Source organism: Podarcis vaucheri, assembly GCF_965113315.1.
Source record: "Podarcis vaucheri genome assembly, chromosome: 14".
NCBI classification, from domain to species: domain Eukaryota; kingdom Metazoa; phylum Chordata; class Lepidosauria; order Squamata; family Lacertidae; genus Podarcis; species Podarcis vaucheri.
Genome location: NC_138752.1, coordinates 1,089,358 through 1,232,276, shown reverse-complemented (window position 1 = coordinate 1,232,276; position 142,919 = coordinate 1,089,358). Strand labels below are relative to the sequence as shown.

General features: G+C 45.0%; 2 protein-coding genes across 5 annotated transcripts; one reads left to right on the top strand and one right to left on the bottom strand.

Moving 5' to 3' along the window:
- Positions 1 to 42,773: 42,773 nt before the first annotated feature.
- Positions 42,774 to 54,577, top strand: CRABP1 (cellular retinoic acid binding protein 1). The gene is made up of 4 exons (XM_082198162.1): positions 42,774 to 43,053; positions 44,877 to 45,055; positions 48,067 to 48,180; positions 54,213 to 54,577. The coding sequence occupies exons 1-4, from the start codon at positions 42,984 to 42,986 to the stop codon at positions 54,261 to 54,263; spliced, it is 414 nt and encodes a 137-aa protein (XP_082054288.1). The 5' UTR covers positions 42,774 to 42,983; the 3' UTR covers positions 54,264 to 54,577.
- Positions 54,578 to 61,320: 6,743 nt separating this feature from the next.
- On the bottom strand, positions 61,321 to 123,354 carry SIN3A (SIN3 transcription regulator family member A). Of its 4 annotated transcripts, none has more exons than XM_082198015.1 (21): positions 123,331 to 123,354; positions 98,432 to 98,653; positions 97,695 to 97,871; positions 95,131 to 95,237; positions 93,257 to 93,551; positions 92,431 to 92,679; positions 91,629 to 91,781; positions 90,932 to 91,090; positions 89,828 to 89,911; positions 86,794 to 86,912; positions 86,146 to 86,356; positions 76,437 to 76,553; positions 75,898 to 76,136; positions 73,178 to 73,361; positions 72,024 to 72,588; positions 70,575 to 70,744; positions 69,971 to 70,144; positions 68,302 to 68,394; positions 65,979 to 66,073; positions 64,820 to 65,132; positions 61,321 to 64,369 (listed from the first exon to the last, which is right to left on the bottom strand). In XM_082198015.1, exons 2-21 carry the CDS (start codon positions 98,618 to 98,620, stop codon positions 64,139 to 64,141), a joined length of 3,924 nt encoding a protein of 1,307 aa, XP_082054141.1. In that variant the 5' UTR covers positions 98,621 to 98,653; positions 123,331 to 123,354; the 3' UTR covers positions 61,321 to 64,138. The 4 variants fall into 4 exon arrangements, with proteins under 4 accessions (XP_082054141.1, XP_082054140.1, XP_082054142.1 ...); XM_082198014.1 differs by lacking the exon at positions 123,331 to 123,354 and adding an exon at positions 114,242 to 114,916; XM_082198016.1 differs by lacking the exon at positions 123,331 to 123,354 and adding an exon at positions 114,242 to 114,915 and having other exon boundaries at positions 64,820 to 65,045.
- Between the last annotated feature and the right edge of the window lie 19,565 nt (positions 123,355 to 142,919).

Sequence of the window (142,919 nt, the reverse complement as noted above, 5' to 3'; positions counted from 1 at the left end):
ACGTGCTTTTGAACTGCTAAGTTGGAAGGAGCAGGGACTGAGCAACGGGAGCTCACTCCATCACAGGGATTCGAACCGCCAACCTTCTGATCGGCAAGTCCTAGGCTCTGTGGTTTAATCCACAGCGCCACCTGCATCCCTTCTTAGGAAGCCCCTATTCCCTCTCATAGCTGTTTAACCATCAATCTCTCTTCCTAGGGAATGGCAGCTCTGTGAGAGGGAATAGGGACTTCCTAAGAATGCTCCGCCCCTTCATGGATCACTGCCTTGCTGTGGCGAAGGGGCTTGAATAACTCAGAGAAGCTATGAGCTATGCCATGCAGGGCCACCCAAGATGGACAGGTCATAGTGGAGAGTTTTGACCAAACGTGATCCACCTGGAGCAGGAACCGGCAAGCCACTCCAGTATCCCTGCCAAGAAAACTCCATGGACAAAGACAACAGGCATATGAAAGTTATGACGCTGGAAGACGAGATGGTTGGACAGTGTTCTCGAAGCCACAAACATGAGTCTGACCAAACTGCGGGAGGCAGTGGAAGATAGGAGTGCCTGGCGTGCTCTGGTCCAGGGGGTCACGAAGAGTCGGACACGACTAAACGACTAAACAACAACAACAAGAATGCTCTGCACCCTTAACAGCCTAACAGCTGATGTACAGCATAGCACAGCAGCCACAGCAGCCCTTTTCCTGCACATCCTCCAGCCGACTCCAGAGCTTCAACTCCAGTTGTGTGGAGAGAGAGAGCAGGGGAGAGAGCTGGAGAGCAGGGTTAAAATGGGTGTTTGGAGGCTTTTTAGAGGGTGCTCCCCACTTACATGATTTTTGCTTCTGCTTGGGGGCCCAGAATGTGACACCTGTGTCAGTGGGGTGGGTGCTTGTATCCCAAACAAATAGCATGGTGTGGTGTCTGCAGTTTACAGCTCCTCTATTCCAAGTTATGAGGGCGCTCATGATCCTGGGTGGGTGGCTGTTCCTTGTGGTGTTCCTCAGACAAGCAGCAAAATCCTACACATGTTTGCTCAGAAATTGGTCTCCCTGAGCAGAATGGAGCTTGCTTCCTAGTCAACATGCTTAGGATCACAGCTAAAATGGTTTGCTGTGGCTGAATAGGGGGAAAGGCACTGCTGAGTTTTGAAGCTGAATGTTTGGAGATTCAGGACACATAAAAGGAAGCCCTTCTTCATGCAGCACATAACTAAACGAGGGAACTTACTCCCCAGGAGGCAGGGGTGGCCACCAACCTAGGTGGCTTTAAAGGAGAATTAGACCAATTCATGGCTGACAAGAGGGCTATTGATGGCCACTAGCCAGGATGGCTCTGCTCTGCTTCCAATGTTGGAAGCATCAATGCTTCTGAATTTCAGTTGCTGGAAACCATGGCATGGGTGAGAGTGCTCTTGTGCCCAGGGGGTCCCATGGGGGTATCTGGCTGGCCACTGCGAGAACAGGAGGCTGGACTAGATGGGCCACTGGCTGGATCCAGCAGGCTCTTTTTGTGCTGTTATGTTCTTATGAGTTTGTCAACATGACCCAGTTTCCCTCAGCCGCAGACTTTGCAGAGGCTGCATGAAGCCATGCAGAGTGACCTCGCTGGGATGACACCTGGGGATTTTCAGAAGCCAAAGGATCCAAAATAAGCCATGCATCAAGCCTCCTTTGGCATGAAAGCAAAACAAAAATAGACAACCTCTAAGCAGAAAAATCAACAGTGAACTTTATGCAACCTCTCAGAAATGCACGCAATGTTATCCTCAAGAGTAAGAGAACCATTTTTAGAAGACTTACTCCTTCTCCCCACACCCCAAATGTCATTTATTACTTTTTCCCCATGCTTTCTCCAAGGACCTCCAGGCAGCAGACGTTCCTCTTCCCTGCCCTGCTAAAATACTCACAACAGCCCTGCAAGGTAGATTAGGCTGAGAAATGCTAGGCTGTATCTGGAGTTCTTGGTCCATGACATAGGAATCCAATGCAACAGTTACTCTAGTGGAAGTCTGCTGCCCAACAGCTAACCCTTGGTGTGGTATCAGTTGCCCAGCCATCTTCTGGAATGTGCTTGTCTTTACTTTTGTACCACAATGGTCCACTAGTGCAACAACTATACTGCTAAATGAATTGAAAGTAGTGCTACACTGAATGCAATCCAGTGATCAGTCCAGAGTCACCCGCTGAGCTTTATGACTGACTGGGGATTTGAACTCAGTCTTTCGCAACCTGTTGCCATTCAGAAGTTGTTGGATGCCAGGTTACAGCAGCCTCAGCAGCCAGTGTGGCCAATGGTCAGAAATGGAGCTGTGAAAGCTGCTCTAACCACTGGGCAGTCTCAACTATGTTTTAACACAAAATTATGCTTTGGTGTTGTCTGAGTGACCATATCCTCCCAGGCTCACCTTCTCCTCCTAGAATCATAGAATCATAGAATCATAGAGTTGGAAGAGACCACAAGGGCCATCGAGTCCAACCCCCTGCCAAGCAGGAAACACCATCAGAGCACTCCTGACATATGGTTGTCAAGCCTCTGCTTAAAGACCTCCAAAGTAGGAGACTCCACCACACTCCTTGGCAGCAAATTCCACTGTCGAACAGCTCTTACTGTCAGGAAGTTCTTCCTAATGTTTAGGTGGAATCTTCTTTCTTGTAGTTTGGATCCATTGCTCCGTGTCCGCTTCTCCGGAGCAGTAGAAAACAACCTTTCTCCCTCCTCCATGTGACATCCTTTTATATATTTGAACATGGCTATCATATCACCCCTTAACCTCCTCTTCTCCAGGCTAAACATGCCCAGCTCCCTTAGCCGTTCCTCATAAGGCATCGTTTCCAGGCCTTTGACCATTTTGGTTGCCCTCCTCTGGACACGTTCCAGTTTGTCAGTGTCCTTCTTGAATTGTGGTGCCCAGAACTGGACACAGTACTCCAGGTGTGGTCTGACCAGAGCAGAATACAGTGGCACTATTACTTCCCTTGATCTAGATGCTATACTCCTATTGATGCAGCCCAGAATTGCATTGGCTTTTTTAGCTGCCGCGTCACACTGTTGGCTCATGTCAAGTTTGTGGTCAACCAAGACTCCTAGATCCTTTTCACATGTACTGCTCTCAAGCCAGGTGTCACCCATCTTGTATTTGTGCCTCTCATTTTTTTTGCCCAAGTGCATTACTTTACATTTCTCCCTGTTAAAATTCATCTTGTTTATTTTTGCCCAGTTCTCTAATCTGTCAAGGTCGTTTTGAAGTGTGATCCTGTCCTCTGGGGTGTTAGCCACCCCTCCCAGTTTGGTGTCATCTGCAAATTTGATCAGGATGCCCTTGAGTCCATCATCCAAGTCGTTGATAAAGATGTTGAATAAGACCGGGCCCAAGACAGAACCCTGTGGCACCCCACTAGTCACTCTTCTCCAGGATGAAGAGGAACCATTGATGAGCACCCTTTGGGTTCGGTCAGCCAGCCAGTTACAAATCCACTGAGTGGTAGCATAGTCAAGACCGCATTTTACCAGCTTCTTTACAAGAATATCATGGGGCACCTTGTCAAATGCCTTGCTGAAATCAAGGTAGGCTACATCCACTGCGTTCCCTTCATCTACCAGGCTTGTAATTCTGTCAAAAAACGAGATCAGGTTAGTCTGACATGACTTATTTTTCAGAAATCCATGCTGACTATTGGTGATCACAGCATTCCTTTCTAGGTGCTCACAGACTGTTTGCTTAATGATCTGCTCCAGAATCTTCCCTGCTATTGATGTCAGACTGACTGGGCGGTAATTATTTGGGTCCTCTCTTTTCCCCTTTTTGAAAATAGGGACAACATTTGCCCTCCTCCAGTCTGCCGGGACTTCCTCTTCTCTCCATTTCCTGTACAGCAAGGAGGAGGAGTTTGGAAGCTTAATTCACAATTTTTTGTTTCATCTAAACCACAGTTCATTGAGTTTGACATAACAAGGAACTGTGGTTAGTTCAAACTCAGGAGTGTGAGCTGTTGATTCCTTCCTTGCACAAAGAAGAAGAAAGGAAGCTTGAAATCTAAGAATCAAGGTTGGTTTGCATACAATGGGTTCCATAGTTTAGCAATAACTATAGCTAGTTTCACCAAGTCAGCTCCATGATGCCTGATTTGAAACTGGCTTGTTTTGAAACTCCCCAAAGCTCCTGTTAAATGATGATCCCCAGTTTGGATGAAAATGACAAGATGCATTTAAGGGAAAGCAAACCCCAAACCTTCCAAACTCCCCTTCCAAGTCAGGTGGGAGAGAGAGCAGAGAGGGGAGCCCAGCAAAGGGTCATTCATTCACATACTACTAAACTCAGGTGACGTTCCTTGTAAATAAGTTGGGAATTGGGAGGAGGCCCTTCAGATGTTGGTGGACCATCACTTTCATCAGCCCCAGTCAGCCTGGGACCAGGGAGAATGAGGGGGCACCACACGGCCCACCTCTGGCGAGAGGTGAATAAAATGTGATGTCTCTGGAAGAGCACTTGCTTTGCCTGCACAAGCTCCCACGTTCAATCTTTGGCATCTTCAGGTAGGTCTGGAACTGTCCCTTTCCTGAGACCCTGGAGAGATGCTGCCAGTCAGTGTAGACGATACAGAGTTGGGTGGGGCAATGGTGTGGCTCAGTTTAAGCCAGCCCCCTTTGTTGCTACCTGAAAATAATCCATCCATTCACTTCCCATGCCTCAGCAAGGTAGGCAGCTTTGCACAGCAAACTTACATTTCTATTTCTGCTTAATGTGTTGGAGCAGACCTTGCTTTAGGAGGCAGCAGACGGCATTTTCCTTTCTGAGTCATGTCACATTATGATGTTGCCATCCAACCTGATGCGACAAGTCCCAGAGTTGCTGCATGCTCTGCCAGAGCCATCTCTTCCCTTGAAGGAATGAAATCATATGGAAAATTATTTCTTCCACCATTTGAATATGCTTCAACACCTGAATTTCCAGCAGTGTCAGAAAGATAATCTGGATGCATTTGCTTTCATTTCATCCCATTCCCCAGCTAATGGCCCAGTTTACACTGGTTTTCCATTGTAAAAACAAGCTAATGTGAGCTTAGACACTTCAAGTGTGCAAGAAAAAGATTGGAACATTCTGCTTTTGAACTAACCACCATACCCTGTTACATCATATTTCAAGGAACTGTGATTATTTAAAACAAGCTAGGATCAAACCATGGTGTGATATTCTAGTTTGTTAACTAATTATGGTTGGAACAAACCACAGTTCCTCAAGCTTGGATGTAACAGGGAACTGGGCCAATGACCTGTCTGGCTATAAGTCCAAGACCCAAGACTCAGGGCAAGTTCATTACTGTGATGTAGATGATGTAGCTACCTCTTGCATCGGAAATGGCCAGATGTGTTGAGCTGCTGTGGTAGCCAGTATCTGCATTTCTATCATTCTGCCATTGAATGGTTTTGAAATGCCCCCCTCTTCTTTGTTGTAAGCAGCTTTGAGCATGTTTGTTTTGTGGGAAAGTGGCATACAAATAAAATGGTTAGGTTGGTGGGTGAATTAGAGGATGAGTCCCCTGGAGTACCTCAGTCTCTCCAGCCTTGCAAAGCCAAAGACTGCAAAATGATGTGAAGACCCTTTAGCCTGGTGTAATATGCGGTTACTGACTCCTACTTGCCTGCATAAACAGACTTAACCTGAAACCTGAGTTGATGCTGCTAGTGAGGGTGGCCTAACTGGTTTCCAGTAGCTTTTACCTCTTTGCCCTTTTCCCTTGTTTGTGCTTCCTAGAACAAGCAAGGAGTCAGGTGGCCAATGACTCCCAGGTGCAAGAAAAGCCAAGTGAACAGAACTCTCCAAATGGAGATTTTAAAGCCTTCTTTGCCAACCCGAAGATGGCACGATCCTTTTTGTAAGTAAACCAAACTTTTCTTTTTAAGTCATTTAGAACCTGTTTCCATCCTTGTTATACTGCCAGCAGATGGAGACTTGTTTGCTGTAACTTCTGGAAACTATCTGATTAAAGCATTCACTTATTTGCAAAACTAAGTGTCTGTGATGTGTATTCTAGCCCAAGTATTTTCATGGGGAACATTAGTTTCAAGGTGGGTGAGGGCAGATGTAAATCTAAGTTTTCATATGGTTGGAGCAATCACCATTGTGCTTAACTCTGCAATTGGAGAGTAGGGATCTGTCTTCCAAGCCTCTCTCTCCAACATTGCCACCTAGGCAGCTCTTCCAGGACGGTGGAGTCCAGCCCTTCTAGGTCTGGACAGTGCGCTCAAGGCTTTTGTTGCCTCTAGATCACTGCAGAGGAAACAGCTCTGGCAGATGCCTCTGGCAGGGTCCCTTTGAGCTGTCCAAGGTCCTGCGCCTGCATGCTCTCCTCTTGACTTTGACTTCCTTGAGAGCTCACAGAACACTCACAGAGCTCTACTTTAAATGGTTTGGCTTTTGAACGAAGGAAAGGCTTATAGGACACACCAGTAAGTAGAGACAAGAACTTTTCTCTCTTAAGCAAGGACAGAACAGCCACAGAAAACTGGCTTCATCCAAGCTCTGTGCCTTCAGGAAGGACTGAAGCTCAATGGTTGAGGGCTTGCTGTCCACACAGAAGGTCCCAGGTTCAAGTTCCAGCATCTCCATGTAGGACTGGAAAAGGCTTCTGCCTGAACCCTGGAGTGCCACTGCCAGTCATTGTAGACAATGCTGGACTAGATAGGCTGATTAATAGTCTTAGACAGCTTCCCGTGTTCCCATTAGTGACTAAGCCATATAAGGACTCTGTCCACACACCTATGGGAGGCATCTTACCATTTCTGAGGTCAAAATAAAGCTATGCAAAATAATTCAGAAGTGTAGAGTTTGTGCATCTAAATGTCAAGCGTGTCCCCCCCCCCCAGATTGCAGGGAAAGAGACAAGTACCTGCTCCAGACTAAATTCTACATTCTGAGCACCTTAATCAAGTCATCCAGGATAATGGTGCCTCTTTTCCTCCACCTCCAGGCTGGAGGATGCATCCGGATCCTGTTTTTGTATAGCCAGGGGCAAAAGCTCTGTAGGAGGCCTGCTAACCAGATAAGCTACTTTGCATCTCTTTGTTGCTCCTCTCCCTTTCTCCCACCCACCCAGCACAGCTGCTCCATTTCCAGTGGCTAATTGTAGTCATTCATGATAATAGCAGGGCCGTCTCCAAAAACGAACATTAACGAGCTGTTCATTAATTGTCATTGACAAGAGTCACAGCAGCCGCTGCAGCCCTCATGAAGCAGCTGAACACAAGAGGTTATTACAAGAAGCCATTCTTGCTGGATGAAGACGGTCCCATGGCGACCGTGGTCGGTCTTGGCTTCAATGAAGTTGCAGCTGAAGTCCTCTGGCTGGGGAGGGGGGCGGGGGGAGACATATGTGACCATTTCATTGTTCTTTGCTCTCCTGCAATTTCATGCACCTCAACGGTCCTGTGGACCACAGGCTGCCCCATGTTCTGCTCCCTGGGCCAAAAGGAAGGGCCATGAATCGGAGAATAAGAGAATTGTACAGTTGGAAGGTGACTAAAGGGTCTTCCCTGCAATGCCAAGTTCAAAGGGTTGCTACTTGCATACCAAGCCTTTAACAACTCGGGACCAGTTCACCTGTGAGACCCCCTTGCCCCATGCAGGCCCTCTCAGCTGAAGTGACACAGGGGCATTTGTAAGAAATCCATATTTTAGTATGGTGCTCCCTGTGCTTTGGAACTCCTTGCCTAATGACATCGCTGTGTTCTTCTCAGTGCCTGTTGAGATGAGCTGACCCAGAACAGTTTATTGCTGGTTTTACTATTCTGAATGTTTTAGTTGTTTTCATTAATAGTTTTATTGTTTTCTTCATTTTGCAAACTGCTTTGAGGGGGGGGGGTTAAATAAAAAATAAATACTCAAGCGGTATATAAATTTTATGAAATAAATAAAATAAAAATAAACAGGCATAGCCAAGCCCTGGGTCTTTTATGGAATATAATGTCTAAGAAAAAAATGTGATCCATTTCCACATGCTAAATTGGCTTTCTGGGGAAACTCAACTTTAAAAATTAGGAAAAGATGGGAATATTTAAAAATTGGATGCAAGTGGGCAAAATGAGGAAGATTAATTTTATACGCAGAGTGGTTTAAGAGACAACTATCTATCAGATGCATCCCAATGGCAATATCTGCAGTTACAACATGTTGTAACAACAATGTTTGGACTGGCAGCTTTTTCAGCCTCTGAGACACCAGAGATATTAGAACAATTGATCAAATCATTTTGAACCAAAAAACCAACTATCGTATTTATAGATATTTGTTATTAATAAATTAGTTCGATATGCAGACTTTGCAAAATGATTGGAATGAAGAATTGGTTGTTCCTATTCATAGAATCATAGAATCATAGAATCATAGAATCATAGAGTTGGAAGAGACCACAAGGGCCATCGAGTCCAACCCCCTGCCAAGCAGGAAACACCATCAGAGCACTCCTGACATATGGTTGTCAAGCCTCTGCTTAAAGACCTCCAAAGGAAGGAGACTCCACCACACTCCTTGGCAGCAAATTCCACTGTCGAACAGCTCTTACTGTCAGGAAGTTCTTCCTAATGTTTAGGTGGAATCTTCTTTCTTGTAGTTTGGATCCATTGCTCCGTGTCCGCTTCTCCGGAGCAGCAGAAAACAACCTTTCTCCCTCCTCTATGTGACATCCTTTTATATATTTGAACATGGCTATCATATCACCCCTTAACCTCCTCTTCTCCAGGCTAAACATGCCCAGCTCCCTTAGCCGTTCCTCATAAGGCATCGTTTCCAGGCCCTTGACCATTTTGGTTGCCCTCCTCTGGACACGTTCCAGTTTGTCAGTGTCCTTCTTGAACTGTGGTGCCCAGAACTGGACACAGTACTCCAGGTGTGGTCTGACCAGAGCAGAATACAGTGGCACTATTACTTCCCTTGATCTAGATGCTATACTCCTATTGATGCAGCCCAGAATTGCATTGGCTTTTTTAGCTGCCGCGTCACACTGTTGGCTCATGTCAAGTTTGTGGTCAACCAAGACTCCTAGATCCTTTTCACATGTACTGCTCTCAAGCCAGGTGTCACCCATCTTGTATTTGTGCCTCTCATTTTTTTTGCCCAACTGCAGTACTTTACATTTCTCCCTGTTAAAATTCATCTTGTTTATTTTTGCCCAGTTCTCTAATCTGTCAAGGTCGTTTTGAAGTGTGATCCTGTCCTCTGGGGTGTTAGCCACCCCTCCCAGTTTGGTGTCATCTGCAAATTTGATCAGGATGCCCTTGAGTCCATCATCCAAGTCGTTGATAAAGATGTTGAATAAGACCGGGCCCAAGACAGAACCCTGTGGTACCCCACTAGTCACTCTTCTCCAGGATGAAGAGGAACCATTGATGAGCACCCTTTGGGTTCGGTCAGCCAGCCAGTTACAAATCCACTGAGTGGTAGCATAGTCAAGACCGCATTTTACCAGCTTCTTTACAAGAATATCATGGGGCACCTTGTCAAATGCCTTGCTGAAATCAAGGTAGGCTACATCCACTGCGTTCCCTTCATCTACCAGGCTTGTAATTCTGTCAAAAAACGAGATCAGGTTAGTCTGACATGACTTATTTTTCAGAAATCCATGCTGACTATTGGTGATCACAGCATTCCTTTCTAGGTGCTCACAGACTGTTTGCTTAATGATCTGCTCCAGAATCTTCCCTGCTATTGATGTCAGACTGACTGGGCGGTAATTATTTGGGTCCTCTCTTTTCCCCTTTTTGAAAATAGGGACAACAGTTGCCCTCCTCCAGTCTGCCGGGACTTCGCCTGTTCTCCAGGAATTCTCAAAGATGACTGCCAGTGGTTCTGAGATCACATCTGCCAGTTCTTTTAATACTCTTGGATGCAGTTCATCTGGCCCTGGAGACTTGAATACATCTAAACTAGCCAAATATTCTTGTACTATCTCCTTAGTTATTCTGGGCTGTGTTTCCTTTGCTGAATCATTTGCTCCAAATTCTTCAGGTTGGGCATTGTTTTCTTTATCGGAGAAGACTGAGGCAAAGAAGGCATTGAGTAGTTCAGCCCTTTCTGTGTCCCCTGTTTGCATTTCACCATCTTCTCCTCTGAGTGACCCCATTGTTTCTTTGTTCTTCCTTTTGCTACGAACATACCCATAAAAGCCTTTTTTGTTGCTTTTAACCTCTCTAGCAAGCCTGAGTTCATTCTGTGCTTTAGCTTTTCTGACTTTGTGTCTACACGTGCTGGCTATTTGTTTGAATTCCTCTTTGGTGGTTTCCCCCCTTTTCCATTTTTTGTACACATCCTTTTTTAATCTTAATTCAGTTAAAAGTTCTTTAGATAGCCACCCTGGCTTCTTTAGGCACCTTCCATGTTTCCGTCTCATTGGTATTGCCTGACGTTGTGCTTTTAGTATCTCCCTCTTAACAAACTCCCAGCCATCATGAACTCCCTTTCCTTTTAGTATTGTTGTCCATGGGATCTCACCCAGCACTTCCCTAAGTTTTATGAAGTCGGCTTTCTTAAAGTCAAGAAATTGAGTCCTAGTATGCTTGGCTGCTCCTTTCCGCTGTATAGTAAACTTCAGAAGAGCATGATCACTCGCGCCTAATGATCCTTCCACTTCTACCCCACTAACCAGGTCATCAACATTGGTTAGGACCAGATCTAAAATGGCTGTTCCTCTTGTTGCTTCTCCCACTTTCTGGACAATGAAGTTGTCTGCAAGGCCAGTGAGGAATCTGTTTGACCTTATGCTCTTGGCTGAGTTTGACGTCCAACAAATATCCGGGTAATTGAAGTCCCCCATTACTACTATCTCCCTTCCTTTTGCATGCTTGGCCATCTGTTCCAGGAAGGCATCATCTATGTCCTCCGTTTGGCTTGGGGATCTATAGTAAACTCCCACAATGAGGTCTCTGTTATTCTTCTCTCCCTTAATTTTGACCCAAATGCTCTCACTTTGGCTTTGAGGATCTAAATCTTGGATCTCTTCACAGGTATACACATCCCTGACATATAACGCCACTCCTCCTCCTTTCTTGTCTGGTCTGTTTCTCTGAAATAGATTGTATCCCCCCATCATTACTTTATTATTATCCTAGAGTACCCGAGACAGTGTCCCACTGCCAATGTAGTATTGTTGTTGTTTGTTGTTGTTTAGTCGTTATTCCTGTCCGCCTCTGTGTGACCTCTGGTCCATGGGGTCACAAAGAGTAGGAAACGACTAAACGACTAAACAACAACAATACTACCTTGGCAGTGGGACACTGTCTCAGCTTCGATAGCAGAGATATTAATGGATCTAAAACTAAGACTTATGCAACAGAAAATAATATTTAGAATCTATTGGATTCAATTATGTTTGTATAAAAAAGGAGTGTCTGGTGTATGTAGCTCTTTGTTGGAGATGGAATAAGGATAATGTCTCTTTGAAACATATGTTCTTACAGTGTCCTATTCTCACCAGGTTTTGGGAGAAAGTGTTGGACTGTATAAATTTGAGTGTATGGGAAAACTTAAATGTTTCAGAGGAAAATATTATTTTGAATTATATACCTATTATATGGAAATTGGAAACAGAACAACAAAAATGGATTCTATGCACCCTAACTGTAGCCAAAAGCCTGGTACTGATTTTTTTTTTTAATAAATTTTTTTTATTAGAGTTTCCATAATTTTTATAACAACGAAAACAAAACAAGACAATACAGTAAACGCAACAAACAAAAAACAGGTACAATTTCAAAATCTTATTCTCTTATAATTTACTTCCCCGACTTCCTCATACTTCCCCTTTCTGTATTCCAATTTCCAATCAATTCTTCAGCAAATCCTTCCCTTATTTTAAATAAATTTAATCTTACTTATTCTCCTTGGCTTATCCATTACTGCTAGTAACTGCTTATTTTCTAATCCAACATCATTTTAACACTCATTCATTTTGCAATACTTCTTTAAATAGTCCTTAAATTTTTTCCAATCTTCTTCCACTGTTTCTCTTCTCTGGTTTCGGATTCTGCACGTCATTTCTGCCAAACCCATGTAGTCAATCACCTTCATCTGCCATTCTTCCATGGTGGGTAGATCTTGTGTCTTCCAGTACTTTGCGATGAGTATTCTTGCTGCTGTTGTAGCATACATAAAAAAAGTTTTATCCTTATTTAACACCCCCTGGTCGACAATACCCAAGAGAAAGGCCTCTGGTTTCTTCAGGAAGGTATATTTAAATACCTTTTTCAGTTCATTATATATCTATTCCCAGAACGCCTTAATCTTTGGGCATGTCCACCAAAGGTGAAAAAAAGTGCCTTCATTTTCTTTACATTTCCAACACTTATTATCCGGCAAATGATAGATTTTTGCAAGCTTGACTGGGGTCATGTACCACCTGTAAATCATTTTCATAACATTTTCTCTTAAGGCATTACATGCCGTAAATTTCATCCCAGTGGTCCACAACTTTTCCCAGTCAGCAAACATGATATTATGACCAATGTCCTGAGCCCACTTAATCATTGCTGATTTAACCGTTTCGTCCTGTGTATTCCATTTCAACAGCAAGTTATACATTTTTGACAAATTTTTAGTACTGGATTCTAACAACTCACTCTCCAATTTCGATTTTTCCACCTGGAAGCCAATTTTCGTGTCCATCTTAAAAAGCTCCATTATTTGATAATAGTGAAGCCAGTCTCTCACTCTCCCTTTTAATTTCTCAAAACTCTGCAATTTCAATCTGTCCCCTTCATGTTCCAGAATTTCCCAGTATCTCGGCCATTTGGACTCCATATTAAGCTTCTTAACAGCTTTAGCTTCCATTGGCGACAACCACCTTGGAGTTTTATTTTCCAACAAATCTTTATATCTAATCCAGACATTAAACAGTGCTTTCCTGACAATATGATTTTTAAAACTTTTATGAGCTTTAACCTTGTCATACCACAAATATGCGTGCCACCCAAAAGCATTGTTAAAACCTTCTAAATCCAAAATGTCTGTGTTCTCAAGAAGTAGCCAGTCCTTCAGCCAGCAGAATGCTGCCGCTTCATAGTAAAGTTTATTTTTTTTTTTTAATAATAATTTTTATTACATTTTTCCAAATTACAGAGAAAAGAAAAAGCAGAACAGAAGAAAAAAAAGAAAAAAGAACAGAAAATCACAACCATTTCAACAACTTATTTCAAGTTTCCATTGGACTTCCTCACATCTCCCACATAAATGCATTCTTGATAATAAAATTGTCAGCAAATTATACCCTTATTTCATGTGTTTCTTTATATTTTCAATTGCAATTTAGGTTTAAATCTCTTATCCTCCAATTACTCTAAAAATATAACATAATATCCTTTTTACACGTTTAAACTTTGATTCTTTCATGAATATTATCAATTTCATAAATAATAAATTTCATTGCTGGGGCTAACGTTCCAAATCATACGACATCTTATGTTTCATACAACTTATAGTATTTTTGCAAATAGTCTTTAAATTTTTTCCAGTCCTCCTCCATTGCCTCTTCTCCCAAGTCTCGGATCCTTGCAGTCATCTCGGCCAGTTCCATATAGCTCATCAGTTGCGTCTGCCAGTCCTCCAGTGTGGGCAAATCTTGGGTCTTCCAATGCTTAGCGATAAGAATTCTTGCTGCTGTTGTAGCATACATGAAAAAAGTTCTATCCTTTTTTAACACCTTCTGGCCGACAATGCCCAGAAGGAAGGCCTCTGGTTTCTTGGGGAAGGTGTACTTGAACACCTTTTTTAACTCGTTATAAATCATTTCCCAAAAGGCCTTCAATCTTGGACAAGTCCACCAGAGGTGAAAGAATGTCCCTTCAGCCTCCTTGCATTTCCAACATTTATTGTCAGACAAATGGTATATCTTAGCAAGCTTGACTGGGGTCATGTACCACCGGTATACCATTTTCATAATGTTTTCTTTCAGGGCATTACATGCCGTAAATTTCACACCGGTGGTCCATAACCTTTCCCAGTCCTCAGACATAATATTGTAACCAATGTCTTGAGCCCATTTTATCATGGCTGACTTAACTGTCTCATCCTGAGTGTTCCATTTAAGCAGCAAGTTGTACATTCTCGATAATACCTTGGTCTTTGGTTCCAGCAACTCTGTCTCAAGTTTCGATTTTTCCACCTGGAATCCTATTTTTTTATCTAGCTTAAAAACCTCATTAATTTGGGCATAGTGTAGCCAATTTTGCACCTTATCCTTTAGTTTTTCAAAGCTCTGCAACCTCCAATTACCTCCAATGTTTTCTATTATTTCCCAATATTTCGGCCAATGTGCCTCCATATTGGCTGTTTTCCGAGCTTTGGCCTCTATTGGTGAGATCCACCTCGGAGTTTTGCTTTCCAATAAGTCTTTGTATTTTTTCCAGACCATGTATATTGCTTTCCTGACAATATGGTTTTTGAACATTCCATATGTTTTCCCCTTGTCATACCACAAATACGCATGCCAACCTAACGAATTGTTGAAGCCTTCCAGATCTAGGACATCAGTGTTTTCCAATAAGATCCAATCTTTCATCCAGCAGAAGGCCGCAGCTTCATAATATAACCTTAAGTCCGGCAGGGCAAACCCCCCTCTCTCTTTTGCATCAGTTAGTATTTTAAACTTTATTCGGGGCTTTTTGTCCTGCCAGACAAACCTAGAAATATCCCTCTGCCATTTTCCAAAACATTCCACTCTGTCCACGACCTGCAAGGCTTGAAACAAAAACAACATTTTTGGCAAGACGTTCATTTTTATAGCTGCAATTCGGCCTAACAAGGATAATTTCAATCTTGACCAAATTTCAAGATCTTTTTTAACTTCTAACCAGCATTTTTCATAATTATCTTTAAATAGATTCAAGTTCTTAGAAGACAGATTGACCCCCAGGTATTTCACTTTTTTAACAATGTTTAGTTCTGTTTCCTTCTGAAACCCCTCTGTTTCAATAACCGTCAAATTTTTCCCTAACACCTTAGTTTTTTGTTTGTTCAGCTTAAAACCCGCCACCCGACCAAATTTCTGAATCAATTCCAATACTCTTTTTGTACTAGGTTCTGGCTCCTGTAATGTTAAAACCAAATCATCTGCAAATGCTTTCAGTTTATATTGTTTCGCTCCGACCCGTATTCCTTGTACCTGCCGATCCTCCCTTATCATATTCAGCAAAACCTCCAGGACTGAAATAAACAACAGAGGGGATAGGGGGCACCCCTGGCGTGTTCCTTTTTCAATATGAAGTTCTTCTGTCACCACATTGTTCACTATCAACTTAGCTTTTTGTTCATAGTAAAGTTTAAAGTCTGGCAGGGCAAATCCCCCCCCCCTTTCCTTTGCATCAGTTAAAATCTTAAATTTTATTCTGGGCTTTTTGCCCTGCCAGACAAATTTAGATATATCTTTCTGCCACTTCTTGAAACAATCCATCTTGTCTATAATTTGCAATGTTTGAAACAAGAACAGCACTCTTGGCAGTACATTCATCTTTATGACCGCAATTCGACCCAACAAGGAAAGCTTCAAATTTGACCAAATTTCTAAATCTTTTTTCACTTCTGTCCAGATTTTCTCATAATTATCTTTAAATAAATTCACATTTTTATTTTTATTTTTTTATTTTTTAAATTTTAAAAACCTTTATTTTATTACAATCTAAAAAACACATGTACATCATCAGTAAAAATAAGACAAAACAAGAAAAGAAAAATAAGAAAATTATACAAACCAAAATCAAATTCCAAACTGGTTAAGTACAAAATTATTGTACAAATCTTTTACGTTATTTGACTTCCCACCACCACGACGTAAGCTGTATCTCAACAGTATATACGGCAGGGTCTTTTGCTAATCATCCTTTCTACCTCGCGGTTTTTATATTATACCTACTGTGATTTTAGTATTCCCTAATATCGCCTCCATGTATGAAAAAAATTTATTCCAATCATTAATAAATTTGGTGTTTTTCTGTTGCCTGATCTTCTGTGTCATCATTGCTAAGTCGATATATTCCATTAACTTGGTTTGCCAATCCCTGATTGTTGGGATGTTGGGTATTTTCCAGTTCTGAGCCAACAGTATCCTAGCGGCTACTGTTGCATACTGAAATAGAGTTTGATCGTCTTTCTTAATCTCATTCCCCACCATTCCCAAAAGAAATGCCTCAGGCTTTTTTGGGAAGGTGTATTTTAAAATCTTTTTTAGTTCATTGTAAACGGAGCCCCAGAACTTCCTTACTTCCTCGCAGGTCCACCACATATGTATAACATCTCCCTCCTTCTTTTTGCATTTCCAACAGGTCTTATCCCCGGTGTCAGAGCTGCCACCAGGTCCCAGCTCACACAGGACCACGCTAGCCAACGTTCACTTTATAAGAGTCTTTATTGAGTTACAAGTTTCATGTCCGAACTGCAGCGTGCAGCTCTACACCTTCCATTCTAGGTCGCCGAAGTCTCGTCTGACTCTCCGCCCCCTGTGCACCAGCTTAATACCCTAGCCTTGCTCCACCTCCTACGCCTCTCCCTGCGTCTCTGGGTCCCACTGCTCCTCCTAGTCTCCTCCCTCCTAGACTCCTCCGACGCTGAAGACCCCCCACTTCCTTCCTCCTCCTTTCGGCGGGCTTTGGGACCCGGCTCCCTCTCCGGGCTGCTTGCTGCGCCAGCTTCCTCTGCATTTGAACTTGGCGCGCGCGCCCAACTCCCTGCCTTCCTCTTAACCGTTGCCTCGCTCTCTGAGGAGGGCGTGACCACCCCTGACTCGTGCCCTCCCTCCTGCTGACAGCCTCCGGAACCCAATGCCTGGCTACCTTCCTCCCTGCTGCTCTCAGTCTTGAGCGTGGGTCCCGACTTCCAGCTGCTGCCGCTCTCAGTTATGAGCGTGGGTCCCGACTTCCAGCTGCTGCTCTCTGAATCTCCTCTGTTCCCTTCCTCCTGGGGTGTCCCCCCGGATCCCCCCCTTGCTCTGCTCACTGGGGCTCCCTTTTGGGAGTCCTCTGACTCACTGCTTAGGCTTGGAGATCTCGGGTCGTCATCATCACTCATTCTCCCTTCGGATTCCTCCCCCTCGCTCTCTGTTTCCTTCCTTCTCTGCGTCTCTGCTCCTGAACCCCTGACATCCATCCCCCCCTCGAAGCCCCCCCTTCCCCCCTCCCCGCTTTCAGGTGTGGGTGCTGGGTGCTCCATCATCATGGGAGGGAATGCCGGATACAGTTCGCTCCCCGTGGTTGGCCGCCAACTGAAGACCTCCGATTCTTCCTCCTCGCGGTCGTCGACGTTGACCTGTTCCGCTTCCATCTCTGTACCGCCGTGCTCGAACCCAAGGTCCTCCCCGAACACGTCCGTGTCAGTCTCTGCGTCGGTCGCTCGACCTGGCATCTCCAGCCACTTCCGGCGCCATTGCTCCTCTGGTCGATCGTCCCACCAATACGAGGTGTCTGACGCCGAACCCGCCGGTGATCCTTCTGGGGAACGGGTGCTCAGTGCGGGTTCCCCGTCCGAGTCGAATCCATGGAACGTGCTGGAAGAAAGTGTGGGCGTGAACAGCCAGTCGTCGAAGAAGCTCGCTGGCATGGGTCTGTGTGGGAAAAGGGCATGAAACTCGTCCTTGAGCAGGGGTTCCTCCAAAGCGTAGTCTGGCACCCAGCTATTGGCGCTGGCCCGGGTGCCCTCTCTGGCTAGGAGGTATTCGACTCCCTCTTCCCCCCATCTGGAGTCCAAAATCTCCGTGACCTCGTTGATGGGGTCCTGCTGCGCCACCCCCCGCGTCTCCGTCCGCTCCCGGAACGGACTCGGTGCCGTCCCGGGCTCCTGGAATCTGTGAGGTGCCTTGTAGGGAGTGAGCACCGACCTGTGGAACACCGGATGCATTCTGGAACCCTCCGGCAGCGCCAGCCGGAAAGCTACCGGGTTGATCTGTGCTTCGACTTGGTACGGACCAATTTGCTTGTGCCCCAACTTCTTCTTGGCTAGTGACCTGGTCGGCACTGCGTGGGCTGCCAACCAGACCCAGTCTCCTACGTGGATCTCTTCGCCAACCCGCCTGTGCTTGTCAGCTTGCACCTTGTAGGCGTGCTTAGCTAGCTCCAGCTGCCGTCTGAGTTGATCGTGGACCGCCTGCAACTCTGACGCGAACGCGTCCGCCGTCTGTGGTTCTCCTTCCCCCACTCTCTCCAGTCCCGGGAAGGTTCTGGGATTCCTCCCATTGTTGGCGAAGAACGGCGTCACCCCTGTGGACACGTGCTTCGTGTTGTTGTAAGCGAACTCGGCGAGCGGCAGGTAATCCACCCACGTCGCAGGCTGTTGATTGGCATAGCATCTCAGGTACTGCTGCATGATGGCATTGACCCTCTCTGCTTGCCCGTTGGTCTGCGGGTGTCTTGCCGATGCCAGATTGACCTTGACATGTAGAAAACCCATCAGCTTCTGCCAGAAATTCGAGATGAACTGGCGTCCGCGGTCGGACAGTATAGACCGCGGCAGACCATGCACTTTGAACACGTGATCTATGAACAGTTTGGCGGTTTGTTCCGCCGTGGCCACCTTCGCACACGGAATGAAATGTGCCATCTTGGTGAACAAGTCCACCACCACTAGTACAGCTGTCTTGCCCTGCCGATTTTGTGAGCTTGAGTCCAGGCACCCCTCTTCACCCCTCGCTGCGCCTTCTCCCGCTGCGGTGTTTCAGGCGCCTGGAACTTCTTTGTAGGGGGGACGAGACTTACTGTCAGAGCTGCCACCAGGTCCCAGCTCACACAGGACCACGCTAGCCAACGTTCACTTTATAAGAGTCTTTATTGAGTTACAAGTTTCATGTCCGAACTGCAGCGTGCAGCTCTACACCTTCCATTCTAGGTCGCCGAAGTCTCGTCTGACTCTCCGCCCCCTGTGCACCAGCTTAATACCCTAGCCTTGCTCCACCTCCTACGCCTCTCCCTGCGTCTCTGGGTCCCACTGCTCCTCCTAGTCTCCTCCCTCCTAGACTCCTCCGACGCTGAAGACCCCCCACTTCCTTCCTCCTCCTTTCGGCGGGCTTTGGGACCCGGCTCCCTCTCCGGGCTGCTTGCTGCGCCAGCTTCCTCTGCATTTGAACTTGGCGCGCGCGCCCAACTCCCTGCCTTCCTCTTAACCGTTGCCTCGCTCTCTGAGGAGGGCGTGACCACCCCTGACTCGTGCCCTCCCTCCTGCTGACAGCCTCCGGAACCCAATGCCTGGCTACCTTCCTCCCTGCTGCTCTCAGTCTTGAGCGTGGGTCCCGACTTCCAGCTGCTGCCGCTCTCAGTTATGAGCGTGGGTCCCGACTTCCAGCTGCTGCTCTCTGAATCTCCTCTGTTCCCTTCCTCCTGGGGTGTCCCCCCGGATCCCCCCCTTGCTCTGCTCACTGGGGCTCCCTTTTGGGAGTCCTCTGACTCACTGCTTAGGCTTGGAGATCTCGGGTCGTCATCATCACTCATTCTCCCTTCGGATTCCTCCCCCTCGCTCTCTGTTTCCTTCCTTCTCTGCGTCTCTGCTCCTGAACCCCTGACACCCGGTTTTATACATTTTGGCTAATTTTGTTGGGGTGATGTACCAACGGTACATCATCTTTTCCATATTTTCTCGGAGTCCGACACACGCTGAAAATTTCATATCCTTATTCCATAGTTTTTTCCATCTTTCGTAGTCTAAGGGGTATCCTAAGTCTATGGCCCACTTGATCATAACCTCTTTGACCTCCTCATCCATGGTGTCCCAGTCTAGTAGTTGGTTGTACATTTTGGTTAGGAGTTTAGATTTCCCTTCTATTATTTCTAACTGGAACCTAGACTTGTTCTTACTCATTCCAACTTTTTTATGTTCCTTCCACAAGGAATTAATTTGGTGGAACTGTATCCACCCAGATAGTTTATCTTTCAGCTCTTCATAGGGTCTAATTTCCCATCCTTTATCAGATTTTCTCAACAGATCGGCATATGTCCACCTTTTACCTTCCATGTTTAATTTCTTAATTACTAAAATATCGATGGGTGACAGCCACCATGGGGTGTCTTTTTCTACCAGTCTCTTGCATCTATTCCATACCTCCAGCAACGCCCCTCTTATGATGTGGTTGGAGAATCCTTTATGTACTCTCTCCTTATCGTGCCATAGGTATGCATGCCACCCAAACCTAGCATCAAAACCCTCCAAGTCCAGTAGATCGGTGTTGTCCAAAACTATCCACTCCTTAACCCAGCAGAGGCACGAGGCCTCATAGTATAGTTGCAGATTCGGAACCGCGAACCCACCTCTATCCCTTCTGTCAGTGAGCAGCTTGTATTTAATTCTGGCCCTTTTGCCCTGCCAGATAAATCTGGATAGGGTCCTCTGCCAGTCCTTAAACATTGTTGTACCCCTGATTACTGGGATATTTTGGAATAAGAATATCATTTTAGGGAGGATACTCATTTTAATGGCAGCCATTCTCCCCTCCCATGAGAGGTGTAATCTGCTCCAGCTGTCTAGGTCTTTTTTGCACTCTCTCCATATTCTGTTATAATTATCCTCCACCAAGTTTATATTTTTTGTGGATACCCAAATACCCAAATATTTGACCTTTTTCGATATCTTTATCCCAGATTCCGACTCGATTTTATTTTTTGATTGTTCATCTACATTCTTTATCAGCATCTTTGTTTTAGTTTTGTTTAGTTTAAAGCCGGATAACCTTCCAAATTCCTCCATTAAGTCCATAACTGTGTTTATCCCTTTTAAGGGATCTTCTATTGATATTACTAAGTCGTCGGCGTAAGCCTTTACTTTATATTCTTTTTTACCTATCTTAATCCCTCTTATTTCCGATGTTTCTCTAATCTTATTCATTATTACTTCCAGGACCATGATAAATAGCAGGGGTGATAATGGACACCCCTGCCTAGTACCTTTTGTAATCGTGAATGAGTTTGTCAGGTTGCTGTTAATAATTAATTTCGCTCTTTGGTTTGAGTAAATCGCCTTAATGCCTTCTAAGAATGGCCCTCTTATTCCTACCCTCTCCATACATTTTATGAGGAAGTGCCAGGATACATTATCGAAGGCCTTTTCAGCATCTATAAAGATTAAGGCAGCAGGAGTATCGATTTTGAGATCCAGATATTCAATTATATTGACTACATGTCTTACATTATCCTTTATCTGCCTACCAGGCAGGAATCCGGCTTGGTCTTTGTGGATCGCTCTATTCAAGTATTTCTTTAATCTATTCGCCATTATTCCTGCAAAGATCTTATAGTCATTGTTAAGTAGCGATTATTTTTATTGTTAAGTAGCTGTCATGTTTATTCCCAAGTACTTCACTTTCTTGACCACAGTTAACCCTGTCTCATTCTGAAACCTTTCTTTTTCAAAAGATGTTGTCAGAGCTGCTTCCAGATCCCAGCTCACAGAGGACCACGCTAGCTGGCAACACTGTACAAAAGTCTTTATTGAGTTACAGTTTCCATTTTCAAGCCGCAGCGCGCAGCTCTACGTCTTAGAAGCTAGACCGGCGAAGCTCCGTCTGAGTCTCCGCCTCCTGTACACCAACTTAATACTCTAGCCTTACTCCACCTCTTCCGTCTTTCCTTCCTTCTCTGGGTCCCTCTGCCCCCGGTGGTCTCTTCCTTCCTGGACTCTTCTGACGCTGACCCCCCGGACTCTTCTCCCTCCTTGCGGCGGGCTTCAGGACCTGGCTTCCTATCCGGGCTGCTTACTGTGCCGCCTTCCTGTGCATTTGAACTTGGCGCGCGCGCCCAACCTTCAACCTTCCTCTTGACCGTTTCCTCGCTCCCCGATGGAGGTGTGGCCAATCCTGACTCATGCCCTCCCACTTGCGGCGAGCCGCCTGATCCCGATACCTGGGACCCCTCCTCCCTACTGCGCTCAGGTGGGGAAGCTGGCCCCGATTTCCAACTGCTGCTCTCTGAGTCCCCTCTGGTCCCTTCTTCCTGGGGTGTCCCCCTAGGCGCCCCCCTTGCTCTGACCACTGGCGCTCCTTTCTGTGAATCTTCCGATTCACTGGAAAGACTCAGAGATCTCAGGCCGCTGTCATCGCTCATATTTCCTTCGGATTCCCCCCCCTCGCTCTCTGTTTCCTCCCTTTCCTGTGCCTCTGCTCCTGAACCCCTGACAGATGTTAAATTTTTCTCCAATACCTTTGTTTTTAGTTTATTCAGTTTAAATCCTGCCACCTGACCAAACTCTTGTATTAATTCCAAAACCCTTTTCGTACTAGCTTCAGGTTCCTGTAGTGTGAGTACCAAGTCATCTGCAAACGCTCTCAGTTTGTATTGTTTAGCTCCAACCTGGATCCCTTTAACCAGCTGGTCCCTTCTAATCATATTTAGCAAAACCTCCAGGACTGATATAAGAAGTAATGGAGAGATTGGGCACCCCTGACGTGTTTCTTTTTCTATCTTGAACTCTTCTGTAACCACATTATTTACAATTAGTTTTGCTTTCTGCTCAGAGTATATTGCACCTATACCATTTTCGAACCCCTGGCCTACCCCCATCCCCCGGAGATTGTTCATCATAAAGCTCCAAGAAATATTGTCAAAGGCTTTCTCAGCATCCACAAATATCAAAACTGCCTTAGTGTTTATGTTCACTTCCAACTTTTCCAAAATGTCAACTATATTCCTTACATTGTCCGACAGATGTCTACTCGGGAGAAAGCCCGCTTGGTCCCCATGAATCTCCTCCATCAAAACTCTTTTCAGTCTTTTTGCTAAAATATCAGCAAAAATTTTATAATCCACATTCAATAACGAGATGGGTCGGTAGTTCTTAAGTTGAGTCTTTTCAGTCTCTGTCTTTGGTATAAGTGTGATATAGGCCTCTCTCCACGTATCTGGTGCCCTTTTCCCTTCCATAATTTCATTACAGACTTCCTTCAAAGGTTGTAATATCCACTCCTTCAAAACTTTGTAATATCTGGAAGTCAGTCCATCTGGTCCTGGAGATTTGCCCAACGCCATGCTTTGAATGGCCCCTTCTATTTCTTGTTCTGTTATTTCCTGGTTCAAAATTCTTTTACTTTCCTGTGAAATCTTTTTCAGTCCATTTTTCTCTAGAAATTGTTCTATATCCATATCTTTCTGAGGCCCTTGTGTATAAAGTTGTCTGAAGTATCTCTGAAAGCAATTCCTAATCTCAATTGGGTTTGAAATACTCTTTCCATCCACTTCTAAGTTTGTTACTGTGTTCAGTTTTTGTCTCTTCTTTATTTGCCAAGCCAACAATTTGCCACATTTATCTGCAGATTCAAAAGTCTTCTGTCTCATTTGTTTAATTTTCCATTCTATTTCTTGATTCATCAGTTCCATATATTGTGTTTGATATAGTTTAATTTCTCTTAGAATTTCATGCGATTTTGGTTTCGTTCTTAGTTTCCTTTCTCCTTCTTTTATCTTTTCCAAGATTTTTTCTTTCTTTTCGTTTTGGCTTCTCTTTTTTATTGCATTTTGTTGTATCAAAAGTCCTCTCATCACGGCTTTGCTTGCGTCCCATATTATTCTTTTCTCTACTTTTCTCTACTTTTCTCTACTTTTCTCTACAGTCTTTAAATTAATTTCAAAATAGTCTTTCAAAGTTTTTTGGGCCTTTTTACGAACCTCCTCATCTCCAAATAGGGTGTCATTCATTCTCCATCTGAAGGAGCCAGTTGAAGTTTGCCTCATCACCATCTTTACTGCATTATGATCAGAGAAGGTTTTTGGGCAGATTTCCACTTTTTTGTATTTGGTGCCATTCCGCTAGTAACCCAAATTTGGTCAATCCTAGTCCATGTCATTTTGGCTTCAGAGAAGAAAGTTCCCTCTTTTTCTAAAGGGTGTTTTATCCTCCAAATATCGACCAAGTCCATACTGTCAGTCATTTTGAAAAAAGTTTTTGGCAGTCTTCCATCTTTAGTTACGACCTGTCTTTGTGCTTTGTCCATATTTGTTGAAACTACCCCATTCATGTCTCCCATCATGATTAAATTGTAATCCATGTAATCGCACAATGTCTCATGCAACTTCTTGAAAAATTCAGCTTTCCCCTCATTAGGTGCGTAAATTCCTACTATCAAAAATTTCTCTCCTTGAACTTGAATTTCGATTGCCGAATATCTTCCTTGATCATCTTTAAAAATTAATTCCGGCTGCAGTCTTTCCTTTGCATATATCACTACTCCTCTCTTTTTTACTCTATCAGAGGATATAAATTCTTGTCCCAATCTTTTATTGATGAGTATTTTTCTATGTAGCCTTGTCACATGTGTCTCTTGTAAGCAAATTAAGTCCAATTGTTCTTTCTTTAACGCATGAAATACACTTTTCCTCTTTCTGGGGATGTTAAGACCATTGCAGTTCCAGCTTAGAAGTTGCAGAGCCATGATGGGATTATTTGTTTTCTCCTCCTACTGCTCCCAATTGTTGTTCTTCTTCAGTCGGTGGTTTCGATCCGTGCGGTAAATTTACTATATCCAATGTTCCTTTTCTAAAAGGAAATAGCTCTTGTCCCGGGACCACCTCTTTCTGCAGGTCTTCTTCGTGTTCTCCCAAGAACTTGTCCTTGTCACTCACTGTCTTTATTCTTCTTTTCTTTCCCTTGTATTTAAAAGACAAGCCTTGAGGAAATTCCCACCTGAATGGTATGTAGTTCCTTTTCAGTAGTGCCGTCAAATCCTTGTACAGGCCTCTTGCGTCCAGAATATGTTTCGGGATATCTTTAAAGATCTCAATGTAAAAATCTTCAATTTGCAGGGTTCTTTGGTAATGCAGATTCAGTATTTTGTCTCCCTCTTCCTTTGATCTCAAAGTTATTAAACAGTCTCTTGCCTTATTCTTCCTTTGTCTTGTTCCCAGTCTGAATGCACTCTCTATCTTAAATTCTTCCTTGTCCAGCTCCTGCTGCCAAAAATTAGAAAATTCTTTTGTCAAATACTCCACCAAGTTGTCTCCTTCACTTTCAGGTACTTGTCTAATTCTCAAATTCCTCTCCTTCCTTTGCATCTCAAGCATAGACAATGCTAAATCATGCTCATCCAGCTTCTTGAGCACCGGTGGAAACTTCCCCTCAGCAGCAGTTGCAATTTCTTTCGCATCCTCAGCTATCTTTCGAGTGGTAGATGATTCTTCTAATAATTTTCCAATTGATTCTGCATTGGAATTTACTTTATTTCCAAGATCAGTTATGCTCTTTGTATTTAAATCAATTTTCCCTGAGATTTCCACTATTTTCTTATTGGTTTCAGCAACTTGTATGTTGGTCTCAGCCCCTTGCTTTTTTAGTTCATCCAAAGAGTCATTAATTTTCCCAAGTGCTTTCACAAGTGCTTCTTCAGAAAACATAGTCTTTGCTTTTGTCTGTGGGACAGCTGCAGTTCCAGAGGTTCCGGATGTAGAAGCCCTTCTTTTTGCAATGTCAATTTTGTACTGTCTGCCGGATCTCAAAGTCTTTTCCTGTAAATCTCCTTTCTCCTTATCATCTGCCATAACAAAGTCTTGTAGCCAAGGTCATTCCCAGACTCATACACTTGTCAAACAATAGCTCTGCAAATTCAGGTCCAGTTGTTGCTGAAACCATTCACAAATCCTCTAGGGGGCAAAATATCTCAGGTTTTCTTTCAGTCTTCAACATAAACACATTCCTGCATACAGACCAGTCCCACAATCTTTAAAAGACACACTCAAAGTCTCTTTGATAAAAGTTCTTATAAATCCAGAGCAATACTGTCCTGCATAGTCTTTACAGTGCAACAAAGTCAAAATGTTTCGAAGTTGAGAGTATCCAAAGTCAGTATTTCAGTTACTTTTTAACCTTCGTGTAGCAACAGTCCCTAGCCGGCTTTCCCTTTCTCCGGCAGTCCGATCCCAGGGTTCAGAACAGCGGTATGCAATTTAAATTCTTCTAAAAACAGGAATATACTGTAAATTTTCTTTCCCCCCCTCTCCTGTCTTTGGAGGGGGAGTTCCTTCTCTTTGACGGTGGATTATTTTTCTCCCACCACCTCTCCGGTATTAGTTACAGCTCAAACGTCCTTTACTTTGATCTTGCTACAGAACGGAAAGCAGACTTCCTTTTTAATGCTTATCCGTCTCGGCGCCAAATTTTTCAAATTTAAGGTCCAAATAAGCCTTAGGCTTTAATCCTACTCACAGAAAGTTGTCTTTTGTAATCCAATTTTCTCGGAAGAAATCAGAGCTCTCCGCTAATGGCGACGTGGCTTCACTTCGCAGGCTGGGTAGAAGCGACTCTCAGCACCGCGCCACACTCCCGCCGCTGTTCCGTAGCCTTTAAAAAGGCTCCTTCGCAGCGTTGGGGGGGCGCAATGGTGCCAACCGAGTCTCCGGTTCACAGACTTCGCGTCTGTGATTTTTAAGGGTCCCCGCTCCGCCGTAGCCGCGGGACCCGAACCTACGAAGCAGATCCCCCTCGGGAGCTCCGAGGGAAATCCGCCATTAAGCGCTGGCGCTGACCGGAAGTCCCAAAAGCCTGGTACTGATAAACTGGAAGTACAAAACTATGATTCCCTTTAACCAGTGGTTTAGACCACAGCTCTTCCCACAGTTCTTTTACAGAATACAGTTGGTTATTATATAGGCATTAGCATATATAAGAATCATATATATATTAGCATATATTGTACCTTCTTCTCTCTTCTTTTATTATATTTTGCACAAACTTTTAAAAATTTAAAATAACAATAATAAAAAGTCCTGCAAGTACAAACAGGCGACTCTTGATTTCCTGTGTCCCACTCCAAAAGGCATTAGACATCAGAATGTAGGAGGAACCCTGTCAAAATTGCTCTTTTCAGAATATCACAGCCTCTTTGAGATTGGAAACCACTCATTGGTTGGTTGGTTGGTTGGTTGGTTGGTTGGTTGGTTTATACTCTGCATTTTTCCTGATGGGACACAAGGTAGCTTATAGATAAGAACAAGACCTATTAGAAAAGCATAGAAAAATCAATCATTAAAATACAATTAAACATTGATAGAATGAAAACTATATACGTCTATAAAGGTAAAGGTACCCCTGATCATTAAGTCCAGTCGCGGACGACTCTGGGGTTGCAGTGCTCATCTCGCTCTATAGGCCGAGGGAGCTGCCATTTGTCCTCAGACAGCTTCCAGGTCATGTGGCCAGCATGAGTAAGCCGCTTCTGGTGAACCAGAGCAGCACATGGAAACGCCGTTTACCTTCCTGCCGGAGCGGTACCCATTTATCTACTTGCACTTTGACATGCTTTTGAACTGCTAGGTGGGCAGGAGCAGGGACTGAGCAACAGGAGCTCACCCCATCACGGGGATTCGAACTGCCGACCTTCTGATCGGCAAGCCCTAGGCTCTGTGGTTTAACCCACAGCGCCACCCGCATCGCTATATAAAATGTGTTTAAAACATACCAATAATTACAGTAAAAAATATAAAACGGGGATTAGAGATGGACAAATGTGTCAATTTTGGTTTCTTTCAGGTTTTCATTCTTCCAATCTGAAATTCAGTTCTACCCATTTCTTTTTTAAAAAATGAATTTTATTAGAATGTATAAAGTAAAATCAAGAAGCAAAAAAGATAGAGAAAGTCGGGGGAGCAAAGAAAGAAGGAAAGAGGAAGAGATAAAGGAAAGGGAATAGAAAGAAAAAGTGGAAGGAGGGAGGGAGAGAGAGAGAGAGAGAGAGAGAAGATAAAAAGGGTGGGGGGGAGAGAAAAAAGTTAAGAAGCTAAAGAACTTCCAATTCTTCATCTGTCTGCTATATATAAACATTATTCACTTCACCCTCTCCAGTATAACACCTAATAAAGCTACTTTCTAGAAACCATTACCTTCAATTCTCAAATCCAAATGTCATCTTTTCCCCACATCCATTTCCTGATTGTCATGATCAATAGAATTTTTTAAAATTGCAAATCATGCTGAGTTTACAGAGGAATGCCCCATCACGCTTGTCTTATTACGCACTGAACATGGATGCTTTAATCTGTGTAATTCAAATTGCTTCTAACAACTGAATTGGTTGGGTTATTATTATTAATTTTTAAGACATTCCTCCCTCCCTGTGGGGATGCAGCAGATCTTTCCAAATGCACGATAATTGAGATAATTGGCTGATGTGGTTTCTAATTAGGATGGGACAATCAGCTAACCTTTCACTGACAAACCTCATTTATGGAGCTCAAACATGAAGGGGCGCTTGGCATTAGATCTGCTTTTTATAGTAGATTATCCTGTTTCACATCTGCATTCTGTTTCTGCCTGGGCTCCAGAAGACAAAATTGTTATTTATTAATATTTATTAAATTTCCATACCACCCTTCATCCGAGGATCACAGCACAGTTTACAATATAATAACAGAAAAATGCACAACATAGTAACAAACAAAAACAATGCCCCCTCCCCAGTTTAAAATGCCATAGATTGCTTAATTAGCCAAAAGTCTGGGAGAAAAGCCTGGCACCTAAAGGCACCCACCCCTAGTTTGGAGTGTCACTCCAGAAGGATACCATGGTCGATGGTATTGAAAGCCACTGAGAGCTCAAGGAGAATTAACAAGGGCACATTTCCCCTCTTTCTCTCCTGACAAAGGTCACCAAATAGGATGACCAAAGCAGTTTCTGCACTAAAACTGGACCTAAATCCTGATTGAAATGCATCTAGAAAATAGGTTTCCTCCAAGAGGGCCTGCAAAGATTTCCAGCATTTGATCTGATCTCCATCTCCGCTCCCCACCACCTGCTGGACCTGCAGCCTCAAGTGGACTTCCAGACCAGGACCTGCCTGCAGCTGTGCAAGAGGGGCAGGAACCAACACCCTGGGCGGGGGGCCAGCATTGGAAACGCCTGCCTGCCTGCCTGCCTGCCTGCCCAAGGTTGGGGCTGCCCCGAAGGAGTTGTCCCTTTGGGGGCTGCCCTTTAGGGGTGGGGTGGGGGGGTGTTGTTTTATTGGGATGGGGTTGTTTTAAATTGTTGTTAAATGTTATATGTTAATTTGGATTTTGTACCTGGATTTCACATTAAACATTTTTAAAAAACTTCCCTATACAGGATTGCCTTCAGACAGCTTGGAGGTCAGATAACTCCATACCCTCCAACATTTCTCCAATAAAAATAAGGACATCCTATGGAAAAGTGGGACATTCCAGGATCAAATCAGAAACCGGGACTGCTTCTCTAAATCAGGGCCGTCCCTGGAAAACAGGGAGACTTGGAGAGCCTGGTATTTGTGGGCTGGGGTATTGTTATTTAGGGGCTTTGCTGGGGAATGGTTTTGGAGTTTTTTGTATATATTAGTATTGTTAACTGTTTTAATTATTTTTATTATGTACCTTGTCCTTTTTACATGGAACTTTACGTTGTGAACCACCCTGCGACCTATGCGTATAGGGTGGTATATAAATTCAGTAAATAATACTATGGTATAAAGGTGGTTTTCGTTGTTTGACATTCAGTTGTTCTCAAATATTTTGGGGCCACTCCTCCTTTGGTTCCATAAACTCAATCCCTGTGCCCACTCCCCTATCCTATAAAAAAAATGAACCAGAATAGCATGTTGCATGACCCACTAAGGAACATAATAACATCATGAAATTCCAAACACTAACAATTGCATATTGATTCAGAATCCAAATAAATCTATTCAGTTGAATTAATTAAAAAAAACCTGATGAACTTGCCCCAGTGACACCAGCTTTTCAAAGCCTTGTGGGAAAATGATTGCTTGTACATGAGAGCATGAGCAAAGTTCTTATTGTTGCAGGGTGATTTCATAGCTAGAAGCATCCTTGGAGCATGAACAGCGCGTGAACAGCTCGTGCTGTCCTATATGATTGGTTAACGTAGCATGGCCTGATGCTCGCATGAAGGTCCTTATCTGCTGGCTAGAAACAAATTGCTTGGCTTGTATTTTGTATCTTTCTGATTTCACACAATAAAAGCTGTGCTGCATTAGCCCTATGAGCAGCCATATTTCGGAACCTATCATGGTGTGAGACTGATTTTTCTTTGGATGCCGAGTTGCAACTCGACAATTGGTGCCCCGTGTGACTGCCTTCGGACTTCACGTTGTTTTTCATTATTCAGCACTCACCAACACGTCGTTCATCCACGTAGTGGATCCCTGGTGAGTGCTCCCGTGTGATTTCTTTCAGACTTCATGCTGTTAAACAACGTTCAGCCTCACCTCGCCTGGCAAGGGCTGCAGACGCGTCGTTCATCCACGTAGTGGATCCCTGGTGAGAGCTCCCGTGTGAATGTGATTCTGGACTACGTTACGGACTTATCAGCACTTACTTCCGCCCGGACAGGGCAAAAAGGCGCCTCCCTCATCCTCCTAAGGATCCCTCCGGTAAGTGCTCCCTGCTCTTTTTGCAACTCTTGCAATCATGGGAAAGTCTCTCTCTGCACCACAAAAAAAAATTTATAAAGACCTTAAATTCCTTTTGGCCAGTAACAACCTTGCTGTTCGGAAAGCTGACCTTAAGTCCCTTATAAAAGCCCTGGACACTCACTGCCCCTGGTTCCCCCAGGACGGAAATTGGGAGTTAGACGATTGGAAAAAAATTGGACACTTCTTTCAAAATCATCCTCAGATTGATGTCAAGGTTTTGCATGCCTGGAGTAACGTCTACAAAGCTATGTCGTGTTTAACTCCTTCAAACATTCTTCTGGCTGCTGCAACAACTTCTTCGCCCGCCCTCCCCGCTCCTGCTTTGCCTGCCTCAAACCTACCTCCTAAACCGCCGGACATTTTCCCTTCGGCTCCTCCTGTCACTCCCCTGCATTCTTCAAATTCTGCAGCACCCCCAGCTCTCCCACCTCCTCCGCCCAAGGCATCTGGCACCGCTCCTACAATTCCTCTTCAAAGATCTCTCTGTGCCACCGCTCCGTTGCTGCCTTTTGATGCTGATACTCCAAATCTCTTCCCTGTGATTGCTCCTGCACCCCCAGCCCCCGTCATGCTGAGCCAAACCGATGTTCTCGATGGGCTGACGGGAGGAGGAAATTTTCTTCCTATTGCCCAACAGTTGGTCCTTGATCCTATGTATTGGGCAGCCACCACAGCCTCAGCTCAGGAGGCTTTGGCCTCTGTCCCTGATGACAAGAATGAGCGCAATGGCCGATTGGGGAGCGTCAGACAGGGCCCTGCAAAGCTCTATGGACAATTTGTTGATCGCTTGTATAATACCTTCAAGCGGCAAGTTCAGGACCTGGCAGCACAAGAACTGATTGTACGCCAGCTTGCATTCGCTAATGGAAATGAGGACTGTACGCAAGAGCTGCGCCTTCTAATGGCAACATCAAATATAGCCATTGCTGATATGCTTAAAGCCTGCCAGTCAGTGGGCACTGCTAGCCACAGCCTGCTAGCCACGGCCTTGTCCTCCACCGTGTCCCAAAATCCTGCAAAGGCTACAACCTGTTGGATTGACAGTGGCTAAGGAAAGAATCCAGCGGACTTTACCCATTACGTACCTGGGACACAAGCTGACAGCATCTGCAGCCATTCCAGTTACGCCTCAACTACAGTTTCCTGATCATCTTAAACTGGTGGATTTACAACAAATCCTTGGACAGCTGAATTGGATAAAGAGTTATTTGGACCTGCCCACCTCCACTTTGTCTCCACTATTTTCTGCCCTTAAAGGACACAAGAATCCAGCGGACAAGATCACAATCACCTCTGCAATGGAAGAGGCTCTTCCACAGCTGTTCCAGTGTTTCTTGGCACGCTGAAAGGCCATCTTCACCCCTACTGCATTGGCCCCCCTTTTTCTTGGGAAGCCACTTCAACCACCAAACATCATTACAGTTTTGCTGCCTCCTAATAGCAACCATCCCATCTGTGTCATCACGCTTCACTGGGCTTGGACTTTTGACTCAGCAGTACAAGGAGCAATACATCAGACTTATTTACAGCAAATGGGCTCCTGTATCTGCAGAAATGGCTGTGTGGTTTCTTCTGGATTGTGGTTTTTACATGCCAATAATCGAGCCACGAAATATCACACAGGTTGCTTGGAAACAGCCATTGGACTAATTTATCATTCTCATCCTTATTGACATCACTTGGATTTTACCCCCCAGATATTTTTTTTTTCTCCTCCTTCAGGAGTCCTGCCCTATGATGTGTTCCCCTGAACATGTACAGAGGGCTGTCTTGGCACTATTGTAGACTCTTGGCAAGGGAGGGGGTGAGGGAATTTCAGTGTGTTCCAGTTTGTTTCATTTTTGTGCTTTGGCATGGTTCCCGGACAGAAAGTTGCAATATGGTTCTTTAGCAAGGCCTGCGACAATGGGCTCTGTTCTCGACCTTGTTGCAATCTTTTTCGTTACAGCAAGTGGAATATGCTTGAAGCGAAAAAAATATGCTTGGCTAGTGCCTTTTAGCTGCTGAGAAAAATGATTTTAAAAAAGCTATTAACAAAGAAATATCAGAAATAAGAAATGTAGTTCTTCAACATCATTATGCTTTAGATGTGATCCTTGCTTCTAAAGGTGGAATTTGTGCCTTAATTCATTCTCATTGCTGTATGTATATAACTGATCAATCGACCAATATCTCTGCTACTATTGATTATATGGAACAAATGATAGCCCATAATCCTTTGAATCCACCTGAAGGTTTTGATCCATGGGATTGCTTATTTTCTTGGTTGCTGTCAGGGGTTCAGGAGCAGAGACGCAGAGAAGGGAGGAAACAGAGAGCGAGGGGGAGGAATACGAAGGAGGGATGAGTGGGGATGACGACCCGAGATCCCCGAGCCTGTCCAGTGAGTCCGGGGATTCCCAGAAGGGAGCGCCAGCGGTCAGAGCAAGGGGGGAGAGCAGGGGGAAAGCCCAGGCAGAAGGACCCAGAGACGTTAAGGAGAGGCGCAGGAGATGGAGCAAGGCTAGGGTATTAAGCTGGTGTGCTAGAGGCGGAAACTCAGAGACGTAGGGCTGCACATTGCAGTTTGAAAATGGAACCTGTATAACGTGAACGCTGGTAGCGTGGTCCTATGTGAGCTGGGACTGGGTAGCAGCCCTGACAGTTGCCTAATGGATTATGGTTAAGAAAAATATTATTGATTGTAATTGCATGTATTGCTGGCTTCATTATGGTGTGTTGTTGCATTCAATGCATACCCTCTTTGATTTCCCAATGCACTGCATGGTGGTACCGACCACGGCCCACCACAGGGGTTACAAGAGGAATTTACGTTGCAAAGTGTAGACGCTTAGGCAATGAAGTGTACGATTTGGACTAATGGTCCCTCTTTTCCTCTAATAATATAAACAAGAAAAGGGGACATGTGGGAAAATGATTGCTTGTACATGAGAGCATGAGCAAAGTTCTTATTGTTGCAGGGTGATTTCATAGCTAGAAGCATCCTTGGAGCATGAACAGCGCGTGAACAGCTCGTGCTGTCCTATATGATTGGTTAACGTAGCATGGCCTGATGCTCGCATGAAGGTCCTTATCTGCTGGCTAGAAACAAATTGCTTGGCTTGTATTTTGTATCTTTCTGATTTCACACAATAAAAGCTGTGCTGCATTAGCCCTATGAGCAGCCATATTTCGGAACCTATCATGGTGTGAGACTGATTTTTCTTTGGATGCCGAGCTGCAACTCGACAAAGCCTGGTAGTCATTTATACCTCCAGCCCTCCTGCTACCCCTTTGCCTCTTAGCAGCCCCCTAGGGACACCACTCACCCATGCAGTACTGCTCCTACCTACTTAACTAAATGTCTTCAGGGATATTGAAGGAAGAAGTGAAGCATCGGAATCATGGCTTCACTTGTGTCTCTCCCACCGTTTGTGCCAGCCTCTGAATCATGGGACTCCTACCTCGCTCGGTTCGACTGCTACCTCCAAGCCAACGAGCTGACGCAAGTATCACAGAAGCGTAAGCGGGGCCTATTCATTGCTCCATTGCTCCGTGTCCGCTTCTCTGGAGCAGCAGAAAACAACCTTTCTCCCTCCTCTATGTGACATCCTTTTATATATTTGAACATGGCTATCATATCACCCCTTATCCTCCTCGGCGGCCTTCAACGCGGTCAAGGCTCTCCTTTCATCAGACAGTGTGCTGGTACAGTACAGTGAATCCAGGCCGCTGGTCCTTGCCTGCGACGCCTCACCTTTTGGCATTGGCGCTGTCCTTAGTCACCGTTTTCCAGACGGAAGAGAAGCACCGCTCGCTTACTTTTCCAGGACGCTATCTCTGACGGAACGGAATTACAGCCAGCTCAACAAGGAAGCACTGGCACTTGTGGCTGGAGTGAAGAGGTTCCATGAATACCTCTATGGCAGGACTTTTGACCTCATCACTGACCACAAGCCGCTCCTGGGCCTCCTCGCCGGTGATCGTCCAACTCCACCGGTCCTCTCGCCGCGCATGCTGCGATGGACGGTTTTCCTGGCTGCCTACCACTACCGGCTCATCCATTGCCCGGGGAAATCGATGGGCCATGCCGACGCCCTCAGCCGTTGCCCTCTTCCAGCATTTGTGGAAGACCCCGCTCCTGCTTCATCGTTCCTCCTGATTGAGGATCTTCTGGTGGCCTAACATGGACGATGCCATCACTGCCTGGGTGTCTGCCTGTCAAGCGTGCCAAGAATCGAGGCCTGCACCACCGGCAGCTAAGGGACACACCTGGGAGACGCCAAAGACACCCTGGTCGAGGGTGCACATCGATCTGGCTGGCCCCTTTCACGGCCGGACCTTTATGGTAGTGGTGGACGCCTATTCCAAATGGCTGGAGGTGGCCCTGATGCCCTCCACCACTACCGAGGCCGTCATCCGGGTGCTGTGAGGCCTGTTTGCGACACATGGGTGTCCTGATGTCCTTGTCTCCGACAACGGACCGCAGTTCACGTCAGGCACTTTTGAGCGGTATCTTTTGGGACTGGGCATCCGCCATGCCCTAACGGCAGCATTTCATCCATCCAGCAACGGGCAAGCGGAGAGAATGGTGTGCTCGGCAAAAGAGGCACTGGTGCGCCTGGACCGGGGAGACTGGCACGAGCAGGTTGCCGAATACTTGTTTGTGCAACACATCACCCCTCATGTGGCCACAGGGCGGAGTCCTGCTGAACTGCTTATGGGCCGCCGCCTCAAGTCACCGCTCGACCGGCTGCACCCGGACTTTGCCGTGGCTGAACCCCCAGGCTGTGCCAACGCGCCACGGTCATTTGTTCCAGGAAACCAGGTCTTTGCCCGGAACTATGTGGGGGACATTCCTTGGGTGCCAGCCACAGTAGTGAGAGTCACTGGACCTCGCACGTACCAAGTGGCACTTGAAGACGGACGCTTGTGGCACCGGCACATAGACCAGCTTAGGCGCAGGGTTGGGGACTTGGACACTACCGTGGTGCCCCCAACTGCGCTTGTGGCTCCAGAAGAGACACTTACAGATGGCGAGGCTCCACCTACACCTCCCTCGCGAACTGCAAGCGTGGAGCCGAACCAAGCCACTTCAGAGGGTCTGCCAGACTTACCACAGGCTCAGACCACTCCACTTGCGGAGGCTCCACCCACAGCAGCGGATCCAGGGGACTTGGTTTCAACGCCACCTAGGGTCGCATCACAGCCTCAGCAAGAATTGTGTGGCCCCCCGGACTTGGCTACCAGTCCCCAGCGGTCTGGCAGAGTTTCCAAGCGCCCAACTTATTTATTGGACATGTATCACTGTTGGTCTAAGTATGGGAAATGTAACCGATATGCTTTTGTGCCTAATTGAATCATTACGTGTAGTGCTGTATATAAGGAAACCATTACGATTGTAACTAACGCCTTATCTCGGTGGGGAGGGGTATTATGTACTGAAGTTCTCACCCTGGGCCAGCAGCGGGATACTGTAGATAGTTATACAAATGAAGGATCGAAAAGTGACGTTCAGTGATTGGATAGTTTTGTATGCAAATGAAGGATCAAAAAGTGATGTTCAGTGATTGGATAGTTTTAGAACATTGCAACAGTTACAGTTGTTCTGTAGCTCTATATAAGCAGGCTGACTGAGCTCCTCAGTTAGTTCTGTTCCAGCTTACAAAATAAAGAGCTGCTTTGGAGAAATCGCTGTGTCGTCTGCTATGTCAACCCACAACTTAACACTGGGAGACCAGGGTTCGAATCCCTACTCAGCAAGGAAGCTCACTTGAGGTGAACTTGGGCCAGTCGCTGCTTCTTTGCCTTGCCTGTACACCACCTGGAGCTCCTTGAAGAAACCTGTCCTAGCATAGTCTGCAAATTTTTCTTCCCCTAGAAAAGTGGATTCCATGTTTCCACCTCATTCTCAGGGCACTTAAGTTTTTTGTTAGCACTTATTCATATTTCCAGAGAGTGCAAGATCACGCTTCCTTTCACACAGTCCAGAGTCCAGGGATGGTCTGCATGGATGGATGAATCAGCCCCTTCCAGTTTCTCACCATTTCTCATTTTCCTAATCTTAAGCCTTCCTTCCCCACATTTCCAAATCAGTTTGGGTTCATTATTATCATTATCACCCTCATCCTCATTAAAAGCACTCATGAAAATTCATCAGCATTTTAGTGCTAACTTCCTGTAATCTACATGCTTTTATATGCAGATTTGTCTAATATAGCGAAGCTATATTTGTCCAAATAGCAAAGCTATTTCCCCAACTGTAATCTTTATCTTCTCAAATGTTATCTTCTCAAATATATGCATTTTCATGCACACCTAGTCTGAGCATTTTTGTACACACAAAATTCAGAGGAGTGTGAGGTTTGATGTATGTATGTGCTGTAGTCTGCATGTCTTTTTCTGAATGTATGGATTAGGTAGGTTGGCCTTTGGATGCAAACTTATTCAAATTTTTCCACCACCTGCTAGTAGTCTAGGTTCATTTTTTGTTCCTATGGGAGGGTCAGCTGGCAGCTCAGCCAGGCAATGCTGCAGCCTAAATGGCCCGCTCCAAGCCCAGAGCTTTGGCCTGGTGAACTGCTGGAAAGAGGCAAATGGAATCCCACTCCAAGGCTGCCGTCCTCTGTACATGTTCCTGGATGAAAGCCTCAATGAACACGGTGGGACTTAGCCCCTGAGTAAACATGCATAGGATTGTGTTGCGAATCTGGAAACGAGAGGATGCAATTTGTTCTTTTTTGTTTTCTCCCTCTTTCTCTCTGTGTGGTTATTTATGACATCAAATGGGAGGGTTAATAATGAAAATAAAACAAACAACCAAACAGAAAATAAGAATGGGGGAAATGTGCTTTGCAAACAAAAGGGGGAAACTGGGGCATTTGGGTGATGTTCTTTTCCACAGATGTCCCCTGAATGTGTTTTGTGACCAGTGAACCATATGCAAGAGCAGAGTAGGATGTTGCACACTGGAAAAGAGAGAGAGAGACGAGTCACCTTCCTTCCTCCCCTCCCCTCCTCTTTGCCTGCAACCTTCCAGTCAATTTTGGGAAGTCTCAAGACACAGCATTAAGGGTAGTCAGTTCCGTTTAAACATAGATAGTGTCCTTTATGTTCCCCCAGCCCTGAAGGAGGCAGCAGAATGGTCCCATTTCCTCATGGATTTGTTTTAGGAATACTGGGGTCACTTCTTTCCTTACGGGAAGAGGAGATGGGAAGGTGGGGGCAGGGGCATTACCATATTTGGCATCATCTGAGTCAAATGAAAAAGTAGGGTCTGCCTCCCTCGCTCTGAGATTTCTTCTCCCCCAATTTAGTTTCTGTTGCGCCATTTTTAACAGATGAACAAAGCATTCCTGATGAATAAAATATATGCAGAAGCATTGCAATTTATTTATTTATTATTATCACCTTTACAAGATCACACATAAGAAGATTCGCAGATTCTGGGCGGGGTCGGCTAACGCTTTCTCTGGTGCTTTGAGCGCAGGGCCCCCTGCTCTGCCTGATGCCCCAAATGCAAAACCTAATGATGCGGTGACATTTTAATGAGTGTCTAATAGACCATATGAAGCATGAGTGTGGCTATGCTCTTCCTTCCTCTCCCATCGGGTTACATTTCACCCATTGTCATGTAGGGAGACCCACCGTCAATTTAATTTGGCAGCTAAATTTACAACAGCCATTTGCTTTCCAGATGTATAATTTATTTGTGTCACAGGCTATTTATTAAAATTCTCCTCCAGAAACCCCACCTAAGCCTTTGCACCTTAATAACTTACACATGCTGTTTTCTTCTGATCCTGCCTCCCCTTCCTGCATGCACACACACGCGTACACAGCCATCTTAGCAGTTCCGGGATGGTCAGTCAATAGACACAGGGGGATACTTGGGGTCCCATTATTGGCCGCTGATTTGGATGGATGATGGAGTGTCCCTGGCTCCATCTGTACATAGGCTCCTTTCCTTTGTCTTTGAGACACTTTTGGGAAGATGGATGAGATCCATCTGTGGAGGGAAAGGATGGCCTGAGGGGATTCAGGTGAATAAAGAATGGCAGGGAAGGGATAATTTGTGGAAAGCAGAGTGTTCCTAGGGAAAGTGGAAGGGAGGCCGTTTGGTGGCCCTCAGAGAGACCAGTATCCAACAGTGGGCATCTTGATAAAGATATAGCTAAAAATTAGATAAATGTCCTCACGCTCCTGAAGAATGGCTCAATGCATTGGTTAGAGGTGGGGAGAGTAGTGAGAAAGGAACTTGATCCAGTTCACATATAAACGCAAATCAACCTAATTTGCACCTTCCCAAACAAAATCCTGCAAAATCTGCACTTTTGCAATGCCTTTCTCCAGCCAAGTAATGAGTATAAAAATGCATATACTAGGGGTAAAAATGAGCCCTTTTAGTGAAAATAATAGAGAGACAATCATTATATATATACATATAACTGTTAGGTACTGTTATAACTGTTATAATTGTTAGAGACGCGGGTGGCGCTATGGATAAAACCTCAGTGTCTAGGACTTGCCAATCATATGGTTGGCGGTTCGAATCCCCGCAACGGGGTGAGCTCCCGTCGTTTGGTCCCAGCTCCTGCCCAACTAGCAGTTCAAAGGCACCCCTAAGTGCAAGTAGATAAATAGGTACCGCTTTATAGCGGGAAGGTAAACGGCGTTTCTGTGTGCTGCGCTGGTGCTGGCTCGCCACAGCAGTTTCGTCACACTGGCCACGTGACCCGGAAGTGTCTTCGGACAGCGCTGGCCCCCGGCCTCTTAAGCGAGATGAGCGCGCAACCCTAGAGCCGGACACGACTGGCCCGTACGGGCAGGGGTACCTTTACCTTTACTAACTGTTAGGTAAATATGCTTTGCAAAAATACATATAGTAGGCAGAACTGCATACAAAAACCTGCAATCAGGAGAAATTTGCACTAAAATGATGATGAATTTTCAAGTGAACTTAAAAAAGCTCATGTGGAAATGTGAACCAAACTTAAGATTTCAAACATGAGAAACAGAGAGAATGCAAAATTGACAGCTCTACTCATTTCTAGTGTTGGTGCAGGGAGAAAGCAGCTCTCTGTGCCAAAACTTCCAAGGGGGAGGAGCGGTTCCATCCTTGATTGACAGCACAATGGTATCAACCGCTATGGCTAAAGTTTCTTTCTTTCTTTCTTTCTTTCTTTTCATACTTACTACCCACAGATCTTGAAGAGGTTTACAATAAGGAAAATCTAAGTATGTTATAAAAAATGCTCTTCAAGGGCAGCCCCAGGAAGAGTGCATTGTAGTAATCTAGCTGGGAAGAAAACCTAAGAGAAAACAAGCTTCTGGAAGTCATTAGCACTGGGAGGTTGTTTGGACAGTTGCTGCTACATTGGTCCAAAGAAAGGAGAGGCCTGTAACACTGTGGAACAGAGCATGGAGATTTGGCTGTGGGTCAGCAACTAACGTCTCCCCTCTGTCATGGATCCAGGCCTGATTGGCACATGTTTCTTGCCTGCTGACTTCATTACTGCCTTTTCCTGTGCGTTGCTCTGCTCTATCCCAGCTGCCGCCACCATCATCTCTGCATATATTCCGACTTTCAGAGGATGTCCTATTTAATTAATGGTAATTTCACAGTCAACGGCTTTTGCGTTCTGCATGAACAGGGATAAGCATTGCCAGGCCATTGGGGGGGGCTCTTTCATTATGGTCAAGAAGGACATTCATTAGTCATGGAATCATGATTCTATCATCAGATGCTAGGCCTTTGATGCTTGCTTCATATTATGCTCAAGCAAACCCTCTCTTTGTGAAATTCATTTCCCTCTCCACCCAAATCTGTTAGCAATGTTTAGAAAACCAATTAGAGCCATCTTTGTTCTTCTCTCATGCTGCATTACAACTATTTGGCTCAAAGAGGCAGTAAATCTTGACTTGTTGATGAAATGTCCATGCAAAATGCTCTGGTATTTTCTGGGACCTCATATAAGGAACAGACAGATCTCAATCTTGATGTGTGCAGATGATTTAGTGTTCTTCTCTCTTTCCCAATTGGACCTCAAAAATCTTTTGGAGGTGTCCAGCAAATACTGTAAACAGGAAAGCCTATCTATAAATTGCTCTATGACAAAGTTCTTCATTTTTGGCAGACATGGATCAGCAGCCTATAGAATAAATTCACTCATTTAAATAACTGGGTGTACTCTTTAATGAATGCCTCTCTGGGAAGTGTTATACGGAGGCAGTGAAAGTCAAAGCACAGAAAACCATAGGAGCTTTCCATAACTGCTTTCCATAACTGAACTCTGCCTTGCTCTTGAATAAATGTCAACTAAGGTATTGGCTCTTCTGGATAGAATCCAGATGGAACCTGTAACTAAACAGAAACATCAAATTTCCCCCCATGTTATCCATTATTGAGAGTATTTTGGAGCTAGTTATCTGACCAAACTCTCAGCTGCTTCCTTAAGAAATGCCTTTATTGAGTTGTGCTTCCAAGTCATGCCTATTGCAGTCTTGGGTGGTTTCTACAAGAAGGTTCCATATGCAGGCAGACATTGCATTTGGGGTCAACCAAAATCACTCAACATCTGTTAGCCTGACCCAAGAGATTGCTTTCTGAAACCTATGTTCACAAAAGCAAGCAGGTACACCCTGGCAGAAATGGTCCATTTTCTTTTGGGTGACAATAATAGCTTCATAACACAGAGAATGGCCCTCTAAGCACTGACTGCAAAAAAACAACAACCAGGAAAAAGGAGTTAGGTAAAATCACTATATATTGTGGTGGTGGTTCAGAGGTTTCATTTATTTGAGTTTGTTGGTGTCTCTGGCAACCTCTGTCTTACATCCTGGATGTTGGCTCATATTATGCATATATCATGATCTATATTTTTTGGTGTGTTAGGGGACGGGCAGTATCTCTGACATTGTGCTCATTCTTGGGGTAGTTTGTCCACCTTTGGCTCCTACCCTGCACTTAGCTCACCTGTGGCTCCTAAAGCTGTCAGCAGCCACACCCTGGGAAACAGCGTTGTCTGGCTAGCTAATCCAGGTGAGGGGAGCTGATGGGTCTCAGACCTTCAGTGATGTAAGGGCTTCCTTTGTGTGTGAAGACAGGCTCCAGGGGATTGATGGAAGGAGACCATTGGTGGACCCAATGGTCAAGCAGGCGGTTTCTGCCCATGCTGTAGAAGGAAGAGAGGGGCAGAAGGAAAACTTTGATCCTAAACCTCTGCTGCCTTGCAGCTATACTCATTCATGAGAAAAGGCTTTGGGAGTAAACCCAAGGAAAAATCTGCACCTGCTGCTTGGCAGGAGATCTTCAGGAGAAGAAAAGCCTAAGGAGTAAACCCTGTGAAATCTGGAGTGGAGTCCCTAAGAGGGTTGGATGGCGCCTTGTCTGCCTCCTTCCAGGAACTCCTGCAGCCAAGCGGGTGCCCAACATCTTGCTCTGCTTTTCTTTCGACAGGGAGGCTGGCGGGAGGGTCTGGTGGCCTGGGGAGGTCACTCTGGTGCTGCACATGCTCAGTTGGCGTAGCGTGGGTTGTCAGCACCCGGGGCAAGGCAAATAATTTGCGCCCCCTAACCCGTGGATTTTAGCAGGGGGCAGAGAGCTGCGAGTGCGAGCACGCCCCCCCCCCATGTTGCGCCCGCTGCGGCCGGCCCCCCCTGCACCCCCCACGCTACGCCACTGCACACGCTGCAAAAACAACAGCAAAAACAGTGCCGGAGGCAGCACTTACGAGGTTGTTTCATTAGTACTGGTGTTGTGTATTTGTCATGGCCTTTGGCTAGAACAATAAGCTGATAGTGTAGGTTTGGCAATCCACCCCTCTAGCCTTCTATGGGAAGAGCCCTGCTGGGTCCGAGCGGGCCAAGGAGCAGGACCCGAGCGAAGGGGCAGCAGCAGCTCCACAGTCGCCATTCATAGCACCTGATCCTCGGAAGTATACGCTGCCCTTACTTTTATTTTATTTATATACCGCCCTTCATCACAAGATCTCAGGGCGCTTCACAGAATAAAATACAAGGTTAAAACGAAGTTCGTGGCATCTCTCGGCATCCATGGTCCAGTCCTTGGGGAGGGGGAGGGCAGACGCCCACCTCTCCTGCCCCTCCTGGATAGTGGCTTCCCCTCGGCTCCCGAACCTCCCTGCCTCGGTCTCCCAGCTGCAAAGGAAGCCACGATTGGCGGGGGGGGGGGCGGGTGCTGGAGAGGAGCGAGCGACTCTCCTTTCGGGAAACCCTCAGGCGGCAGCTCCCGCGCCCAGGCTGGCTGCCCGAATGGCGAGGGGCAAGGGATGATGGATGGGGTGGGTGCTTCTGGGAACGGAGGAGGAAGGCTGCGGGTGGGTAGGTGGGTGATGGATGGGGGGGGTGAGGGGAGAGAAGAGGCAGATGGATGGGTGGACGGGAGGCTCCCTGGGGGAGAGCGGGGGGGGGTGGGCAGAGCGGAGAGGCGGGGAAAGCGCAGAGACACTTGGCCACCTCGCAAGGTGCCTGCACAGAGGAGGGAGAGAGGCAGAGAGAGAGGGAGACACTCAGACAGAGAGAGACAGAGAGAAGCGCCCGACGCTGCCTGCCTGCCTGCCTCGCTCGCCTGCCCTTCCCCTCCTTCGTCGTCGGGTCTCCGGGGCAGCTTCTTCCCCAGCGATGCCCAACTTCTCCGGCACTTGGAAGATGAAGAACAGCGAGAATTTCGACGAGCTCCTCAAAGTCTTGGGTGAGCAAGGAAGGGCAGCCTTGGCCGCTGCGCCCGGCGCTCCGGCAGCACTTGGAGGGGCCGGGGGGCCGGGAGAGGCTTGGCCCGGGGACTCCAGGGGGCGGAGGGGCTCACCCATTCCCCCCACCCCAAAACACCGCCCCCAGGTCACCGGCCAGGCGGACCCTCGTGCACACGTTTACACGGGAGTCAGCGGCGCAGTGGAGAGCGGGACGCAACTGGAGCGCGCGCCAGATTGCGGCCGAATCCTCCCGTTTCCTCGGGCGTCCCTCCTCGTGGCCGCCGGGTTCCGGGTCTCCCCGCGTCCGGGAGCGCGGCATCGGATCCGGACTATCTCGCTCCCCGGTCGGGGAGAGTAGCTGCCACGCCCCGTGGGGCTTTACTCCCAGGTAGAAGGTGAACGCGGTGGGTTGAGGCGAGTTTACTCAGAAGGATCGCCGCTGTGCTCACCGGGGCTTACTCTCAAGTAAATGAGCGCGGGGAGGGGCTCAGGGGGGAAATCAGCGCGGGGGGGGGATTCTCTCTCCCTCTCTCTCTTTGGGGATCGTTTTAGAAAGGGGGGGGGCAGGCCGAGCCTGTGTTCCTGCAACGTTTACATGAACACGTTGAGACTTACTCCTGCGAATGGGCGGATCTGACAATTTTTGTTTCTGTCGGTTTTTCCACTCTTAACTTCACATTTCCACGTTTTTTTTAAAAAAAGTCATCTTGAAAATTCATCCCTTTTTACTGTGACTTTCTCCTAGTATACTCATGACTCTATGCTATTCTTGCAAAGCAATTTCCCTTAATACAATGCCTTTTTGTATATTAGATACCTGAATACATGCCTTTTTTACACACACTGGACTCTGGGATCCACGTCTTTAGGTTCAAATCCCCAGTCCAGAGAACCACAGTGCAGATTCCCAAGGATTGCTTGTGTTGTGGTTCTTGTATTGTTTCAGAAAATGGGAATTAAGGCGGTTGGCCTTAACAGGTGGACTGAATTACATGTCTGCCCCATCCCCACTTTCCCCAACCCCCATGTCCACAGCCTCTGCTCGCAAGCCATTGGGGAAGGGCCCTAGTTAAGCCTTAAAGTACCTGCAGGCTCAGTCCCCAGCATCACCAGAGAGGGCGGCCAGAGACTTCCTGCCTGGAACCCCAGAGAGCTGCTGCCAGTCAATGCATGCAGTACTGAGCAAGATGAACCAGGGGTCTGACAGGGTCGGAAGCAGCGGTGCTCCTGGGTGCCAGCTGCTGGAAACCACAGGGGAGGAGAGAGCACTCTTGTGGGTTTCCCCCAGAGAGGCATCCGGCTGGCCTCTGTGCAGGGTTGGAAGGAACAGCCAAGGGTCATCTAGTCCAACCCCCTTCAATGCAGGAATCATAACTAAAGAATTCCTAGCAGATGCCCCACCCCCTGTTTGAAAACCTCCAAGGAAGGAGAGCCCCCCACTTTCCCAGGGAGTCCATTCCATTGTCAAACAGCTTTTATTGTCAGAAAGTTCTTTCTGATGTTCAGTTGGGATCTCCTTCCTTGTCATTTGAATCCATTGGTTTGGGTCCTCCCCTCCAGAGCAGGAGAAAACAAGCTTGCTCCTTCTTCTGTGTGACAGGACTTCAGATATTTGAGGCTGGCTATCCTGTCACTTCTCAGTCTCCTCTCCTCTCCTCTCCTCTCCAACTCCCTCGACCATTCCTCATAAGGCCTGGTGTCAAGACCCTTAGTCATCTGGGTCGCCCTCCTGACCCAGCAGCTCTTCGTGGTTGTCTTATGTCCTTTCGGCAGTTAACTTTGTGTTCAGCATCATGGTTCCTCCTCCTTGGTTTTTGCCCAGGGGTCAACGCCATGCTCAGGAAAGTAGCCGTAGCTGCTGCCTCGAAACCACATGTGGAGATCCGCCAGGAGGGGGACCAGTTCTACATTAAGACCTCCACCACCGTCCGCACCACCGAGATCAACTTCAAAGTTGGCGAGAGCTTCGAGGAAGAAACCGTGGATGGGAGGAAGTGTCGGGTAATAAATAACCGCTGTGTGTTACTGCCTTATTCATTTAAGGATTTTGTACTCTGTTTCCCCACTCTATCAATTTATTTCACTATAAAAGTATTCCTATACCACCATCTCATAAAACTTCAGGGCAGTGTGCAACAATCAAAAACACTATTAAAAACACAAATGATTATTCAATGGTTGATTTAGCAGCAGCCTAGGACTCAAAGCGGCTTGCAGGTAAGAAAAAAAACATGCAAAGCGCACCATTTAAAACAGGTTAAAACGTCAGAGAATAGACATGCTGAAACAATAGTCACAGGGCAAAACCACCTGAAATTGAGCCATTTCCACCTGACCAGAGCTGGCCCACCCCTGAGGTGGGTGTGAAGCTCCTCCGTCAGGCAGAGGAGCCCAACCCCTGGGTGTTGATGCTCATCTCCCCTCCCCTGGGGCAGAGAAGGCAAGCGGCAGTGCCTTGCAGAACAGACTGGCAAGGGTGGGTGTGTTCTGGTGACAACAAAAGTGGGGGTGGGGGGGCACGGGGGCACATTCCCCTTTCGCCTCAGGTGGCCAAACAGGATGGGCCAGCCCTCCTCTGAACATCTGGAACTCAGCAGGGACAATGCCTTCCTGATTTGTAACAGGAGGCAGTTCCACAGAGTTGGGCCCACTGCCCAGAAGGCAGGATACTCTGCTATTCATTTATTCGCTATCACATTCTTATCCCACCTTACCTCCAATGACCTCAAGGTGGTATACGTGGCTCTTGCCACTCCCCATTTTGCCCTCACAACAACCCTGTGATGGGGCTGAGCTCCCAGCAGGACACTCAAACAACAATCCCACCTTAGAATTGTAGGGTTGGGAGGTACCCCAAGGTCTATGATTTTATGACTCAAATGTCATGTATTAATGTATAAACAGAGATGCAATTCTGAGCTGGCTTTCAGAGGTGGAAAACAAGCTCTGGCTCTTTCCATCAGGGCTTACTCTGAGTTGTGGGGTGCTGACGTGATTTTCTGGGCCTAATGCATTAATCGTGTTCCCAGCAGACTAGTAGAGACTGTTCACTGCCTCTTTGCTAACCAACCTCACAGGGTTATTGTGGGGGTCAAATGAAGAGGGGGGGGGGGAACCAAGCACACCACCTGGGAGGAAAGATGACATATATGCAAAGCTGAGAGGCGTCTTGTCATGTGGGCAGTCCAGGACCTCCAGACCCCCTGCCCAGGCTTGCACCCCACCTTCAGTGCTGCTAAGGCAGTGATTTGACCTCACCCTCGGAGATGCCCTCCTTTGCCTCTTGTGACAGACCGATGCCAACAAGAGTTGGCATGCAGTCCAACACTATGCTGCCCAAATCAATCAACATCATCATGGGGGGAGGACTAGATGACCCTTGGGGTCCCTTCCAACCCTAATCCAGGGGTTCCTTGCTCTTGCCATCAGCCACATAAGATGGGTCCTTTAGAGAGTTGGGACAGATTTCTGGGAGATCATCCTGATTCCAGGGGCAATTAAGGACCATAAAGGCATTGCTGATTGGGATCTCTCCAGTCCAGAGCATTTCTTATTCCAGAAAAGTATTACATCCTCAGGCTGCTACATTTTGATGTGCCGGGATGTGTTTTATCTGTTTGTCACTCAGGGGTGCCAACTTGAATAAAATATTGTGGGGACCAGGTAAGGTCCACCCCACATAATGGATGGCATGAGACAGCACTTGAATGGCAATGAACGTCAGCTTTGAGGGGGCCCAGCCCGCTCAAATATTTTGTTGGGGGAGGCAAGTCCCCACAGCCCCACTTTCTCTTTTGTGTTGCGGGGGGGGAGGGGGGGAGAACATCCTATTATCTTTTATAGCCTTGAATTGATGAGCCTGGATCACACCGCCCTGCATTTTGTTCTAGTTTCCTCAGCAGCAAAGTGTCCCATGAATATTAGGACAAAGGCATTGCTACCCCCAGGCCCCCCCCGCCTCGCCCCTCCCATTGTTGTCTCTTGTTTGTTAATCAGAAATTCCTTTCCTTCTGGTGTTAGCCTTTCGTGGAGTCAAGTTGAGAGGTACAAAATAGTGACAATAATAGCCGTTAGGGAGAGTGGATGGCTCCTCATGGATCCTGACATACAAGAGGCCATTTGCTACCATTTCTCTGCTTCGGCAGAAATTTTGCCTGGTTTTTGGGACTGTTTATCCAGCCCTCTGCACCCACCACTTTGAATTGCTGGCTGTCTAGTGGTTTGAGTGGCGTGAGGTGACTGGTGGGCTTTAGGGCAGGGAAAGACAACCTCCAGGCTGCTGCACTTGGGGGCTTCCTAGCTGACCCCCAAGCCTCTTCTTCTGGGCTCTGCCCCTCCTCAATTTCCACCTTGGTTGGGGTGTATATGTGTGTGAATAGTTTTGGAAGGCTGATTAGAACCCTACCCTGGCAAGCAGGTGGGTAGAGGGGTCCAATCCAGTTTGGTCCCATGCACCTACCAATTGCACTACCAAAGGAAAAAATAGTTAAATGGATCAGGAGCGCCCTCTGTGACCAATCTGCTGCACTGCTTGGGAAGGGAAGTCCTGGCAAGTGAAGCCTTTTCCTTGCTCTGTTCACTCTCACCTGCATGCATAGCACAGGTGATCCTTAGCAAGGAGGAGGAACAGCTCTAGGATATGGGCAGTGGGTCCCTTGCTCTGGTGTGGGCCTGGCCAGGTGACCTTCACACCTGCAAACATATCAGACCAAACCAAAGCCCACCCCAAATCTGTTTCATTCAGCTGGTAGTGGCGCCTCTGTCACTCTCTGACTGAGCAGATGGAAGCCCGCAGAACTGTTTTGGCATCACAAATGAGCAACTACGAAATGGATGACATCCAGTTTCCGTGAGGGAAGGTAGCATTGAGACTTTGATGGGGGCAAGATGAAGATTGAGAAGACAATGCTGTTTAATCTGGATTCCTTAGGCTTGTCATGAAATAATGCAGCTAATCCCCCCCGCCGGATGTGCATATTGTGTGTGTGTGGGGGGGTACTCTTTGCTTGCAGAGTTTAGCCACTTGGGAGACTGAAAACAAGATCTATTGCAAACAAACTCTTCTGGAGGGAGAAGGCCCCAAAACATACTGGACGAGAGAACTGGCTGGAGAGGAGCTGATTTTGGTAAGAAATTTTAATTTTACAGGGTTGGGTCTCGATGGTAAGGGTGGGCTTTCCTGGTACATAGAGAAGCCCCCTTTCCCCTGTTGTATTCATGCACTGATGGGCAATGTGTGACCCTCCAGATGCTGGTGGACCCCAATTCCCATCAGCCCCAGCCAGCATGACTAATGGTCAGGGGTAATGGAAGTTGGATTCCAACAAAATTGAAAGGGCATCATAATGTCTTGGAGCAATACTGCATTTTTTGGGGGGGGGCAATTAACATGAAAGTCTTTTGCCAAGGGACCCACCAAACCCAGGGTCAGCCCAGTAGGGAATGGCGGGAGTCCCGCTCCCCTCACCTACAGAATACCCTTTGTTGTAAAAAAAACCAGACCCAGAACCCTCTGCATTAGAAGTGGCTCTATCATGTCTCTCAAGATCTTCAGTCCTAACCTCCACTTTACTTATTTACTTAAAATATTTACAAGCCTCACTTTCATAAAAAAAATATAACAAGGCAGAGTACAGCATTCAGACACAATACAACAGCCATAAAAAATCAGAAATACAGCAAGGGGGGGGAGGTTGGTTAAAAAGTTAGATTGCAAAAAAAAAAAAAATTAAAAAATTGCACAGTTGTTGATAAAAGATTCCAAAATGAAAAGCAGGACTGACTCCTGCTGGGCGACTTCTGGCAGGGAGTTTCACAGGACAGACAAAGTTTGGTCTTTGGTAAAAGCCAAAGGAACCTCAGCCTACACACACACACACACACACACACACACACCCCACCACAAGTGCTGCATCAGAAAAATGCTGTGGTTGAGGAGGAGCAAAAGGACTCAGGCGAACCTCCAAGGTCCTTAGAAGCTCTGCTCTTGCAACTTCTGTGTCAGCCATAGAAATCTAAAACCTTTGGGAGAGGGAGTTTTTGCGGATTTTTATTTATTTATTTCATAAAAGTTATATGCCACTTGACTGAAAAGAAAAACACCCTTAAAACAATCTACACTAAAAACAAGAGCAATTTACAACAATAAAACATACAAAAAGTTTTAATATGAAAACATTAAAATTCACACCAGCATTTCTAAGCACCTAAACAAGCATCAGCAGGCAAGTGCCAAAAAGAATACAGTGAAGGTGCCTGCCTAAAATCAATAGGCAGGGAGTTCCAATGTGTAGGCGCTGCCACAATAAAAGATTTGCAGGAACAGGTATTATGTGTCACCTGCAGGAATGCTAATGCCACTGACTGAAGCAGCTGAGTGGGCAAATGTGGGGGCAAGGCCACCTTGTAGGTAAATCGGTCTCAAGTAGCACAGATTTTGGAACATTCTCCCCCCCCCACACACACACACCCTCCAATCTCTACTATGACCCATTTTCACAGGAAAGAAACTACCACAGGCTGCCAGGTATTTGAATATTGAATGTTTCCTTAGATAAATTACAAATAAGTTCTCCTTCCCCACCCACTACACACACCGACTTTTCTTTCCTGATGAAAGCAGCCTGAAGCCAAATTTTGCAGAGTTTGTTCATTTAAAAAAAAATAGTTTTATTAATTTCCAATATGTAACAACCACAAAAAAGAGGTGTGGGGGGAATACAAAAACAAAATCCCAACTCTCCCCACTTCTCCCTTCAGAATGGATCGATTTAGTTAAATTTTGCCAAAGTCCAATCTGTGATTTTGGTAGTTGCTATTCTTCAGGGTTATCAGTAAGGTGTTTTATAAAAGAATGCCAATTGTCTACATAATTTGTATTATTCAGTGCATGTAATCTTTTTGTAAATTTTTCCAATACAGCAATAATGAGAGATACAGAGATGGTTCAATCCTTTCCAATCCTTTCCTCTAGTAGGCGTGCCGCTATTAAAAGAAAAATAATTAGTTCTTCATAACAAAGTTCAGATTGCGCTTTAAAAAATAGTTAACAATCCCAAACTTGAAGTACATTCCACATGTTACAGCTTATTTCTGTAAATCCCCTCTGCCAGGAGGGCTTTCTATGTTCACACATCCACCACATGTGAAGTGTGGTACCTATACTATTGCAGCCTCTCCAGCACAATGGTGGGGTAGTTTTATTAATATAACTACACCGTAATGGTGTAGTAATTTAAATGTATCCAAGTTGAAACTGATTTAGCCCACAAATAATTTTTTTTTTTAAAAAAATAATATTTATTATTTTTCCAACAATTTAAACACAACAAAAAAAGAAAGAAAAAGAAAAAAAAACAATACAATACAAAGACACTACATAACACTAACACATTAAACTAACAAAACAAAACAAAAACCGTTTAAAACACATCAAACAATTTCAATATCTTATCTTTCATTCACTTATTTCAACGACCTCCTCACACCTCCCTTTTTGTATTCCACTTCTGTTAATTGTTTCAGCAATTCCTTTCCATCTTCCTCTGTTTTCTATCCTATAATTATCTTGACACATTCTAACCTTATTTTTTCCTTTATAATATAATAATAATATTATATTATAATATTATAATATTTCTACTAAAGCCATATAACTTCATTCCAACATTTTTCTAACATTCATTAATTTTACAGTATTTCTGTAAATAGTCTTTAAACTTTTTCCAGTCTTCTTTCACCAACTCTTCTCCCTGGTCTCGGATTCTGCCAGCCATTTCTGCCAGTTCCATATAGTCCATCAACTTCATCTGCCATTCTTCCTGGGTGGGTAAATTTTGTGTCTTCCAATACTTCGCAATAAGTACAGTGGTACCTCGCAAGACGAACGCCTCACAAGACAAAAAACTCACAAGACGAAAGGGTTTTTTTTGGTTTTTGAGCTGCTTCGCAAGACGATTTTCCCTATGGGCTTGCTTCGCAAGACGGAAACGTCTTGCAAGTTTGTTTCCTTTTTCTTAACACCATTAATACAGTTGCGACTTGACTTCGAGGAGCAACTCATAGAACGCGGTGTGGTAGCCTCTTTTGAGGTTTTTAAAGACTTTGGTGATTTTTGAAGCTTTTCCAAAACTTTCCCGACACCGTGCTTCGCAGGACGACAAAAATCGCAAGACGACAAAACTCGCGGAATGAATTAATTTCGTCTTGCGAGGCACCACTGTATTCTTGCTGCTGTTGTTGCATACATAAAAAAAGTTCTATCCTTCTTTGGCACCATTTGGCTGACCATGCCCAGGAGAAAGGCCTCTAGTTTCTTCAGGAAGGTATATTTGAATACCTTTTTCATTTCGTTATAAATCATCTCCCAGAATGTCTTAATCCTTGGGCATGTCCACCAAAGGTGAAAGAATGTACCTTCATGATTTAGCCCACAAATTATACCAACCCACCTCTGCAATCTCTATCCCTGGATCAGATTCCCTTTGTTGTTTCACGGAGCTGCATCCTCCAATTGCTAACTCATTAATTATTTCATAGAGTATACATACATACATACATACATACATACATACATATATAAAATAAAAAAATTCAAAGGATGTTAAAGGTCTTGTGGCATGCGCTTTAATTTTGGTTTGATATGAAATACTTTATTCATTGACCATAAAGCTGTTCCCATTTTTCTCGTTGTTTGTTAGCTGAAGCATTTTCAAATAAATAAATTAGTAAATAAAGGTCTTTCTCTCTCCATTTCTGAATAACAGTCTTTTCCTGTTGTATCAAAATTGGGTGCAGTACAAAAGGTATCAATGGAGAGACTGAGGGAGTTAATGAAGGTGCCCACATCTTCTTGCTTTCAGAGCTGACTTTGTGCATGGATTTATTAGAGAATCAAAAATGTTTTTATTATGTATTAAACACGGTAGACTCAGTACTCTATATATTTCTATCAAACTCCATTTGCTGCCATAGTTTCTCATTTGTGTTGTGTACTATTCCAATTGCATTTTGAATATGACATTTTTATAAATGAGGTAGAGCACGCTTCCTACCCCCAGCCCAGACTGCAGATAGAGCACAGCTAATTGTAATCTGGGTCTTTTACCCTGGTGTACAAAGTTTACTATCATCTTTTGCCTTTTAAAAAAATTCTCAGTTGAAATACAGATGGGTATAGTCTGAAACAAAAAGAAAAATTTTGGTAGAACCATCATTTTCACTGAGGACCCTCTTCTCATCCTTTACTTTCCTGATGAAAGCAGCCTGAAGACAAATTTTGCATAGTTCACAGATCACACCAAGGGGGAAGAAAGGTATCTCCAAATCAATTATCATCCAAATCCAGAGGCTTTTGAGCAGTTTGAAAGAAAGATTCATAAGCCCCCTCCTGTCTCTCTCCCTGAGGGGGAAAAAACCATGCCTCAGCTGATTAAAGCCAGTGGGCTGTGGGGCACGGATGAATGAGTGAACATTTTTATAAATGGCATTGCAGAATTGTGAAATTGAACGCGGCTGGTGAGAAGGTTCAACACACAGTTTAGAAGCTTTGATCTCCAGTGGCTGTGACTTTTCAGACTTTGTCTCAGCTGAGCCCAACCCTAATCCCTTGAACATTTCCACACCCACCCACCCACAACAATCTTAAGGGTGATATAAAAAGCAGAAGTAGCCATGCTGGCAAATTGAAAAATCCATATTCAGGCAACACGTTATCCCAGATCCACATCAATGCAATACCTTTATTAGGTCACTCAAAACATTACAAAATAGGGTGTCGGCTTCGGGGTCCCTGAGAACTCTTCTTGATGTAGCAGCCATGGAGTGTGCTGGCATCTAGCCAATCTTAAGAACTTCCGATGGTCGTTTTCCAGGCACCTGACTTCAGTGGGTCCTTGTCAGGGGCTGAGTCTTTCATGTGGCAGGTCCTGCCCTGTGGAACTCCTTGCCAAGTGGGAATCTTCCCTGCTTCCTTTTAAAAACTGTGCTCTTCAGAGAGGTCTTGGGGGTTTGCACTTGTTTTTAACAAGTTTGCTAATATGCTGTTGATGCTTTCACTGATATTGTTGTAGTGCTGTGTTTTCACAGCACCATTATTTTTCTATGAAAGACAGAAAGAAATAAAGGGAGGAGGGAGGAGGTTTCAAGTTGCCCTCAAGATGACTGAGAAAAACACACAGTAGTAGCTGGTCCATGCCTGAAAATTCCCAACCTAGCCATCTTCATTAATTGCAATTGGTCTACTCTGAGTAAAATTTAAGTTGAATACTGCCCATTAAACCCAGGTGTTAGTCAGATCTCTCTAAGAGGTCCTAATTCTATGGGTTAGCTCAGTATTAACATGGGTGTAGCATTTAGTGACGCAGGTGGCGCTGTGGTCTAAACCACTGAGCCTCTCGGGCTTGCTGATCAGAAGATCGGCGGTTCGAATGAGTGCCGCAACCCCAGAGTCGTTCGCAACTAGACTTAACTGTCAGGGGTCCTTTACCTTTACCTAGCATTTGGTGAAAAGTGCTTGTGTTTTTCTAATGGGGAGCAGACAATGATGCTGCTATCATTCCTTGCCCTTTCTGAGCAGACCCCCCTTTTCCTCATCGCTCTTGCCTATCCTTGTGGCCCAGTCCCTCTGGGCCCAATCCAGGTCACTACCCAAAGCAAGAGAGCAACACCCTGCCACTTCCTAGGCCTGGAAACGATGCCTTATGAGGAACGGCTAAGGGAGCTGGGCATGTTTAGCCTGGAGAAGAGGAGGTTAGGGGGTGATATGATAGCCATGTTCAAATATATAAAAGGATGTCACATAGAGGAGGGAGAAAGGTTGTTTTCTGCTGCTCCAGAGAAGCGGACACGGAGCAATGGATCCAAACTACAAGAAAGAAGATTCCACCTAAACATTAGGAAGAACTTCCTGACAGTAAGAGCTGTTTGACAGTGGAATTTGCTGCCAAGGAGTGTGGTGGAGTCTCCTACTTTGGAGGTCTTTAAGCAGAGGCTTGACAACCATATGTCAGGAGTGCCTTGGCAGGGGGTTGGACTCGATGGCCCTTGTGGTCTCTTCCAACTCTATGATTCTATGATTCTATGATAACAGAGGAAGTCTTGCACCCTTTCTGCTGTCTGATTTGCTTGCTTTTGTGTCTCTTTTTCTGTTCCCCTCCAGACTTTTGGTGCAGATGATGTCGTATGCACAAGAATTTACGTAAGAGAGTGAAAAGTACCAGCCACCATCGAGCGGGTGGGGGATGAAGAGATGGATTAACAAGCAGATGTTGTGTGAGAGAAATCCTGTGCAGTAAACATCCCTGTGTGTGGCCTACAGAGCAGCCTCGTACGTGACCATACATGTCATCTTGAATCCCAGTCGACCAGCCCATGCCTTGGGCTTTTCACTCTGATTACAAACCCTAGTCCCATTAGAATTGTGTCTCTCTGTGTGCTCCTCATCTCTTTTCCATTCTTTTACTTTGTGTTTTGTAGTTTACAAATTTGTATGATTTGAGCAGTAATTAAATTTATTGAACATAATGCCCAATGCTTTGAAAGGCTTCCCCTCCTCTTCTTTTCCCTCAGCACAAGGAGCACAGCCTTCCAGCTAGCCAACGGGATGCCGTGGCTGTTGTGGGTGAGGGTGGCCAAAGGCTCAGGCCTCTCTCTCCTTGAGCTGGAGACCCCTCAGACCTGCAGGGCTTCTGAGCAAGAAAATGATCAGTCCTGGGAAGCTCTTAGACTCAGTCAGGCCAATCCTCTCCCTCGGATCAGCATTGCCTACTCCGACTGGCAGCTGCTCGCCAGAGTTTCAGGCTGGCTTTCCCCCAGCCCTGCCTGGAGATGCTGGGGATGAACGTGGGGCCTTCTGCATGCCAAGCAGATGCTCTGCCACTGAGCCAAGGTCTGTCTCTTGTCCGAAGGCTTTCAGTTCCCCCCAGCAATGAAAACTTCCAGAGTGAACTCTGCAGGGCTTTATCAGTAGAGAGGCTGGTGGCCCCTTAGAGCAAAGGGTGCCAATGTGGAAACCTCCAGATGCTGCTGGACTCCTCTTCTTAGGCGATTACTCGTAGCTGAGTAAGATTGCCTTCCATAAACACGGTTTTAACAATGAGTCTGTGACTGTGGAGGCCAATTCTGGACCCACACGTCCTTCCAGTGGGGACTACAACTCCCATCAACCCCAGCCAGCAGGGCCAGGGCTCAGGGATGATGGGAGCTGTAGTGCAGCAACATCTGGATGGCCACAGGCTTCCCATCCCTAGGTTTACCTTGGGCTCCTCCAAACCCTTTGGCAAACACTTCAGGCATGCTTTACCCCAAACAAGAGACCAGAGTAGCTTATCATAGCCCAGCTGGGTCAGATTGAATGTCCCTCTGGTCCAGCATCCTTGACCCAAAGAGTGTCTGCCAGGGAACTGACATCGGAGCTAGAGGCGGAGGGAAGGCTCTCAAATGATGCTGGAGAAGGGCCCAGCAGGGAGAGAGGCAGCTCCACAGATGGGGAAGCAAATCAGCGCAACACCAGGGATATAGAGGGGCAGATGGGGGAATTGGCGAGAGGGCTCCAGGACTCTTCACCGGACACCAGCGGGGAGAGCACGGGTCCTCCGCTACCCACACCCTTCCTGCGCAGAAGACTTCCGCGCAGAGAGAGTAGGAGGAGACTGGGTGTCAAACAACTTTTATGTTGGAAAAGATTTAAGAAACGCCCACTGACGGATTCTGCTAGCGACTGAGGCAGCCACGAAGTGAAGGGCTGCCCAGACTGAAAGGTTTAGCAAGGCAACAAAGCCTGGAGAGGCGGCAACTTACGCACGAGCAACCCATACACATTACAGCACGGGTGTCAAACACAAGACCCGCGAGCCGAATCCGGCCCGCCAGACCTCGTCATGTGGCCCGTGGATGGGGGAGGGAAAGGGGCCCGGGGCGGAGGGACACACAGGGCGGCTGCGCATGCGCGGGAGGCCTTACCTCGCTCTCCGCCCGCCCGCCTGCTCGCCCGCCCCGACATCTGTTGAAAGGAGCGCAGCGCGCGCAGGCGCACCCTCTCGGTGTTTGAGCCCGCCCTCCTGCGCATGCTCGACGAGGGCGGGGGAGAGATAGATAGAAATGGCAGGGGGCGGAGCTTGGGTGTGTGGGTGGGAAATGTTTTCGCACATGGGCAGGGCCGCCTCTGCCCGGCACGGACTTTCTCCCTTCGTGCGCACACGCCTCACGCCCCACCTGCCGCCGACGCTTCTCGGGGAAAGAGGCTCTTTCCCAGAATGCACCGTGTTTGCAGCGCGCCTTCGGGCGCCTGGCGGAAGAGGCTGTTCCCTGCTTTGCTCCCCCTGCCGGCCAGCTGATGTAACTGCAGCCACCTGGTGCCACCTGGAAGGCGCAAGGAATGATTGTGAGAGTCGCCCTTGTGGAATAACTAAGGAAGCGTCTTTCCTGCCCTCAGGAACACAAACGACGGTTTTGAAAGCGTATTCTACATGTACACAGTACACCGGAGAGGTGTTCCCCGCTACCAATGCAATCAGTTATAAACCACAAAGCTAATGATACAACCGGCCCTTTGAGGGTGATCAAACTGCTGATGCGGCCCCCAATGAATTTGAGTTTGACACCCCTGCATTACAGTGTCCAATCAGATTCCTCCTGGAAACCCACAAGCAAGGAAGGCAACATCTCTCATCACCGACTTGAGCCTCCTACGTCCATCATTGACAGACCTACCCTGAAGCGGCCTACCGTGGTGGAGTCTCCTACTTTGGAGGTCTTTAAGCAGAGGCTTGACAACCATATGTCAGGAGTGCTCTGATGGTGTTTCCTGCTTGGCAGGGGGTGGACTCGATGGCCCTTGTGGTCTCTTCCAACTCTATGATTCTAGGATTCTACCCATTTCAGAGGCATCTCTGACAGCAGCCATTGCCCCAACTAATGCTGAGCTAATTGTGCCTTGGATGGAAACAGGGTTGGGAACCTGCAGCCCACCAACACTCACCTTGGGCCTGCAACTGGGGCAGATGGGAGTTGGGAATCCAGCCACGCCTGCTTCCCATCACTGAGGAAGTCTTTCTTTGCACAGTCCACAATTAACTTAAGGAATTTGTTGTCAAAAGGCAGTGCTGGAAACCTGTGGTCCCTACAGACAAGATAATATTTTTCATCCCTGTTGCCTAGAAGATTACAGCTCAGCATTTAGAGTTTGAGAGCATTTAAGGACAAAGCACACGGCTCATGCAGTCACTGCACTTGCCAGGGAGCAGCAGCACACAAGCTTTTTTCTGATAGATCCACTCGCTTTTTTTCCATGGATTACCAACTGCTCAATTGTGCTTAATCTCCACAGCTTAGTTCTTGAAAATAACTAAGACGCAATCCTGAGGAGGTAAACTTTAGTCAGCAGCAGGGGGCTTAACACAACAGACAGCCCTGCCATATGAAAATTAAACAAATCCCTGCATGTAGAAATCTATCCCATGAAGAAGCAGCATCTTATGTGTCATGTCAAGAAGCATCCAAGCATCACTGTCTCTCTCACACGGTCTTTTCTCTGGGAATCTCATTAGTGGCACCATGGCAGAGCATTTGGTCAATTTAACAGCAATGTGAAAATGACTATGCAAATGAGAAATGATGTGAATATCTAGAATCATAACATACTTGTTCCCATCCACTGAAACCTTTGCACCTCTCCATGGATACAAAACATACATTTAATCTGTTATCAGTTTCAAAGCCATCCAAAACGTATGCCTCATGAAACAAAATGAAGGAGAGGGAATGGTTTCCTTGGGTAGTTACCCCACCCAAACCCATTTTGTTAAGTGTATTTTATTACTTTTATACATGTGCTAAACATAATTTAAAATACCAGAAACAAGAGCAGCTTATCTGTCATCTCTTGAAAGAAGGTGTAATAAATAGCAGCTTAAAGTTGGAACCATACGGAGATCCAGTTTATGATGCAGGTTAGAGGCTCTGATCCAGCAGGTCTGGGGAGGCGATTTAGAAACTCACTTTGATGTAGGAGGACAGGGCACAGCCTTCCGCAGACCATGGTGGCCATCTAGTTCAGTACTGTCTGCACTGACTGGCAGCAGCTCTCCAGGATTTCAAGCAGGGTTCTCCCCCAGCCCCCAAGATGGATGCTGGGGGTCCAAACCTGGGACCTTCTGCGTTCAAAGCAGGTGCTCTGCACTGAGTTGTGCCACTTTCCCACTGTGTGAAAATTGCTGCACAGCTCCTCAAGCTGTTTGACATTTTCTCTTGTTAGGGCAAACTGCTGCCTCATCTACTTTTGACCCTGATCCCTTATGCAAGGGGAAGTGCTTCTCCACTAATTCCAAACAATGCTGCATACTAAAACACTCACAATAGGAGCACTGGCCTGTTAAATTAAGTTTGAATTCATTCAGACTATGTTAATTTATGAATACTTCAGAGACAGCAATTATTAGGGTTTCCCCCCATTCTTTTTTGCCCAATGCTTGCTGTTAGGATGCCAGCATAATTAGGGGCTAGAAGCAAGCAGCTAATCTTCAAGCATGCTGGAAAGAGGATTGTTTGATGAAGCGCTGTGTAATCGGGCACAGCTCCTAAAAATGCCTAACACCTAACGAGTTTAAGGACTTAGGATACTCGCTGAAAACCACTGCCTGTAACACCCCAACTGCGAAGCACAATGGGACACAGGAAGATGCTGGCTGAGGCAAAGCAGGCAAGGTTTGGCTAGAGTTGCAGCTCTCAGACTTGAATAACATGCTGACAAAAGGCATCTCTTTTTTAACACACAGCACAGAAACAACACAATAAGCCAGGGGTCCCCAAACTAAGGCCCGCGGGCAGGATAAGGTCCAAGGGGCTCGTTTATCTGGCCCGCAGCGACCCCGGCCACCCGCTCTTACTGGCGCTGCACTGTGCGGCTGCCCACTTCCAGGTCGGAGGAGCACTGGAAATAGCTTGTGCGCATGTGCAAGCGTTTTGCTCACGCGGGTTATTTCTGGTGCACATCCGGGTTGGAGGCCCATGCACATAAGCTATTTCCGGTGCTCCTCCGACCTGGAAGTGCACCAGAAATAGCGTGTGCATATGGGCATGCGCTCCCCCACCCTCCACGCAATTGGCGCTGGAGACACCGGCCTGAGGCGCGGTAAGTTTGCTGACCCCTGCAATAAGCTGCCTTGGAAGAAGGGAGCAACCTCTTCTCCCACATTAAGCAGCCAGACCCTCATCATGCATCAGCTGGGGTGACATTCCAAAAGGCCTGTCAGCTCCCACTTTCCATTCTGGCTGCGATGAAGAGCAGGCATTGAGGAATGTGAGGTCCTTGGTGTATATGGGGGGGGGGGGTGCTGGTTCCTCAGGGAAACCTGTTCAGGGGGTTCCATATTTGAAGGGAGTCATAAGTTTGGAAAGCTGTCTCAAGAGGCTCCTGACTAAGTGACTCCATCTCAGACTTTGCTTTGGGACCAGAGTTCAGAGTCTCTGTGACTTGCAACTTTGCCCTTGCTGAGCCATCCGGCCTTTCCTCCTCCATGTCACAGTCTTGGCTCACAGTTGGTGTCATGACCCAGGTATGTAAAGTGAGAAACACCCATAACATGAAGTGTGAGAGGGAGCAACAACAAAAACAGGGAAAGCAAAATATTGATTATCAAATATTGCATTTTTTAGATTGTGCACAAATGATTTCCCCACCATAAGAGAAGCAGCATCTATAGACAGAGTCTGGCTTAAAACAAATTGGAAACTTACAACTGAGCACAATCCCTCTTGCTCCCTCCTTTCCAGCTGTTGGGGGCCCACTGCTGACAGTCTGAAAATCTGCAATAATGAGCATATCCCAGCCCAGTCATTTCCATCCTTGCCGAATATGGAGTCAAGATGGTGACCAGCTTAGTGATGAGGTGCAACAGGGAGAGTAAATGGCTATTATGTGCTGCTTGCTGAATATTAAACCTTTCCATCTAGGAGCGGACACTTCGGACGCAAGAGACAGCAGACCTGTTTGTGCTGTGCCAGAAAACTTCCCAGACAAATCTGCCTGGCTGCTACTGAAGACGATGGACCAGAAAATCCTGTTCTAGTACCAAGGGAGGGGCTGAGGAAGAGAGATCTTATGGGTTGAACTGCCCCATGACAGCACCTCCCTATTCCAAATTTTAATCTAGACTAGACAACTACTTTTAATATTTGCAGCTATGGGTCCCCTCCACGTTAGAGAAAACAGACTAAGAGTGCTGCACTGGAGTGAGAATCTTCCACAGGCTACTTTGTACCTCCAGTAACGAGATTCTACCTTCCAGCACAGCACGTAGCAGATCTTCATTTAGTTGTCTTTTAAGGACGTGAAAGCCAAGTGTCCGAGCTAAAGGCTCAAAAGGGTGGGAAGGGATCTGAATGGAGGGACTGCAGAGAAATTCTTCAGGAACCTGTTTCGGTTGCACTTCCTGATTCAATACGCAAACCAAAACACAGTTAATATTTGAAATCTGCACTTCTTCCAATTTTGCAATGCAGTTCCTCCAACCAAAAAGGAAATTTGTACAAAAAGGGTACATTTGGGGAAAGTGCGTACAAAGAGAAAGTCAGTGAAAATAATGTACACAATGCATTTTAGATGGGAAAATTGCCTGCAAAAATGCATGTAGACTCATAGCACTTTAGAGTTGGAAGGGACCCTGAGGGTCATCTAGTCCACCCCCTGCAATGCAGGAATAGGCAGCTGGTCCATACAGGGATCGAACCTGCAACCTTGGGGTTATCAGCTCCAGGCTCTCACCAACTGAGCTATCCAGGCATGTATTAGGCAAAATCATGTACAGTCAACCATACATCTGGAGAAATGCACACAATTTTGTGTGTGAACTTCCTAAAAAAAGAATTACAAAACAAATGTAGAAATGGAACAAACGGAATTTAAGATTGGAAAAATGAGAAACAGACTGAAACTGAAAATTGCAGTTTGCCAATCTGTACTTAGATGAGGCCATACTTCCAATTCTAAAGGGGACAGGCCCCTATCAAACTTCTTCAAATCAGAATCAAGTATACCAGCACCTTTGTACCATATCTGACAAAAGGGAATTACAATCCCAACAACCGAAAACATTTTTGCTCACTGTTGCGCTTGTCTATTGAAGAGAACCAACCCGCTTTGAGCAGTTTTGCACACCAGAGGCAAATGCATGCAAGTCAAGAGCCCAAACAGCACTTTTCAAGTTCACCCAATCAAGACCTCACCAATGTTTTTGGCCAAGTTTGATCAGGAAGGACCACCAAATCTGTACACGAGTAGCCCTGATATTTTAATGGAAATACTGCACTACAGTCAAGTTTACAACATCTGTATAGAAATCACATGAATAGGTGGCAAAAAGGTTCACATTACAGAATACAAAAAGCAATTTAAAATAAGAATGAAAGTATTTTGCTATTTGTACAGGCCAGGACTAGGAGCTTGGAGCTCAGATGTCAGACATCAGGGTTGGGAGGGTCAGGGGGTGGGGAGAGAGAAATGCTGAATTCTGAAATCCTGCTACAGGAAGGGCAGTGGCCTCCTTTATTTTGCAGCTGCAGGGGTTTTTCTTACCCTCAAAAACACTGGGTGAGAAAAAAATCCCACCCTGCTCCACCTGTCTTGCTCAAAATGACACTTGGGCAAAGTGTTTTATCTTCTAACTTGGTAAAAAGGTCTAAACTGATAGTTTAAATATACATAGAAGAGGTACATCTGAGAGGCTGTTGAGAGTGAGGAGCAGGGGAGCAGCACAAGCAAAATGGAACAGGACACAGTAGTGTTGTCATCCCCCTCTTTTAAAAGGGCAAGGGAAGGAGACATGGGTAAGTTAGCTTATTGCTGGCATACCATAAGAACTCCCCAGCTGGGCTCCACTCCTTGCTTTTACCGCTGCAGGTCACATTGCCCTGTGCAAACCTGCCTCTTACTGCAGAGGCCCAACCTGCACCTCTACACTGTTCTCTTAAGCTACAGGGAAGAGAGAGATACTTGCACAGGTCCTCTTTTTCTCCTCTCTAATTTCTTTGCCTTGGACCATGACAACACTGTTCTGAGAGTGTGGACAGCTACTTGCTGGGATACCTGGAGAGATGTAAGTTTGGCAGATTTGGGGAGAAGACAAATACCAGAAAGCCATATTTTTAAAGGTCTCTTGGTTTTGTCACTTTGTACAAGCAACCAGCGCCTCCTTGGAGGAGGGCACAAATGTCAGGTTCATTGCCATTTACCAAACCCACAGCAACTTTTTTTAAAGAATGACCTTCATATCTTCAGTTTTTGTTCGTGCCATCTATAGTAAAAAAAAAATGTCCCTGCTTGTGTATGTTACTGGTGAAACCACAAAAGGCCACCCCTCTTTTTTCCTGTGGTCTTGCATGCACTCTCTCTCTCTCTCTCTCTCTCTCTCTCTCTCTCACACACACACACACACACACACACAAACACTCTTCTCTCTCTCTTGAGCAGCTCTGTCAAATACTGGTTTGGTATTTAGGATATTTTCTTCAACAATGAGAAGAATCACACAAGAAAGCACAATCAACCCCAAACTAGGGAGCTCAGCAACACTTTCAAAAAGTGCAAATTCTCTGAGCTGGAAGACTAGGTGGATAATAAAAAAACTACCCAGCAAAACAATCTCCCCAAAACAAACAAACAAAAAGAATTTTAAAAGTCTGATATATATTATCATTCATATATCACATAGGCTGCTTAAAATACGAGTCATGTAATCCCACTACACACACATTCTCATTCTCTCTCACACGCATATCCTTTTTTCCCTTTCCATGAAGATTTTTTTTTGTTGGGTTGGATGCCTCCCTGCCCGCAATTGGTAGCCATACATCTCTCAGAACAGAGTGAGGGAACCAGCAAGAACACATCTTTCTCTGGTAAGAACCAAGATGTATTATTATTATTATTATTATTATTATTATTATTAATAATAATAATAATATTTTTGTATTTTTGTATTTATTTATTTTTTACAAAAAGGAACAAGTTTCCACACAAAGCACTACAATGGTAACTCCCTTTGGTAGAAAGTGTAATAAAAATGTCTCTGTCACTCTCATCTGTAGGTACTAAAACCTGAACCTGAAGCCACCTGGTACTAAGGTACACAAGAAGCTAGTATAGTTATACTAGCACATCAAGCATACTTTTTCTTTAATAAAAAAACAAAAAAATTGACAAGTATGTACATTTATTTACAAAAAAAGAGGGGGGAAACCAGTTTAATATAGGTTGTTGCTATTGTGAAAGCTTGTGTTGTCTGTATAGGGGTACTGTGTAGGTGAGAGGAAGTGTTTGTGTGAAAAGCTGGTGCATGGCACTAAGAGAGACTAGTAAACAAGCAGGTTCAAAAAAACAAAACAAAAAACAAACCCCAAACAAAACAATCGTTCCACTGGCACTGGAAAGGACTGACCGATCTTAAATGGTTTGTGTTAAGTCAGGCACCCAGATAGCAAGGAAGGAACTGGAGAGAAAAGAGAAGGGGGCAGCAAACTCAAGAGCCAATGTTTCCGCCATCTGGACTGCTGAGCCCTGAGAGCCAATGGAAGGTTCCAGAAAGTCTGCTGCCTACTCCTGCTGAAGCTGGGGACTGGGCATTTTGGAGATTCCCAACCAAGATACTCTGGCTGCAAGACTTTTTTTCCTTTTTCTTCTTGGGGAGGGGGTGTTCAAGCGCACCACATCTTGTCAGGCTATTCAAAGCCCCCAGTTCTCACTGATGCCCATGTGGCTGGGAGAACGCTGCTGGTGTGTGTACAGGCAAGATGGTCTTCTCTACAGCGACTTGGACACCTCAGCGCCCCTCATGGCATGGAGCATGCGTGTGATCTCAGCCTCTGGGCAGCAGTTCCAGCTTCCGTTTCTCAGGATGGACATTTCCAAAAGTTGCCCCCCTGGGGCAACGAGATGTACCAGCTATGAATTAGTCCAGAAGTGGCTGTTGTTACAGAGATAACAGCGAGGGGCTGGGGAGGAGGCAGGAGGAAGGCATCTTCCTTGTTTTCCTTGATGAACCTGCACGAAATGTGCACCCACAACTCAACCTTTTCCTATTCCCTAGGAGTTTAGGGCGTCTTGAATATTGTGCCATATTTGACCCGGTACTTGTTAATGCTCACAAAGTGAAGGTCCTCTGTGTTGCAGGTAGTGGTGCAAGGCACCAAGCCTTCCAAGCCCTCCCCCATTAGCCACTTGCTAGTTTCAGCTGCCATTTCACGGGTCACGTGCTCCTTGGTCCACCTGTCAACCCAGGCCTGGAATCGCTGGTGCAGCCTTTTGCTCACCCTCTCATGGGACTACAAGGAAGGGAGAAAACAAGAGAAAGCTTTAGTGACTGGCATTAGGCAGTGAGGCCTTGGTCAAACATGCATGCCTGCTTAGCACATGTACAACCCTCTTTTCCCTCCATGTCACAATCTGCATATAGTCTAATGGACACAGGTTTTCTGCCGGAAAAAGTGGCTCCCATTACACATACTAAGTGTACCATTGAAGTGATCCCCCTTTACTGACAACAAGGCAAGCCAGTGTATGCAGAATACAGTGAGTTCCCAGTTGATCTCCCAGTAAGATACGGACCAGACCCTGACACCTCTGGTCATAAAAACAGTTGCTTTGATGAACAGTGATGCAAGCAGAGGGCTGCAGGGGGAATGAACCAAAACACCACTGTATCCTGGCTGCCTGCAGCTTTCCCTTGAGGAGAAGCCACAGCTGCTCACCCCACCCGCTTTGCTCAGGCCTACCTGATGGGCACGCAACAGAGCAGTCCTCCTGTACATGTAATCCTCCGATTTGATCACGTACACCATCTTGTAGGAGTTGAGCTTGAATTTGCACTCCAGTTTGTCCAAGCTCTCCACGTTCTCCAAGGGCTTCTTGCTGATACCCTCCTTCCCGTCCTTCTCCTGCTGCTCCCGACCCCGCTGACACTTGCGGATCCGCCTCAAGTTCCTGTAAAGCAGAGAGCCCCTGCTGGAATTAGCACCCGCCTCCCTCATCGGGCTGGACGTTGTGGCTCGCGGGGCCTGCTCCTCAAAATCCATCACACTGCTCGTGCTGAATGACGATAAGAGCGTAAGGGATGATTAACACATTTAACGTTGCCGTGGTTGCCTGCATCCTCCTCCACTTGCTGAAAAACTGCTGGGGAAAGGAGCAAATCCCCTCCCAGCAGAGTTCAGCCCAAGCTGAGAGGGGAAGGGTGATTCCCAGGCACTGGCTAAATTGGTGCTTGACCTGCACTGCGGAGGAGAAACTCCTGTTATACATAACCATCCTTTTTTCCTGACCAAAAATGTGATCTTTGATATGCTACCAAGGCACATTCATTCAAAGAATTGCCACAAAAGCTCATGATGACATTTGCTGGCTAGTTTTTCCTCCTCAGTACAGGCAAGCATTAGATCAACCAGTCCTTGTGACCCACTCCTTTCCTCTTTGCTTGCGCCAAGCACTCGGTGAAGGGCCTTCCACCACAAGGAGAGGGAGACATAGACAGACAGCTACGGCTGTTTTTAATGTGTGGATCAGCACTTAGCCACAACCATGGGAGAGCTTCAAAGCTGTTTACAAAGTCTGTACACAGTGCAATTGCATGAAGCTGAAGCAGGGTTGTCCAAGTACATATTAGTGACCACCCCGATCTGAAACATTTCCTATTTCTGCTTTGTTGGGGGGGGGGGTTGGGGGGGAGCAGCTAAAGTCACAAGAGTAGAGGCCTACAAGGAACTCTCAGACTATTATTATTATTATTAGCAGCAGCACACAACTGCCACCATGTTCTTTCCAGCTGCCAGTTTCCTACAGTGACCCTAGGCAATGGGGCTATGATCTCCAGAGGAAATGCATGCCTCAAAATGACCCATTAGTTCTTAGAGTAATGTGCAATATCATTTCACTCACCTTGGCAGAAATACTGGCTTCTGGGCCAGCTGTTCCCGTAGTTCAGGAGAGGTAGAATCAGAATTGACATACCGATCCACATAGTCGGTCCAACGCTGAAACAGAACACAGAATAAAGAGATGCACCAATGAGCTCCCTTTAACAGAGGAAGCTTTCCCACGCTGGTACCCAAGGATGAAGGACCATGCACACAGTCCCACTTCCGAGGAGCTTCCATTCCCCTTCTGTGTCCAGGGCAGCTGCCTACCTGCTTCATCTGGCTGAGACCCTACCTGCCTGCAGACTGTCTCGCCAGAGTGGTGCATGCTCTAGTTATCTCCCGCTTGGACTACTGCCATGCACTCTACTTTGAAGGTGACCTGGAAACTACAACTAATCCAGAATGCGGCAGCTAGACTGGTGACTGGGAGTGGCTGCCGAGACCACATAACACCGGTCCTACATTGGCTCCCAGTACATTTCTGAGCACAGTTCAAAGTGTTGGTGCTGACCCTTTAAAGCCCTAAATGGCCTCAGTCCAGGATACCTGAAGGAGCATCTCCACCCCCATCATTCAGCCTGGACACTGAGGTCCAGCTCTGAGGGCCTTCTGGCGATTCCCTCCCTGTGAGAAGTGAGGTTACAGGGAACCAGGCAGAGGGCCTCCTGTGGCGCCCGCCCTGTGGAATGCTCTCCCATCAGATGTCAAGGAAATAAGCAACTATCTTACTTTTAAAAGACATCTGAAGGCAGCCGCCCAGAATGGCTGGGGAAATAATAAATTATTATTATTATTATTATTGTTATTATTATTATTGATGCGACACTCATTATTTGTAAAAACAGAGCTGGGGAAACCCTGTCTTATTTGTTTTAGAACAGTAGAGGTATGTGCCACTTGGACTTTAAAGCAGGGATAGAATAATCTGCTTAAAATTACTGTTCAATGGCACAAATGTTACAACATTTATAAGTGGCAACTCACTGATCTTGGTAAGCCAAGATTTTATAGAATTTTGTTAGTGGAAATGCATTTGTAACTTTCAGGATCAAACTTTTGAAGTTTAGTTCCATTTTTGAAAGAATTCACACTCCTTTTCCCTACATTGGTCACAATGAAAGCAGCCTGAACCATTTCATGTTAAGGACAATATATTGCTCTTTCACTTGTATTGCTAAAAATATTGCATTACTCACCCCAAACTTGAGGGACAAAGGGTATAAAAAGAATCATAGAATCATAGAGTTGGAGTTGGAAGAGACCACAAGGGCCATCGAGTCCAACCCCCTGCCAAGCAGGAAACACCATCAGAGCACTCCTGACATATGGTTGTCAAGCCTCTGCTTAAAGACCTCCAAAGTAGGAGACTCCACCACACTCCTTGGCAGCAAATTCCACTGTCAAACAGCTCTTACTGTCAAGAAGTTCTTCCTAATGTTTAGGTGGAATCTTCTTTCTTGTAGTTTGGCTCCATTGCTCCGTGTCCACTTCTCTGGAGCAGCAGAAAACAACCTTTCTCCCTCCTCTATGTGACATCCTTTTATATATTTGAACATGGCTATCATATCACCCCTTAACCTCCTCTTCTCCAGGCTAAACATGCCCAGCTCCCTTAGCCGTTCCTCATAAGCATCGTTTCCAGGCTTTTGACCATTTTGGTTGCCCTCCTCTGGACACGTTCCAGTTTGTCAGTGTCCTTCTTGAACTGTGAAATAAGATTAGACCCTTCTGGTTTGGCAGTGATCTTTGGCAATGCACAATAGTATCTTCTATGAGTAGCCTTGGCACTGAATAATTATGTTGTGTGAACCTAAATATTTTGGAAGGACTTTTTGTTTGCTTTCAAGCCTAAGAATGCATGCAGTCATTGTTCCGCATGAAGACGTCATAGAAAAGCACTAGGCAACTCCAACTAAATAATGGAAATAGTTTGAGGTTCACCTTGTCTTGTTGTTTGTATGTAATGCTTCAAAATGCAACGTTTGGAATTAGGCACCTACTATGGCTAATGTTTTCAGCTTGCTTTTAAAAAATCAGTTATCTAGCGGTCACGAATGTTTCTGACCTGAAAGCACCTCATCAGATGAAGCCTGAATATGCTGACTTGCTTGCCTTTGTAAGGAGTTGTGCACACATATAATCTACTCATATTCTGAAGATAAACAGCAGCATCTGCTTATTACTATACACAGAAAAACTATACATGTTAAAATCTGAAAAAATCCACATAATAGAACCTGGACCTATTTTTACTGCACCTGAAGCGCTTCAGTAAAAATGCATATATGTTCCTTTGATAGCTGAAATTAAGAGCCACCAACCAACAGCAGTCCTTTTCTTACCTCAGCCTCAACAGGGTCATCAGAGTTCTCCTCTTCTGTGTCAAGCAGCTCAATAGTTAGCTGAACATGGTCTCTGCTCTGAACAAACATCAACTGCACAACAGAAGACAGTACTTCAGTAAGGAGCTCAATAATCCTCAGAGTTTTTATTAGGTACCCAAAGCCATATACATGCTATACAGGCTGAACTTGGCCCAGCAATGTAAAGCCACCTTGTTAGAGATCGAAGAAGGTTCAGATAAGCAGAGAGCTCACTTGAAAAGTTCTCTGCTGGAAGTCTACAGATGAGTCAGCCACTATCACTATAGCAACCATGAGTTTTCTTTAGCCTAGCAGCCTCCATCAAGAAACTGCATTATTTTGCCCTTAAGGTGAAAGTGAGGGAATTGCCCTCCCGGCTGCTAAACCATGCTGCAAGACCAGGCTGGACTGCTGAGTCACTAATCCTGCAAGTCCTTCGATTCACTGAGCAGGGGGGCTGGGCATTGCATTTTTAAATTAGTTCTGTGGCTACACTTTTCTGCTTCTCACTACCCCAGCTGTCTTTCTTCAGTTTCTGCTTGTTTCCCAGACTTGCTGACTACAGCAGGAAGCACTTCAGCTACAAATGATGGAGCTGAGTCCATCACCTGCTACTCTTCCCCCAACCCACAATTTTGGGTTTGAGGGGGAAAAAGAGAAACCAAAAGCTTTATATCAACTTGCTCCAGCCTGTAGGGACAAATTTTTTAAAAAGGGGGGGGGCATGGAAATTGCTGCAGGGAAGCAATGGGAACACAGAGCGAACTTCAGTGGAAGGAAACATATTTAACAGCATTTTGATCTCAGGTGCAAATGAAGCTCTGGGTAGTGTGAGTGCAACTAAAGAATGTCCATGCGCAAGGGAACTAGAGAGTTGTAGAGGAGAAAAATAATTGTGAAGAGCTGGTGGAAAAAACTGGGACTTTGGTGGGGCGCCTGTCTATCTGTAAGGGAGGTGGGGTGGGGGACAACATTTACTTAATAGAAAGAAAAGTGTAAGGGATCAGGACTATAGTTAAGCCATGCTTAAGTCTCTCTAGTGTAGCATTTGGGAAAGTGATGAAGGTGGGGGAGAAGTGAAAGGCACTCTACTGACACCCAAGAAACCAAAATGAAAATGCTAAGAATAGCAATTCAGGGAAATGGAAGCCTCTGCCCGCACACAGGTGAGGCAGCCACCTTCTTTCTATGCTTGTTCAAAACAGAAAGAGCAGCTAATTGGGATCTGACTAAATACTGCTTCTGCCAGCTTGCGTCAAATGTACTATAAATCATTAGAAAAACAACTACATATATTTCACTAGTTAGGTGCTTGTTTGACGGAGCACAACAGCTTACCTGCATGTGGCCAAGAGCATCATTAAGCAACCACTGCTGCATACAAGCCTATAGCACCTTTTGCGATTTGTCTCTATGGCACTGGAACTGGTAGGTGGTTATGCCAATTGTGGTTGCAAGGGGTGATGGCAGAAGCCAGGTGAAATACCTGGTGAATTGCTCAGTAAGCATAATGCAATTTGGAAACGTGCACATTCTTGGATGTTTTGCTAGCGACAAAGAAGATCGTCCCCATTCCGTTACCCCCACTCTAAGTACATCAGGATCTCTCTTCCTAGCTTTGTAAAGATTCCAAGACTTTTTTTTTTACCTTAAAGCAGTTCTCATCTTGCATTAGCTGCTCAGCTTTGCGCTGGTATGCTGTCTCTACAAGGGACCGAGATGACTGTGATGATAGCAGGCCTCCAGTAGCTCCATTGCTGTTCTCAGCCAGGTACAGTTCTGTCACCTGTACACAGAGTTCGTCGCTCACAATGTGCTGAAGCTGTTGATATATCATATACAGGAGACATTACAATGCTTTCTGGTAACCAAAATTATCAAGTGCAAAAAGCCCACATAAAATTGCAGCCTAAATTGTGCCAGAGAGAGAATTAACTACAGCTCACAAATGGCACATCATCCAATAGCAATTCCTTCTACGGGTAACAAGTGTGGGTACAAGTTAATTTTTGTGTAACTTGATAAACCACTTAGAGGCCTACTTTGGCATTAAGTGCTATATAAATCAATCACTCGCTCAAAATAGTTAAGACAAAAAGGTAACACAACCTCCTGGATTTCTCATCCCCATCTCCTCTGGTAGACAGATGAGGTTCAGCAGTAAGCGACTGAGCCCTGAACTGGTTTTCTAGAGCACAGCCCTGACAAGACCTGTTCTTTCTTGAAAGCCCCAGATCCCGTCCCCTCCTCACCTGTCTAACAATACTCTGAATCAGCTTGTCCATGGTGAAGGCAATGTAGGCATGGATGGTGAACATCTCGCGAAGAGAGTCCTCATATTGCGAAGAGTCCATGTTGCCGTCCAGCAGGTTCCTCACCATGTCTAGGAAAGCTGGGTAGTAATCTTCCACATCGATATCCACTAAAAAGGGAAAGAAGGATGCTCCACGTGAGACCTGCTTCTCCCTCCCTCTCACCACCTGGCCATTAAATGTTGATATGGGCCAGTAGGAAGGTGGGAGATTATATTGGAGTTTGAGAAAAAGATTTGGAGGGAGAGACTGTGATGGAGTTTGGCCAATTTTGGGCAGAGTTTGGCTTTTAGATGGTGTTCCCCACTCTACGCAATCACATGTATACATGGAGCATACCCAGGAACGTAAAGAGGGAGACACCTGTCATTACTTAAAAATGCTTGAAGGGGGGCGGCTGGGATCTATCTATCTACCTATCTATCTATGCCAGTCCTCTCTTGGCCACCTATACAGTCATACCTCGGCTCCCAAACGCCGAGCTTCCTGCAGCCAATCAGAAGCCGAATGGACTTCCAGAACAGATTCTGTTTGACTTCCGAGGTACGACTGTATGTGTTTGGGATGTCATATCTTCCTTATCAGGTAGATGCAGAAGCCCATTTCCTTCTCTTCCCTAATGAGATACCTATTACTCACTGCTTGCTAGCAATGAGTTACCAAGATTTGAATCTTTCCATGTAACTGCTGAAACTTGCATTTTTTTTAATAAAAAAAAATACTTTGTCCAGTTTTATTCAGTACCCTTTTAACTTTATTCTTGTCTGGGTCCTTCACTGGACTTAGCATTGTATCCTCCATTTCTTATCTCTCAACTTAAAAAATAAACAATAGTTTGAACCATTTATTGTTGTTTGGGTTATAATCATTAACCCATCCGGTTGAAGTTTTGGGGACATCAATCTCTGGCAACAGAGGCAAACAAGCAACAGGGAAAGGAGAAGAGCAAGAGAATAGGAGTTATCCCTCTTGACTGCAGAGGAAGACCTATCCAGCATTCTGCCTGCAGGCAGTTCAGGAAAGCTTACTGGCTGGACAGAAAAGTTGCAGTCCCTTCCATTCCTTGCTCCCAGAGCCTGGCATTCAGAGCTATACACCTACTGCATCTGGAGCCTCCACATAGCTATAGTAGCTGATAGCCACTGGTGGATAAATTCATTGAGCGCAGAGCTAACACTCATTCTAAAGCCCCTTAAGTTATTGCCATCACTCTAGGTTGTAGCAGTTGACAAGGGCCTTTCTTGGCTGGAGCAAAAGCCAAACTGTGCTGATGGGAAGGAAGATGGCTCTTTACAACAGAAAGCGACCCCACCACTTCTGCCTTGGAGACCATTGTCAAAGACACCAGCACCTGCCACGCTAGCCCCAGCCCAGTATGGGTGTACTCACTTGGCTCTTTCAACCGCAGCTGGATGGCAGGGCTGTCACTCTTGTCACGCTTGACACCCAGCACATCCCGCTCCCACTCCCTTTCCCGATTCTCTTCTTCAATCTGCCGTTCGGCCTGGTTGTATATTCGCAGCAACCGCAAGCAGAGGATCTGGTGGAGACGCAGGAAAATGTACCAGTTGTTGTTGACATAGAACAAGTTGTAGACTTCATCCATTCCACGCAGCTTCTGGGCTGCCGTGTTGCTGAAGAGCAGCTTGGCTTTAGGAGGGCTACTACCCCCCACACCATTGTGCTTTTTCACAGCCCCTGAGCCTTCGTCCACATCCATCTCTTCCTCTTCCTCCTCCTCCACATCAGACAGCTCGCCTCGCTGAGCAAAGAGCAGGTCTGGGATGAAGTGATACATGATCTGCTTGATTTTGTATTTGTCCTCTTTCTGGATGCCTGTCTGCCGCTTCACGTGGTGGATAATTAGAGAGGCAGCGTCATCCAGGATCTGTTTATCTTCATAGGCTAAGGACAGGTGAGGGCCAATGTTATCTTCAGAAGTCTGCTCCTGCCTCTGAAAATCAGGAGAGAAAGAGCATGAAATCCATCTCCACATGGCTCTCTTCTCTCATCAGCTGAAAATCACTGCCTGGGCTGGACAGGAAAGTGCTCTACCCCAGTAAGTATAAAAAGATCTGCGCAACTAATTAAGTTTATACCAGGGGTGACCAACTTCCAAGAGACTGCGATCTGCTCCCACTATAAATAAACTGGCAGTGATCTACCCACTGGATTGACCAAAGTTGCTGAGCTTTTTTTTAGGGGGAGAGGCCAGAGTTGTTTTCATGTGATCAACCAGGATCAACCCACGATTGACCAGCAGCTCGCAATCGACCACTTGGACAGCTCTACTTTATACAAAGCCACTCATCTGGAGGCCAGAGCAGACTTCATGGCACCCAAAAGGACCAGTTTCCTTGAAAGCTTTCCCACCATCGGTGCAGCTATTTCTCCTCTCTATCCGAAATCCTTTTGCCCACCTCAGATTATAGTACAGTGGTACCTCGTGTTACAAATGCTTCGGGTTACACAACATCCTTTCCATCAATTGTCAATCAGGATGAAATAAGGTTGAAAAAGAGAGGGCAGAGCCCCCAACCTACCTCATCGTAAATAGTCTCAATCTCACTAAGAAGGCTCTTTGATCTTAAGACCTTGGTGTCATTTTGTTTAAAGTTGATGCCCTGGTGGTCAAGGGACTTCAGGTAGTATTTCTCATTCTGTTCCCGCCATACTTTGTTGAATCCTCTCTGGGCTTCTCTCCACTCCTCCTCTTTCATTTTTAACCTTAACAGAAAGAAAGGCAACTTGGCCTGAGAGATGAGTACAGCCACGAGGACTAGCAGGAATAAAGCATCCTGCCTTTGACAGACTTTAACATTCAAGGGATATTCAAGGCATTCGTGATTTGACCACATTCAGCATGGGAGAACACGAGCAGAAGGTGATGTAACACAGAAAATGGGCTACTTTGGTCTTGATCTCTACACTCATACCTTGGGTTACAGACACTTCAGGATGCGCGTTTTCGGGATACGGAGCGCCAAAACCTGGAAGTACCGGAACAGATTACTTCCGGGTTTTGGCGCATGTGCATACGCAAAAGTACCGAATCGCAACCCGTGCGTGCGCAGACGTGGTGCTGCGGGTTGCGGACGCTGCGGGTTGTGAACGTGCCCGAGAGTCCACTGTATTATAACTTGGGTGCAGGAGATCCATGTTCCAAACCTCACTCAACTATGCAGCTCACCACATGCTCTTGGTCTAACCTATGTCACAGGGCTTTTGTGAGGATAAAGCGAGCTAAACCCCATCCATGTATGCCACTTTGAGCTCAGTGGGGGGCGAGATACAAATGTGAGTGGTCACCAGCGTTGAACTTCTCTGGGCCATAAGCAACGTGATGCAAGGGAGGCTGCCTTTGAGAATGGCCTGGAACTTGAGTGACTTTTGAATACAAACTGCAAGCTGGGGCTGAGAGCCCTGACTGCTGCACAGGCTCCTGGTCCACTCCTGGTCCAATTCAAAGTCTTAGCTTTGACTTTATATTTCTTTACAAATTGTGACCAGGTTACCTTGTAAGGACTGCTCTTTTGCATACACATACCCAGCTTATTTAACTTATATGCAGAATTCATCATGCGAAAGGCTGGGCTGGATGAATCCCAAGCCGGAATTAAGATTGCCGGAAGAAATATCAACAACCTCAGATATGCAGATGACACAACCTTGATGGCAGAAAGTGAAGAGGAATTAAAGAACCTTTTAATGAGGGTGAAAGAGGAGAGCGCAAAATATGGTCTGAAGCTCAACATCAAAAAAACGAAGATCATGGCCACTGGGCCCATCACCTCCTGGCAAATAGATGGGGAAGAAATGGAGGCAGTGAGAGATTTTACTTTCTTGGGCTCCATGATCAGTGCAGATGGTGACAGCAGTCACGAAATTAAAAGACGCCTGCTCCTTGGGAGAAAGGCGATGGCAAACCTAGACAACATCTTAAAAAGCAGAGACATCACCTTGCCAACAAAGGTCCGTATAGTAAAAGCCATGGTTTTCCCAGTAGTGATGTATGGAAGTGAGAGCTGGACCATAAAGAAGGCTGATCGCCGAAGAATTGATGCTTTTGAATTATGGTGCTGGAGGAGACTCTTGAGAGTCCCATGGACTGCAAGAAGATCAAACCTCTCCATTCTGAAGGAAATCAGCCCTGAGTGCTCACTGGAAGGACAGATCGTGAAGCTGAGGCTCCAATACTTTGGCCACCTCATGAGAAGAGAGGACTCCCTGGAAAAGACCCTGATGTTGGGAAAGATGGAGGGCACAAGGAGAAGGGGACGACAGAGAATGAGATGGTTGGATGGTGTTCTTGAAGCTACTAGCATGAGTTTGATCAAACTGCGGGAGGCAGTGGAGGACAGAAGTGCCTGGCGTGCTCTGGTCCATGGGGTCACGAAGAGTCGGACACGACTAAACGACTAAACAACAACAACAACACCCAGCCAGAGAGCTTTGTATGTGACCCTCAACTATGAACTCCTGTCAACATGACAGATGGCATTTTCCTTGCCTAGCTTTGGAATGTCCTCCCTGGAGAAGCTGACCTGGTGCCTTCTTTGGCATCTCTTTGGCACCGGGCCTTTTAATTTATTGTATTGATTATGTTTTTGTCTCTGTTGTGGAATTTGAGGCTGTGCATATATAAGAAAGAGCTCTTTGACATTGGAATGGTCTCACCTGGGGGGCTGTGGACTCTCATTTCTTGGAAGTTTTTTAGCAGAGGTTGGATGGTCATCTGCCATGGATGCTTTAGCTGGGATTCCTGCACTGCAGGCAGTTCCAGCTCTAAGCTTCTATGATTCTATAATTCTATATATAGTACACACACTCACTTAATGGATATGTATTTTTATATTGCCTTTTAAATTACAGGCAGCCTCCCTTCACACTTCTTCAATATGTGTGCAACCTTATGCTCGTGAATTGTGCCAAACACAGAAGGGACCCTAAAACATCATAAAGATGTCACTGAAACGTCACTAAAAGGGTGGAATGGGGGGTGGGGCGTTGCAGGCTTTTTCAATGTGTTTCAATTATATACAGTTTAACTGGTATTTGCAGGGCCTTGGAATGTAACTCCCACGTAGGCAAGGGTCTACCTGAAATTGCTTTTTAAATTGTGCAATGAATCATCAGTCACACTGAGAACCTTGCTAAATGACAGGACAAAAATGCCACCCAAAAAACCATAATTAAAAAGCAGCACTTGGGGAAACTGAAAAAGGAGGGGGATGAGGGAGCTCCACCTGCATTTCCCAGTTACCTTTTCAACACAATAGGGACTGCGACGGCTGGGTTCTTCCTAAGCCCATCAATGATGTCAGCTGCCTTGTCAGCATATATCCTCTGCAATGCCTTGCGATGAATAACTTCTGAGGAGCCGCCCAAAGTGTTGTCCAGCCGGAATTTGGCCTGCTCCTCAGCTGATAAGCGTGAGAGTTTCTTCTGTATCGTCTCTAGGACTCTGATGGTCGCTAGGTTGGTCTCCAAGACAACATCCAGCTGAAATGGAGAGCATGCATCAGCCATGGCTTATAGCAATAAACTATAAAAACTATAAAAAATAAACAAATTCTGGCATATGTGGGAATGGGGTTCTTACAAAAGGCTTTTCAACACTGTGTAAGATGGTGGAAACTGAGATGAAAAGCAGAGCAATAGATCCAAACAAAACCCTTATTCACATCCAATAGTCTTTAAATCTAATTTTTTGGTGGGTGGAGGGTGCTATCAAAGCAGATATTAAGTCAACCTAACATAGTATCACAAGCTTCCCATGACATTAAGCTCTGATATAGCTACCTCAAATCGTTCATCCTCACACCGGTAGATGTGCTCTTCATACTGAGTCTTCTTGGAGCTCACAAACGTGGAATCTTCAGACCAGGATGGAAAGGAGACCCAGGTGTCATTCAAAACCTTAGGAGGAGAGAGAAGCATCTCATTTAAGAGTAGCCAGATACCGATAATTCTAGCTCCTACATAAAGTAAATTCTTACAGATTTTTGGGAACTGTCATAGATGTACAAGAAAGGGCAACAACAAAAGATTTTCTGAATTTTTGATCCATTGGTCAGATTAGTTGTAAGATTAAAAGTAATAGAAACCATCATGCTTTGAGCAAAACTCAATAGGAGCGCTTGAGCTCCACCTGCAGGACCACAGTAACAGTCATTTCTATTTCTGCCTAACACACTATAACGTGCCTTGGATTTTAAGAAGACTAGACTTTGCAATCCACACATAAAATCACATGACAGTACCTCAGAGTGGCTCTACACTTTACGAGGTGAGCACAGTTGCTATGGACGTATCGGCACTGACACTGGTGTTTCACAAAGTAAATATGCAAAGTGTAGATAACATGCACAAATCAAATCAAATTTTATTAAACGGTCACAGACCAGATTAACTCGTACAGCTAGTCAGCGAAGCATAACACCGGAAAAAACAAAGGACAATTTCAATACAGATTAGGCCATTACAGCAATTTAAAATTAGACAACATACATAAAATTAAGTATTTGCCTTCGTCTGCATATTGACATTGGAAAGCTCGTTTCCTGCGCCTAATAGCGGCTACACAAAATTTGGCCACATTGGTCGTAATTTCAGGAACCTTATCTTCTATCAAGGCTCTCAGACGTTGGAGTTCTGGTTCATTTTTACGCTTTTGTAGAACTGGGGCAATAAAGGTCAGGCGTAGATCCTCGTAGTAACTACAGATAACATGCACAGGCCTTTAAACCCAAGTGTGCCCACGCCTGCACTTTATGCACGTTCTGTAGAAACCACTCAAGTAACACCAGTAGACACACAACAATAAAATAAGCTTTACTGTACTTGCCAAAGGCCATGACAAAATCATACCAACACTGTGAGGAAAAAAGAAGTATCTATATAATTATATATAAAAAGCAGAGCCACTGCCTGAACCATCAAGATCATAAAATGCAAATGCTCGTGTAGAATGGGGGCGTCACACGCTTGCGAGAGTTTCCTATTTAGGTCTCTGAATCTCCCTTACAGTTTACTGCAATTTTGTCCAGGTTTTTCTTCCCGATCTTTCTTGCCACCAGCACGAAGAGGGCCACGTTATAAGTCACTGGAGCATTAGCATCCCTGAGCAGCCATAGACCCCTCTCTGCCAGGGAGAGACGGCTTTCCTGGACAACCAAGGGATTTAGAAAGTGTCTCCTAGGTTCTGAATATAGTGGGTACTGTAATAAATAATGCTGGGTGTCCTCCACTCGCAATTGCCCACAAATAAAATATCTATTTGTGTATGGAACCCTATTATAATGCCCATACAGGACAGCAGAGGGCATTCCTTGGAAACACAGCTCAGCAAAGGAAGATCCTATTTTTTATTTTTTAAAATATTTTATTGAGTTTTCAAACACAAAATAAAGAGTAAACACACAAAATCCCTTCACCAAAAAGATAACATACAAAGAAATGAATACAAGTATACCGACAAACAACATAGATAAAAGAAAATAAAGAATGTAACTAACTGGACTTCCTCACATCTCCCTTACCCTGCATTATTTATAATAAAAAATACCAGCAAATTATTACCTTGTTTCATGCCTTATTTTGTACTTTTCAAATGTTATATTTCTAAATTTAAAGTAGTTTTTGTCAATTATTTGTACCTTAAATTAAACATAATATTACTTTAAATTTTGACCTTTTCTTACTTATAACTTAGTTTTCTGTATCTCACAATTAAATTACTGGAGCCGTGTTTTTCTAAATCGTGCAGTTTCTAGCAAAGGAAGATCCTAATGAAGCTGGCCAAAGTTTAGACAGGGAGTTGGCTCTCAAATGCACCGTTTATAAGAGTAGAAACCACAGGGAACTTCTGAGGATTTGATTACTTGAAAATCCCGTTGAGATTCTGTCCAGTAACACCAGTCCCTTAGTTGACACTTGTCTATGATCATGATCTCATTTAGCTCGTGGAAATGATAGTAATTCAAGTTACACTGAATGTTTGATTTCCACCAAAGTTAAATGTGGGACCATGTCATTGATATAGAAATAAAAAAGTGTACAAATTTGTTTTACTCCACTGGTCAATTTAAAGGGCTTAGACAAGAAATATGCACACAGACAGAAATTAATTTTTGCAACTTGAAGAAAGGTGCATACAGTTTAAGTTGCATAAGGCTGACCAAATTTGCAGTGCAAAGAATTCCTGATTTCGAGGCCTAAAATGAGACACATGTTTTTCTTATCTTAAAGAACTATGTAGATATCAACCCAGAGAAAATAACCTAATAATGATGCATTTTTTTGGTCTTCATGCTCAACTCTAACATTCTTTCTAACCTCAATATAGGCCATGTCAAAAAATTTTTTTAAAGGACCCAGTACAGGTAAGATAAAGGTAAAGGACCTTTGGACAGTTTAAGTCCAGTCAAATTCAACTATGGGGTGCAGCGCTCATCTTGCTTCAGGCCGAGGGAGCCAGTGTTTGTCTGCAGCTTGGTCTCTTGAAAATGGGCACCATCTTGCCAGGGTGAGTTTTTAGGTGCATGTAGGCTCTTGACAAGATGGAGACCCCTGCCATAATGCCATTTCAGGCACGCCCTTGACATCATATGATTTATCTTTCTTTTCCCCAAAAATTTTGTATTGGGTTTTCACAAAATTAACACACACACACACAAACAAACAAATAAACATATATCATATCCTTATTAAAACTTATCTTCTTAACATTGTTAACTGACGTCCTCATGTCCCCCTAGTTGGGTTTCAATGCAAATCATTTTAACGGTTTTCCAAATAAAAATTCTTAAAATCTTAACTTAATCCCTTAACATCAGTCAATCTTCCCAATTCAGCATTAAACATAATAATTCCTCACATTACTTATTTAAATCCTAGACCTAGTTGGTAATTGCAAGCTTTTTCCAATTATTTTAACTTGATGTATTTAGCTAAATAGTCATTGAATTTCTTCCATTCTTCCTGATACTCCTCCTCCTTCTGGTCGCAGACTCTTCCGGTCAGGTCAGCTAGCTCCGAAAAGTTCATTTAGCTAATAGTATTTGAGCAGCAGTTGTAGCATGCAAAAATAATTTAACATCTTTCTTGGGCAATTCCAAACCTGTTATTCCAAGAAGAAACACCTCTGGTTTCTTTATAAATGTATATTCCAACTTTTTTTCCAATTCTTTATAAATCTTTTCCCAGAAGTCTTTCACCTTGGGGGCAGGTCCACCACGTGACAAAATGTTCCTTCTTTTTCTTTACATTTCCAACATAGATTATCACAGTTATGATAAATCTTTGCTAGTTTAACAGGGGTCAAATACCACCTATACATCATTTTCATTATATTCTCCTTTAACATTGTACGTTCATGTGGTGAAGGTGAACCTGACCCCTTTCTTCCACAGTCTTTCCCAATTCTTGAACATTATGTTGTGTCCTACATCTCTTGCCCAATCAATCATTACTGATTTAACTTGTTCATCCTTTGTATGCCACTCCAACAGTAACTTATACATTTTAGACAGATTTTTAGCTTTAGAATCCAACAACTCCGTCTCCAGCTTAGATTTTTCCGAGGCAAAACCATTTTTCTTGTCTATTTTATACAATTCATTAATCTGGTGGTAATGTAACCAATTTAACTTATCTTTAACTTGATCAAATGGTTTTAGTTTGTAGCCTTCATTATCTTCCAATAATAAATCTGAATATCTCAAGCATTTTATTTCCATATTTAACTTTTTCTGGGCCTTCGCCTCCACTGGTGAAAGCCATCTGGGCATCTTCCTTTCTAAAAGATCTTTGTCTTTTATCCAAACATTGTACAGTTGTGCCCCGCAAGACGAATGCCTCGCCAGACGAGAAACCCGCTAGACGAAAGTGTTTTCCGTTTTTCAATGCGCTTCGCAAGACGAATTTCCCTATGGGCTTGCTTCGCAAAACGAAAAAGTCTTGCGAGTCTTGCGATTCCCCCCACTTTCCCCCCTTTTTCTAAGCCGCTAATAGCCTTTTAGCCGCTAAGCCTTTAATAGCCGCTAAACCGCTAATAGCGCTAATCCGCTAATAGGGTTGCTTCGCAAGACGAAAAAACCGCTAGACGAAGAGACTCGCGGAACGGATTAATTTCGTCTTGCGAGGCACCACTGTACAACGATTTCCTAATTAAATGATTTTTAAATGCATTATCGGCCTTTACCTTATCATACCATAAATATGCATGCCATCCAAATACATTATCAAATCCCTCCAAATCTAATATATCTGTATCTTCTAATTGTATCCATTCTTTAATCCAACAAAGCGCTGCTGCCTCAAAATAGATTTTCAAATCTGGCAGGGAAAATCCCCCTCTTTCTTTAGAATCCGTAAGTAATTTCTATTTTATTCTGGGTTTTCCCCCCTGCCAGATAAATCGAGATAAAGCTTTCTGCCATTCTTTAAAACATTTCACATTATCTATAATTGGGAGAGCTTGAAACAAAAAAATCATCTTTGGCAACACATTCATCTTAACTACTGAGATCCGGCCCATTAATTAGCTTTGACCATATCTCCAAATCGCTCTTAATTTCATTCCATAATTTCTCATAATTATCATTGTACAAGTTCAGATTTTCCCCAGACAGGTTCACCCCCAAATATTTAACTTTTTTCACAAAATCTAGGCCTGTCTTTTCTTGTAAAGTTTTCTTTCATCATTGTCCAGATTTTTCTCTAATGCTTTGGTTTTGTTCTTGTTTAACTTAAATCCCGCTACCTGCCAAATTCTTGTATCAGCTCCAGAGCTTTTACTGCACTGGAGTCTGGATCTTGTAATGTCAATACTAAGTCATCAGCAAAGGCTTTTAATTTATATTGTTTGGATCCTACTGTAATACCTTTAATTTGTTCATCATTTCTAATCATACTTAGCAAGACCTCTAGGACCGAAATAAACAGCAGAGGGGAAAGTGGGCACCCTTGCCTGGTTCCCTTCTCTATTCTAATTTCCTCCGATACCACATTATTTACAAAAATTTTAGCTTTTTGCTCTTGATAGAGCGCTTTAATACCATTTAAAAAGTCTTGACCAACCCCCATGTTATCAAAATTATGTAAATAAAACTCCAAGATACATTGTCAAAGGCCTTCTCTGCGTCAATATACATTAACATTGCTTTACAGCTCTTTCTTGCTTCCAATTTTTCCAAAATATCCACAACATTTCTAATGTTATCTTTCATATGCCTTCCAGGCAGAAATCCTGCCTGGTCCTTGTGGATATACTTAGATAAAACTTTCTTTAGCCTGTTGGCCAATATATTTGCAAAAATTTTGTAATCCACATTAAGTAGGGAAATTGGTCTGTAGTTCTTGACATTGGATCTATCTTGACCCTGCTTGGGAATCAGAGTAACATATGCTTCCTTCCAGGTTTCAGGTGCTTTGCCCCCTCGTAGAATCAGATTACATAATTCTACCAGAGGTTGGATAAGCCAGTCTTTCAATACCTTATAGTATTTCGCTGATAGACCATCTGGTCCCGGTGTCTTGCCAAGTTGCACTGAGTTTATTGCCTGTTCCACTTCCTGTCTTGTGATTAGACCCTTTAGTAGGATCTTTTTATCTTCTGGAATCTTCTGCAAACCATTAATCTTAATAAATTGCTCAATTTTTACCAAGTCCGCTTTATCCTTTTTATACAGTTGTTTATAGTATTTATAAAAACATTTCTTATGTCTGCAGGGTTCTCTACAGATTTTCCGTCTGTTAGAATATTTGTGATAGTACTTTGCTTTTGTCTCTTCTTTAATTGCCAGGCCAATAGTTTCCCACATTTATTTGTGGATTCAAAATTTCTTTGTCTCATCCTTCTCAACGTCTATTCTATTTCTATTTACTAACTGTGAATATCGAACCTGTAAGGCCTTAGTTCCTTTTTGAATCTGCAGATTCTTTGGATTTCCTCTCAGCTTCTTCTCTTTATCTTTTAATTGGTCCATAATTATATCTTTTCTCTCATTCTGCAACTTTCTCCTAACTGAATTTTGTTGTATCAGAAACCCTCTCATTACTGCCTTGCTAGCATCCCAAATAACCCTTGTTTCCGTTCCCTGGTTCATATTAAGCTCAAAATAATCCTTTAGGGTTTTTTGGCCTTATTAACAATTGATGTACTTCTCAACAAATCATCATTCATTCTCCATCTGAAGGAACCCTGTACAAACATTTTCAGGTCCATAAAAACTGCATTGTGATCAGAGCAAGTTTTAAGGCAAATTTCCGTTTTGTTACTTTAGGAACCAAGTCTCTGGATATCCATAAGTAGTCTATTCTCGAAAATACTTGATTTGCATCTGAAAAAAGGGGAAGTCTTTTTCCATTGGATTTCTGATTCTCCATATATCTGACAAATCAAATTTATCAGTTAAGTCAAAAAAAGTCTTGGGTAATCTGCCAGATTTTTATACCTTTGATCTCTGAGTCCTATCCATCAAAGTAGACGCAACTCCATTCAAGTCCCCAATCAATATTAATTTGTAATCCATATATTCCAAAAGACTTGTTTCCAAATTCATGAAAAAGTCTGCTTTGCCATCATTAGGTGCGTAGATTGCTAGTAACAAATATTTCTCGCCTTGTACTGTAATTTCAACTGCTATGTGTCTTCCTTCCTCATCTTTAAATGCCAATTTTGGATTCCATTTTTCCTTAATATAGAAAACCACTTCTCTTTTTTTAACTTTGTCAGAAGAAATAAATTATTGTCCCAATCTTTTGTTTATTAACATTTTTCTATGTAGTCTTGTGATGTGGGTTTCCTGTAAACAAATTATATCCAAATTCTGTTTTTCCAAAACATGATAAATTTGTCTCCTTTTCTGAGGAGAGTTCAAACCATTTACGTTCCATGAATAAATTCTCAGCGCCATGATGTCAAATTAAGAGGGTGTAGCCTCCTCACCCAACAGCAGTGGGCTCTGTAATCCAAGTTCCACCGAGTGCTTTTGCAAGAATCTGTCCTTTTCTCCAACAGTCTTTATCTTTTGCTTTCTTCCTTCAAATTTGAAGGAAAGGCCCTCTGGAAATTCCCACCTAAAAAGATGTTCTTCCTCAAGATGTTTGTCAAATCCGTATATTGGGATCTCAGGTTCAAAAATTGGTGTGGGATCTCTTTAAAGAGCACCACAGATTTATCCTGGATTTTTAGGCCTTTTCTGTAGTGGTGTCCCAGAATGATATCCCTTTGCTCGTTGGTCTTAAAGACCACTATACAATCATAAGCTATTTTAGTATCCTTTTTGGGTCCGAATCTATAAGCTTTCTCTATCCAAGCTTCCACTTCCTCTTTTTTTGAGGTCCCAGCATTCCACAAAAAATCCTATCAGAGACTCCTTGAGTTTTTCCTCTTCCAAAAAAGGGACCCCCCCCCCAATCTCAAATGTGATTCTTTTCCCTTCAACTGCAGAAAGGCAATTGCATTGGCATTTTCATATCGAATCTGTTCCAAATCTGGCACTCTGTCTCCAGCTGTGCCATCCTTGTGTCATGCGTGGTTATCTCATCTTTTACTTCCTTTAAGTCAGTGCTTAAAAGCTCAATTCTTTTATCCAATTTATCAATACTTGCTGTATTATGATTTAAACCTTCTCTGATGCCACTCAAGATTGCAATCACCGACTCCTCAAATTGCTGGGCTTTAGAGCCACGTCTTGTTTTTTCTGGGCGCATAATAACTTAGGAATGTCAAGGTCAGTCCCACAGTCTGGCGCAGTGGTGGAAAATAACAATTTCCCTCCACCAGTCCCACTGAAGCCAGCCCAGAGGCTGTGTCCCTGTTCTTTCAAACAGGCTGGAAACCAAAAGCCAGGGTGGCAGAAAGAAAAATCTCTGGAGCTCCCCTTTGTTCTGAGGGAAGAAGACACTTTTTATCAATTTAAAGTATAGCCAGGCAGCTCCGGAAAGTTTGTAACAAAGTCAGTGGAAACGGAGATTGAATGCTTCCTCTTCCATTGTGAGATCACAATGGAGACTAGTCTTCCCTCCTGGGTGGTCTGCTGCAGAATGGGGAAGTCTCAATCAAATTCACAATCTTCCTAGGTTAAAGTCTTAAACACAAATACCCCCTCTACCCTCGAGGAGGGGGAGTAAAATTGCTTGCAAAGTTTTAAAAACTTTAAATACAGTGGTACCTCAGGTTAAGAACGGACCTCTGGAACGAACTAAGTTCTTAACCTGAGGTACCACTGTATTTAAGGCAGGGAGGGCTGCTATTTGTGGGATAACAACTCCCATTGTCTCAGACTTTTGGGAGCTAGCATGATGTCTGCTTAGTGTGCAGGACACTAGTTCAGAGCATGATGGGAGTTGCAATCCAAATCCTAGAGGGCCACCGGTTCACGGCTCCTGGCATCAGGGACCGTATACAATATATTCCCCATTTGAGCCTGCTCACATCCTGGGTGCTTGAAATAATGTGCAGCTGACTCCCAAGTTGAGTAGTGACCATGAGAGCTTATCTCAAAGATCAGGGACAAGCACTGTTTGCTCCCTCTCCCTGCAAGAGTCAAAGGACTCTGATACAGGCAGGAGAGGCAAGGGGTGGATGGACATCTCTGCTGACTCCACTGCCGAAAAGCCTCAGAAGCGAACATGTAAGCAGCTGGCTTCCTTATAAATTTGATTAATTTGGCTTAAAGTAGAAGGCACTCTTGTCCATGTGGGAGGTGACAACAAAAGAAGAGATCCAATGAGAAATCTTTTGTGGAAGAATGAGATCCTTATTTGGACAATTTGGGAAATATCATAGTTAAGTGGAATTGCAGGCAGGATTAAAATATGAGCAGCAGAAGATGAATGATAAATTTGTAATGAAGGGAATGTGGAATAGATAAAGGTATAATTGCTGCAGGAATGGGTGGGAATACAAACACCACGGAAGAAGGGTGAGGAGTCAACTTTTAAAATGTGTAGAAATTTGGTGTAAAATTTGATGTTAATTTGTTAAAATTGTGAAAATTAAAATGAAATAGGAAAAGAAATTATGTGCATTTTATAATAATCTGGATATTTATTCGGACATATGGACTGCCTACATTAATTTATACATTTAAGTCAGAATTGACAGAATACTTTAATTGTTGGTGCTAGCTGCTGTTTCTTCTTTTCCTGTTATTTTTGCAAAAAGAAAGAAAGCTTACGACTTCAGTCACTTTGGCTAAAGTTGCGCCATTTTCTTCCTGCCTACTTAAGTCTCAGGGTATTGTCATTCCAAGGGCTCTTCCTCTGAACCTCATTCAAGGAAAGAACAACAGCCCAGTGGTAGCACACATGGCTTAAAGGAATGTCCCAGGCACCTCCAATTTATTATGCTGCAGCAAATGATGGGAAAGATCTTTCCCTAAAATAGCCACTGCCAGACAGAGCAGACTCTCCTGGGCTAGGCAACTGTCCAAGCTGATGCACAGCACCTTCCTATTTTCCACTAGCATCATTTACTTCAATATGAAGAATGCTGCCTTACCTCCTTACACAACGGAGTCCGACCAGTGCACTTGGGCTGCTGGTAGCTCTTCGGCAAGGCTCTGTAGCTAGAGCCAAGTCTCTTACAAGAAGCGTAGTCTATTTCCATTGCTATCCCTTCTGTAGCCCGTTCCTTAGGGAAAGTCTCCATGTGTGCAGACTCTTTGTAGCCCAGAAAGTTTTTAAACCAAGTGAACAGCTCTGGGAATTTCCTAAAAAGAGGGAGGGAAATGGGAGAGGAGAGAGAAAAGATTATAGAACTCAATGGTTGCAGGAAGATTATCTAAGTCTTTTGTCTAAATGATTTACACATTTAGGACACAAAAAAGGACAAACTGCATTGCCATAACTTATTCTTGTTTGGAATTGTGGTTTAAGCATGCCACATTTTGCTGTGTGGATTCAGCACCACAACTATGGTTTGCAACCAACTAGAAGCAGAAGCATCTAATCTCTTCGTCTTGCAATTGGAGGAAGAAGGAAAGCAAGGGAGGGAGCAAGTGAGCCCAATGTTCACTGCTGCTAATTCCCAACTTTCCAAATCAAGTTGACTCAATGCAGCCAGTAAATTCATCTCCTTTGTCAAGCACCCCAATGTACAAACAGCTGGCAATGAATCATGCAGCCAAGTATCATTTATTTCACTTACCCCAAAAATGGAGAAACTAACTGCACAAGCTCAGCTCGGGATATCACCTCCTGATTAAAAATGACCAGGCAACGGAGGAAATTCTCATATGCTTCTGTGCTTCGCAGAGCTTTCCGAACCTTGTGGGAGAAGGGAAAATATGGTTAGCAAATTGTTGAGAAAAATGAATGACAACACCGTCAATACACTGTACTTAACACCATCTCTTTGGGATGCAACATGGGAAACAATTCATAAATGGAATAAACACCTATATAAAATTTTACTGATTTAAGAGCTAATGCTCCAATTTAAAACAAGCCTTGAATCCACTTTGGTAGATTATTATTATGCTGTTTTAAAGCTGGTTAATCTTAGTATCTGACAAATGAAAATGTTGTTCAGTTGCATCTGAAATTGTTTTTAAACATGAAACTCTTTTTAATAGTTGCAATTGTTTTCTTTTTTTAAAAATGATATTTATTGAGAATTTTAAAGTTACAAAGAAAAAAGAAGGAAAAAACAAGAGAAAGAGAAAAAGAAAGAAAAAAGTAGATAAAAGTAACAATTACAAATCAGTAAAAACCAAAGTCAAAAAGAAAAAACAAAATGCACAATGCATCAAATTCAAAAAGCCAAAAATAAACAAAAAATTTAAAAACAAATCCAATATTCCCAAATCCTTAACTTTCATTAACTTATTTCATCGACCTCCTCACACCTCCCTTTTTTGTATTCTAGTTATTAATTATCTCAGCAAATCCTTTGCATCTTTCACAATATTCTGTCATTAAATTACCTTAATCTATTTTAACCTTATCTTACCATAAAACACCCTAAAACTTAAATCTTATTTATACCAAATTCTTTTAACCATAACATATTCTTACATAATTCTTTTTAACATTTCTGCTAAAGCCAAATAATTTCATTCCAACATTTTTCTAATACTCATTAATTTTACAATACTTTTCTAAATAAATTTTTAAAACTTTCTTCCAATCTTCATCCATCGTCTCTTCTTCCTGGTCTCGGGTTTTGTCAGTCCTTTCTATCCCATCCATCTAGTCCATCAACCTGGTGACCTTATATCCGAGGCTCTTAAGTCTTTTCCATGTCCCTTCCGCAGGTCTTCTTCATGTTTATACCCGTACTTTACTTTGTCTTCTGCTCCTTTCACTCGGGGAGACTCCAGCTTGACAATATTTTTGTCCCTTCTCGACAAGTCAGCCCCTTTTCCATGGTCAACACTGAAATCCATGTGGTATTCAAAGGCATGTTTCAAGGTCCCTCCAAAGTTAAGGGCCCCCACAACTCCGAACTCCCCCCGGCCCAAAGCCAGACTTGAAAGGTCAAAACATCCCAGCATGGGGGGGGGGGTTGTCCATCCAGCCCCCCATCTCCAAGCCAAACAGAACTCCATCTCTCCAAATCTGACTTTTTCCAGGTTCATTCGTCAAATCCACCAACTCATGTTCCTGCTGGGCCACAGCTCCCTCCATCTCTGCCACCTGAGGTCCAGCAACAACCTCCTCCCTCATCTGATCTGTCAAAGCACATTCCTGGATTAATTCCTGAGTGGGTTCTATATAAGTACCCATTGCCTGTCCAAAATTTCCAATCGCAACAGTCATCAAGTCCATCTTCTCATGTAACTGTTCCAATAAAGCACTTGTCTTGCAAAAGGCAAGCACCAGAGCCTCTGAGCACATTCTTGTTCAAGGTCGAAGTCTGGTCCCACAATCTTTAATCTTAACAGCTGCAAAGCTCCCCAGGTCGACTTTAATAACAGTTTCACAAGCTCCCCCTAGGGGAAACAATTTCTATTTGTATCCATCTTTTTTTTAAAAAAAATTAAAAGCACATCTAGCAACAAAGTTTTCCTTTTTCGGATATTTTGTCGATATTTTGTTCCTTTTAAATGTGAAAGGGAACAATGGAGTCAATATGTTTCTCTTCTTTTAACTATCTGTCAAAAACGTTTGTCCACAGTCAATGAACTTCCCCAAAACGCCTGTCCTGACACCCCGCTCCCAGGTTCAAGACGGTGGAAAATTGCCTTTCTTTACTCTCTCTTCTGCAGGTTTAAACAGTCTAAAAAAGGTTCCCCCCTCTTCTCCTGCTTCCAAGGGGAGTTCAGTAATTTTAAATGATGAAAATTTAATCCTTTACACACGACTTTCTAAACTCTAGCTTGCCGTGTCTTTGCTTCAATCTATCTACAAAAGCGGAAGGCAGACTTCCTGTTTAGACCTTCCCGCTTTCGGTGCCTAATTAAGAAATTTCATAGTCCAATTTTCCGTTCTACTCACGGGCAGTTGTTTAAAATCCAATTGTCCACAGGAAAAAGTCAGCGCTCTCCGGCAACAGCAATGCAGCTTCACTCCGTGAAAGAAGCAGTCGATTCAAAGCACCATGCCACTCACCCCCACGTCGCTCCGGATCCCCAAAACAGGGTTTCCCCGCGAGTAGGGGGGCGCAAAGGTGCCAGCCGAATCCCACGTCCACAGGCTTCTTCCGCCTGTGGTTTTTGATGGGTCTCCGCCTCGCCGTGGCAGTTCAGACCCTGTTCAGAGCGGATTCCTCCCGATCGGAGGAAATCCGCCATTGCCAGAGGCGCCAACCCGGAAGTCAATAGTTGCAATTGTTTTCATTGCTGAAAATTATAATGCAAAGCCGCCTAGTCCACTGCTACTTTTGTACAGAAGGGTACTTTTTTCAAAATTTGCTGGGGTTTTGCAAATTTTCAAAATGTCATTTAGTCTCTGAAACAGTGGCTTCAAAAGGTATCTAGAAATCAGAGATCTCACCTAGTCAGGAGAAATATACAGCCGGCTGAGGTGTGAAAAGGGGCAGTGATGCAGAAGTTGTGTGAGAAGGTCAAAAGCCCCCCCCCCCATGTTAGATGCTGAGACTGACAGACAGGTAACATCTGGGAGGCTTAAGGCTGCTTTCCTAATGCATACTGATCTGGGAGTAGGACTCAAATAAAAGAAAGCGCTAGGGCTGTTTGAAAACCAATGGCTGCTTCAGCAGATGTCATCCAAAGCCTCACCTTGTCAAAGAACAGAGACTCTGTCCCATGTTTTCCAGCTTCTACCACTGAAGGGTCCTTTAAACTGAGCAGCTTTGGTTTCTTCTGCAGAAAGAGAGAATGAGCCACAAAAGAGTTTCAAAAACCAGAGTCGAAAGATAATACTTGGGCTGATGCCTATTGCAAAATATTTTAGTTTTGCTAAGCTGCTGCAGAGAAGCCAGAGAAGTGGAGAATGGTATACATTACTGTTGTTTTGGCAGGGTTAAACAATGGTTACTGAAGGCATATGAAGTAGGCATGTAAGAAAACCAGTCAGTAGATACATACTACTAACTCTTCCCTGGGTTTTCATTATCAGCTTGGAAAGGCAAAGCATTAAAATAAGAATGGTGAATTACAAACACTGTTTCATTAGCAACAAGTTAATTGATCAACAAGAGTTCAATAACCTTCCTTATTTGCTGGCATCCCACCCAGGTCTCAGAAAAGATTATATGACTGCCTCCTCCTCACCCAGGACCTCAACCTTTTCTTGCAGACCTCACACAAGGGCTCCCAGATGCCATGGGACACCTTTACTGGCTGTTCCCTCACTCTCACCAAGGTTAACTCCCTGCTTAAGAGTTTTTTCTCCTAGAGCAGCACAGCCCCTCCATTCCCTTCAGAAGAATTTGCATCCTGAAATGTTATTGTAATAAATAAATATTAGGAAGACAATGATTCAAAAGCTCTGATAAGCTCTGATGAACAAATGATTTTCCAGCTAAAATGAGCCCATTTGTAACTTACAACTAAGCATACAGTCAATCAGGGACCGCTGTCCCACTAACAGCTCACTCTGTTCTTGCTTTGGGCTTTATGCAGAAATGCAGCAGACCTTCTGTGACCTTCTTCATGGTCTCCTCCTCCAGCCCAATCCTACTGTTTTCAAACATAAATATGTAAATCTACCAACTAATGAAACACCTTCATGCATCTGATCCAGTGGCCTCTAGTCCACAGAAGCTTAGGCCACAATACAACATTTAAGGGTCACAAGGGACTCTGTTGCTTTCATTGCAAAACAGACCATTGAAGTATCTGGTATCAGCCTTTTTAATGAAGATGATGATCAATGCTTACCTTCACTGGAGGAGTTGTCCCAGTTGCGGCATGCCGCCGGATCTGACAGCCATTCTGATTAGGTCTTTGCTGCTTGCTGTTAAGTTGGGGCTTCTTGACTGTGCCCCCATGGTCATTTCTCACAGATTCCACTTTCTCTGCAGTTGTCTTGCTTAATAGCTTGTTTAAACAACAATGTACAAACACATATATTGATCCCAGTATCCCATACAGGCAAATGTATTTAATTGTAATCACCCAGGCAAAGCTCTAGAGCTCAAGGAACTTGATATTAAAATGGCCTTGTTAACTGGGAGGGCAGGGGGGGCAGGCATAGAGAACAGGACTCAGCTCACATCACGCAAAGTATATCCTTTCCAGTAAGGAAACTAAGAAAATTGGCTCTTTGCCTGTGATCCTCTACAAGGGAATCATAAGACAATTTGTTGTTTAGTCGTGTCCGACTCTTCGTGACCCCATGGACCAGAGCACACTAGGCACTCCTGTCTTCAACAGAAACCCAAATTAGGAACTCTTGCTCTGAAGTCCAATCTATTTTGTTTATTTAATTATTATAATTAAATATCCCCACCTCATTAATTAATCCATATCCCAGTACTCCAAAAGTTACACTATGCCATAAGGAGTAAGCAGAACAGGATAAGCAATGCTCTCCTTCAAGGTGCCCTGTAAGTAACAACATTAGTAGCAAACTCACCACAGAGCTGTTTGCATCTGGCAGGAACTGCCCAAACTCCGAGAGCAGATCTTCCTGGTTCTTGAAAAGACGGGCCACCTGGGCATAGACCTCCTGCTCAGTCAGTGCCGGTGTGTAGTTGCCTCCTGCTTCCTTGGCATTCCGCTGCTCTTTCTGTCATGAGATGGAAGAGAAAGGAAGAGCTCAGAGCAGCTGTTCTAACCAGTTTCATTCTCCTGGTTCTTTAAAGAAAATCCACAACACCTAGCATGAGAGCTCAAGAGAAAAGCATCAGATGACAAGATAAAAAGGACACTGAAGAAGTTTCCTTCCTGCCCCTGGAAGGATTCCATGGAGGGCCAGACACTTGAGAGGCACATCTGGCTGTTCTACAAGTGTTGCACCCTTTTGTATGACTCATCTCCATTAATGATGGCTTTTAAACAGCATCTATGGAGAAAATTTCCTGCTCTGCAGGTAGGAACTTTGAAGGTTTGAAGCAGGTAGGTTTGAAGCAAAACTGAGCTAGTGTCAACTGGCTGGGGATTTACTACTTGTTATGCTTCACCCAGCCAGGGCTTTTTTTAGGCAGAACTTGCCGGAACTGAGTTCTGGCACCTCTCAGGTGGGCGCCATTGCCACTATAAGAGAACAAGGGAGGTGTTCGGGGTGAGTTCCGGTACCTCTTTTTCTAGAAAAATAGCACTGCACCCAGTAATCATCTTTTCCTGCTTTGCTTGACAAGCCACTCTTTTCTTCTATATAAAAGTGAACACTGAACAGGAAAAAGGTGGCATTAAGACTTGTGCAGTTGCCCACTCACCTGATAGGTATGGAGGATCTCCAAGAAAGCCTTGTAAATGTCTGGCTGTCCCTGGAAACGATTCTTGATCTTATTGACGTAGTTGATTGCATGATTAAACTCAACCGGCTGGTTATTCTGGAGGGATGGTGTGGATCCAAGAGAGATCGTCACAGGTGCATGGGGCTGGACTGGTGGAGAGCGAGGGGATGCATAGGGGATTGGGGGAGTCTGCTGGCTGGTTGGTGTATGTGTCTGTAGCTGGGATGGCTGGGAATGAAAAGCAGACACTGGGTTACACTGGTTCCTGAACAGCCACGTATTGAGTGAGCCCTTAGTGAGCCCTCCAGAGTGCTGCTTGACTATGCTCAAAAGCAAAAGAAACAGCAAAACTTATTATTACCTCAGGATGATACAGAGCTTGCCCAGAACACCCATGCAGCAATACAGAGATGAAAGGAACGAGACGCTCATCTACTTCAGCTCCTTTCCCAAAGGCAGTGCTATTCCCTTGTGAATCCACCTAGCTAGATCATGTACACAACACCAACTATGGTATGCTAACAAAACAGAGCTGCAGAAGCTTGGTTAGCCCAGAAATTTTTGTGCCTGAAGAGGGAAATTCCAAACAGATATTGTGCTTGTGCAGTGATTCTTGCACAGAATGTGTTGGTGGATTGTGCCCCAAAGGTCAGCTATCTGTCTCTGACTCTCCACTTTGGGAACATGCCTCCTTGACAAAACCCCAAATCAACCTCACTTTGTCCCTTGAGAGGGCCTTCTCTGTCCGGAAACCACAGGTGTCCCTACTTCTAAACTAGAGACTACCTGTTTCATTTGAGGTTACCTTGCTGATCTTGGCAGGTGTCGGCTGTGGTGCTGGCTGTGCTGGGGCTGGGGCAGACTGTGCTGATGGCTGAGACTGATGCTGATGCTGGGGCTGGGGCTGGGGCTGAGGCTGGGGCTGGAGGCCGTGGGTCGGGATCTGATGAACCTGCCCTGGTGTCGTTACATTCACCATGTCATTAGTCTGCACTTCAATTTTGTAGCCAGGAGGCAAGAAAGTGTTGAAACCCATAATCAAATCAGGATGGCCTTTGAACAGCTGAGACACCCGGCTAATCACTCCTGGAGTATCAATGCTGTGAAATCAAAAGACAAGGAGGAAGAGAGAGATCAGGTCTCCTCTGTGGATTTGACACATTTCAGACATGCATAGCACTACATTTAGAGAATGTTGTTAACACACATCCCCCATTATAGCTACTAGCAGAAAATAAGGCAGGCAAGCTGCCAACAAAACATGCTGCTTGGGGAAATAAAAGTAACCAAATTCTTGAACAAGCACCTCTTTCCTTTCCAGCCTGCCCACGCCTGAAGAACTTCTGGAATGGTTCTGCTTCAACTACCCTCTTTAGCAGAAATATGTCATGCTTCTATAAAGAAGAGCACCTTACCTATGGTGTCACCTCAACTGTGGAATGCCCCTCAGGAGGAGGCCCACCTGGCATGACATCACAAGCTGTCAGAGCCTGATGAAGACCGTCCTGTTTGTCCAGGCATTTAGACTGTAGGTGGGTTTTGGAATTGTTTGTTCTGTTTTTAGCTTTTTAAGAATTTATTTTTAATGCTTATTTGCTGGTTACAAATTGAATTTATTTGTTTTATGAATTGATTTTATTAACACTTTGGAATTTTTTTAATGAAAGGCAGATAATATTTAATATAAATAAAGAAAATATATAGGCATGGGCATTTCACAATAAGCAAAAAGGTGAACAGGACAAGTTTGTCTGATAATCTATTGCTAAAACTCAAGATTCTAAATCTCATGGGGGAGGGGGTGAGAAAGAAGAGTTCTCAGGGATTGTGTTTTCTTTTTCTGCCCCCCAAAAGCATCTACTTCTTTCCCCTTCCCCCAAGAAACAATCTTTATACAAGTATCAAATCTGCAATGACAAGTTAAGTGGCTGTTGGTAGTATTTATCATTTCCTTTTTATTTTGATACTTTGGGTATATTAAAAAATCTAATAAAAATTCTTTTTCTTTTTCTTTTTAAAGTGCAACATCAGAAAGTAAATCATGGACTTCTTAATTGTGTTACGTGCATTTCTTCCACAGTGGAAGTCGATGAGACAGGTTCCAAGTGAGTCTTCAAACGCAAAAAAGGCAGCTGCAGAAGTGAACATGAAGCATAAAAGCCTCTCCCTGAAAGAGGAGTTTTCTCAAAATACATTGAGAACCACATCTAGTGATGCAGCCACTTTTTCACATTTTACTTGTGTTTTCCTATGGCTGCTATTGATTCTCTTCCTATGTATTCAGACAGCCTCCTATCAAGACACTAAGCATGCTCAGGCCCTTCCAGTTTCAGCAACTTTGCTATATCAAGCCCATCCAGACTATGATTTGGACCTTGGATAAGGCATACTTAAGAGCAAACTTTGCTTTTTTGGGGCCCACTATAGGTGGGGGTGTTAGGCATGAGGAGTTTTAACCAGATCAGGGGCTAAAAAAGGAAGTTTGGCTGCGAGTAGAATTATGAAAACAAGCACAAGAAAAAAACAGCAGGCAAGATAGGACTGTGGTGAATTTAGGGCAGACAAAGGGAAAGATTCAAATGTGTGATATTGTCAGGTATTTGATTTTGACCTTACTAGTGAAATACTACATGGCCCAAAGAAGCATCTGTTAAAATAAAGCACACAGCAGGTTCGCACCTTTGAGATTTAAACTCCTTCATGATGTCCAAGAAGTCGTTGTAGACTTGAGGCTGGCTGCCAAATTGCAGCTTCACTTGGTCAAGGTAGGAGAGGGCATCTTCCACCTAGGACCAACAAAAGCAACTTAGGAACATGTCTTTCTGTCACCATTTTATCTCCATTCTTGCACATGCACAGGGAATGCAACCCCTGAGATACAAAAAAGCAGTTAAGCAAAACTTATTCTTCCACCAGAAAGCAATTCTGCACTGTGTATAGCTCTCTCTTCTGTGAAGCCCAGCCGTACATAAGAGATATAAAGGCCTGGGGGAAAACAGAGAACTGGGAAGAGAGAGGAGAATAGTCTGTCCCGCAATTCTACCATATTTTTTTGGGGGGGGGGGCCTTTCTGGAGCTTCACATCTCTTGTCATGCAACACAACAGTCCTCTCAAGAAGTGAATAGTGCTACTGCAGTCCAAGACAAAGTTCCAAGGAGGGGCACAGTAAGGGACCTGACACTACTTTCTTGTTTTACGTTGTGATCGGTGTGGCCGTTTTGTGATGTGCATTTTGCTGCTGCTTTCTGGGGAAATTTACAAATTACAAAGGGTTGGATAAGAGCGCCCAGAACAGTGATGGACCCAGGGCTTCCAAGCAGGCTTTTAAAACAAATGTCTAATGGACAAGCCTGAAATTGCAAACCCTTCATAAGCAGGGTGCTGTGCAGAAAAACAATATACTGTACCACAGCCACTCTTCAGGCTGATTATTTAAGCAATATTTCAGCCTGAGTTAAAACCTGTTTTTTAAAAAGTTTTTTTTTCTGCAACAGCTGGGCTATGCATGTGCTCTTTCCTCGGACTTGCGTAACAGTTTTCCTGAGTTCAATGATAGAAACTTTTGTTCACTTTTTTGTTCGACAACCAAGGCACAATTGCTGGTTGGCAAATTTTCTCCATTTTTAAAAAAGGAATTTGCCACGCCTCAGAGGGCTTCTCTCCCTGCCCCCCGCAGGCCATTTCCTGGCCGCAGCCAAGAGCTATACCAGAGATACTTTCACGAAGTAATACTCACTGCGCCTGACAGTGGCAACAGCACATGCTGCAGCAGAAAACAAGTACAGGACAAAGAAACACCCCCCAAAAGTAGATATTTACATACATATAAGAAATGGGATGTATGTAAAGTCAGCCTTACTCAGAATAAAAGTTAATGAAAAGGACTGTCATTAATTTCAGAGGGTTTACTTTGAGTAGGACTAGTATTGAATACAGCATAACAAAACAACCTACAGAAGAGATGATCAGAGGCTATCAGAGTTCACACATCCCCTTGTCAGGGACATGCCCTCCTTGGCCAAGGACAACCATAAAGCCCCCTGGGAGACCTTGGGCCCAACACCATCTCCTAACCTAACCCAGCTCACAGGGTTGTTGTGAGGGTGAAATAGGGAGGCAGAAAACCATGTACACCACCTGGAGCTTGTTGAAAGAAAAATGTGGTATATAAATACAATAATTTGTCCAGGTGAACACGCAATAAATCAAAACGTCCTAGGCCTGCACAAAATTTTAGTGGGACAGCAAGTGGCCTTAACAAAAAGATTGGGAACCTGTGGCCATCCAATTGTTTCTGACATACAACTCCCATTATGCCTGACCACTAGTGTGTTGACTAAGGCTGATGTGAACCGGAGTCCAACAAGAACTTGGGGGAGGGGGTGTCACAGGCCCTTTATCACTGACTTAAATGCTGTTTGACTTCTGCCTCCCCCTCTGTTGCTGACCTTTATGTAGGGGTGGCAGTGGGAAAGAAACCTTTTAACAGCCAAAATATGAGATCCATGCAGTTAGATTAACAGCAATGTAAGAAGAAGAGAGAAAACCATAACAGTACAGTTGAAGTTCTTCAGTGTTACTAAACTATTGATAAAACAGGGTATGTATCTTATCTCTGCTATTCCTCAATGTACACCACTATAGCTTATCTGGTCAGGTTTGCAGCAAGGCACAAAAACAAACCTTGACTAGTTATTCCAAAAGCTGCTAGCAAAGACTCATACAAAAACTGCATACCATCCCCTAGATAAAACCAGGATTCTCCTACTTCATGGGTAGACAAACTAAGGCCAGGGGTCCAAATCCGGCCCAATCGCCTTCTAAATCTGGCCCACGGACGGTCCAGGAATCAGCGTGTTTTTACATGAGTAGAATGTGTGCTTTTATTTAAAATGCATCTCTGGGTTATTTGTGGGGCATAGGAATTCGTTCATTTCCCCCCTCAAAATACAGTCCGGCCCCCCACAAGGTCTAAGGGACAGTGGACCGGCCCCCTGCTGAAAAAGTTTGCTGACCCCTGACCTAAAAGTTCTAAAAGCCCGCAGCCATACAACACTTTATTTTATATATTTATACAATATGTTAATTGCTTTATGTTGCCAACCGCAACCCAAAGCAACTTGCAACCAAGTAAGTGGATATCCACTTGAGCTAACAGCGTAACTTTCTCATTTCCCCAAGCAGTCTGTGCTTCTCTGAAGAAAGGTTAAATGAAACCAAGTTAATCTACCTCAGACCTTACCTTCAGCCTCTGGAACTGTTGCTGCCCCTGCACTGGTGCTGCAGGGGGAGTTGGGTGAGCATGACTCTGCACCACTTGGCTGCCATGAGGCTGGGGTGGGTTGGGATGGTGATGCCCACTATGGGCAGTTGCGAGAGTGGGCCCATGACTGCTGGAGCTCTGTGGCACAGTGGACACCTGGGAAGGAGAGAATAAAGACAAGCCACTAGGGTTAAGCCTTATGCCAGCATGGGTGGCATAAGTCTCCAAACAATTGCTCTGGAGGTCACCTGGGAATGATGACTCCAAATAACTTCCATCAAAGCAACATCTGTGGCAAAAAAGGAACTCATATTGCTGAAGCATCTTTGGTTGTCCAGCCTAGAGCTTTGCTTTCAAGTGCTCCTTTGAGAAAGCCTGGCCTGGAGTGACATGTCTGAACAGCAATGATGCATCCCTGTGCAGAGTCCCCACAGTTGGGCACAGGAGGAGCATGGCTAGAACCCTGTCACCTATTTAAACTGATACACCCATCCCCATTAGCTTGACCATGAGATTTACTTCCAAACGAACATGCTGAGGATTGCACTGTTAAATGATGGGCCTCAAGACTGTATCTACTTCCAAGGGCAAGGAGGCTCGAGTCTCACACACTGGGAGGTGGAGGAGAGAGAAAACATGCTCTTTATTGTTATGTTATTGTTTGCCCACAGAGCAATGAAGATTGATGAACTTCCTGAGAGGACATAAGCTTCTACCTGGTAACTGGGTGTTACAGAGTACTGTATCCCAGTGGCAGATTGCATGGTCTCCGAAACAGATTCATATACAGGAGGTGCTGGAGCAAGAACACGGTGCTGGTGTTGGAATGGTTCTGTGTTGCTGGCGATACGTCTCTGCTGTGACGCGTACACAGGTGACTCCTGTTCATCCAATCGCCGCTTCATTCTGAATTCATGCTCAGGAAAGCACTATAAAACCTGTTAGAAAGAGGAATGGACAAATAGAAGCAACGAATTGTCAACCTTAACAGTAAAAATTGTATTTCAAAATCAAGGAGACAAAACAACAAAGATTCTAGTTATGCATTTAAACAAAGGCTGCTCTTTGTAGGAATTTAGAGCAGTGTTTCCCAAACTTGGGTCTCAGCTGTTTTTAGACTACAACTCTCATCATCCCTCACGAGCAGAACCAGTGGGGCCAGGGTTGCTGGGAACTGTAGTCCCAACACAGCTGGAGACCAAAGTTTGGGAAACACGAGTTTAGAGGGTATAATGTGACTAGACTGAAGATTTATAGGTGGACAAACATATTACATTTTAGTTTCACCTTAAATGTATCATGATAAACTTGACAGAAACTGGATGGCTTCATGAGTGCAGTTATGCCAAATTATAGAACTAAAGCACCATATACAAGATAAATGCTACCATATCTGCTTGTGCAGATCCTAATCCACCCCCACCCTACCCCACCGGAAGAAAGACCAATTTCAATCCAAGCTCAGTTAGCAAAGTTCTTCTGAATGGCCTTTGGCAGACCACTATTTAGCCTAACCTACTTCTCAGGTTATCCTGCTTTTTAAAAGCTTCCTTAAGTGTTTTTGTTTGCAAATATTAATCTACTTCACAAGGGTTGCCTGCAGTGTTAGAAAGTGAGATATAAAAGCTAGGAGCCATAGCAAAACAGATCATACAGAGAGCACAGTGGGACTGAAATTTAGGCACGTGTGGGACAATAACAACTAGTGAATTTCATGGCTGAGTGAGGATTTGAATTCCAGCATCATAATATCCTTTAAGAGTTGTGGTAACCAGGATTGTGCACAGTATTTCAAGTGCAGCTGCACCATAGGCTTGTATAAGGCCATTGTGATATTTCCAGTTCTGTTTCCAATCCTTTCCCTGATGATCCCAAAAATATAATTCCCCATTTTTACCGCTGCCACAACCTGGGTCAACATCTTCATTGGGCCCTATGACCCTGTAATGGTAGGACACCACCAGCTCAGCCCTCAATAGCATATATGTAATGTTAGGATATGTTGCCCCTTGCGTGCATCCCCTTACACTTAGAATCATAGAGTTGGAAGAGACCACAAGAGCCATCGAGTCCAACCCCCTGCCAAGCAGGAAACACCATCAGAGCACTCCTGACATATGGTTGTCAAGCCTCTGCTTAAAGACCTCCAAAGAAGGAGACGCCACCACACTCCTTGGCAGCAAATTCCACTGTTGAACAGCTTATTAACACTGCATCAGATTTATCATTTTAATACACATTCACCCAGTTTTGAGAGATCCCTTTGGAGCGATTTACAGCCTATTTTTGTTCAAAACTACCCTGAACAACTTGGTGTCATCAGCAAACTTTGCTAACTCATCTCCAGGAAGGAATAGAAAGGTGTTCTGCCTCATGCTGCAGAGTTGAGTTCAAAAAGCAGGTAAATCTCACTCACTGTCACAGGACCAGAACCAAGAACAAGACAAAAATGGTTCTCATATCTATTTCAAGATATAAGAATATTTATTCTACTTGGACTCAGCATTCAAAATTAGCCAGGTGCTGGTTACATTTTGCGACTGACAACCGGCCTTTAACGAGTCAGTGGAGATGTCCAGGCGCCATTGTTTGGTGCCTAACATCTCCACCTGACTGGTGTAGCTGCAATGCCACGTCAGTCAGTTGGTCTGCGGGGAGAAGCGCCAAAACATACGCCTCTTTTGCTGCTGCACTGCTCTGCGAATCACCTGGTCCGCAGGGTAACATGGCACCAGAAGTGCTGCACAAGCCAAGTGATTCCCCACAGCCAGCCAGCCAGTCCAGCTCACTGCGCTTTAGCAGCTCCGCAGAGGCCACCTGGGTCCAGTTTTGTTGGGGCCAAGGCAGTGACTTTTGAGCCCTGGAAGTAGAGGGCTTCTCCTTGTGGTGACGGGCAACAGCGGGATGCGGACGGTTGCAGCAAGAGGGTGCAGACACCCAAGATTGCACTGCTGGGGATGCTGCCGAGGAGCCTTTGGGGGCTGTTGCCTGGCGCCCCACCAGCGCTGCAAATGCAGACCTAGCTGCTCGTTTTGCTGCTCCAACTTCTTAAGCAGCTCCTGCAGCTTCCAAACATTGGTGTCAGTGCTACCGCAGCTCCAAAGAACCCTGTGACCCTCTCGCCCCACAAGGCAGCTCCAGGAGTGCTCCAGTTGCCGCCTACTCCTATTCTCCCTGTGTCAGGTGAAGCTTCCCCCTCCACCCCCTTATCCCCCTTCCCCAACACAACCTGGCTGTGTAGAGGGGGCCCACCTTCCTTAGGCCAGCTCTGCTCTCCCCACCCCCATGCTCAATATGCATTCCTAGAAAAGAAAATGATGCAGCAGAATCCAAATAAAGGGGGCAAACCTTCCAAGCAAGCCAGCAAAAATATTATTATGGGGAAAATGAAAGGCAAAGCAATAAAAGAGGCACTGCTTAACTACTAGAGTCATTTCACTTCTGAGAAGCAAGATCACCATTAGAAACTCCTTAAATAATCAGCCAGCTCAGGAATCAGCAGCAGAAGCCCCACAATAAAAACCAGTCCTTTTTCTGTCAAGCGTATGCAGTACAAGCACCTTTTTCCCCCTAGAAAAAAGGCACTGGTTAAAAGCGTGGCACTTGCTTTAACAGCTTCATGGCACCTTTTTTCTAAGGCCCAGAGTAAAACCCATTTAACTATCCATAACTTGCAGTCTCACAGAAAGGCTGAAGGGGTGGGGTGAAAATCGGCCAGATCTCCCTTTCTGCCCCCCCCCCAAGAGAAGCAATCTATTTAACTGTGTGAAAGAGCTTCTTATGCAAATTGTACAACAATGGAAAAGACATCAACAAGCGTCCTGGAAGGCATCTCCTGCCCAGCCAGAAGAGTTCTCTGCACCATGTGCAAACCATGTGACTGCAAATCTCAACTTGGCCACAAGGGAGCACTCCTGAGTTGCAGAAAGCGACTGGCAACTGTACTTAAACTTTGAACAATTGGACTTTAAATAAGGACTTGCGAGCAGAAAGGAATTGGACTTAAAAAATTTACTTCAATTTGGTACTGAAACGGGAAGGTCTAAACAGGAAGTCAGCCTTCCGTTTCTTTGTAGACAGAATAAAGCAAAGACAACGTAAACTAGAGCTCAGAAAATCGCTTCTAAAGGATTGGCTTTCATCATTTAAAATTGTTGAACCCCCCTTCGGCAGCAGGAGAAGAAGGGGGATCTTTTCTGGACTGTTTAAACATGCAGAAGCGAGTTTAAAGTAAAGTAACTTTCCATCATCCTGATCCTGGAGCGGGGTGTCAGGACTGACGTTTGAAGCCCATTGACCAGAGACAAACGCTTTTGACAGATAGCTAAAAGAAGAGAAACATAGTGATTCCATTGTTTCCTTTCACACCTTAAAGGAACAAATATTGACAAAATATCTGAAAAAATGAAACTCTGTTGTTAGACTTGTCTTTAAAAGAAAGATTAAATAGAAATTTTCCCCCTAGAGGGAGACTGTGAAACTGTAACCAACTCCTGGGAGCTGGCAGCTGTTACAGATTACAATCGTGGGAATAGACATCTGACCTTCAGGACAATGTATTCAGAAGCTCTGTTGTGTGCTTTCTATAAAACAAATGCCCTACTGGAACAGCTACATGAGAAGACGAATTTGATGGCTGATTCGATTAGAAATTTTGAACAGGCAGTGGGAAAATATGTGGAGCCCACCCAGGAATTAAATCAGGAGTGTGCCCTGACAGAACAGGCCCAACAGGAATATGAACTTTTGGATTTGACAAATGAACTTGGAAAAAGCCAGATTTGGAAAGAAAAAGTTTGGTTTGGTCTGGAAATGGGGGGTTGGATAGACCCTCCTATGCAGGGATGTTTGGACTTTTCAAGTCTGGCAATGGGCCGTGAGATGTTTGGGATTGTGGGGGCACTCAGTTTTGGAGGGATTTTGAAACATGTATTTAAATACCACATGGAATTTAGTGTCGATTATGGAAAAGGGGCTGATCTGTCGAGAAGGGTCAAAAATATTGCTAAGGTGGAGTTCCCACGAGTGAAACAAGCAGGAGACAAGGGAAAATACAGTTACAAATATGAAGAAGAGCTGCGGAAGGGACATGGAAGAGACTTAAGGGCCTCGGATATTAGGATACCAGGTTAATGCGCCAAATTGATGGGATAATGAGGACTGACAAAACCTGGGACCAGGAGGAAGAGACGCTGGATGAAGATTGGATTTGTTTTTATTTCCTTTTTTCACTACTAGGACTGTTTTACAAAATTGATGAATGTTAGAAAAATGTTGGAATGAAATTACTTGGCTTTAGTAAAAATGTTTAAAGAATTATGCAAGAATATTATGGTTATGAGAAGTTGGTAAAAATAAGATTTAAGTTTTAAGTTTCAAGGTTTTTCATAGTCAGATAAGATTAAAATAGTTTAAGGTAATGTAATGACAGAATATTATGAAATATGGAAAGGATTTGCTGTGACAATTAACAACCAGGATACAAGGAAGGGGAGGAGGAGGAGGTCAAGGAAAGAGGGTAATGATAGTTGAGGAGTTGAGAATAATGGATTTGTTTTTAAATGTTTTTAAATGTTTGTGGTGTATTTTTGTCTCCCCCCCCTCTTATTTTGAATTTGTATATGTATGGTTGGAAGTGGCTTGTTTTTCTCTTTTTCTACTTTGTTTTTCTTTTGTAACTTTAAATTTTTTTCCCCAATAAATATCATTAAAAAAAAAAAAGAAAGCGACTGGCAACTGGTTAATTTCGAACACTGGTTGCCTGGGAAAAGGAAAATATGTTCACAAAGCAACTAGTCCACAGAACCATTGTAGTCTGCTATCCACATGATGCCCAGCTAGCCATTCTGGCTCTGAAAGGCACAGAGGACCAACTCCACACACCAAGGAGTGCCGCGGTAACAACTCCCTTCCTAGCGCCACCCTCTGTCCCTGACCTGAGATAAAGGAGCACAGCCATTGTCGGACTGTGCTCTGAATCTCCATGTTGGCAAGGCGGTGATCCAAAAGTTTGTGATTGACCACGTCGAAGGCTGCTGACAGGTCTTAAGAGAATCAGCCGTCCTGACCCACCTCAATCCAGCTATTTACTGAGATCATCTGTTAGGGCAACCAAAGCCGTCTCGGTCCCGTAACCAGGGCAAAAGCTGGACTGAAATGGGTCCAGAGCCGATGTTTCATCCAGAAACCTACCAAACTGTTCGGCAACCACTCTCTCAATTACCTTACCCAGGTACGGAAGATTCAAAACCAGGCGGTAATTGGATAGATCTAAAGGATCTAGAGATGTTTTCTTTAAGAGCGGATGCAACGCTGCTTCCTTCAACTCCCCTGGGAAAGTCCCCTGATTGGGACTGATTGATGATCTCACCCAGGTGGGCCCGCACCTCGTCTGGACACGCTCTAATCAGCCAGGATGGGCACAGGGCAAGTGGTGGGCCTTCCAGCTCGAAGGAATCTGTCTACATCGGCAGGGAGTATCCGATCAAAGTGGTCCAATACTGGACCTGGGGACAGTCGAGGGGCCTCCAGTTCTGTTACTGTATCCAAATTGTCAGGGAGGTCACGGCGGAGCAGCAAGACTTTCTCCGCAAAAAAGCTCGCAAGTGCCTCACAGCTATGGGTCAAATTCGTATTTATATTTGGCTGTTCCTCTAGGGTTGTTAAAGACCTAATTATTCTAAAAAGTTGCGCCTGGCGAGAGCTAGTGGATGCAATGGAAGCTGAGAAGTAAAACGTCTTTGCAGCTTTCACTGCCATCTCATAAGCTTTCATGAGCGTCCTATAAGATGTTCTTGAGGCTTCGTCGCAAGCATGCTGCCATACTCGCTCTAGCCGTCTGAGGTCCCGCTTCATTTCCCGGAGCTTCTCGGTAAACCAGGGGGTTTCGGCGGGGTCACAGAGGGCGCTTAGTTGTGATCTCATTGATGGCCACCAAGAGACAGTTATTCTACCTCTTGACAAGCTCATCTAGTGAGCCGCTGGGGGAGCAGGGTCCCGCAAGGCCTGACGAAATCCATCAGGATCCATCAGTTTTCGCGGCTGAGCCCAAATAGGCTCACCACTCAAGCGGGGTGGGGGCGGGAAGTAAATCCTGGCTTTCAGAGCATAGTGATCAGACCATGGCACTTCCACAAGTGAGGACATGATCACATCTATACCCGCACCAAAAATCAAATCCAGCGTGTGGCCTGTTGGTGTGGCACCCAAAACAAACTGGGAAAGCCCTAGTGTCGCCATGGAAGACACCAGGTCCAGAGCCCGTGAGGAGGGAGTGGCATCAGTATGGACGTTGAAGTCACCCAAAACCAGTAGGTTAAGGAACTTCAAGGCCCAGCCTGCCGCCACATCCAACAGGGCCTCACAGGGTGACTGCTGGTGTGCTAGGTGGTCGGTACACCAGCCAGACAGCCAAGCTCTCCTTGGTGCCCCACACTAGGCCAACACATTCAATGCTGGAGATTGGAGGTGATGGTACAGCCCTGAAAGAGCAATCCTCCCGGATTAACAACGCTACCCCTCCCCCCCGACCCACAGTCCGCGATTGGTGGAGGACGGAGAAACCTGGTGGTGTCATCTCATGCAAGGTGACTACTTCACCTTCGCACACCCAGGTCTCCGTCACGCACGCCACGTCAACCCCTTGCAAGATAAAGAAGTCTCGCAAGGTGGTGGTTTTATTGCCTATGGCCAATGACGGAAGTGGGTGCTTTTCAACATTTTATGTGCCCCTTGCCTAGATTGTCCGGAGCTTTGGGCTGGGTTGTCATCAATATGCTGATAACACCCAGCTTTATCTGTTGATGGACAGCCACCCTGACTCGGCCCCGGACACACTGACCTGATGCTTGGAAGCTGTGGCTGGATAAGCTGCGTGGGAGCCGGTTGAAGTTAAATCCTTCAAAGCTGGAAGTCCTCTGGCTGGGTCGGGACGACATGGGGTTGGGGGGCCAACTCCCATCTCTTGCGGGGGCTCAATTAGTACCAGTGCCTTCTGTCAAGAGATTGGGTGTAACCTTCGATGCCTCCCTTTCCATGGCGGCGCAGGTTGCGGCCACAGCAAAGGTGGCATTTTCCCATCTCCACCGTATTAAGCATTGGTCCCTTACCTTTCTCGCCCTGATATGGCCACAGTGATCCATGCGACGGTCACCTCCAGGCTTGATTATTGTAACTCACTCTACGTGGGGCTGCCCTTGAAGCTGACCCAGAAACTCCAGCGGGTGCAGAATGCTGTGGCGAGGCTCCTTACGGAGTCCTTTCCATGGCATCACATTCATCCAGTGCTTTACCAACTGCACTGGCTCCCGGTGATGCACAAGGTGCTGGTTTTGACTTACAGGACCGCCTCTTCTGCTATGCCCCGCAGAGGACCTTAAGGTCCACAAATGACATTTTGGAGGTCCTAAGTCACAAGGTGGTTAGATTGGGCTCAACTAGGGCCAGGACCTTTTCAGTACTGGCCCCAACTCGGTGGAACACTCTGTCACAAGAGGCTAGGGCCCTGCTGGACTTGACATCTTTCCGCAGGGCCAGCAAGACAGAGCTGTTCCGCCTGGCCTTTGGTTTGGACTCAGTCTGACCCTTATCTTTCCCTCCCCTTATGGTTTTGATCTATGGGCTATTATTAAAATGAAGCTGCATTTTAAATTGTATTTTTAACTTGTATTTTAAATTGTTGCGTCCCCCACCCCCCTTATTGTAATTTTACTGGTGTTAGCGGCCCTGAGCCTGGCTCTGGCCGGCGAGGGCGGGGTATAAATAAAAATTTACTATTATGCAGCTTCCTACTCAAACATATACTGGTCTTGTCAAGAATTCTTTACACATTATTATTACTTCCTGTGCAGATCATAATTGTTAAGGAGAAAAAGAATGCCACTATCTGAGCCCTACATAGGGAGGTTCAGAGAGAGCAAATATCAAATGCTGACAAAAACATAATCGCCTTCCTCCAGATGATCTGGTTGTGCTGTACTGGTCTCTGCAAACGTCTTCACTTTAGCCAATTTATCTTGTTTACATATAATCCGCTTGAACGTTTCAACAATGCAAAGTGGCTTATCTCTGGAAAGTGATATGCTTTACATTTTAAAATAAAAGGGCATATCCTCTTTATTTTCCTTTTTCAACCAAAGTGCCAATGAGAATTTGAGCCAATGTAATAGGGGGGTTTAAAATTAAAACAAGCTTTTTAGTAGGACAATAACATCAAAGTAGCCCAGTGTGTGGCTGAGAGTTGAACTACCATTCCATGAACTAAAGGCTGCCTTTTGTTCACCAATAGAACTGGGATTCAGTAGCAGTGCATTCTGCATTGTTCACCAATTACCCCTCATGCAGCTCTGGAGCAATTTTTCAAGAGGCAAAGGGGCTGCCGAGGAAGGGATAGAAAAATGCTGCTGTCCCAAAAGCAGAACTCACAGGATTCGTCCACCAGTGGCACCATAATCAGAACCTACAAGCTCAACACTAAGAATGCTAAGCTTCGCATATGCTAAATATTCCTAATAAAAAATTCCTTCCAGTAGCACCTTAAAGACCAACTAAGTTAGTTCTTGGTATGAGCTTTCGTGTGCATGCACACTTCTTCAGATACACTGAAACAGAAGTTGCCAGACCCTTCTATATAGTGAGAAGGTGGGGAGGGGTATTACTCAGAAGGGTGGTGGGAATGGGAGATAGGCAGATAGCTGAGATGAGCCTGTTGACGACTATTAACGACTGTAATAGGTCTTACAGGAAAAGGCAAGGGGTGAGAAGGTGAGAAATGGCTTAGTCATGTATAATGAGATAGGAATCCAATGTCTTTGTTCAGACCAGGTCTCTCCATGGTTTTAAGTTTGGTAATGAGTTGCAATTCAGCAGCTTCTCTTTCCAGTCTATTTCTGAAATTCCTTTGTAGTAAAACAGCTACTTTGAGATCTTGTATAGAATGTCCTGGGAGATTGAAGTGTTCTCCTACTGGTTTCTCTGTTTTGTGATTCTTGATGTCAGATTTATGCCCGTTTATTCACAAATCTGAATTTGTTTATTCATACCAAGAACTAACTTAGTTGGTCTTTAAGGTGCTACTGGAAGGAATTTTTTATTTTGACTATGGCAGACCAACACGGCTACCTATCTGTAACTAAATATTCCTGTTTCTCATTCCAGATCCCTTCAAGCAACTGAAACAATTTTGTCCTAATCTGCATGGTCTAAGCCTCAGGAGGCTAAAGGAAACTATTGACATACATAACCTTCCATTAACTCTGAAGATACATACATGTCAGTTGATAGTGCTAATTAGATTTAGGTCGCTTAACAATAGGAAGTGATGCTCCTATGTATTGTTCCCCAAGACACACACACTCTCTCTCTCCTTCTGCATCCATTAGAACACATGCTGTTGATTTGCCCAGAGGTTAGGCAAGGTCAGAAAGCTGCTGTAACAGTCACCATTCAGAAGTAGATCCCAAACTTGTAACAGGGATTTGGGAATTGCTTGAAAATGAAAAAAAGCAAGCAAGCAAACCACCAACTGTGTTTTTCAAAGGAACAACACAAATTTCTAGTTAAGACAACAAAGAGTAAAATTTCACCCAGAAGATTAAGTACCATAATTTTAAAAATATCAACCTCTAATACTTAAAATGTAGAGATAGAGATAAGGCACACAGTTATAGAACAACATAGTATATCCAGCATCATTTGCAATACAACTCACCCCAACCTTAGCATGGAAAAGAATTGTAGCATCAGCAATTAGCAGGTGAAATTAGCTTAAATTCAAATGTCATCATTACACAAATCAAACCTTTTTCATCAGCCAAAAGCAGATTTTTTCCATTCCCCATTGCATATGATTTGCACTCACTAGAAAGAATGAACTTTATCCACTGATTTCAAACCACTACTCAGAAAGAAAGATATGTAAGAAATGGAAATGAGAAAAGGACAGTTTTAAGAGGACACCATAGTCTGGCAAAGTACAGTAGCACATATGAGGCACACTCCCTGATCAGGCTCCTCACAGGGTTCCTGCCATGGGAGCATATTCACCCACTGTTTTTCCAGCTGCACTGGCTCCCAGTGGAGTACAGAGTCAGATTTAAGGTGCTGCTTTTGACCTTTAAAGCCCTTCACGGCCTAGGACCCTCATACCTACAGGACCGCCTCTCCCAGTATGCCCCATGGAAAGCTTCAAGGTCGATAAATAGCAACACCCTAGTGGTCCCGGGCCCTAAGGAAGTTAGATTGGCTTCAACCAGAGCCAGGGCCTTTTCAACACTGGCTCCGGCCTGGTGGAACGCTCTGCCTCATGAGACCAGGGCCCTGCAGGATCTGATTTCTTTCTGCAGGGCCTGTAAGACAGAGTTGTTTCACCTGGCCTTTGGCTAGGAGCCAATTGATTCCCTCCCCCTCTTTCTTTTCCTTTCTCCTCCTGTGATGAGGCTGCATTTTAATGTTTCAATATTTTAATGTTGTATTTTAATCTTGTTTTTAAGTTTGTATTCATTCAGCTTGTTTTTATTATTACTTGTTAGCTGCCCTGAGCCTGGCCTTGGCTGGGGAGGGCGGAGTATAAATAAAAACTATTATTATCATTATTGTTATTATTATTATTAAAAACGACCATTTCCCTAACAGGCATTTCAGACTGATTCAAATATAAGGGCACAAACATTTACAAATTAATCAAGGGCAATGTCCTCCTACTCAAAAGATATACACCAGGGTTTTACAGGTGCAGGTGCCAGATTGCCCTCTCCCTGGCAACTGCATTTGCCTAGGTCTGTGAAGTGAGAGGCCACTCTCCTCCACCAAATAGTGTGCTTCATGCCACGTAGGGGAGAAAAACAGCTATAAACCTGTATGGTGAAGTGTCAGGTTCAAGCCACTCAGATATAAAGCTCAATAGGTGACATTAACCTAATTCCCTGACAGGGTTGTTGGGAAGATTAAGATGGTGGCGGCGGGAAAATAACCGTGTACCTGAGATTTTTGGAGGAAGGGCGCAATAGAAACATAATAAAATTAAATAACATTCTGAATCATGTCCTCTGACACAGGCAAAAGAATCAAGAAAAGGGAGGAGTCAGCATCATCCTTTGCCACCCTTAGGCTAAGAGACACGCAATGGCTGCTTGAAGCATGCTTGTGAGTAGCTCCAGTGCTAAGAAGGATCCCACAATTTGCCTAAGTTCCAAAGGGCAGCAAGGAGGGGAAAGGGCTCTTTTTTCACTCTGCACTAGGTTTTGAGAGCAGTCAGCAGCAGTAATACACCTTCTGCCCAGTATGAAGACAACCAGCCTCTATCCCAGGGGTCAGCAACCTTTTTCAGCTGTGGGCTGGTCCACCATCCCTCAGACCATGTGATGGCCCAGACTATATGGGGCAGGATGAACGATTCCCATGCCCACAAATAACCCAGAGATGCATTTTAAATAAAAGGAAACATTCTACTCATGTAAAAACACGCTGATTGAGAAGGCGATTGGGCCACATCTGGCCCACGGGCCTTAGTTTGCCTATCCCTGTTCTATCCTGAAGCTGTGAAGCCCACTGGAAAGTCTAAGAATCACTATCTCCCCTGCAAACTACCACAGAAGGTTGTTGTTAAAAGGATAAAGTATCACTGTGGAATCCTTGAAGGAAGAAATTGATAATAAGCAATTCATCAGCAATTACCTTATCCCCTCTTGGATATGACCAAAGTAAAGGCAAGAGGCAACATACCAATTTTTATAACCATTTCACTCATTTATAACTGTGGAATACAGTGGTACCTTGGTTTTCGAACGTCTCCATTGCTGAATATTTCAGTTTTCAAATGCCATAAACCCAGAAGTAAATGCTTTGGTTTTCGAACACGCTTTGAAAGTCGAACATGCCACGCAGCTTACGCTGGGTGTAAGATCCTGAGGCCTAGCTGTCAGCTATTGAGTTTTCGGTTTTTGAACGTTTCAGAACTTGAAAGGTCTTCTGGAATGGATTACATTCGAAAACTGAGGTACCACTGTACGGCTATACTGAAGTAAAATCTGAATTTTTTAAATTTTAAAAATGTAAAGTTTTAATTTAATTTTTTAAAATCTAATTACTTTTAAGTAGACAAAACCAACTTATGTAGGCTGTGGGTCCCAATGCATTTTAGAACACAGTTTTTCCAAATACTGTGGTACCTTGATTTAAGAACAGCTTAGTTTATGAACAACTTGGATTAAGAACGCTGAAAACCTGGAAGTAGGTGTTTTGGTTTGAGAACTTTGCTTTGGAATAAGAACATGTTTCGCTTCCTGTTGAGTGTGTTCCATTTGTAAATTGAGTCCCCCGCTGCTATGGGAAAGCACGCCTTGGTTGAAGAATGCTTTGGAACCGACTTCCACAATGGACTAAGTTCGTAAACCAAAGCACCACTGTAATAATTTCAAAAAATTGCAGTGAATTTTCAGAGATACAGAAGTCCCCAGCTTCATAGTTGCCGTCCACAAGTTGATGACAGGGTGGGGGGCATGAAGCTAGCATGCTCATTCCCATCAGTCTCCCTTGGGTGATTAATAGACCGGGCAATAGGCTGCCTGAATAGGGCTACTGAGAATGAATTATCAGTAAAGAACTTCAGATTTCTGCATGATAAAGTCACAAGTACATATTCAGAGGTCTAAATCCTGGCCTTTTGCACTAGGAGTCAGCAAGTTTGTTTATAAAGCACAGACCCTGTTATATTAATGCAGCTGCACTGAAGTACTTTTACAATCAATATCACTCATAGGAACAAACCACTCTAGATTTCATTAATGCAGATAGAGGCATGAGATTTACGAATCAGAAGCATCAACATACAGTAAGAATTTTATTTCCTGTTTCCAATAAAACTATGTTTGTATGTTTTTGGTGATATTGTAGCACACCATTTGTGTAACTGACCACATAAGGGCCAGTAGTAATTTCGCATGCTCCCTGATCTAAACTGCCTATAACATCACTCCCCTATATTTTTTTTATTAAAAAGTCCTAAGACTTTATGTTATTGTTACTGCTTTGTAGTGGTTTATAAGCCCACTCAAGCATGGAAGTGAAGTAAACATAAAATACGGCTATGCAGAACTTATGTCAACATGAAAATGATACTCTATGCCCAACAATCCTGTATGTGCCTACTCAGAAGGCCAACTGAGCTCAGTGGAGCTTCCTCCCAGCGGATTACTCCCAGCCAGTGTGGTGGAGTGGTCAGAGTGTAGGACAGGACTGGACAGACCCAGTTTCAAACCCCAATTCAGCTGTAAAGTTCAAGGGGTGACTACGGACTTGTCGTTCTCACTCAGCCTAACTTACCTCATAAGGATGTTCTGAAGGAAAGACAAGGGAAACTGTGTGCTAAATTGAGCTCCTTGAAGAAGGCAAGATGCAGTTTTAATAAAATGAATGAGTATAACACGTATGTAGATTTGAGTTGAGAAGTTTAATATCCTGACCCTATGCTGACCTATCCCTCCATCCCCCACAAAACCAAATCAATGGTAACTAATGACAAAATGCTTTTGGCAGGGATGGAGAACCTGTGGCCCTCCAGATGTTGCACTGCAACTCCTATTAGCCTCAGTTGGCATGGTTAAGAACACCTAGAGATCCACAGGTTCTCCATCCCTGTAAAAGAAGCACAAAACCACTCTGTCCTGAAACCATAGCATAGAATACGATGGAACCTTTAAGAGAACTAGTATGATCTATTTCTATAACTGCACGTCAAGTGGAGAGACATGGTTGTATCCATGACAGCAAAAAACTGAATAAATAAATTAAATTCAATAACATTGCACACAACATGTAAAATATTTACACAAGGTTTGAAGAAATCTAGAAACTTACACAGCAATTTTTTTAAAGGGAAAAACAGTCACTTAAAAAAAATCATTTTAATAGTTATGTATTATTTATAACCAACTCTTCTAGATATCCAATTGCACTCCTAAAATAGAGGAAAGTAACTGCCAGCTAGCTGCTCTCTAAATTACACAACACAAACACCATTATTTTTAAACAGCCACTCTTAAAAATTGCACACTTTCTATTTAAAGAGCATATTTAATGGCAGTGAACCCCATTTAAGCACAACCCAGTGTCTGGAAAAGCAAAATGTGCTGTCTCTGTTCACACTCGGGCATCTGAGGACAAAAGGCATCAGTGTAAGAACTGAGTGATTAAGGAAGGATTCAAAGTGATTGGTTGCATTACAAGGGGCCTCCAGGGTCTGTCACCATCCGCTCCTCTGGCAACAGCCCAACTTCACCCTGATGACCTCGGATAAGGTCCTTTAAAGGGGGCTTTTACGACTGCCATAGCTCTCGCCTGGAAAGCCATGAGGTGGTGCCCAGGCAGCTACTACTTCCTGCAGCTGCTTCTCAGGCACGTGGAATGAAAGGGTGGCTGTTCCTGCGCTCCAGAGCTGCTAGCCAGGTTTTTTACCAGCCACACGTTGAAGAGCTTTGTGCGCACACTGACAAGAAGAAAAAGCAAATACATCCATTCATTTAGCCACGCTTCCACATCCACTCAAGCTTTCCCTGCCTTCCATTCCTGAGCATTTGAGCTGAAGTGAAAGTGAGCCATCAGGATAGCGACATTCCTGGTATGTTCTCCCCAGGGAGGTTCGTCTGGCATTTTCATTATACTTAGGTGAAAAAGTTCCTCTTCAAAAAGGCCTTTGGCTGGCTAACATCCTATATTATTTTAAATGTGCTTGCAGGAAGGGAGGGGGGATTATTGTTTTGTTCTGTTCTATTTCTTAAAGCATTTTGTGTTTTTATCTACCCGAGATCTACGGATGAAGGGCGGTATACAAATTTAATAAATGATAATGATAATGTTAATAACAATGAAGTCCTCTTGGTCTTACTCCCAAGTAATCGGGGCTAGGCTTGCAGGACAAGCAGCTCTCCTCCTCTTCGTCGTGAAAGTGAAGCAGAATTCCAGGAAGAGTGATAATTTTTGATTTTATTTTATTTTTAAAGGACCCAAACTCCCGACTGCAGCGACCACGGCCCGCAGGAGGGGCCGCATCACCCTGGGCGAAACTACCGAGGGGGGAAGGGGAACAGAGGCGGCGCCGGTGGCCGCGGAAGCGCCACCGGAGAGAGAGGGAGGCCCCGCCCACCCGGCGGCGCCCCGCGCCCCCTCCCCGAGGGGGCGGAGCCACAATGCATCGCGAATAAGCAGGGTGGGGGGAGACTGAAGAGAGCCGGCCGGGAAGGGGAAACTTGGGGGCGGGCCAGGCAGCCAGAACCGCCTAGGACTGGCGGCGCGGGAACAAGAGGGGCCGCCACCGCCTTAGTGCCGATGACCGAACGAATCGCTTCTACTCCCTCCCTCCATCCTCCCTCCCTCTCCCGCTTTCAACGGATGGCGCGCGCGAGACACAGGCGCGAAGCCACGCCCCTCCACACACTGCGCGCGCACCACGCTCCCCTTCGCCCGCCCGCCCGCCCGCCACGGGTCTTGTCAGCGCGCGTGCGCGCGCCCAGCCGCTCGCGCCTTCTGCTCACCTCAGCGCCGCCGCTGCCTCGTACTTGCCGTCCTCCTCGCGCTCAAGGCGCCCGCCGCCTCTCGATCCCCGCCGTTGCCGCTCTCTCCTCAGGCGGCGGGGCTGGGAGCCTCGTCAGGAGCCGAAGGCCAAGCCAGGCCTCCGTCTGCCCGCCCCGCGTCCCCCACACCGAGCAGGGCGGCGAGGCAGCTCGCGGCGGGGGCGCCGCTCGAAGGGAAGCGGGCGAAGGGAAGCGAAGGCAGCAGCGAGAGAGCAGGTTGCCCAGACCAACCGCCTCAGGACGGCCGCCGCCGCCGAGCACTGCCCGCTTCTCTGTTCCTTGGGAAATCCCGCCTCTCCCCTGCCCCCGGGGCGGCCTCCCGCACGGCCATTGGGCGGCGCTGACGCCGCTCGGCCTACCCGCCAATTGCCGCGCAGCGCTGGCCAGCTTCCGCTGCCTCGATTGGGCGACGGCTCCCAGGAAGGGGATGCGAAAGGAGGGTTGTAGGAGGAAGGGGGAGAAGGCTAAAAAAAATTCCGTATCGGAATCAAAGGCCCGCCCTTCCCGTTCGCCCATTGGATGGCGAAGCACAGCCCCAGGCCCGCGGGTGGCGGAGGAAGCCGTCGCTCGAGGAGGCGGAGAGGCAGGCCCCGCCCACCTGGGTGGCTGCAGGAGCCCTTTTGTGGAATGTTTACATCGCGGCTCGTGGCGGCCAAAGCGGCGTCGGCAAAGGGCGGCCGGCCGGCCGGGAAGGAGGGGCCCGTGGGGCGGCAGGCGCGCGCGGGCCCCGGCCGGGAACGCGGCGCCGCCAACACGCCGCAGCCGGGCGCGCTTCGAGGACCCCCGGCTGACGCCGCCGCGCGCCAGACAAACGCAGGCGAGCAGCGCCAGAGCGCGCGCTCTCGGGAGGAAGGCGGGCGGCCCCGGGGCAACAGGTTGCCAGAGCTACCATACGGCCGCGAAGTAGAAATGCCCGCAAAAAACAGTCGCCGGGAATAATTTCTGAAAATACTGGTGCGCAGAAGGTCCGACAGCTTGGGGTTAGGAAAAACATTTATCAAGTCCCCCTTGTGTTTACGGGGATTTCCAAAGGATTGCCAGCATTCAAGTTTCTAGCCTCTGGCAATAAAGAACTGTTGCAATCCTATGCATTCTTACCTCGGAATAACTCCTGCTCTGTTCAGTGGTCCTTACTTCCAAGGAAACATGTATAGACTTGTACCACCTATTTAAGTCAGTCACAGAATTTAAACTTCACAGAGTTTGATACCCTGAGAATACTCAATTGGATCTCCTGACTGTTTTCATTGTCACAGGCAACCAACCCCAGAAAATATTGAATTCTTAAAAACATTCAGGACACCTTGCCAGCATCATGAGAGCCAATTCCCAAAGAATTGTCCCAAACCAAGTAATGTACACACAAGACCAGTTGAACACAGCAAGCTGCAGTGTTAGATAGAAATTCAGTCCTCACAGTGATCGCTATAGATCTGGAGTCCAAAAACTACTTTGCTTGCTATCTGTCCTCTTCTTAATATATACACTGGGGAAGCACATTTTTAAGCAAAAAGTGCCAGCCACCAAAACAACGCTAAGTATATTTTAAAAATGTGTATAGTTAGCTTGCAAATGCTCTCCCCCACCCCCAAACTTTAATGCTGGTGCATCATCACACGAGAGATTTATGTACACAATGACTGGTTTGGGAAATTGCAGTCTTAGAAAACTCATTTGCTCTTACATCAGCTTTGCTTTTTTCCGGAGGTAAGACACCTGCCCATCCTAAACCTACATTCATGTACACTCACACCTGAACATCCAGTTTAAAGGGTAGCAACACAACCTGCCTCTCCAAGTCAATGATGTACCGTGTGTCTTGAGTCGCAGTTCTGATCAAATGAAACGCATTATAGAATTGAAGAGTTGGATGGGTCCATGGCGGACTTCTAGTCCAGCCCCTGCAATGCAGGAATCTTTTTGTCCAATGTGAGGCTTGAACCCACAACCCTGAAAGAGTCTCATGCTCTACCAGCTGAGCTACCCAGGCTCTGACATGTAGGAGTCCATTCCAAACCTTCAGGTGGCATGAGTTTATAAGCTGCTTTGGTAACAAAAACAACTTCCAGAACAGCAAAATTCTGTAAAGTACAGTTTATCTATCCGTGTATGTTTTATTTATTTATTTATTTATTTATTTATTTATTTATTTATTTATTTATTTATTGCATTTATATACCGCCTTCTTCCAAGGAGCTCAAGGTGGTGTATGAAGTTTGTAACCACTGCATTAAACCAATGATTTTCCAGCTAGGAACTCCTTAGAAGAGGGCATAATGTTTCTGATGCTCCCAGTGCCATGAAAATATACTCAGAACTGTGTGTGAGTGAAAGTATCAAAAGACGGGGCTCAATATGTGTGTTTCTCTACAAAAAAAGAGCACAGGTGCAGCAAAATGCACAGACCACCAGTCACTGGTACGATGAACATTCTCTCCTGCTGTGTGGGTCTGGTTCCATGTCTTAATGCATCCTCTTGCCTATTTATGTATACATATACACACTACAGATGCAAAAGAAAACAGCCCATCTACATTATGGAATGGCAGAAACCACAGAGCAACAAGAAGAAATGGAATTAGGCAGCTCACTACATCCATAAGCCAGACACTTGGCCCACCAAGCTCAGTCCTGTCCACGGACGAGCAGCAGCTCTCCAGGGTTTCAGGCAGGGAGATGCCAGGGACTGAACCTGGTGTCTTCTGTGTGCAAAAACAGCAGCTCTATTGCTGAGCTATGGTCCTTCCACATTTGCATGCTCCCCAAAAAATTATTCTTGCAACTGCATCTTGTAGGGACTTGTTGAGCTGCTTGACATAGAATGGTCAGAAGCAATGTTTTTTTCTGGGGGTACTCAAGGATATGCAGTACTGGCACCTATTTTCTTTTTTAAAAAGCACTGGTCAGAAGGGAAATGGGCTAGCACCCAAATCAGGGAGAAGTCTCTCCCACATGTGATTTCATGCAAAGCTTTGGTCTGAGAGAACCAAGGTACAGCTGTAATGGAATGGAGTATCCCGAGAGAAGGCATGGCTGGCTAGAACACTGAATACAAGCACTCCACAAGGCACAATTACATTACAGTTCCTGCTTAAAAACAAGAAGTGATTGTTTACTCCCTAACCTAATGCTGTGGACATAACGTATCTTGATTTTAGTAAGGCTTTTGACAAAGTCCCCCATGATGTTTTTGCAAGGAAACTGGTACAATGTGGGTTGAAAGAAGTATCTGTTAGGGGCATCTGTAGCTGCTGACCAAACCCAAAGAGTACTCCTCGTCATCCTGAGAAAAAGTAACAAGAGCTGTTTGACAGTGGCACAGACTTCCTCAGGAGGTGATGGACTCTCCTTCCTTGGAGGTTTTTAAGCAGAAGTTGGATGACCGCCTGTCATAGATGTTTTTGCTAAGATTCCTGCATTGCAGGAGGTTGGACTAGATGACTCTTGGGGTCCCTTCCAACTCTGCAATTCTAGGATTCCACCCAGCTGTCACCAGTAGTTACATATTAAACTCACCCACTCCTCCTAACAATGATATCTGGGCCAGATCAAAGGGAAGGTGACACAATCTCTGCTTATGCCTAAGTTCATCACAGCATACATGAGAGGAGGCTGCTTCTTGGATTTCAGATCCACTTTTGGGAGCATGATTTTATCCTGGAAGCAGCAAACACAAGCATTGCCCAAGAAGCTCCAAAGTGGTGCATCATCACCCAACAAATCCCATAATTGTGAAGATGGCAGCCACACATGCTCAGAGCATTGCTTGTCCACACATTTTCCCACATGGATAAAGCTACTAGCAATTAAGCCGCTTCCGTCACCAGGAACACCTCCGACATGCAGCTGCTGCACAGCAGACGTTCACATTAGCCTGACTCTTTAAAAAAAAAGAAGTAAAAATAAATCAGCCAACATGACTGGGCTTGAATTAATAGAAACTCTATCCCTCAGAAGACAGCGCCTAAGCTAAATGTGGGAAAATAATTATATTCACTTAGCTGGAAATCTCTAGGATTTGATTCAGTGTGATGGCTTTAAAAAGGTAGAGAAAAGTGGACTAATCCATGGATAACCAAGTCTGCCATCAGTGATTGGCCACATTAGCTACATAAAACCTCCACATCTAAAAGCACCTGTGAGTATCAGCTCCTGAGGACCACTGCCTTCATGCCCTTCTCATAAACATGACAGAAAAAGCAGGTCGACCCAGTGTTTGAAATTAGCCAGGCACATTTTGCACCTGGCTTTCAACCACTTGCAACCAAGTGAAGATGTCTGGGTGCCAGGATGGCACCTGTCATCTTAGTCATCTAGGGATCATTGGCTCTGAACTGTTTTCACACACTAATATCCCATTTTGTAGAATTCCGTTTTATCTGCAAAATCAGAATGAATTTCTGGAACCAAATTGCTTTTTCTGTTCTGCCTGAACAGGGCGGAATAGGCCAATATATATGCAGACTGTCCCTCAATCAAGTGACTTTTCTTCTTTAAGTTCTCCAAGCTCTTAACCTAGCTCAAGGTTGGCAGTGAACTAGCCAGATGGTTAACTGAGAATCATAGCCAGCCCATCATATGAAAAATAGGACTTTAGAGCCATCTTGCCCACAAAATGGCAACTATACATTCCGTTTTGGTGACCACAACCTTGGTTTAAGGCAGTGGTTTTTCAGCAAGTGTGCCATGGCACCCTGGGGTGCCTTGATTAACAGTCAGAGGTGCCGTGGGCAACACTGCCCTCTGTCCCTCCCTCCTCTGATGCCCTTTCATGTCTCTGCTGCCCAAAGGCTTGTTGCAGCAGCCCTGGCTATTTGACAACTTGGTTATCTATCTAACACTATTGAAAACGCTGGTCCACTTTGGGGGGGGGGGGTTCTCCCAAAAGCTGTGTTCTAGACCAGAGCTTTCAAAACTTTTCATGTTGGTGACACATTTTTTAGACATGCATCATTTTGTGACACGGTAATTCAGTTTTACTAGCAAACCGGAGGTTAAACTAACCTCTTTCCAGCCCCGGGAGGAGCACAGGGAGCATTCGTGTGACACACCTACACACTGCAGCCAACACAATGTGTCATGACACACACTTTGGAAAGCTCTGCGCCAGACAGTTGGGATCCAGACTGAGGAAACCTGCACAAACCTTACACAACCATGAAATTCACTGGGTGTTACCTCAGCCTGCAATGGCATCGTCACACAACAGCTATCATAAAGTTATGAAGGTAGGGAAGACACGGATGAAAGAATATTGTCCCACTGAAGCTTGTTTAGTTCTAAGTAACTTTTGCCCCAAGCTCTTGATGTTTTATTGCCTCCCTGCAACATACCGGTTCTGACACCCCAACACCACCAAGAGGAAAAGGAGATCCTTCAAAATTTTGCAGGCAGCAAAAGAAAAATGCTGAAGTCTGAAAGAGAGAGTTATGTATGATTGTCAAAGACCAGTGGAGCAAGAGTAAAAACCACTTCCTGTTGAGATCAAGGAGTTAAAAAACAACTTGAAACCTACCACTTGAACTTAACAGGGTTGGATTTGACTCCTCATAAAACAGTCCTCTGCTTTGATTTACAGACTGAACTCCAGGAGAATTTACTGCCCCTAAAGACTAAAAAGATTGCTTTGAAGAACAGAAGACATGCCGTGCTGGATCAGGCCAAAGGCCCATCCCGTCCAGCATCTTGTCCTCCTCGCAAGAGCCACCCAGATGCCCATCAGGGGAAGCCCACCAAAAGGGCATGAGGAGCACTCTGTTCACCTGCAAATCCAGGTAACTGATATTCAGGAGATGCCGCCTCCAAGAGGGTCACTGTAATGGTCATTGTGGCTACTAGCTACTGAGAGCCTGCTCTTCCCCGAGTTTGTTTAAACCCCTTTCCTTTGCAAAGCCTCCATCCAAGTTGGTGGCCACAACCCCCCACTCAGCCACAAAGCTCCCTGGGTGACCTTGGGCCAGTCACCTTTCTCACTAGCTTGTTGTATGGATCAAATTAGGAAGATAACCATGTACAACCACCTTGAGCTCATAGGAAGATAAAGGTGGCATATAAATGAAGTACATAAATAAACAAAGTGCTGTATGAAAAAGTCCTCTGTCTATCCTGAATCCTCCAACATTTGGCTTCATGGGACAACCCCACTGGGTTCCACTTTCTCCATGAGATGCATAATTTCATATACAGTCGTACCTCGGCTCCCGAACGCCTTGGGAGTCTAACGTTCTGGCTCCCGAACGACTGAAAACCAGAAGTGAGTGTTTCAGCTTTCGAACGTTCTTTCGGAATCCAAACGTCCGCTGGGGCTTCTGCAGCTTCCTGCAGCCAATCAGAAGCCGTGCTTTGGAAGCTGAACATTTCAGAAGTCGAACAGACTTCTGGAACAGATTCTGTTCCACTTCCAAGGTATGACTGTACCTCTATAATATGCTCCCTAATACTCACCCTCCCCCACGAACCCCCAAATGTTGCAACCCTCCCCCATATGGGAGTTATCTCCCAGGCTTTGTATTATTGTTGTTGTTGTTTTAAAGCAGCCTTATGGGTGAAGACATGCCTCACCTAGGAGCAAAGGATGACAGAGACTCATCAAGGGCCTTCTCAGGTGTTCTGGAGCTAGTGAGGAAACACAGGGGCAGGCAGGACAAACACTGAGGGGGAAATGAAAGGCACCCACAGCATTCAAAGGTATTTGGCATTCAAGTCATGATGGAAGAAGGGAACAGAGCAACCAGCAAAGATGCCTTACATTAAGTCAGACTTTGGGTCCACCAAGCTCAGTGGCTCCTCAAGCATCTCTCCCTGCCCTTCCAGCAGATGACCTTCTGCATGCAAAGCAACGGTTCTCTCCAGGAAGAACTTTTAATCCAGAGCCCCCAAGACACACAGGCACAAGCCACAATGCTGGCTGTTCAACAGCCTCCACCCCTAGGAAGATGTGTCCTAGCCCTCCCTGAGAGTCTGCACAAGGCAGGGTGGAGAGATGAGCTTTGTTGTGGCAGCTCTTGTAGGAAGGTGGCAGAGAGTCCCAGATTCCTCTTCTGAAAGGCAAAAGCGCCAAGAGCTCTGCTCCATCCCACCCCCAAGCCCGTCCGTCTCTGGACATCCCACAAGCTTTCTCCCTGGCCTCTGGGGTTCCTACTATACCTGCCCTAAATCCGGATGCTTCCTATCTTTGCGACAGTCAATAGTGAATCTTCCACGGCTCTAACTAACCCCCGCCCATACCATTTCTGCTCCAATGGGCAAAGAGAGACGCTGTTTGAGCCAATGGCATAGCAGGACTGATGGCGAGAGAAACCGGCTCTGCTTCTACCTAGCCTTCGCCAACCTGGCGCCCTCCAGGTGCACTGGACTAGAACTCCCACATAGTTCCATCTGGAGGGCGCCCGGTTGAGGAAGGCTGAAGCACCTGCGATTCCACAGGTCGGGTGTTCCCTTTCTGCTTCCTAGAGGCACAAGAGCAGCCCTCCAGGATCAGCCCCTGCACCGGACGCCGGGCAGCCAGATTCCTCTGCAGATGTACTGCTTCTGCACATGGAGGACTCAACGGCCTTTAGCGCACCGACCCCTCGTGCAACTCAAGCCTGCCGAAATGTCGCGAGGGAGCACCATCCCGGGGGCCGGCTCCTTAGATCGCTCTTATTCTACTCCTCCCCTGCAACCGAATTTCAGTTTCACTTCCGGGATGCTTTCAAGCAGCCGTCACCTCCCCCCCCCGCCCCCCAACCATAACAGGGAAGGAGGCGGAGCCCGTTTTCCGCCCTGCCCCAATCCGCTTCAAGGAGAAAGGCGCGCTCCCTCGCCGCTCCCCTCGGGAATTACGAGTCACATTCTTGACCAACGGCACAATCCGAATTGCGGCGGCGCCTCCCCCGCCCTGGAAGCTCGGCCCTCTTCGACGAGATGGCAGCGGGAGGGGCCATCCCGGCCAGAGCGCGGCGTCCCGCCTCCAAATCCACGCACTTCGGGGGGGGGGGAAGCTGCCAGTCAAAGCTGCGCCGTAAACAACGGAGGCCGCCGTCCCTCTTCCTGCCCAGCCCCGCGAAACGCAGCGCCGTCTCCTCCCGAGCAAACGGGCGCGAGGGGAGGGGAGAGAAAGACCTCCGAATGGGCCGCCCTCCCGCCCGCTTCTCTTCCCGTTGCCTTGGTTGTTTTCCCAGCACCCCGTTCACACGCATACCCAAAAAGCAGCCAAGCCCCGCGTATGATTTAAGTGATTAAAAAATAATACGGAGATCCGCTCGGCACTCGCACGCCAGCCAGGTTTTTGTGGGAGGTTTTGCGCCTCCTCCCGTTGTGGGAGAATCGGGACGCCACGTTAAAGAGACTCCCTTCCCTCGTGGGAGCGGGAGAGTTAATGCGAAGTCGACCGGCGGATCTGGCAAGCGAGCCACCCAGAAGCCAGCCGCGCGAAGAGGAGACGAAGCGCCACAACTCCGCGTTAGGTGCAAGGAGGGCGCCCGCCGGGCGAGCGAGGCGCGCCATCCCGGCAGAGGCGCCACCGGGGGAACCCTCGCCCGCCCGGCAGCGAGCGAGGATGGAAACGAAATCGGAAGCGAGACTTCCCCGCGGGGGGGGGGGCAGCCGCGGATCCCCAGACACGCGACACACGCGCGATTCGGCCACAGAATGACGCTCCCCGGCTAGTAACAGCCGCCCTCCCGCCCCGCCAGGAAAAGGGGCGGAGGGAGCAGCGTCGAGACCACATCCGGCCCGGGAGCCGGTGCGCGGCGGGCTTCCAACTCTCCCCGCCGGCCCGAGGCCAGAAGCGGGCGCTGCAAGCCCGCCCTTGCCCCTCTGTCGCCGGCAGCGCTTTTGCTTCGGGGGAAAGAGGGGCGAGGGGGGCGCCGAGAGGCGGAGGGTCCCTCGCTCCTCCCTCGGCCGCTTTGGGACAGAGCGGAATCCGGAGCCGCGCCCGGCGAGCCGAGCCCCACCTGGCGGCCCGGCCCCGCAGCCCTCCCCCGCCAGCCCAGGCCCTCCGAACTGGCGCGCCCCCCGCTTCCCAAAGGGCACCTGGGGGGACGCGCTGGGCAGCAGCTGTTACATACCCTCCAAGCCGGACGAGGAATCCTGAATGGGAGGGAACGCCCCCCGAAGCGGATTGGCTGCTGGCGGAAGAATCGCGGGGGTTGGGGCGGGGCCTGACCCGACACAGTTAGGCCACGCCCCGGAGCGCCCGGGCTCCGCGCGGGAAGGCGGCTTCCGGCCGGTGAGCGGCCGAAGGAACTCCGGGAGGCCCCTGGGCTGCCGAAGCGCTTTCCCGCCTGCTCCCAGGGCGTCCAGCTGGGCTGCCGGATCCTCTTCCCACCGCGGCCAAGCAGGTGCCCCCGGGGGAAACCCGCCGGCAGGATGCCGCCCCCTCCCGCCCCGCCAACAGCCTCTTCCGCCAGTTCGTCGGTGGGGAAAGTGCTGCACTTTCTCTGTCCTGAATCTTTCACCGTTCAGCCTCCTTGGGTGTCCCTGAGTCTTGAGTATTGTGAGAGACGGAGAGCAACGTTTCTCGATCCACTTTCTCTGTACCATGCATAACTTTATAAACTCTAGGACTGCAATATCTGATTTTCAACATGATGATATATCACCAATCAAACACCATGATATACTGATATATCATGATGTCTGAAATAAGAATGGAGCTATGTAGAGGCATTGGCTGGTTTCACGGTTTCCCCCACATCATGATTTTTGCATAGCACATTCACAATATTGCCAACTCAAAAATTATAAAACTAATATCACAATATAGACTTTGAACCAGTTCTGGACAATAGATTGCCCAGTCCTAACACACATTAGGAGGGACGTGGGTGGCGCTGAGGGTAAAACCTCAGCGCCTAGGACTTGCCAATCGCATGGTCGGCGGTTCAAATCCCCGCGACGGTGTGAGCTCCCGTTGCTCGGTCCCTGCTCCTGCCAACCTAGCAGTTCGAAAGCACCCTTAAAGTGCAAGTGGATAAATAGGTACTGCTTTATAGCGGGAAGGTAAACGGCGTTTACGTGTGCTGCTCTGGTGCCGGTTCGCCAGAGCAGCTTCGTAACGCTGGCCACGTGACCCGGAGGTGTCTGCGGACAGCGCTGGCTCCTGGCCTCTAGAGTGAGATGAGCGCACAACCCTAGAGTCTGTCAGGACTGGCCCATACGGGCAGGGGTACCTTTACCTTTACCTTTAACACACATTATTATTTTATCACTATTAAATTTGTATGTCGCCCTATACCTACAGGACTCAAGGTGGATCACACTCATTTGTTGTTGTTTAATCGTGTCTGACTCTTTGTGACCCCATGGACCAGAGCACTCCAGGCACTCCTGTTTTCCACTGCCTCCCACAGTTAGGTGAAACTCATGCTGCTGGCTTCGAGAACACTATCCAACCATCTCGTCCTCTGTCGTCCCCTTCTCCTTGCGCTCTCCATCTTTCCCAACATCAGGGTCTTTTCCAGGGAGTCTTCTCTTCTCATGAGGTGGCCAAAGTATTGGAGCCTCAGCTTCAGGATCTATCCTTCCAGCGAGCAGGGCTGATTTCCTTAAGAATGGAGAGGTTTGATCTTCTTGCAGTCCATTGGAACTCTCAAGAGTCTCCTCCAGCACCATAATTCAAAAGCATCAATTCTTTGGATATCAGTCTTCTTTATGGTCCAGCTCTCACTTCCATACATCACTACAGGGAAAACCATAGCTTTAACTATACGGACCTTTGTCGGCAAGGCAATATCTCTACTTTTTAAGATGCTGTCTAGGTTTGTCATTGCTTTTCTCCCAAGAAGCAGGCGTCTTTTAACTTTGTGACTGCTGTCACCATCTGCAGTGATCATGGAGCCCAAGAAAGTAAAATCTCTCACTGTCTCCATTTCTTCCCCTTCTATTTGCCAGGAGGTGATGGGACCAATGGCCATGATCTTCATTTTTTTGATGTTGAGCTTCAAACCATATTTTGCGCTCTCCTCTTTCACCCACATTAAAAGGTTCTTTAATTCCTCCTCACTTTCTGCCATTAAGGTTGTTGATATTTCTTCTGGCAATCTTAATTCCGGCTAGGGATTCATCCAGCCCAGCCTTTCGCATGATGACTTCTGCATATAAGTTAAATAAGCAGGGAGACAATATACAGCTTTGCCGTACTCCTTTCCCAATTTTGAACCAATCCGTTGTTCCATATCCAGTTCTAACTGTAGCTTCTTGTCCCACATAGAGATTTCTCAGGAGACAGATGAGGTGATCAGGCACTCCCATTTCTTTAAGAACTTGCCACAGTTTGCTGTGGCTGACACAGTCAAAGGCTTTTGCATAGTCAATGAAGCAGAAGTACCGTAGATGTCTTTCTGGAACTCTCTAGCTTTCTCCGTAATCCAGCGCATGTTTGCAATTTGGTCTCTGGTTCCTCTGCCTCTTCTAAATCCAGCTTGCACTTCTGGGAGTTCTCGGTCCACATACAGCTTGAGCCTTCCTTGTAGAATTTTAAGCATAACCTTGCTAGCGTGTGAAATGAGTGCAATTGTGTGGTAGTTGAAGCATTCTTTGGCACTGCCCTTCTTTGGGACTGGGATGTAGACTGATCTCCAATCCTCTGGCCACTGCTGAGTTTTCCAAACTTGCTGGCATATTGAGTGTAGCACCTTGACAGCATCATCGTTTAAAATTTTAAATAGTTCAGCTGGAATATCATCACTTCCACTGGCCTTGTTATTTGCAGTGATTTCTAAGGCCCATTTGACTTCACTCTCCAGGATGTCTGGCTCAAGGTCAGCAACCACACTACCTGGGGTGTACGAGACATCCATATCTTTCTGGTATAATTCCTCTGTGTATTCTTGCCACCTCTTCTTGATGTCTTCTGCTTCAGTTAGGTCCTTAACGCTTTTATCCTTCATTATGGTAATCTTTGTACGAAATGTTCCTTTCATATCTCCAATTTTCTTGAACAGATCTCTGCTTCTTCCCATTCTGTTGTTTTCCTCCATTTCTTTGCATTGCTCGTTTAAGAAGGCCTTCTTGTCTCTCCTTGCTGTTTTTTGGAAATCTGCACTCAATTTCCTGTATCTTTCACTATCTCCCTCGCATTTTGCTTGCCTTCTCTCCCCCGCTATTTGTAAGGCCTCGTTAGACAGCTACTTTGCTTTCTTGCATTTCCTTTTCATTGGGATGGTTTTCGTTGCTGCCTCCTATATAATGTTGCGAGCCTCCATCCATAGTTCTTCAGGCACTCTGTCCACCAAATCTAAATCCTTAAACCTGTTCCTCACTTCCACTGTGTATTCATAAGGGATTTGATTTAGATTGTATCTTACCGGCCCAGTGGTTTTTCCTACTTTCTTCAGTTTAAGCTTGAATTTTGCTATAAGAAGCTGATGATATGAGCCACAGTCAGCTCCAGGTCTTGTTTTTGCTGACTGTATAGAGCTTCTCCATCTTTGGCTGCAGAGAATATAATCAATCTGATTTCGATGTTGCCCATCTGGTGATGTCTATGTGTAGAGTCGTCTCTTGTGTTGTTGGAAAAGCATGTTTGTGATGACCAGCTTGTTCTCTTGACAGAACTCTATTAGCTTTTGCCCTGCTTCATTTTGATCTCCAAAGGGCAAACTTGCCAGTTGTTCCTTTTATCTCTTGATTCCCTACTTTAGCATTCCAATCCCCTATGAGAAGAACATCCTTCTTTGGTGTCACTTCTATAAGGTGTTGTAAGTCTTCATAGAATTGGTCAATTTCAGTTTCTTCAGCACCAGTAGTTGGTGCATAAACTTGGATTACTGTGATGTTAAAAGGTCTGCCTTGGATTTGTATCGTGATCATTCTATCATTTTTGAGATTGCATCCCAGCACAGCTTTCGCCACTCTTTTGTTGACTATGAGGGCCACTCCATTTCTTTTACGGGTTTCTTGCCCACAGTAGTAGATATGATGGTCATTCGAACTGAATTCACCCATTCCTGTCCATTTTAGTTCACTGATGCCCAGGATGTCAATATTTATTCTTGCCATCTCATTTTTGACCACATCCAACTTACTCAGGTTCATGGTTCTTACATTCCAGGTTCCTATGCAATATTTTTCTTTACAGCATTGGACTTTCCTTTCGCTTCCAGGCATATCCGCAACTGAGCTACCTTTCGGCCTTATCCCAGCCGCTTCATCAGTTATGAATCTACTTGTACTTGTCCTCCGCTCTTCCTCAGTAGCATGTTGGATGCCTTCTGACCTGAGGGGCTCATCTTCTAGCGTCATAACTTTTATATGCCTGTTGTCTTTGTCCATGGAATTTTCTTGGCAGGGATACTGGAGTGGATTGCCAGTTCCTGTTCCAGGTAGATCATGTTTGGTCAAAACTCTCCACTATGACCTGTCCATCTTGGGTGGCCCTGCACGGCATAGTTAATAGCTTCTCTGAGTTATTCAAGCCCCTTCGCCACGGCAAGGCAGTGATCCATGAAGGGGTTCACACTCATAACAAATAGCAAAGGTCCCCAAAATACTGGCAGGCTCTAGAAATGTTTCAGCACAGATATTAGCATCTTTCCCAGAACCCATATCTGAAAATGAACAATAAAAGTAGTTCAAACAATTGTTTTACTAACTAAGCAAATAAAGGCATATATTTTCATTGAAAAAACGGATCAATGCAGCATTGCAGGGGTGGGGAGGAGCACAGCTAGAAGTGTGCACAGCTTTAATTTAACGTTTGTGTCTATGTCCAAAAACAATTCTTCCAAATTAACCTGCTGAAAGAAAGGTTGGTTTTTATGCAAGCATCTATACCTGAACACTACAATCTAAAACCTCTTTAATTACTTATTAATTGTTGTGCCTAAAAGACTTCATTATACAGCAACCATACAGCAAACATACTGTCAAAATATAACAGTGAAAACTCAAATCAATGTTTTAGATATTAGGCAACTTCCAGAGGGAAAAGCGATTGCAGTTGCAACATGAAATAAGAGTCTTGTGACATCTTAAAGACTAACAGATTTATTGTGGCACAGGTTTGCAGATAAATGAAGTGTTATCCTCAGCTGGTAAACAGATTAGAGTAGATAAGAGAGAGAAAGTATAAAGAATAACATCATGATTTGCGATATATTGCCAGGTCAAAAATTATGAAATTATTTTTTTAAAAAAATTATTTAATCATTTTTTCGATACAAACAACAACCACAAAAGACACTTCAACAAAAACTATAATATCAATAATAACACAATTTGACAATTCAGATTTAAATACAATGATATACCTATGACTGCACCTTTTAAACAATATTTTCCCACCTCTCTCTCCTCCCCCCACTTCCCCCCACTATCCGCCTTATCGCTTAAATATTCATTCCAGATTTCTTCATATTTATCCATTCTTAATTTGCATCGACATGCAATTCGTTCATATGTAGCTAATCTGTCCATATTATCAATCCATGTGCTCAATGGAATCGTTTTGCGGCTCTTCCAATTCATCAAAAAAGTTTTTTTGCTTCTAATATAGCACGGTACACCCATTTTTTTTGACCCCTTGAAATCTCCCATGTTTCCAGAATATAATTTAAAATTAAATTAAATTCCCCTAAATAACAATTTCTTTTTATTACGCTTACTATAAGTATCCTCACGTCACACCAAAATGATCTTATCATCGGGCGGTTAATCATCTTATGTACTAAGTTCGCATTTTTACTCCCACATCTCCAGCAGTTGTCTGCACTTGTTATTTTCTTCTGCTATAGTTTTTGCTGGAGTCTAGTGGACTCTGAATATTATTTTCTGCTGAATAAGTCTTAGTCTTAAATCCATAGAGGCTAGCTCTGTTGATTTTATACTTGACTCCAATATATCATTTGTTATATGTACCCCCTAACTCTTCACTCCATTTTTGTCTATCATATTCTTCCTGTTGGGTAGGGTTTTATTTAGTGCAAGTGTAGAGTTTTTTGTTTTTGTTGCAGGGATTAAATCTTGTAGCAGCATGGGTGTTTCCGATGCTGCTATAGCCAAACTGCCTTTCCAACATATGTTTCAATTGGATGTATTGCCATTGTGTTTCACTGGTTAATCCATACTTTACTTGCAAAGTCTTATATTCCACAAATTTGTAATTTTCATCAATTAATTGATTCAATGTCAAAATACGTTTTGTCATCCAATTTTGCCAAATTATTACTTTATTTCCAATTTTTAATTTTGGGCTGGCCCATATTGTTAATTTCTCATGCTTATAGGGGTCATCTTTATTATTTTTATTTATATTCATCCAAATGTTTATAGGCGCTTTAATAGTCTCCAGGATAATAGGATATTTCATAAAATTGGAACCAAGTTTAGTCCACCCTATAAGAGGTTCAAAGAAACTATACTCGAGAGTAGCCCAATTGGGATTCCTGCTAGCTCTCCAGTCATTAGTCTTACTCAGCAGGTAAGCCTGGTGATATAGTTCCCGATTTGGGAGACCAAAGCCGCCTTCCTTAGTTGGCAGTTGAATTTTATGTAGTGATATTTTTGGTGGCTTTGTACCCCACAGCACAATCTAAATAGTTGATTTATTTTTTGGAAATAAAATTTGGGAATATGTATTGGTAATCCTCTAAGAATGTATAAAAGCTTTGGAACAACATTCATTCTGAGGACATTAACCTTTCCCCAAAGGGAGAGGTTTAGAGGTCCCCACCTTTCTATGTCAAAAGAGATCTCATTTATAATTTGATTCAAATTTAATTTTACAATTTGGTCTATATCTGATGAAATCATTATACCCAAGTATTTGATAAAGTCTTTGCACATCCGAAATTGATGGTTTCTATACAATGTAGCCCTTGGCCCAACTCTGATTTTGTCCAGTTTATAGAATATCCCGATATTCTGCCAAAGGTTTTTATTTTCTTTATATATATATATATATATATATATATAAGATATTTATTAAGATTTTCAAAAGATTACAAAATAAAAAGAAAAAAGAAAAATACAAAATAAAAATAGTTTAAAAAACAATTCAGTCTTTCCATCACATATTTTTCATTTGCTTATTTCCCGGACCTCCTTGCGCCTCCCTTTTCTGTATTCCAGTTCAAATTGTTAATTCAGCAAATCCCTCCCCTCTTCATTCATCTTAATCTTCAATTTTTAAATATTATAACATTGATTTCTTACCTATTAATAACCATTTTCTCATATTCCCTTATAGCATTACAGCAAAAGACCACTTAGTTTCTATCCAACATCATTCTAACATTCATTAATTTTACAGTATTTCTGTAAATAATCTTTGAACTTTTTCCAATCTTCTTCCACCGACTCTTCTCCCTGGTCTCGGATTCTGCCAGTCATTTCCGCCAGTTCCATGTAGTCCATCACCTTCATCTGCCATTCTTCCAGGGTGGGTAGATCTTGTGTCTTCCAATACTTTGCAATGAGTATTCCTGCTGCTGTTGTGGCTTACATAAAAAAAGTTCTGTCCTTCTTTGGCACCAATTGGCCGACTATGCCCAGGAGAAAGGCCTCTGGTTTCTTCAGGAAGGTATATTTAAATACCTTTTTCATTTCACTGTAGATCATCTCCCAGAAAGCCTTAATCCTTGGGCATGTCCACCAAAGGTGAAAGAATGTACCTTCAGTTTCTTTACATTTCCAACATTTATTATCGGGCAAATGATAGATTTTTGCAAGCTTGACTGGTGTCATGTACCACCTGTATATCATTTTCATAATATTCTCTCTTAGGGCATTACATGCCGTAAATTTCATACCTGTGGTCCACAACTGTTCCCAGTCAGCAAACATAATGTTATGTCCAACATCTTGTGCCCATTTAATCATAGCAGATTTCACGGTTTCATCCTGAGTATTCTATTTCAACAGCAAGTTATACATCTTTGACAAAGTCTTAGTTTTAGGTTCTAACAGTTCTGTTTCTAATTTTGATTTTTCCACCTGGAAGCCAATTTTCTTATCCAAGTTATATGCCTCCATTATCTGATAGTAATGAAGCCAGTCTCGCACTTTATCTTTTAATTTCTCAAAACTCTGCAATTTCGATTTGTCTCCTTCTTGTTCCAAAATTTCCCAATATTTTGGCCATTTGGCCTCCATATTAAGTTTTTTCTGAGCCTTTGCCTCCATTGGTGATAGCCACCTTGGGGTTTTGTTTTCAAGTAAATCTTTATATCTTGTCCAGACATTAAACAATGCTCTTCTGACAATATGGTTTTTAAATGTTTTATGTGCTTTAACCTTGTGATACCACAAAAATGCATGCCATCCAAAAACATTATTAAAACCTTCTAAATCCAAAATGTCTGTGTTCTCAAGAAGCAGCCATTCTTTCAGCCAGCAAAATGCTGCTGACTCATAGTAAAGTTTAAGGTCTGGCAGGGCAAATCCACCTCTGTCCTTTGCATCAGTTAATATTTTAAATTTTATTCTGGGGTTCTTTCCCTGCCAGACAAATCTAGAAATGTCTCTCTGCCACTTCTTGAAACAGTCCATTTTGTCCAAAATTTGCAATGATTGAAACAAAAATAACATTCTTGGCAATACATTCATCTTTATGACAGCAATTCGACCTAACAAGGAAAGCTTCAAGTTTGACCATATCTCTAAGTCCTTTTTCACTTCTGACCAACATTTCTCATAGTTGTTTTTAAATAAGTTTAAATTCTTAGCGGTCATATTAACCCCCAGGTATTTTACTTTCTTGACCAATGTTAAACCTGTCTCCTTCTGAAACCTCTCTTTCTCAATCGGTGTTAAATTTTTCTCAAGCACCTTAGTTTTTAACTTGTTAAACTTAAATCCTGCCACATGACCAAATTCCTGAATCAATTCTAATACTCTTTTAGTACTAGATTCTGGCTCCTGTAACGTCAATACTAAGTCATCTGCAAAAGCTTTCAATTTGTACTGTTTAGCTCCGACCTGTATACCCTTGATCAAATGGTCCCTTCTGATCATGTTTAGCAGAACCTCCAGGACCGAAATAAAAAGCAATGGGGAAATTGGACAGCCTTGTCGTGTCCCTTTTTCTATCTTAAATTCCTCTGTTACCACATTATTAACTATTAGTTTGGCCTTTTGCTCTGAATAAATTGCACCTATACCATTTTCAAATCCTTGGCCAACCCCCATCCCCTGAAGATTTTTCTTCATGAAACTCCAAGAAATATTGTCAAAGGCTTTCTCCGCATCTACAAAAATTAAAACAGCTTTAGTGTTAATATTCACTTGCAACTTCTCTAAAATATTAATTATATTTCTCGTGTTGTCAGACAAGTGTCTGCCCGGGAGAAAGCCCACTTGGTCCTTATGTATGTCTGTTGGGATACTGCCAGGGAGATAAAGTCCATCATGGCCCCAAGCCGTGTGCCGGACGATCCATCGATCTCCCGTAGCCATGCAGTATCAGCAATTAGCGACATGAGTTTCTTCTAGAACTCATGCACGCTCTATCAGCAGATAATGCACAGCCAAAAGTTGCACGCAGGAGAGCATTATTTACAAGCTTTATTCAGCGTTGATCAGAACAGAGAAAGACATGACTGCCTGCCTGCTTCAGTGTCTCCAACAGAGAGAGAGAAACGAAAGCAATAGAAAAACATAAACATCCTGTGAACAGGAAATACGCAGGCTGTGACACAAACATCCTGCTCCCTTTTAAGGTGGAATGGAAATATCCTAACATCCTCCCCCTTTCCGTGTAACCTGTAGTACCTGTGGTTCAACCCAATTGCAACCTTTGTACGTAAACCTTAAGTTGTTCTCTGTTAACAACCTTAGACAACAGATCAGCAGGAATTTCATTTCCTGGCACGTAGGACACCTGAATGAGTCCTTTCTGAATACACTCTCTTGCACGATGTAGCTTAATTTGCAAGTACTTGGTTCTTTGCTTGCAACTCTCGGAGTTCAGCAAAGCCAAACACGATCTATTGTCTTGATACACTTGTACAGGACATTTGACAGAAACTCTGATGTCCTTAAACGGTTGCATCAACCATTCACAATCCATGAGTGAAAATGACAGAGCATTGAGTTCTGCTTCACAGGAACTTAGGCTCACTGTCGTCTGCTTCTTGCACAACCAGTCAAACAGGCAGTGGTTGTACATGTAGCATACTCCAAAAGTGCTTGTACCATCCGTGGTGTCACTTCCAAAACTTGCATCTGCAAAGATTTCAAGACCTCCAGTCTTCTGACTGGTGAACCTCAGCCTGTAGTGCATAGTCCCTTTCAAATAGCGGGCTGTGCGCTTCAGAGCTTTCCAATCCGGAACCGTAGGATTGTTGGCATGTCTGCTAAGCAGGTTAGTGCTTACAGCTATGTCAGGTCTTGCCTAAAATGCATCTGTACAGCATTGTGTAAGAAAACGCTTCAGCAGTACTGTCTACCTGGTAACCTGTCACCATCGGTATGTCTGCTGGGTTTGCATCAACCAAATTCAACCTGGTTAAAACATCAGCAATTTTCTGTGTTTGGTGTACCAGAAAATTACCTGCTTGGTCCCTCTCCACCTGCAGAGAAAGATAGTTGGATACCTCACCAAGATCCTTCACGTCAAAGTGCTCCTTCAGCTGAGCTAGGGTGCTTTGATAAAAGCCTGATTCTTCCAAAACATCAGAAGATCATCAACAAAACATAAACAATACAGTTTGTTTTGCCCCTCCTCCTTGACAAACACACACAGATCAGCTTTGCCCTGGTGAAAACCTAGAGAAAGCAACGTCTCAGTGAGTTTTGTGTTCCAACACCTGGCACTCTGTTTGAGACCATATAAGGATTTCCACAGTTTACAGACCATTCCCTTCTGTATCTGCATCCCGTCAGGTGGAAGCATAAACAGCTCCTCCCCCAAAATCCCGTACAAAAAAGGTGTATTAATGTCATGGTGGGAAACATGCAGTTTCTCCGCCGCAGCAATCTTGAGCATCATCCGAATGCTCTCATATTTGACGGTGGGTGAGTAGGTCTTGTGGTAATCCTGTCCTGGTACCTGTGAAAAACCTCTGGCAACCAATCTGGCTTTGTGTCTGACAACCTTGCCATTCTGGTCTCTCTTGGCCTTGAAGACCCATTTGCTGCCAACCAGTCTCATCCCTGGGACTACCGGTACCAGTTCCCAAGTTTGGTTCCTGTTCAAGGAATCAACTTCAGCCTTCATGGCATTAAGCCAAGGCTCAGCAACTTTAGAGGTTAACTCCTGAACCTCTTTGAAGCTTGAAGGTTCCCACACCTTCTCTGAGCTACTAAGAACAGCAGTTGCCGTCTTAGCAAACTCATCAGCAAATCTCTTTGGAGGTTTGCCTTTTGTGGCCCTTTCAGATCTGCGTACTAGACGCAAGTCTTCTGGACTCATCTCCTCTTTCTTAGGAGAAAAGTGACCAATGGTGAACAGTGGTTCTTCCAGTTCATTGTCAGACGCATCAGATGGTCTGACTGAGGCCTTTGCGCTCTTGTAGTCTGCTGTGTCATCACTGTCACTGACACCAGCAGCAGCGCCGCCCACTGAACTGGAATCCGAACTCTGATCATCATCATCATCCTCAGCTGCCTCAACATTATCTGCTTTCTTCACATCACCTTCATCCTCCTCTGGGTAACTCTGGAAAATTCCCACATTCCCCCCCCCCACTTGGGATTGTACTCAACACTCCTTGTGAACTTAATGGACTTAGAGTCAGTCATCCACACCCTGTATGCACCTTTTTCATACCCCATGAACAAACCATGTGCCCCACGCTTCCCAAGCTTGTTGCTTTGTGGGGTGTGTACCCACATGTCAGAACCAAAGATTCTCATGTTGTGATGGCCTGGGATTCCGAGTCTGAGAGTGAACTGGAGGAATCCCAGCCGGCACAGGAGTCCCCGCCTCCAGGGCCGGCTGAACTGGGGCAAGGCCTAGATGCTGAGGAGCCTGCACCTGTGCCAGATCCTCAGGGGCAGGCACCAGGTGAAACCATTCTGGCCCCAGAGGTGCTGGAGGACTCAGTGTCTACAGGTGAGCCTCCCCCGGGGCCCAATAACCCTTCGGCCTCTCCTGAACTGCAGAGGCTTAGGGCAGAGAGGCGAAGGGAACTGGTTTCTCCCAGAAGGAGTGCTCGCCTTAAGGCCAGGAGAGGCGGGGCTCCTGGGGGCCGGGACCGCCCCGGCCTTAGAAGAAGATAAAGGCCAGGCAGCCCGATCCCAGGTTGCGGGAGCAACGTCGTTGTGGAGTACCTGCTTTTACCCAGACCTAGATCTGCACTCCCAGTGTGCCTGTTCCATGCCCGGCTTCCTGCTACTACTCTCCGGTGTTCCTGTTCCTCGCCCGGCTGCCCGCTGCTGACCTACCTGTGTTCCTGTTCCCAGCCTGGCTTCCTGCTGCAGCCCTTCCAGCGTTCCTGTTCCCCTGCCTGGCTCCCTGTTTCGGACCTCGCGTCTCACCCAGTGTTCGTCTACCCTGCTAGTGACTCTGGACTGAACTTCGGCTACGGTATTAGTACCTCCCCCCCCCCGGGGCCAGCACACATGTGCTTGATGTTGGGTTTCTTACCAAACATCTTCTCATAGGGGGTACAACAATAGATGATGACAATCTGCGATTAAAAGTGTAAGCAAAATTTGCCAGAGCCTCCCCCCAAAACTTATCAGGGAGATTGGCATCATGCAACAAGGTTTTCATTCCTTGCAGCAACGTTTGATTTGCTCGCTCCGCAAGTCCATTCATCCATGGCGATCTAGGCGTTGACAAGTCATGCTGGATTCCCTTCTCAGTCAGGAAAGCTTCAAACTGCTGAGAAGTGAACTCCCCGCCCCGATCAGTAAAGAGACAGCCAATACGTTTACCGTGAACATTCTCCAACCAAGCACAGAATGCCTTGAATTTTGGAAACGCGATTTCTGCTCGAGCATAAACACATGAATGTACCTGGAAAAAGAATCAATTAGAACCATGAAGTACCTTGCTCCTCCCAGAGAGGGTGCAAGTGGACCTACCAGGTCTGCATGCACTAGCTGGTAGGGTTTGGAAGCCTGCCTGCTAGATTCCTTGCCTTTTAGAGCAACCTTCACCTTGTTCTCTGCACAAGATACACATTTCATGTGAAACTTACAGGGTTTGATGGTCAAACCCTCAACCATCTCTGGCATCGTGGCCAGTGCCTTCCAAGAGGTGACAAAACCTTCTGTGTGCATCGTGAATGCATCCTGCATGAAGAACTTTGTTAGTTTGTGCAACACAACAAGAATCAACATTAGACACAACAGCACCAGTGTCGTCATAAGTTATACAGAACAATCCATCCATAAACTTTGCATGCAAAATGTTCTCTTTGCCTTTTCTGATGACACAAACGCTCCTCTTGAAGGAAATCTCAAAACCACGCCCAGTAAGCTGTGGGACACTGAGCAAGTTGTCTGCAGCGCCTTGAACATAAAGTACACCTTTGATGGTTGTGTGCAGACTTGCCAGTCTCACAGTCCCTTCTCCTGCGATTCGCAATGTCTTTCCGTCAGCCAGGTGGATCTCACCTTCTTGAGATTTGAAGGAGATAAATAGGTGGCAGTCCTTTGAAATATGGCGGGTACTGCCTGAATCCACAACGAACCTGGCTTTGGCCTTTGGAGCAGTCTTTCCAGCAAGCAAAACCTTGTTTTCCACCGGCGTGGGCTTTTGCAGCTTGCCCCCCTGCTCCTGGCCATTAGATTTGCCTTTAGCCTTTGGTGAAGCTGTGCCAGCAAACAAAGCCTTGTTTTCCACTGGCGTGGGCTCTTCACCCTCCCTCTGCTTCTGGCCATCTCCAGGCGTCTGCCTCTGTTTACCTTTGCCCTTCCAGCCTCTGCAAAGTTGATGACCTTGGTTCCCATGAGAAACAGAGCTTTCAGCTGCCGACTCCTTTGGTCCCCCTGGAGGCTGGAATGCTGCCTGGGATGACGTGACAGTCAGCTCCCCCTGCAGCTTGCAACCGGTGCCCTCGGCATCCCTGCATTCATTCACATTCTGGGAAACAGCCAGGACCTCCGATGCAGTCAAACTCTGGGCTGGGATGACTGGCTGGTGGGCCATTTTTAAAGCATGCCACATCTTACGTGCAGTGATGTTGCCAGCTAACGTCACAATTTCCTCCAGAGAGACGGACAAGACTATTATGTCTATCGCCTTCGAATTTTCGGCCTTCCATCTATCTGTCAGAGGAACTGGAGGGGCTTCAGACACAGTATGCCACACTGCAAACTGACGTAGTAAACTCTCACACTATTTTGCCCAGGTTTTATAGTTGTGCCGATTTAGCTTAGGGCACTCATCAGCTTCAGAAGCTTGGAAAAACTCCATTCCAGCTTTTCCTTTGAGCCGTGAGCCTTTCACACTTCAGAGACTTCTAATCTCAGCAGCCATAAATCTTGAGGCCTGCTGGGCTCGACGCCCAGAGCAATTAAGCCTGCCGGACATCAAAAGCTTCTTGCCGCGGCTAACAGAAAAGCTTTACTTTCGCTTTTCCTCCACATACCTCTCAACGCAGTCTGTCGCAGTCTTACTCTCCTGTAAGTGCCGTGAATCTGGGCCCGAAACCTGTTGTTGGGATACTGCCAGGGAGATAAAGTCCATCATGGCCCCAAGCCGTGTGCCGGACGATCCATCGATCTCCCGTAGTCACGCAGTATCAGCAATTAGCGACATGAGTTTCTTCTAGAGCTCATGCATGCTCTATCAGCAGATAATGCACAGCCAAAAGTTGCATGCAGGAGAGCATTATTTACAAACTTTATTCAGCGTTGATCAGAACAGAGAAAGACATGACTGCTTGCCTGCTTCAGTGTCTCTGACAGAGAGAGAGAAACAAAAGCAATAGAAAAACATAAACATCCTGTGAACAGGAAATACGCAGGCTGTGACACAAACATCCTGCTCCCTTTTAAGGTGGAACGGAAATATCCTAACAATCTCCTCTACTAGGACTTTTTTCAGTCTTTTAGCCAAAATGTCTGCAAAAATTTTGTAATCCACATTAAGCAGGGATATGGGGCGGTAATTCTTAAGTTGCGTCTTTTCAGACTCATTTTTCGGTATTAGTGTAATATAAGCTTCTTTCCACGACTCTGCCGCTTTTCCCCCCTCCAAAATTTCATTACAAACCTTCTTTAGTGGTTGTATTATCCAATCCTTCAAGGATCTATAATATTTTGAGGTTAAACCATCTGGCCCTGGAGATTTGCCCAACTGCATGTTCTGAATGGCACCTTCCACCTCCTGTTCTGTTATTTTGTAGTTCAACATTAACTTGTTTTCTTGAGAGATTTTTTGAAGTCCATTTATTTTTAGAAATTGGTCTAAATCAACCTCTTTCTGTGGCCCTTGTGAGTATAACTGTTTAAAATACCTCTGGAAACATTTTCTAATTTCCACTGGATTCTGGATGTTCTTTCCTTCCACTTCCAAGTTGGTAATGGTGTTGAGTTTTTGTCTTTTTTTCATTTGCCAGGCTAACAGTTTTCCACATTTATTAGCCGATTCAAATGTCCTTTGTCTCATCTGTTTAATTTTCCATTCTATTTCCTGATTCATCATCTTCATATATTGAACTTGGTATAACTTTATTTCTTTCAGAATCTCTTGTGACTTTGGTTTCGCTCTCAGTTTCTTCTCACCCTCTTTTATTTTTTCCAAGATTTTATCTTTTTTCTCATTTTGAGTTCTCTTCTTTATTGCATTCTGTTGAATAAGAAACCCCCTCATAACTGCTTTACTTGCATCCCAGATTACTCTTTTTTCGATGGTAGTGTTCATGTTTATCTCAAAATAGTCTCTCAAGGTTTTTTGGGCCTTCTTAGTAATTTCTTGATCTCTAAACAGGGTGTCATTCATCCTCCATCTGAAGGAACCGGCAGGTGTTAGCTTCATCTCCATTTTCACAGCATTATGGTCGGAGCAAGTTTTAGGGCAAATTTCCACTTTTCGTGTCTTAGGTGCCAGTCCTCTAGTTATCCAGATTTGGTCAATTCTTGTCCATGTCAGTTTGGCTTCAGAGAAGAAGGTCCCCTCTCTACCCAAGGGGTTCTTTATTCTCCAAATGTCAATCCAGTCCATATTGTCAGTCATCTCAAAAAAGGTTTCTGGTAGTCTGCCATCTTTAGTAACTAGCTGTCTCTGCGACTTGTCCATATTTGTAGATACCACTCCATTCATATCTCCCATCATAATAATGTTGTAATCCATATAGTCTAACAATGTCTCATGCAACTTCTTAAAAAATTCAGATTTCCCCTCATTTGGTGCATATACTCCTACTATCAAGAATTTTTCTCCTTGTGTTTGGATTTCAATTGCCACATATCTTCCTTGGTCATCTTTGAAGATAAATTTCGGTGTTCGGCTTTCTTTGGCGTAAATTGCTACTCCTCTCTTTTTAACCTTGTCCAATGAAATGAAATCCTGGCCCAATCTTTTATTAATCAATACTTTCCTATGAAGCCTTATCACATGTGTTTCCTGCAAACAAATCAAGTCCAATTGTTCCTTTTTCAGTAAATGAAAAACTTTTTTCCTTTTCTCCGGGGAATTAAGTCCATGAATATTCCAACTTAATAGTTGCAGAGACATGATGTATTTATTTTACTTTCCTCCAACTGCACCAAGTAGTTGTTCTTGTTCTGTCGGTGGTACCGCCTTCTCTAACTTGTCCAGTCCCAAAGGTAGTGGTACTATGTCTTGTATTCCTGGTTTTCATAGAATCATAGAATCATAGAATCATAGAGTTGGAAGAGACCACAAGGGCCATCGAGTCCAACCCCCTGCCAAGCAGGAAACACCATCAGAGCACTCCTGACATATGGTTGTCAAGCCTCTGCTTAAAGACCTCCAAAGAAGGAGACTCCACCACACTCCTTGGCAGCAAATTCCACTGTCGAACAGCTCTTACTGTCAGGAAGTTCTTCCTAATGTTTAGGTGGAATCTTCTTTCTTGTCGTTTGGATCCATTGCTCCGTGTCCGCTTCTCTGGAGCAGCAGAAAACAACCTTTCTCCCTCCTCTATATGACATCCTTTTATATATTTGAACATGGCTATCATATCACCCCTTAACCTCCTCTTCTCCAGGCTAAACATGCCCAGCTCCCTTAGCCGTTCCTCATAAGGTATCGTATCCAGGCCTTTGACCATTTCGGTTGCCCTCCTCTTATCTCTTCTTCAGCTTCTTTTTGCAGATCTTCTCCTTGTTCTTTCAGAAATTTTTCTTTATCTTCCACTGATGTTATTTTGAACTTTTTCCCTTTAAAGGTAAAAGATAGGCCTTGTGGGAATTCCCACCTGAATATGGTTCTATTTCCTCTTAGCAGGGCCACTAGATCTCCGTAGTTAGACCTAAGATCCAAAAGATGTTTAGGAATGTCCTTGAATATCTCCACTCTTGATTCACCTATTTCCAAGGCCCTTTGGAAGTGCAGACTTAATATTCTGTCTCTCTCCTCTCTTGATCGGAGGGTGATCAAACAGTCTCTCACCCTGTTCTTTCTCCCCCCCTCTTCCGAGTCTGAACGCACTTAACATCTTAAAATCCAACTTGTCTGAGTCTAAATTCCAAAAGTCTGCAAATTCTTGCGTAAGAAAGTCAATCAAACTGTCCTTCTCAAGTTCAGGTACAGCCCTAATCCTTAAATTTGTCTGTTTTTCTTTCAATTCAATCATAGACAGCAAAGACTTATGGTCCTCAAGCTGCCTGCAAATCGGTGATATTTTTTCCTCTACAGCCAATGCTTTTTCTTTAGCTTCTTCAGCTATTTTTCGGTTCAAAGTAGATTCCTGCAGCAGTTTCTCAATAGATTCTGTATTTGAGTTCACCTTCTGCCTCAAATTATTAATGCTTGTAGTGTTTTGATCAATTTTAGTTGTCACTTCAGCCACTTGTTTGCTCAACTTTTCCAAAGATTCAAAAATTTTATCTACGGCTGTAGCTAAGCCCCCTTCAGCTGCCATTCCTTTAGATGCCACCTGGGGTGGATCTTCCCCTGGTGGGGCAGGGAGGCCAGATGCTGATGGTCTACGCTGCTGCAGTCTAATTTTACCAGATCTTGTTGTTTTTTCCAGAGTCAAGTCAGCCATAACACTTTATCTAAGGATCAAGGTCAGTCCCACAATTACTTGTTTATGGTGTAAAATCCCCCTTTGGACTTCCGGAGGCGGCGCGAAACGGCAATGGCGGTCCTCTTCAGCTGCTGAAGAGGGGCTCCGCGGAAAAGGGTCGTGCGCTGCGGCACAGCGACGACCCACTCAGAAAAACCACGGGTAGAGTGAGCCCGTGGCCGTGGGGTTCGGCGGGCACCAGGAGCGACCTCGGAAACGAAGAAGGGACCCCGTAAGGGGCTCCGGAACGTGGAGGGGGTAGCGGTGCTGTGAATCCATCGCTCTTTCCGCGAAAGTGAAGCTGCGCGGCTGCTGCTGATGAGCGCTGACCTTTCTTCTTTGAACATCTGATTTGAAACAACATACTCGTGAGTAAGAAATCCGAGACTTTATTGGAACTTAAATTTGTGAAATTCGGCTGAAAGCGGGAGACGCTAAAAAGGAAGTCAGTCTTCCGGCTCTGTTTAAAGTATTGAGCAAAGACTTACTAAAGCGGAAGCATTGAAAGGAGTGCAAAAGAAGCTGGAATATACCCTGCAAATTCGGATTTGACTATTTAAAAGTTAAAGAAAAGTTAAAAACAGTATTATAAGCGGACAGAGACTGTGATTTCTCTCTCTACCCTTTGTGGATTACAAAGTTACGAAATCCAGCTCTCGGGCTGTCTGGATATAAAGTATCATCAGACTGCGGCAACTGTATATAAAAACATAAAGTCACATCGGGCTACTTTGTAAGTTATAAAAAGGGAATTGTTGCATGCACCTTTGTAAAGAACTTTTATTCTCTGCAGTTAAAAGTGAATTTAGAGGGTCCCCCCCCCCCTGTCTTGGATTCTGACTAACTTTTTCTTTGGGAACTTAATGGTGGAAAGTTTTTTATTCTTCTCCCTAATTTCTGGGGAGCTCCCCCTGCTGGATTGTGGAATTATTAGTCTCTGAGAACTGCTCAGGAATTTTTATGTCTGGATGTTTACTTTTTGGATTGCTTTTCCCATGGGATTTACAATTTGACCTTGACACATGGACAGCTGTGGAATGAGTGGTGCAGCAAAAACAAGGGCTGCCAAGAAAGCAAAACAAACTGAGCTGTTGCAATCAACTCTGCCTGTGCAGCCACGTAGATCATCTGTTCCAATTGTGACAGGTCTGCAAGAAGGACAACCCAAACAGCCAGCTCTTGGGGATATGGCTGCAGGAGGGCTAGACCCTGTCTCTAAAGAAATATTGGACCAGCTGGCAGCATTAAATAAGAAAGCTGATGAACAAGTGGCTAAATTTGATGAACAAGCGGCTAAATTTGACCAGGTGACAGCTACAATTAATAGACTGACAGACCAAGTCACCCAAAATACACAGGCAATAGGTAATATTGAAAAGACTACAACAGAAAATCGAAAGCTAGCCGAGGAAGCAAATACAAAAGCAGACGAAAATAAAAAGAGGATAGAAGAATTAAGAGGGGAAGTGAGACCACTGAGTAGACAGGTCACTGAACAGCAAGCGTACCTGTCCATGGCGGAATTGAAAAACAGGGAAAGTAATCTCAGGCTTAGAAATATCCCA

What these genes read in the sequence shown, in the direction of transcription:
- CRABP1 (XM_082198162.1), top strand. Translation starts at nt 42,984, where the DNA reads ATGCCCAACTTCTCCGGCACTTGGAAGATGAAGAACAGCGAGAATTTC. An exon ending in CGAGCTCCTCAAAGTCTTGG is followed by an intron (nt 43,054 to 44,876) that starts GTGAGCAAGGAA and finishes GTTTTTGCCCAG; the next exon opens with GGGTCAACGCCATGCTCAGG. An exon ending in CTGGAGAGGAGCTGATTTTG is followed by an intron (nt 48,181 to 54,212) that starts GTAAGAAATTTT and finishes GTTCCCCTCCAG; the next exon opens with ACTTTTGGTGCAGATGATGT.
- SIN3A (XM_082198015.1), bottom strand. Translation starts at nt 98,620, where the DNA reads ATGAAGCGGCGATTGGATGAACAGGAGTCACCTGTGTACGCGTCACAG. An exon ending in AACAGTTCCAGAGGCTGAAG is followed by an intron (nt 95,238 to 97,694) that starts GTAAGGTCTGAG and finishes TGTTGGTCCTAG; the next exon opens with GTGGAAGATGCCCTCTCCTA. An exon ending in CACCTGCCAAGATCAGCAAG is followed by an intron (nt 92,680 to 93,256) that starts GTAACCTCAAAT and finishes TTTCATTCCCAG; the next exon opens with CCATCCCAGCTACAGACACA.